The sequence below is a fragment of the Panicum virgatum genome, chromosome 9N (assembly GCF_016808335.1).
Source record: "Panicum virgatum strain AP13 chromosome 9N, P.virgatum_v5, whole genome shotgun sequence".
NCBI lineage: Eukaryota > Viridiplantae > Streptophyta > Magnoliopsida > Poales > Poaceae > Panicum > Panicum virgatum.
The window spans coordinates 75,387,142-75,496,826 of NC_053153.1; the positions used below are offsets into that span (position 1 = coordinate 75,387,142).

Here is a 109,685-nt window from a genome sequence, read left to right on the forward strand (position 1 = left end):
CTTCTCCTTGATCACCCGTTACTCTCAGCTCTCCTGATGGCTATCAGACTAACTAGTGGGGTTTATGCTAAGCCGTTGCCCATTCAACGGTCGAGTGGTTTGCACGATAATAGAGTTAGGTGAGATGACACACCAACTCGGTCCTTAGTTGTGATAAGATGGATATCTCCCTTCCTTACTTAACCACACAGGTACAAGCACACCAAACGGCAAATCACACAGAAATGCCATCCATCCCGTCTAGACTTATCTTTTGAAAATCCACTTTTATCCCTTCACACACACGCACACATTTTCTTTATAAAACAAGTTGTATTGAGTATGAGGTCCTAAGTGCAGCGTTCTAGCAGTGATTAATGTCCAAACAACACATTCAGACATTAATCTAGGTGGTCAAGGAATGATCATAACAAATCAAGGGGTGGCTATCCAACCGTGTTTTCAGCAAGCAAAACATATGCAATTTTGTAAAACAGGTCATTGGGTTGTGTTTATAAAAACTAGGACAAAAGCATGCATCAAAGGATGGGATTGAACTTGCCGTCTTCGAAGCCTTCCGGGAGGTCCTGGTCGAAGCACTGTCCTTCGGGCTCCGGGTCGCGGAATGGGTCCTCATTCGCTGGCTCACAGTCCTGCTCGTCAACGGGCTCTCCTTCGTTCACACCGTGGTCTACGACGCATACAAACAAACACACGATCAAGAAACAGAATTACAAGCTTTATCGTTGAGGTCGATTTGGAGTCAATTGAGATATAGAGGTCGAAGTGATATTTTTGGTCGGTTTCTTAATGGCACGGCCAAAACTTCATTTGAAATGGCGTGGTGAAGTTTCGGGTCAAACGGAAATGGTCTGGCGCATAAAATGATAGGTCGTATAAAGGTCTAGGGGTTAAATAAAGAGTCAGGGACCTATTTGTAATTAATCTCGAGAAGGCAGGGGCCTGTTTATAATTTTTGGAAACATTTGGATCATTCTGGAAAGGTCAGGGGTCTATTTAGAATTAAGTTTACATAAGAGGAGGGTTTACTTTGAAATATAATAGAAAGAAGGGTCCGTTTCGCAAAATGGTTAAAAGGTAGAGGGGCACTTTTACAAATAGCAGAAAGGGGAGGGGGCTATGGGCAAATATGCCTTTCTCTTCCTCCTCCCTCCACGGGAAACAGAGGAGGCGGCCATAGGGCGTCGGCGGCGCTCGACCGGCGGCCCTGGGCCTCGGGGACGATCGGAGTGAGGGGGAAAGGGTCAGGGCGATGCGGGGGTCCGATCCCCGGCCGCAGCTCGGCCCGAGGCGGCCTGGCCCCGACGGCCGGCGGCAGCGGGCGACGGTGGCCCCGGACCGGTGTCCCAGAGGGGCGGCGGCGGTCAAGGAGAGGGGGAGGAGCACCAGGGAGCCTTGGGGGTGCCATTTCCTACCTCGATTCGGGCCGAGGGGCAGTAGGGAGGGGGGCTCCGCGGTGGCCGGTGGCGGCAATGGCGAACGGCGGCGCTGGGACTCGGGAGGGGGCCGTGCGGTGATGGAGGTGGTTTGTGGAGCTCGGCAGCGAGGTAAAGGGCCTTTTTAAAGGCGTGGCAAGGCGGTGGGGGTTTGGCGGGATGCGGGCGGAGGCCGGCGAGCGGTGCGGGCGCGTTAATGGCGTTCCGGCCGCTCGCTCGTGTCGTGACGCGGCGGTGCGGGCGGCGAGGTGGGATGGGACGCGTCGGGCAGGCTGCAAGTGGCGCAGGCAGGGCTATGCGGGCACAGGACGGTGGCAGCGGTGGTGGCGGGGCGGCGCACGTGGGCTCGGCGGAGCTCGCGGCGTTGCAGCTCGGCGCGCGGCGTGGGCACGCGGAGGTGGCAGTGGCGGGGGTGCGGGCACGCGGCTTGGCACGGCTACATGTGCGGGCGGCCGGTGTCGCGGTTCGGCGAGGGCGTGCGCACACGCGCGCGTGCACGACCCTGGTCGGCTTGGCGCGTCGCGGCGCTCGGCCATGGAGGCAGGTGCGCGCGCGCCGGCCGGCCGAGAGCGGGGCGCAGGACAGGGCAGGCCGGGGAGCGGCGCTCGGGAGTGCGGCACGGGTAGTGCGGGATGGGCGGTGCTCAGGAGCAGAGGAAGGAGTGATGAGAAGGAAGGAAGGGAAAAAGAAAAAAAATGGAGAAAAGAAAAGAAAATGGGAAAAAGGGAAAAAGAAAAAAAAAAGGGAGAGGAAAAAGAGAAAGGGGGAGATGCGTCGGCGCCGACCGCGGCGATCGGTCGCGCGTGGCCGACCGGCGGTCGAGCGGCGCGGGATGGGACAGCGGCGAGGAAAAAGAGAGAAGTACGGTCAGCGGAAAAAGGGTGGAACGATGAATGAAGTCGGGTGTCGGGACGGCAGAAAGCTCTGGGGAGGAATTAGGGTTTGAGCTCAACGATGAAAAATAAATTTTGAAAATAACTTAGCGCGTGATTTAATTAGTAAATTTTTTCCGAGATGTCACAAACCTACCCCACTTAAAATGAATCTCGTCCTCGAGATTCGGCTGGCTCCTAAACAGATGGGGGAACTCCTTCTTCAGAGCGTCTTCGCGTTCTCACGTAGCTTCCTCAACTCCGTGTCTGCTCCACTGAACTCTGCAAATCCGTACTTCAGAATTTCTTGTCCTTCTTGTGACAGTGTCCAGAATCTTGACCGGTATCTCCTGATATCACAAGTCTGGATGCAGATCTATTGCTTCTATTGGCACGTGTTCTGTCTCGGGTACCTTTAAACGCCTTCTTAATTGCGAGACATGAAATACCGGGTGTATATCTGACATTGCTTCTGGTAGCTCCAGACGGTACGCTACTGCTCCGACTCTCTTCAGAACTCGGTACGGTCTAATGTACTGAGGGGCCAGCTTTCCTTGTACCTGAAACCTTCGGATTCCTCGAATGGGTGAAACCTTGAGATATGCGAAATCTCCTGGGTTGAAACTTATTTCCCGTCTTTTCTTGTCCGCGTAGCTCTTCTGTCGAGACTGGGCTGCTTTCAGCTTTTCTCTAATCTCGGTAACTCTTTCTTCTGCTTCCTTTATGAGTGCGGGTCCGACTAGGGCCCGTTCTGCAACTTCTGACCACATTAGGGGAGTTCTGCACTTTCTCCCGTAAAGAGCTTCGAACGGTGACATGCCCAAGCTTGCTTGGTAGCTGTTGTTGTATGAAAACTCGGCATTGGGTAAACTCTATTCCCAATCCTTGCCATAGGTAAGGACACATGCCCTCAATATATCCTCCATAATCTGATTCACTCTTTCTGTCTGTCTGTGGGTGATAAGCGGAGCTAAAATCCAATTTGGTGCCCATGGCTTTATGCAAGCTTTTCCAAAATCTAGTGGTGAACTGGGTCCCTCTATCTGAAACAATTCTGCTAGGTACACCATGTAACTTTACTATGTTTTGCACATAGAGCTTGGCTAGCTTTTCTCCGCTGTAGTTGGTTCGTACGGGTATGAAATGAGCCGATTTAGTAAGTCGATCCACTATTACCCATATGGAGTCGTGTCCTTTCTGGGTCCTGGGCAAACCCACTACAAAATTCATTCCTATCTCGTCCCACTTCCAAACCGGGATGGGTAGGGGTTGCAACAGCCCTGCTGGCTTCTGATATTCGGCCTTGATCCTTTGACAAGTATCACAACGGGCGACAAACCGTGCAATATCCGCCTTCATCCCATTCCACCAATATTTCTGTTTTAAGTCCATATACATTTTGGTGGATCCTGGGTGAATGGAATATGCCGAGTTATGAGCTTCATCCATGATTATTTGCCTGAAGTCTCCTTTCTGGGGCACGCAAATTCTATCTTTATACCATAAGGTTCCCCTATTATCCACCCTAAAATCTGGTGCCTTATTTTCTCCAGTCTGCCTCCGGAGTTCCATCAGCCCCTTGTCCGAACTCTGTGCCTTTCTGATTATGTCCTCTAGTGTGGATTGGACATTCAGCACTTGGCTGGAACCTCGAGGAACAATGTGCACATTCAATCGTGCCATATCCTCGCGCATATGATCATTCTTGGGTCCATAGGATTTCCGGCTTAGGGCATCGGCTACTACGTTTGCTTTTTCGGGGTGGTAATGGATTTTCAAATTATAATCCTTAACCAATTCCAGCCATCTTCTTTGCCTTAAATTCAAATCCGGCTGGGTGAAGATATACTTCAGTCTCTTATGGTCAGTATAAATCTCGTACTTATTTCCAATCAAATAATGCCTCCAAATTTTAAGTGCGTGCACTACGGCTGCAAGTTCCAGATCATGGGTTGGATAATTCTGCTCATGAGGCCTTAGCTGGCGGGAAGCATATGCAACGACATTCCCGTCTTGCATGAGTACACAACCCAATCCTTGTCGGGATGCATCACAATAGATGACAAAATCCCGATGAATGTCCGGTAAGGTCAGTACTGGGGCGGTTGTCAACCTATTCTTCAATTCTTGAAAACTCCTCTCACATGACTCCGTCCAGGTGAATTTCTTTTCCTTCTTGAGCAGCTCTGTCATGGGCCAGGCTATCATGGAAAATCCTTCAATGAATCTCCGATAATACCCAGCTAATCCGAGAAAACTTCTGATCTCACTGACGTTGGTCGGTTGCTTCTAGTTGGAGACTGCTTCGACCTTCTCGGGGTCCACTGCTACTCCTTCTGCGGTTAGAATATGACCAAGGAAAGCTACTTTCTCCAGCCAGAATTCACATTTGCTGAATTTGGCATATAGCCTGTGTACTCTTAATTTTTCCAGAACTACTCTCAGGTGTTGCTCGTGCTCCTGGACACTCTTCGAGTAAATAAGTATGTCATCGATGAAGACTACGACAAACTTATCTAACTCATCCATAAATATCTTGTTCATGAGGTTCATGAAATAGGCAAGGGCATTTGTGAGTCCAAAGGACATCACAGTGAACTCGAATTGCCCGTATCGGGTGACAAAGGCTGTCTTCGGGATGTCGCTTTCTCTAATCTTGAGCTGAAAATATCCTGACCTCAGATCGATCTTCGAGAAGTACTTGGCTCCTTTTAACTGATCAAAAAGGTGATCGATCCTGGGGAGGGGATACTTATTCTTGATGGTTACTTCATTCAGCGCCCGATAATCTACACACAACTTCATACTCCCATCTTTCTTCTTGACAAACAGGACTGGGGCTCCCCAAGGCGACGAGCTTGGTCTGATGAAGCCAATTCATTGTAATTCTTCTAACTGCTTCTTTAGTTCTGCCAATTCAGAGGCTGACATCCTATAGGGTCTCTTGGCTATAGGGGCAGTTCCAGGGATAAGGTCGATGACAAACTCTATATCCCTATCTGGTGGCATCCCAGGGAGTTCTTCCGGGAAAATATCTGGGTACTCATTTACCATTGGAACTTCTTCTAAGGACTTGGCTTCCATGCTAAACACCATCGGGTCTGACCCTCTTACCCGGGTATGGCAGGTTACTCGTACTCCTTCCGGGTTTGTCAGGTGTACCACCTTGTCCGTACAACCTATGAGGCCATTGTGGATTAACCAGTCCATTCCAAGGATCACGTCTATTTCCTTGGACTTTAGTACTACTAAGTCTGCTAAAAATTCTACCCCACTTAAATTGATCCTTACCCGTAGACAACCTAGTTGACACTTAATGTCACCTCCAGGCATCCGGGTTATTAGGGGTGTCTTAAGTAGTACTGTAGGTATATTGTGCTTTTCCACAAAACTCGAGGATATGAATGAGTTTGATGCTCCAGAATCAAATAATACTGTTGCAAGAGCTGAGCTGACTAGGTACTCACCGAGCACTACGCGCTGAGCTCCTTGAGCCTTCTGTGTGTTGATGTTGTTGACGCGGGCTCGTCCGAATGACTACTGGGGCTGCCTCATCTGCTGACTGTTGTTGTTGGCGTTGCTGTTGTTGTGGATGGGCACTCGGTTGGCACCTGACAGCACTGGCCTTGGTCCATTCACTGTATTAGAGAAGACTGATGTAGCAGGCTTGTTTTTGGCATATGGGCAGTTGGCAATGAAATGCCCGGTCTCTCGGCAGTTGAAACAGACCCTAGCATTGCTGTTGTTGGTGGTGACCTGGCTTGCATTGCTCTGCGGGGCCTTCATAGTGTTCTGGCTTCGGAACTGCGTGTTAGAGGCTTGTGGGCCTGTCACTTGAGATTGAGTCCTATACTGCATTGGAGCCTGATACCTTGGTGCAGTATAGTTGAAGCTTCTTGGTTTATGGAAGCGATCCTGCTGGCGGGACTTGCTTTCTAGAAATTTGTGCTTGTTATCTTTCCTTTCGTCAATTTTGGCCCTCTCTGTAAGAATAGCCTTGTTCATCAGGGTGTTGAAATTCGGGTAGATCTATGGAGTAAGCAAGGTCCGGAGTTCTGGGTTTAATCCTTTCTTGAACATATCCCGCTTCTTTTCATCGTCGTTCACCTCTTCTGGGGCATATCGGGCCAACTCCATGAACTAATAGGTGTACTCTTCCACCGACATGCTTCGCTGCTGCAGAGCGCGGAACTCATCTGCCTTGCGCTTCATGGTGGCCGAGGGGATATGATATCAGCGGAATTCCTTCACAAATTCCTTCCAGGTGATGGTGGAGGCATCTTCGGCGGCGGCACAGTAATTCTCCCACCAGGCTAAGGCAGTCCCGGTGAGTTGGTGTGCTGCCAGCATGACTTTGTCTCGGTCCTGACACTCGAATGGCTCGAGCTTCCTCTGAATCACTCGCAGCCAATCGTCTACATCCAAGGGGTTACAGGATCCGGCAAAGGTGGGCGGCTTGGTCCTCAGAAAAACCGTCAGCTTGTCATTCATGGTTTGCTCCCGGGGCCGCTTGTTTACGGGAGCATTGGCCAGTGTTTCCAAGATGAGGGTCTGGTTGTGAATTATCTGGGCCAGATCTCCGAGGGGTGGAGGTGGTGGCAGTGACACTTCTCCTTGATTCTCTCCTCGGTTCTGACTCACTTCCTGTTCATCCTGGGGAGGGTTCTGTCCATTAGGCTGCACTCCCGTGCCAGCGACGGCAGGGTTCCGAATGCGGGAGGCCCTCGTAACGCTTCGGGAAGCCATCTGTAAATTGATTAGAGTTTTTGTGAGATTTGGGATTAAGTGATGTTTAAGTTGTTTAAATCGTATTTTTGAAAAGGCAGAATCTACCTTCTGCCGATAAGCACACAAACAACAAGCACACACATAACAAACAACAAGCACAAGCAACTTTATTATAACGAGGGGGGTACAACACGGGGCAATACTAAAACGCGTACTACACGACCGGGTACAGGTTCACACTTCAGGGTACAACTTAAGCCAAGGGCTTGAGAGGGTACAACACTAGGTCGTCGTCGGACATCCTACTCGTGGGGCGAGCCTTCTTCTGGGGCGGAACGTGCTTCCAGGGGAACAGACAACTCGCCCTCTCCTATGTTTCCGTATTCCAGGGGTTGCGCAGCAGCTTCTCTTTCGACGGCGGCAGTAGGCCCTTCGGGGTTCTCGGGTGGGGCTTGTGGGGTTATCACGAGTGGTCCCCATCCTATGACGGGTGTCCCGAGTAGAACTTGGTCTTCCCCAATTGCCGGGACCGGGGTTCCACTTCTAGTCCATTCTTGCATACGCCGGTCTCGGGCTTGCCTGAGGCTCTCCTGAGCAACTGCTTCGCTGCTGACCGCGGCCGCGGCTCTTGCCTCGGCTTGGGCTACTCGTACCTATTGCAGTCTCACCGCGAGCTCTGCTTGCTCGGCTTGATGGGTCTGCTCCCTCAGAATGTTGGCTTGCTCGTCAAAGAGCTGATCCAAGGCGGCTAGGTAGGTAGCCACTTGGTACAAAGGGTCCTCTTCATGGCGGCGCCGTTCCAGACTTCTCATGCGTGCTTCTCAAACTGGGGTTCTGATGGCCGGCGAAAAGAACCTCATTGGCGTGGGGGCTAGGTGTTCTTCGAAAATCCGGCACAGGTAACGGAGTGCCTTTCTGATGGCCAAGGGATATGTGTCTTGGTGCCTAAATCCCGTAGCGGTCACTCGCCATGGCTGGATGTCGGGGTAGCGCTCACTTCTGGCGATGACTAGGATCACCCTGCAGCGGAGGGTACCATGGTGCTCGTACTCTCTGTTGTAGTACCTTGGGCGTTCCATGACGCCAAGGATTTTCAGGGCGTTGATCAACAGGCTAGGGAAGCCAGGTGCAGCTTGGCAATTGCCTGGGTCCATCCTTCCTCAGCCATCTGAAAACAAAGATAGGGTGAATAGACTTGCACAATTAATTGGGGGTACACAAAGGGAGTAGATGATATTTATTATTGCAACATGGTGGGATACAGACTTCATGGATACACGATTATTAGGGCAAAGGTTCTAGCTTGGGGTGCTACTCCTATCATGGGGATTCTTCCTCGATCCTAAGAGGGCGTTTCTTCAATGGAAGATATTGATCCATCGCGTCATCTTCGGTCTGAGTACCTTTATCCCAGTGGGTTTCTTCGGGTTTTTTCTTCTTCAGTCTGAGTGCCTACATCCCAATGGGTTTCTACGGGTTCTTCTTCTTCCTCTATCCATCCACCTATTCCTCTGCGAGCCTCGTACTCTTGCATTCGGGCTTGGAGAGCGGCTAGGGAATCCTCGGCGCGGGTGGCTCTCGTCTGTTGTTCTTCCAGTTCTGCCTCACACTCTTGCATTTGGGCTTGGAGAGCGGCCAGGGAATACTCGGCGCGTGCGGCTCTTGTTCGTTGTTCATCCAACTCCTGGGTTGCCTTTTCTGCTCTTTGGACCTGTTGCTTCAATTGTGCCGCTTGTTCGCGGTAGAGCTCATCCAGGCCGGTGAGATAGATGGATGGGTGGGAGACCGTATCTTCCAGGTCTTCTTCTTCTCTTCTGAGTCCTCTCATCCGGGCAATCCATGTGCGTCCTCTTCCTTCAGTCGGCGGGAAAAATCCCATAGGAGTCCGCTGAAGTGATGCCTGTAGATCACGCGTAGACGTCGCAGGGCTTTACGGGCGGCTTTTCGATAGGTGTCCAGAAAGCGAAAACCAGTGGTGGAGATGAACCAAGGGTCCACATATGGGAAGCGGATGCTCCTTCACACGAAGATCATCAGGTCGCACCGAAGAGTGCCCTTGGAGTCGTACTCCCGGTAGACAAACTCTGGTGGGTCCACAACTCCGATGCGTTCCAGGCTGAGTATCAACAACTTAGGAAGGCCGGACTCTGCGTGACAGATTCTACCAATCCATCCATTGTCAGCCATCTGGAACAGGGCAAGAACCAGTGGTGAGTGTTTGTGTGAAAGAAAGATTAAGGAAAGAAAAGTTCTAGTGTCAAAGGGCCAGAAAAGGGGTTTCACTCCTAGGGTCACGTCCTACGGCCAACCTACGGCTCTGATACCACCTGAAGCGTCCCCTCATAGAGAAGACTTAAATGTCTTACAAACATCAGTCCCAGGAGGCTGATGACACATTTATTACATCAGATGGTTCATTACCGTACAACTCTGCGTGGTAGTGAGCAGAGAAGCGCCACTATCGCGAGGATTACAATCCACACACACGCAACGATATTAAATATAAAAAGAAAGACATCAGAGTCTTGCGCCATGTGGTATCTCCTGCGGGTGACCCTAATCCACAGGCAAGGCTGGGTGCAGGACGATACCCTACTCGACGTTGTCCGGAACGAAGTCTGGGTCTTCCTCTGTAAAAATTAAGAATGGGGTGAGTACAAACGTACTCAGCAAGTCCAATCACACCCACGGAGGGGAAATAACAGAGTATAATGCACAGGATAATTCAAGGGTAAGGCTAGGGTTTGTTTTGCGGAAAGCATTATTTTATGCAGGGGTTCATTTGAAAGAAAGTGTTTTTCCAAAACCAGTTTCTTGTACCAAGTAACACGAGGGGTTGATCCACACAGGATCCAAGTTTTAAACTGCTACCAGACTCCTCATCCGCCGTAGCACACGACACAACTGCCGGACACATTTCCAAAACAACTCATGCCAACCCATCCCACAATAAACACTAGTTATGTGACCACACCATAACTCACTCAGTACCATGGGCACGGCTATTCGAATAGGTTTTAACTCTGCAGAGGTGTGCAACTTTATCCACAAGCGGGGTACCGTAGCTCGATCACCGTAGCGTCGGTGCAGATCCCAACAAAGCCATTACCCACCTTAGCTAGACCTGACTAGCCATCACGGGATGCACCAAGGCGTCATTGACCTATCATAGAGGTTGTAACCGGGGCATAAGTCACACAGAGCTAATCCCTTCTTCTTGATCACCCGTTGCTCTCAGCTCTCCTGATGCTATCAGACTAACTAGTGGGGTTTATGCTAAGCCGTTGCCCATTCAACGGTCGAGTGGTTTGAACGATAATAGAGTTAGGTGAGATGACACACCAACTCGGTCCTTAGTTGTGACAAGATGAATATCTCCCTTCCTTGCTTAACCACACAGGTACAAGCACACCAAACGGCAAATCACACAGAAATGCCATCCATCCCGTCTAGACTTATCTTTCGAAAATCCACTTTTATCCCTTCCCACACACGCACACATTTTCTTTATAAAACAAGTTGTATTGAGTATGAGGTCCTAAGCGCAGCGTTCTAATAGTGATTAACGTCCAAACAACACATTCAGACATTAATCTAGGTGGTCAAGGAATGATCATAACAAATCAAGGGGTGGCTATCCAACCGTGTTTTCAGCAAGCAAAACATATGCAATTTTGTAAAACAGGCAATTGGGTTGTGTTTATAAAAACTAGAACAAAAGCATGCATCAAAGGATGGGATTGAACTTGCCGTCTTCGAAGCCTTCGGGGAGGTCCTGGTCGAAGCACTGTCCTTCAGGCTCGGGGTCGCGGAACGGGTCCTCGTTCGCTGGCTCACAGTCCTGCTCATTAACGGGCTCTCCTTCGTTCACACCGTGGTCTACGACGCATACAAACAAACACACGATCAAGAAACAGAAATACAAGCTTTATCGTTGAGGTCGATTCGGAGTCAATTGAGATATAGAGGTCGAAGTGATATTTTTGGCCGATTTCTTAATGGCACGGCCAAAACTTCATTTGAAATGGCGTGGTGAAGTTTCGGGTCAAACGGAAATGGTCTGGCGCATAAAATGACAGGTCGTATAAAGGTCTAGGGGTTAAATAAAGAGTCAGGGACCTATTTATAATTAATCTCGAGAAGGCAGGGGCCTGTTTATAATTTTTGGAAACATTTGGATCATTCTGGAAAGGTCAGGGGTCTATTTAGAATTAAGTTTACATAAGAGGATGGTTTACTTTGAAATATAATAGAAAGAAGGGTCCGTTTCGCAAAATGGTTAAAAGGTAGAGGGGCTCTTTTACAAATAGCAGAAAGGGGAGGGGGCTATGGGCAAATATGCCTTTCTCTTCCTCCTCCCTCCATGGGAAATAGAGGAGGCGGCCATAGGGCGTCGGCGGCGCTCGACCGGCGGCCCTGGGCCTCGGGGACGATCGGAGTGAGGGGGGAAAGGGTCACGGCGATGCGGGGGTCCGATCCCCGTCCGCAGCTCGGCCCGAGGCGGCCCGAGATGGCCTGGCCCCGACGGCGGGCGGCAGCGGGCGACGGTGGCCCCGGACCAGTGTCCCAGAGGGGCGGCGGTGGTAAAGGAGAGGGGGAGGAGCACCAGGGAGCCTCGAGGGTGCCATTTCCTACCTCGATTCGGGCCGAGGGGCAGTGGGGAGGGGGGCTCCGCGGTGGCCGGCGACGGCAATGGCGAGCGGCGGCGCTGGGACTCGGGAGGGGGCTGTGCGGTGATGGAGGTGGTTTGTGGAGCTCGGCAGCAAGGGAAAGGGCCTTTTTAAAGGCGTGGCAAGGCTGTGGGGGTTTGGTGGGACGCGAGCGGAGGCCGGCGAGTGGTGCGGGCGCGTTAATGGCGTTGCGGCCGCTCGCTCGTGTCGTGACGCGGCGGTGCGGGCGACGAGGTGGGATGGGACGCGTCGGGCAGGCTGCAAGCGGCGCAGGCGGTGCTGTGTGGGCACAGGAAGGTGGTGGCGGGGCGGCGCACGTGGGCTCGACGGAGCTCGCGGCGTTGCGGCTCGGTGCGCGGCGTGGGTACGCGGAGGTGGCAGCGGCGGGGGGTGCGGGCACGCGGTGCACGCGCGAGCGGTCAAGACGGTGGGTGGCGCGCACGTTCGGGCGGCGGCTTGGCACGGCGGCGTGTGCGGGCGGCCGGTGTCGCGGCTCGGCGCACCGCGGCACGGCGAGCGCGTGCGCACGCGTGCGCGTGCACGGCCCGGGTCGGCTTGGCGCAGCGCGACGCTCGGCCAGGGAGGCAGGTGCGCGCGCCGGCCGGCCGAGAGCGGGGCGCGGGGCAGGGCAGGCCGGGGAGCGGCGCTCGTGCGTGCGACACGGGGTGTGCGGTCCGGGTGGTGCTCAGGAGCAGAGGAAGGAGAGAGGAGAAGGGAGGAAGGGAAAAAGAAAAATAAAAAAAATGGAGAAAAGAAAAGAAAATGGGAAAAAGAGAAAAAGAAAAAGAAAAGGGGAGAGGAAAAAGAGAAAGGGGGAGATGCGTCGGCGCCGACCGCGGCGATCGGTCGCGCGTGGCCGACCGGCGGTCGAGCGGCGCGGGATGGGACAGCGGCGAGGAAAAAGAGGGAAGTACGGTCAGCGGAAAAAGGGTGGAACGATGAATGAAGTCGGGTGTCGAGACGGCGGAAAGCTCTGGGGAGGAATTAAGGTTTGAGCTCAACGATGAAAAATAAATTTTGAAAATAATTTAGCGCGTGATTTAATTAGTAAATTTTTTTCGGGATGTCACACCTGCCGACTCCGCTGGAGGAAGAAGAAAGGATGAAATGGAGAGAGAGAGGAGAATGACACGTGGGACCCACTAACGGAATTAATCTGCCATCCATTTCATATCCCAATTCCTCCAACCAAACAAAGATTAAGGGTTGGAGCCAACTGTAAGGATCACCGGGGTGTCCGACCCTAGAGGGGGAGGTGGTGAATTGGGTCGCTAATCGCTTTCTATCCTAGGGCTCAATCTATTTGCATAAGATAAACCTAATACGTCCTACACATACTAGTTATGACTAAGGTTTATCTATGCTACTCTCTACTTATCCCTAAAAGACTTGCAACCTATAGCCAATCCTAATCAAGCTAACTAGGAAAGTAAAGGCACACAAGATAGAGTAAATGCGGAAACGTAATATGGTAAGTAAAGAGGTAAGGGAGAGGATATGCAAACTCCCGAGAGGACACGGTGATGTAACGTGGTTCGGCACAAAAGCCTACGTCCACGGGACACCGAGGCTCTTCTGATCACCGTCTTGCGCTACACCACCAAGGCGCTGCTGGAAAGTAAAGGCAAGTGCCCACAAGACACCGAGTCTCGTGCACCGCCACCGTCTCTCTCGGTCACCCAGCCGAAATCCACTACGGAGCTTCTCCGCCAAGGAGGGGGTCTCCTCTTCCCCCGCACAAAGTGTCGTTGTCTCTCCATACCAAGTCGGAGGGTCACACGACGAATCACAAGATGCTTGCCGCAGCAAGGCTTTCACTCAAGCTAGTTCTCTCAAAAACTAAGCCTAAACAAGCACTAAGCACTCTCACAAGTGTGCTTAAGCCTATATGATGTACAATGAAGCTCTATGGTGGTTGGAGATGATCTTGAACTCTTATATGCTTCCTTGGTCTCCAGCAACCTCAAATGACCCGGCTTTGGGGGTATATATAAGCAGCCCAAGCAAATATAGCCGTTGGAGAAAAGCTGCCAGAAAAAAACACTTAACGCCGGTTAATCCGACGCACCTCCAAAGTCATCGTCGGTTCAACCGGTGATACTAAACTGCCCGCCTCAAAAACTAGCCGTTACGTGTACGGGCAATCAACCGATGCTACGTCGGTTTAACCGGTGAGTGTAGTTGTTCTGAAAACAACTTTCTGGACAACTGCACCGACGTTCACCAATATCCTATCGTCGGTTCATCCGGTGTATAGACTTTGCCTCAGCTTCTGGGTCCAATGCACCGACGTATTCAACTTTCCTAATGTCGGTTCAACCGGTGATACTAAACTTTCTGGTGTGCTCCAAGTCAATGCACCGACGCATGTAATTTTCTCAGCGTCGGTTTAACCGGTGATACTAAAGTATCTCTGTCTTAACTTTTTTGACTTGGATTTCTTCACGGTCTCTTCAATTCTTGTCCCTTGGACCGAAGAGCGTAGGGGCGGCCCTTCGGGCCTAGCTACGCCTATCTTCTCTTTGTCATCACTTGAAACTAAAATCCTGAGAATGTTTATCTTAACAATCATATTAGTCCAAGTGCTGTGTTGTCTATATTAATCACCAAAATATTATATTGAAATATGGCATGAGAGGTCATTTTCGTTACACCAACCCATCCCAATAAAACCAACCAAACATGAAGAGGGTTGGAGTCATCCATAAAACCTAAGTTGGAGTGGCTCCAATCCACCCAACCCGCAACCAAACAAACGGTAAACGGTAAGATCCTGGGCACTGTCCGTGCCCTAACCCCAAGCGATCGGACAACAAAAAACTAGATAGCAATTCGTTTCAGGTGATGGTCGTTGGAACTTTTCTAGATCAAGTACGGCATCCACACTCCACCTTAGCTGATCGGCTACGGCTACGAAAATCCGCAGACGCGAGAGAGACAAAATTCAGTGTCGTGTGACGATTCAGACAGTCCTTTCCTTGTCTTCAATTCCAAGCACAGCCGAAAAGGGGTGCTCCCGTTCCGTCTCCCTGAAGTGAAGAAGAGTAGGCTTGCGCCCGGAGCAGCGAAGAACACATGGCCGGGAGAAAAGGATGGGGGCAAGAGGTTGCGATCGAGGCCAAGCAACAGGTGTGTTCTTGCAGCAACAACTGGACCGCCCTGGCTTTTGCACACGGATGGGATGGTCCCGGCCGGCCCGCGCAACCGCACGATATCCTGTGCGTTATGGCGGACGCATCCGCTTGTTTTCTTGCCCGGGTTTAGTGGATTAGTGCTCAAGTTAGATGGAAGAAGCCGACTTCTCTCGCCGGGAGCCGGGGCTTGGGGCCGCCTCCCGCGACGTGGCGGCGGCGCGCCCTGTTGCGTCGCTTTGCTTCTTGCTTCAGCTGGGGGCGTGCGTCCGGCGGGCTCGAGGGACCCTGAGGTGGCCGAGTGGAGAGAGGAGAGGATAGAGCCCAGCAGGGCGCCGATAACCAACTGGATGAAAAGCTTGGATCAACCAGAAAACCACTGGCCTCTGGCCAATGACTGAACCAAGAGTGCCATGCTGTACTTGTTCCAGAAAGACAGGAGTACCTACCTTGGTGACTAGGGCTAGGGGTGCCAATTGGTATCTATTAGGCCCCTCCAACTCTCTCTAATTCAAACTTTTGTACTAAATTTCTAAAACAATATCTCAATTTGAAAAATTAGTATAAAATTTTGAACTAAAAAAGGTTGGAGGTGCACGTAAGGGTCACCCATTTGCAAATGGTGACACGATCGGGATTCAGATGCTGGTCGAGATGTGCGACGTACAGAACAGCGATAGTCCATACGTACTCCATACATACATACAGCCATGCATATTTTTTTTTAAAAAAGTACGTATGAGACGTAATGCCTACCAGCCAGAGATCGAAATCAATTTCATTTGCTTTTATTTTTGAGGACTAGCAGAAAATTGATTATTCTCTCTTCTGAATGCTTTCAGGTTCTGAAGACTTCCTGACTCGTAACAAGTGGAGTTATTGCAGCCAGTGAATCAACTATGATGCAATTATTATTTTTTTAATATTTCTTGCTTCTAAAATAAAAAATATATAAATTTAATAAAGATTTGCAAGATTTGACCTCTTTAGCAACTATTATATGTGTTGTATTAATATAAAACATGTACTCAATAGGATTGTTTTTTAACACGTGCGTACTGTACGTGTGCTTTACTAGTATTTTTTAAAAATTAGTATAAATATTTGAACTAATTAGAGTTGGAGGTGCTTACCAATTTACTCCCTCCGTTCACTTTTGATAGCTATATTTCATCTTGACACAAAGACCAAGGAAAATAACTTTACTTATCATATAATAAATACAACACGGACTTTTTTGTTGGTCCTCCAATGCTTTAACTGGAAACTCCTCGTTACTAGTGCTATTTATTGCCACAGCCCATGCCATTAGCAAATATAGCTATCATTTGTGAACATTTGAGTTTTTAAAATATAGCTATCAAAAATGAATGGAGGGAGTACATCCCTAAGCAATGGTTTTAGGTTGTCTGAGCTTTTGTTGTTTGGAACAGGCTGAATCTGGTGGCTTCTCCGGCGTATATACATGGTGGGCCGCACAAACATCCAGCGTATTGGGCTGGCATCGGGCATTCGGGCCATCTCGGCCAAGCGCGTTCGGTCAATTTCGTTCCAAAATTGACCCTACTCTGCTCGAACCGGTAATTTGACCGAGTTGACCCTACAACATCTTGCGGCAAGTTACTACATTGAGAAGATAAAGACTTTCGTTACGCAAGAAATGCTACGGAGTATAATAACAGTGGCGGCACATGTTTCCGGGTCGGAGCAATGGCGGTCGGCACGCCTGCACTTTGTAAAGCTGTTGCAGGACACACCGCAACTTCGACCGGTCAGTGGAAGCATCACATCAACCCGCGAACCTGCTCCTACATGCCTGCATCTGGCTCTAGCTCTTCAGATTCCAGCAGCGAAATTCCGGCCGGAGCCTACCCATCTCTCTCTCTCTCTCTCTCTCTCTCTCTCTCTCTCTCTCCTCTCTCTCTCTCTCTCTCTCTCTCTCTCTCTCTCTCTCTCTCTCTCTCTCTCTCTCTCTCTCTCTCTCTCTCTCTCTCTCTCTCTCTCTCTCGTCATGACTATGAATTCTACGGTGCCTCAAAATTGACTCGTCGACCCGGACTCGGGGCTGGCGTGCGTTTCCGACGGCGCCAACCCAGTTGGAGCCGGTTCGAGATCGCCGGCCGGCCCAGCCCGCGCCACATACACGCACATGCGGATGGACCCTCCTCGTCGTCGCGCTCACAGCCACGGCATAGATTAGTCCGCCCGCCAAAAAGGGTACAAAGCCAACAGCTCCACAATCATCTTTGCACGCTCAAAATTTAGGCTCGTGTCGTGCCGCCCAAGATGGCACAAAGCCAAGCATTTCGCTGCCGGATCTCCCAATGTCCGAGCCGCTTCACTTATGACGTAGTGCGAGTACAACATTTTGTCGTGTCGGCATACGCTACAACAGTTTGTTTATTATTATTACAACAATTATCCAAATTAATTTATTTGGTTACATTTCTTTTGCCTTGGTACATGTATGTTCACTTTTTGCAAAACAAAAATACAACAAGAAAACCAAAGGAAGAGTCAAGCGACAAGTAATTTAAATCCGGTCAGATTTCTACAGCTTGCGCGCGTCGCCCTCTCAGTCGCCTCGCCTCAGCACCCATCCATGTCCCTCCAGCCGAGGTAGACCAGGCCGGCGAGGTAGTGCGCGTAGGCGCCGGCGATGACGAGCACGTGGAACAGCTGGTGGCTGTGCCCCGCGAGGTCGAACCGCCCGGGCATCCACCGCTCGGGCACCCTGGTGGCGTACACCGCCACGCCGGCCAGGTAGGCGGCGCCCATGGCCATCTCGTACCCCGTCGTGACCACGGCCTCCGGGCGGGCCCCGAACACGACCATCTTGTGCACGATGGGCACCAGCCCCGACATGCCCATGCACGCGAACAGCCCCGCGCGCGCCCACCGCAGCTCCGGCCGCTCGAAGACCGGGAGCAGGGAGACGGCCACGGCGGCGGCGCCGGAGGCGGTGATGAAGCCGAGGTAGAGCGCCTGCACCAAGGGGTCGCACAGGAAGGTGTAGTAGACGAGCGGGTAGAAGGAGGTGACGATGAGCGCCGTGATGCCGGCGTAGTCCAGGCGGAGGAGCACGTAGCTGGCGTGCTCCGAGTGGCACGCCAGCAGGTGGCACGCGCTGCTCATCAGCAGGCAGAACATGGCGCCGCATAGGTACGCGTAGAACGGCCACCGCGCGACGCGGTGCCCCGGTGCCGACGACAGCGCGGCGGCGGCGGCGGCCTCGGTTTCGACGGACGCGTTGCGCAGCAGCGCCTTCATTATTATTGTGTCCGCCACCGCTCCTTCGGCGCTGTAGTCGCTCGTCATCAGCGCCATTGCGTTGCCGGTGATGTTGGGCAGGCGTCCCGTGGACGTCGTCGCCAGGTGAGAGTGAGACGCCTCGTACTCCATTGGCACCATCGTGGCGGCGCACGTGGTGAACGCGAGGAAGACGAAGAAGCCAATCAGATGCCTGAAGGAAATTATCAAGGAAACGTCAGTTCGTTCAAGCGGGTCAATCGCCGCCGGTTGATTGGTGCTCCCGGCGAACAGCGATCTCTTACGTCCAGACGTTGATGGTCTCGTTGTGGATGGAGAAGGCGCTGAGGAGCGCCTCCTTGATCGGCCACTCGCTGCGGTAGTGGTCGACGATGAACTCGTTGTGCTTGAGGAACTCCGGGAGCCTGTCGTAGCTGACGAGCTCGCACCTGCGGCGGCCGCAGCACTTGTCCGTGGCGTCCTCGCCGCCGCCGCAGTCGCCGACCTTGCGCCCCTTCATCAGGAGAGGAGACCTCACGGTCCTGGGCGACCCGGCATCCGTGCCGCCACCGCTCTGAACGGTGGTCGTCTTCTCCAGCGTCACCGTGGAAGCCATTGGAGCTAGACGCTTGGACTTGGGAGTTCTCGCGCACCACGGCTTGCTGTGCCACTTGACGAGGTGTGTTTTGCATGTGGTTGCGCTAGCTTGCTTGTTGGGATATAAATAGGCCGGCGCGCGGCAGCCGTCTGTGTACTTGTGCGTGCGCGCGCGCGCGAGGTCGTTGGTGTACGGCCGGGATTCTGTGCCCGTGAACCGGTCCGATTAGTGGGACGGCGGCCCGGCCGGGATCGGAGTCCAAGAAACGGCCACGGTCCAATTTTTGGCGCGGTTTTAATCGGACCAGCAGAGGGGAGCCGGGTTGCACGTTCGTCTGTTTCGGTGTACTAGTACTACTACTAGTCAGAGCCGGGTTGCTGCTGCTCAAGCTTGCTCAATTCCCCGTTCGTGCGAAAGGAGAATTGTCTGGTCAGACAACCAGAGTTCACCTTTGGCGGGTTGCCACAAGAAGAAAATCTTCAGGGCACAAAACCAAAAACGGTCGGTCACCACTCTCCAGACCGGACGCAGATCAGGAAGCAGAGCCTCGTCAGAGAAGCGACGCTGCAAGTGCTAGCCAGTGTGGTTGTGTTCAAGTCAAGAGCTCCCGCGGCGCTTGACATTTGAAAGGAGCAACAATGGCCAGCGGGTCCGGCCGGCACACCATGAGTTGAAGCCTAGTCAATACAGCGACACACTAAAATGGCTCGCAAGTTGGGTACCCGATCAGTGGATGATTGGAACCGTATATTTTTGGGATGCCTCTCGTGACCTAGTCAAGGCAGCACCAACACCAATGGGGCTGGGAGGCGGAGCCCCGCCAGCATCAGCGTGCCTAGTAATCGGGCACGGCTCCTTGCTTCTTGGAGAAAGGCCCTCCCGGGCCTGTGTTTCTCCGTTGCCGGTTGACACAGCGATGCGTCTTATACTCTTATGCGAGCTCGACGCAGATCCGTATAGGACAAGGTGGGGACCCCCAAGTGGCAGCGCTTGTTGTTGCCGATGGTGCAAGGATTGGTTGGATCTTCGCTGACACGGCCTATTTCGCATCGACGTTCCGCATCGGTAGTGTATCGCAATGTAAGTGCTTGGTAGGCTGCGGTTTACTAGTGCTCTGTCCGTTTCACGCATGACAAGAAAAGAGACTGTCGTAGGGGAGTGAACTAGAGAAAGATTTATTACTCAGTGAAGCACTGGCGACGACTCAGACATGTCCCTTTGCGCTGACGATGATCTGTACTCGCCGGCAGCTATCTGTCAAGAAGGCATGTCCAACGGTAACGGCTCGCGCAATGAAGCAACTTCCTTGGCTATTGATTTGGGTGTGGGCAAATGTGTAATAGCTTCAGATTGTTTGGAGGTGATCATGAATATTCAGAAGCAAAATTTGTGTGCTTATGTTGCCATCCTGAATGAAATCAAAGCTAGAACCACTTTATTTCAGAAAGTAGTTTTCAAGTATGAGGGTAGAGACTCTAATAACGAGGCTCATGTTTTTGCTAAAAGTGTTTGTAACTTGGCACCAGGGCGATATGTGTGGTTCCTTGGTTGTCTAGAAATATTGCATGTACCTCAAAACATTGTAAACAATTAAGAGTCTACCTTCCTCTCAAAAAAAAGACTGTCGAGGGTGTGACTGACCCAGAATCGATGGAGGCCATAGCATGCAGTCAGAAAGATTCGTCTTGCCACTGACAACATCAGCGTGGTTAGGAATATCAAGAGTGGGAGCAAGGGCGTATATGCACACATTGTCGAGGAGATCAGGCCAGAGCAGGAGCTTTCGTGTGTGCAGAATTTGTTCATGAAGGTCGAGCGTCTAATGTAGATGCTCATAACTTAGCTACAAGTTCAGTTTATCGTGAGTTAGGTAGAATGGTATGGTTGATGTCACCGTCTGAAGGCGTTTGTATCGCAGTTCCTCGAGTCATCAATCAATAAAGAGTGATGATTTTTCTCAAAAAAAAAAGGTTGCAGGAATCAGGCGTGTTTGCACGTTACCCCTGCTGCTGTACCTGTATGCACTCAGCTCGGTAGGTGCTACTGCATGCTACACGAGTACACGACAAGCCATATATGGTACTCGCTGCTATCTCTCATTCTCGCTGCATTTCTGCTGCACCCCCACCGTCGACGGCACCTCCGTCCTAAGCTAGCCGCGCCCAGTAATCTCGATCATGCGTATATACAGGTCTGGCTCGTGGTACGATGTACGAACCCCTGCTAGGTAAAAGACGACGGCGTACGTACCGGGAGGTAGTTTTGTAGAGCTAGCCGATAGCGTACGTATATGTATACGAACGCCGGTACACCGTGCACACACACACACGCACGCACGCACGCACGCACGCGCACACACACACACACATACATACATATATATATATATATATATATATATATATATATATATATATATATATATATATATATATATATATCAGCTGGGCCTCCGAATCGAGACACGCGACAAGATCGGCGCGGCAGCTGCATCGCATCGCCGTTGATCACAGAAGAAATCGCGGGCGCACATGGAAGCCGTTAGCGTCGATCGATCGGTCTCAGTCTGGCACGCATATCTCAGTCCATGCAGATCGGCTCGCGAGTACTCTGCTAGCATGGACGCCAGCCGCCTGGTCCCGCGAATCCGTTACGTCCAGCCAGCCAGCCAGATCGACCTGCCTTTTCATGCATGCATATCCTCTGACGATGGAGCGACAATTATTGTCCGATCCTCCATCGCAAAACGGAAAAAAGGCTCTCGTTCGTCGGGCGGGGCGTACGTGTGCGCGTAGAGATATGCGTAGCACGCTAGCGAAGTGTATGCGATGGAGACGTAGGAAGCGTCCAGAACGTGGGCGGCAAGAGAATTTGGCGACAGCGAGAGAAGCGTGCGTGTATCTCCTGTCGACCGATGGCATTATTTAATCAAGACCCCGAGATATTTTGCCCCAACAATCGGGTAGCTAGCTGCTAGACACTAGAAACAACAAGTCGACATGTGAGCTTCACGTATCAGCGCTGCTAAAAGCTCATGATTGTGCTCTGGTGCTACCTGTGGCGAGAACGAAATATCTTCGAGCTCTTTTTTTGTTCTCTCTCTCTCTTGGGTTTTGCTATTACCGGTGACTATGATGCACTAATAACTGTACGCTTGCTTATCTGATGACAATTTTGGAATTCCCTGCGTTCCAAATTGGAGTTTCTTTTGGAGTTTTCGTTATTATTCTAGGATCTTAGGCGTTTCTTTTGGAGTTTTTGGTATTCCCTCCGTTGCAACAAGCGGCCATCAACCCCATTGGCATACTACATTTCGATCGCTTGCACGCTCCTGTGTCGTGGCGGGCGCGCGAGTGGTCTGATCTGATGAATGCATGCCCGGCCCGGCCTTCGTCCTCCCTGATCGCCATCATCAGTTAATCTCAATCATTACTACATTGCTACAAGTATTTCAGAATAAGGGATTAGCGCGACGAGTCGTTCCTGTGCCGATGATCGAGCGAGCCCACCATGAGAAAACAAGGCACGGAACCCTCATACGTGCACCCGAATCGGCCAAAGATAATCCTGATGACGGCTACAAGCAAGGCCAAGACCACTAGCTACCTGCTTGTAATATGAACTTGATTGAGAATAGACATAATTATTTGCATGATGACGGCTACAAAGCTAGGCGGCCGTACAATAACAAGCACCTGGCCATGATGAGATACTGATCGAGATTCATGACCAATGCAGTCTGTCGTCGACGTCGCGAGCTTGTCTTTGCGATATGGCAGCGTATATCTTTGCGATATTTATGCATGCTTCGCTGGCATATATGCGTACTTGTCTTATATCTGCTCCACGCATTCGGCGTATCGTCACTGTAAAGAACACGCGAGCAGAGACGAACGTAGAAAAGGGATCGGATCGGAGTGCATGTACAAGGTCCTACAGTTTCATTTTTGGTTTTCAGGCTACGTCAGTGGCGGAGTAGGAAATTTATGACTAGGTATGCCATATGTAAAAAAATTTAAAATCAAATACAAAATATAATGGACAAAAAGTTATAATAATAATAACAAATTCACAATAGTGATCCAAGTATAAGTTGTAAACATGAATAATTAAATAATATTATAAAATAGTGGTCCGAGTAGGGCCACCGGTCGAAGAAGGGTCGCAGAAGGTGTGCCGTTTGCTGGCGTCTTGGCCGCCACTGCAAGGCCGACAGTGCCCAGTGCCCCAACGGGCCGGTGGTCGGCACCTTCCGTCCTTCGCAACTCGCGTTAGGAGGAGAGGACATGATTCATGAGTGATAGCTGATGGGGTAAAGACCCGAGGTCACGAGGCTGTCAGGTTGCCGGAGTGGGGGGAGGAGCACCTGAGCGGGGAGCCACCGTCTCACTGAACGCTAAATGGACGGGATACGGAGGTCAGGCCATCAGGGGCGGACGCGACACGCAGAGCAAGACTCTCTATATCTTTCTTCGTAGCTAGGAATAGAGATTTTGATAGAAAAAATATCCTCCAACAGCTTCTCTAAGTGGTTATCCAAATGTAGCCATCCTCCATTCCGCGTTTCTCGCTAGTCAAAGATAGATAATAGAAATAATTTTCTAGAGTGTACACAAGATATAGAAAAACTTTTAGAGAGTGAAAATATATAGAATGCGATTTTTGTGCAGAAGACTATCCAAATAATAATTTAGAGAGTGTAATTTAGAAAGACTCTTAGAGATACTTTATATCTGTGTATACTTATTAGTATTTTCTCCCAAACCTTGGGTATGCCAAGGAATACAGGGGCATACCCTAGCTCCGCCCATGGCTACGTGCGATTAATCATTTTAAGCTTTTACTATCCTTTTAAAGTTCAGTCACATTAGCGAGATAATTTTTTTAGAAAAAAACATAGAGTTTATACACGCATGGACAAAAGGACAAAAAGTAACACACCCATTTTATCTTGCCATACATATAGCCAGTTGTTTCCACTGCACGGGCAGCTATTTACCTGTACAGCGGCAGGCACGGGCGCACAGCAACAGCATGTGTGAAGGTGGAGCTAGCCCTCGCACATGCACGCATGTTTCGATGTTTATTACACGCACGTCAGCATATGACTGTTCCAAGTGCCCCTCTACGTGTAAGTACGCGCGGAGCCCGCACGTACCTGGACGCGCGCGCGCACGCCGCTGCTATCCTGCTACTGTCCGCGCACTGTACAGCGTACGTGCGACCCATGCATGCAACCAAAAGACGGTGTCCATCGGAGGGGGCGAGAGCTGGACGCCGCGCAGCCAGCGCCCAGCGCGATCGGCGGTGGAGCCGCACCATGTGGGCCGTACGGCGTCGCACGTGCGGGTTTAATGCGGCGCGGCAAAAGCACGTAGCATCGCACAGCGTGCGTGTGGGGTCATGGGGCGCCGTACCGTGCCATCGCGGGGGCGGGCCGGGCCGGGCCGTGCCGTTGCCCGGCCTCTCGGCGACGGCGACCGGCCGGGCTAGCTAGCTAGCTCGGCGGCCCAACTGTCTCGTGTCAGTTGTTGGTCGCTGCATGCAGGCGCTAGCTGCCCGCCCCCGGCCCTTAACGCCGGAACAGTGATCGGGTCGCCGGCGCGGTGTCGCGACGCTCGCCCGTCGCGCTGGACGGCGGCCCGGCTGTGCTGGAGCCACTGTGTGCCGTCCCCGCCAGATCCCAGTCCCCCATGCTTGCCTGCATGCGTGGATCGACGACGCATGCGCTTGAAGAAGCGTGCCGTGTCAATTAAAGCTAGCCGATCGGACAGGCGGTACGGTCCACGTCGGCCCCATGCATCGAGCTAGTTCATTCGTCCACAGTTTACTACCTGGCGACTGAGCATGCTGCAGATAATGTGCTCGCGCAGTACCTGGGGTTGGTAGTGTCCTCGGTTTCTTCGTGCTAGGCGTAGAGCGAGAGAGGTTGAAGTGTTGTCAGCTGGGGCGCCTGTATGTGCAAAGCTCTGGAGCGGGCCAGGGCTGGCGACGGGCCGACGGCGCCGGGCGTGCTGAACCTCGGCGTGATCTGATCGACGCGCGCGCTTGTTGGTTGTACGCCTATTAATCGCGCACAACTGTTCTGGTCCAGTCCCAGGCGTCGAGCACGCATCCGGACGGGCCGGCGGCAGCTGCGGCGTGCGTGCTAGCTACAGTGTGGGTGGTTTGAGTTTGATACTGTGTGGGCAGGGCCGGCCTTGGGCCAGTGCCAGCGGTGCGACCGCACCGGGCCTCCGAAAGTAGGGGGCCTCCAAAATTTAGTATGCTAATAGGCCTCACAAGTATTAATAAAGCCCAGTTACAAATTAGTCACAAGTCACGGACAGCAGGCCTGTTAAGAGGAAGACCAAACGATCGACGACTCCGCCGTCCGTCCGGCTGCCCGCCTGGTTGCCTTGCCTCCTGCGGTCCTGCGCTCATCGACTCCTTCCTGACGCGACTCGCGAGACGCTAGCCGCCGACCGCAACGCAATCTGCAGATCGTGGACGCTGCTAGCTTGTGCCAATGCCAATTTGCCATTGCCGATAAGATCAAGGTTCAAAATCTTCCTCAATCACCTTCCCTTGTCTATTTTCTCCTAACAGTAGGGTTAGATATACTCAAACTAATTTCGATTTTTATATCAATGATAGTTTTCTTTTCAGTTTGTAGGCAGAATTGTTGTCACCCAATCGAATCACATGTCTTCCAATAGAAAGTTTGCATCCGGCAGTGAGAAAAGAAGAAAAAAGAAACGTCAAGATGAGTTGATTGAATCAAAAAAGGTGCTATGGACAGATTTATTCAGAAAAAGACACCAGGCCCTTCAAGGAACACTGAGGAGTTGGCAATAGTTATTGTGGAGCAGCAAGATGAGGGGATTTCACAAGAAAATATGAACATCAGTGACGATGATAACAATGTAAGTCGTGAGAATTCTCACGTCACAGATCATGAAGAACTAGTTTTCTCTATTGATATTTATGATCCTAGAAATTGGGGAAATCTGGATAACAAAGCAAGGGATATATTAGTGGAAAAAGGACCTATAAGAGAACAAAATATTGTATTCCCTAAAGATGGCAGATCTAGACATTTTTCATATGCTTATTATGACAAAGTGATGGAGAATGGAGAGGTACATGACAGAAAATGGTTGGTTTATTCTAAGCATGACAACAAAGTGCTCTGCTTCTGTTGTAAGATTTTCAAGTCTAATAATATGAAGAGTGCTTTAGCATATGATGGATTGAATGATTGGGGTACATCTGAGTGAGAGGTTGAAAGAACATGAAAAAAGTGTCGAGCATATCATTAGCATGAACTCTTGGTATGAGTTACGAACCAGACTGAGCAAAGATCAGACAATTGATAAAGAAATGCAGGAACTAATTAAAAAGGAGAAAGAGCACATGAAGAAAGTTTTATTCAGATTAGTCGCCATTGTGAAGTTTCTTGGTAAGCGTAATTTGGCTTTTAGAGGATCCAATGAGCAGCTCTACAAAGAGTGATGCCAAAAATTTGTTTGACTTACTTGGTAATTTTGAGTTTATACTTGGCATGGTTATTTGGCATGACATCTTATTTGCTATTGATACTGTGAGCAAGAAGCTGCAATCAGCATCAATGTGTCTTGACTCCGCCTTGCAGCAAATTGAAGGTATAATGCAATATTTTAATAACTACAGAAATGAAGGGTTCGAATCTAGCTTGAAAATTGCAAAAAATCTTGCAACTGAAATGGGTGTAGAGCCAACCTTTCCGTTGAAACACAAAGTTACCAGAAAGAAACATTTTGATGAATCCGAATGCAGTGATGAAGCAATATTGCAAGCTGAGAAGGCTTTTGAAGTTAATTACTTTTTGGTCATGGTTGATATGGCGACAACCTCATTGAAAACAAGATTTGAAGAACTCCAAGTATTTAAGAAAATATTTGGATTTTTACTAAGCTCAAGAAACTTGACATCATTGGATGATATGAAACTAACAGATTGTTGTACTACTTTTGCCAAAACTTTCTCTTCAGATGATTCGTGTGATGTGGATTTACATGATCTTATATCTGAATTAAAGGTTTTGCAGCTGACTTTGCCGGATAGACAAATGTCTGCTATGGAGATTTTTGAGTTTGTTAAAGAAATGGACAGCTATCCCAATGTGTCTATTGCTTATCGAATATTGTTTACTATGCCGGTAACTGTCGCATCAGCTGAAAGAAGCTTTTCAAAGTTGAAGTTATTGAGGAACTATTTGAGGTCAGTGATGTCTCAAGAAAGGTTAAATGGTTTGGCTACTTTGTGCATTGAGAAGAGGCTGCTGGATGAGATAGATATTGACACTATCATCACTGATTTTGCATCGAGAACTGTTAGAAGAAATTGTTTTAAATAATCTAGAGATATTTCTCCTTTGTATTTAAACTTATTAGTGTGAGATTCGTTAATGGCACTAAATTTTTCAATATTATTTTGTATCTTTATGGTGAATGGGGGCCTCCATTTTTTGTTCCGCACCGGGCCACAAAAATGTCAGGGCCGCCCCTGTGTGTGGGTGGCCTCCAGCAGGAATGCAGCGCAGTGGGTTGCATCTGATCTGGCCTCAGGCAAGCATTGATCGTCGCGACTGTTCCGCTCGAGGCCGATGCGCGTACGCCCAGCTGTGTCCCTCGAGCTCGTGTCGTGCCCGCTAAGCGCGAATAGCAGGTGCAGAAGTTTTGCCCTGCCTGTCGTCGTGCACCTGCATGGGCCGGGGTTCGAAAACCATGGATACGTTTGCAACGCATGCACACAGGACACCGCAAAAAAACAAATGCCACGCTGTTACCGGTGTAAGAACTGCTCAATTTTAAGCATGTTTATAAATTTTGGGTCGTGACAACCGGCAGGACGTCCGATTGAAAATTTCCAATCGGATGCCTGTTGTAATATTGAAAATTTACTAAGATAACATCGAACATCAACTCTAGAAACATATATAATCATAAGTAAAATTGATTGTGACATCTGATTCCTAGATATAACGCAACATGTATGTCTCATGCAACATTTCCTCAAAATGCTAACATGGAGAAATAATGTTGTAACGTTGACGCCTAACTTTTGTGACATTCAAAATTATATGTTGCAACATCAAGAATTAAAACATTGAATAAAAACCGATCACTCATTGCAACATCTTAAATCATTTCTTGCAACAATTGAATAGATCTTTGCAACATTGCCAAGCTCCACAGGGTGTCAAATCACATCTCCCGTCCACACCCATTGTCCACAACCGAGCCTTCAATTGTTCGGGTATCTAAACACTGACAACTCTCATGCCTCTAATCGCAGCCGGTGATGGTGCACGGACTCGGGTGGGTTGAGCTCCATGCACCCGCACCGCTCCATCGTGCCCCTCAATGCCACCGTGGCGGCTCACTACCCCCCCCCCCTCGACCTACCGCCCTTAGATCCGATGCCGGCTTGTGGTTACGAGTCCGCCACCCACCGTTGATGACCGCCTCCTCACCGTGTGCGCCATCGTGGGGCATCCCGCTCGTCCTTCATTGGGGTTGATCTGCATGAAAAGGAGGAAGCAACATGAGGATGCCTTACCTTCCTTGTGGGTTTCTCGTCGTCAGGCGGAGTGGAGGAGCCGTATGGCAACATGGCACCATAGCCTCCGGGCTCTGACTCTGCTATATGTTGTGCTTGATGGAATTGAAAAGGATAGGAGCGACCAGAGAAGGGCAAGGAAAGCGGTGAAACCCATGTTGTGGCAATTCCACCCAGAAGGTAATGGGTTACTCCTACAGCATGTCCTTATATAATGCTCAAGGCTCTAGGTTGAGTAGCAGGAGCAACTTTTAATTTGTTATGAGCTCAAACGATAGACTCAATGAGTTCTTGCCAATAACCACGGCCACTGAATAAAAATATTAAATTGAAAGCCCAGACAAAATGAGCGAAATGTATCTATAGGGTTGGAACATGTGAACAAAAAGTATCACGTAGCGTCCGATTTTGTAAATAGCATTGGATGCCTGAATCCAAGCATTAGCGAAAAAAGTGCTCGCTTCTCGCGAACTATTGAAGTGTACAATTATATAAGTATTATAAAACTGTGCTCTGAAATAACCTAAAAGTACCATCTTCCAATGTCCAAATTTGACACATAAAAAGGGAGGACTCTACAAATAAATTTTTGAATAAATCTATAATTCATTACTCAAGTTTTGAATAGTTGTCTGCCCATAACACTTATCCGTGCAAAAAAAGGAAATAAGAATGTAGCTATAGTGTGCTAATTAACGAGGACTTTACTAAAATGCAAGTTACAATGATTGTAAATATTCTGTATATGACTCTTATGTGGTTTGTTTTAACCGACAACCTGGGTACAACATACATCAGCGCATGCATTCAGAATATTATGTCCTCCGGCTGGCTCTTACCGAATGTGCCAAATAAATACACAATTCAGACCATGTTTCATTGTGGATTTAATGAAAGAAGCTCGATATTATTACTGTTAATTCTTTCTCTATAAATTTGATCAAAGCTGTCCAAGTCTCTGATTTAGGATGAAGTTACCGTGACCTTTAGTCTCAAACGGATAGAGTATTTCGTTTTCAAGTATTTCCCATAGCACTAATCCGTATGGCCCCTGAGCACTTCCGCGTGCATTAAATTAAATCTGCCAATTATGCTCGGGCTAATCCGGTTCGAAGCTGTAGTATCTACTAGAGAAAGGACGACGTGGATCCATCAGATCAGCCTGTGTAAAAGAGAGGATGATCAGATCAGCCCGTCCTGTGCCCGGCCTTTCCGACGCGTGATTTAAACGCCAAAACCCTGGCCAGGTCCTAAACGCTGCGCCTGCGCGCCTGCGCCAGGTTGGGAATCGCGGCGCGGTTGGGCCGGCCCGTCCGAGAGGGTCCAATCCTCGCTGCACGTGCGGGCGTTTTCTCCTTGTCGTGTTCCTCTCTCGCCATCCATCTCCTCACCCCTGTGGCTCCTGATCGAGCTAGCAGCCTAGCAGCAGCTGGCGCCCCCGTGCCCTTTATCGAATCGCGACGGAGTAGTACGTTCTCTAGGCTAGGCGGCTAGCATGCAGCGGTTCATAAAAAGTCGGTGTTGACGCGCACCAACCAGCCGAATTTACCCCCGGTCGACCGCCGCGGCGATGTCACCTGGAGTTGATGCGTGTCACCTCACTTTGGGCTTTCGGACGCGCACGGGCGCGTTGTTGCCGTAGGATCCGAGCCAACAGTTCCATTTTTCAGACAGCGTCCTACTTTCCTCCCTTCTCGAGACCAGAAGAAAGAAACTGCTGCTTGCATTGCGACATTGCATCACCAAATTAAACGATCGCGATCAAACCAACACGCGCCAGCGCACGGCCAACTAGCTCCGTCGTCCAGCTAGAACGCACATCGCCGGACGCACGGGAGCCGATCCGTCCCGTGCCCGTAGCCGTGCGTGCGCCGAACAGGCCGGCCACAAAAAATCACCTGATGACCGGTAGGAGATACGCCGGACGTACGTGGACAGCAACGCCCCAGCCACCACCAAAAGAAATCAACGGGCGCCGGCCGGCCGCCGCGCGCCGCACGGCACGGCTCGCTTCGCTCAGGTGAAATGGCCGACACGGGCGCGGGGGCGGCCGTGCGGCACGGCGCGGCGCGGCGCGCGCGGGTACGCGCGACAATCCCGGCACTGTGGAGCTGGCACCAACCACCCGCGCCGCGCGTTGCCCCCGGATCGCCCTCCAAAATCCCGCAGGCGCGGCGCGACCCGGCCGGCGGCCCATACCCGTATCCCTCCCACCAGCGTGGCGAGTGGCGACGGCCGCGGTGGTTGGCGTACGTACGGCAGGGGCGGAGGAGTCAGACGAGGCCGTCGGCGTGGCGAGGCGCCCCGCCCCGGCCACACCGCGTCACAGTTGCGTACGCCCCGCGACGGGGTCCGTCCCGTCCCCTAGCTAGCCTCGCTGTCCCGCACGTGGTGGCTCCCGGCTCCGCCTCCGCCTCCCGCTCGCCGCCGACGCCGCGGCCCCACGCCGCGTCTCCCCCACCTGTCGGCGAGGCCGCCACGCGCGGCGGGGGACCGGACCCACCGTCTCCCGCAGGCCCGCCGCTCTCCTCCGCGCCGCTACTTAGTAGGACTAGTACCGCCGCGCTAAGCACAACCACGCGCTCGTGTACAGCCCCGCTACTCTAATCAGTCTACTTGACCACTGCAGCTGAGCTCGCTCGTGAGGGGATTCGTTAGCGGTGGACGGGTGGGAGTAGAGCCGTAGACAGACAGGGACGCCAGCCGTGGCATTGTTCGAGGCCGGGCAGGGCAGCTGTGCGGGTGAGGTGAGGGGACGGGAGGGAGGAGGGATGGACGAGGAGCTGGCGATGGCGATGGCGGCGGCGAGCTCCGAGTGCAGCAGCGGCTGCCAGTCCGGCTGGACCACGTACCTCGACGACCACTCCTCCTCCTACTCCTGCGGCACCGCGCGGTTCCACGGCAAGGCGCGGCAGCCGTCCTACTGCGACTACTCGGAGGAGGACGATCTGTCCATGATCTCCGACGCCTCCTCCGGCCCGCGCCAGCAGAGCTCCGCCGGCAACGACGTCGAAGGCGGTGGCGGGGCCGCCGCCGCCGCGGCGCACGCCAATGCGGAGAGGAGAGGGAGGCGGGAGGCGGCCGCCGCGGACAGGCGGCAGAGCAAGAGGGCCGCCGCCGCGTCCCTGCTCGAGGACACGGCCAGCTCGCCGGCCTTCTTCGGCTACTCCAAGGTACCTGCCGGGCCCGCCCATACGCCGCCCGGCTGGAGTGCACGCACGCCCCTTGGCTTGCCTTTACCATGCGATCCATGATTGCTGATGCAAAGTTAAATGATTCAACAGGCGATGGGCTCGGGAGAGGCCGCTGGCTATGGCGTCGCGGACGCCCAGATGATGGAGATCGGCAATGCGGAAGACTTCTCCTACGCCTTCTCCACCACGACGGGCTTCAAGGTGCGTCGCCGTTCACCGGCTCATGGCATCAAGTGGTGACGGTGAACGTCTGACACTCTTCGTTTGCGCCCATGGCGATGACTAATTCGGTTCTGCGTTCCCCTCTTTCTGCAGTCTCCCTTAAATGGAGCTGCTTTCGGCGGCTACATGCAAATGCAGTACTCCCCCCCGGCTCCTGCCAAGCCGATGCCGACGAGAGGACAAGTGAGTGAGCATTCCTCCCAGCACGCTGCTCTGTTTCTCGTTCAGACAAACAGAGTTAAAATATAGTAGCAGTATCTACCCTTGTTGGCCTGTTGCGCTTCGCATTTTAGTCTTATCTTACCAAATGAAAAATGGCCGGTGTGACATTTTCGCAGGTGTGCAGTGACGCGCCGGAGAAGAAGAGGTGGTGACTGCCGAGGTGCTGCTTGATCGAGGAGCTTTCGCCGGTGCCGGCTGGAGCGAAGGATGACCATGGGCCATGGCTCTCCGCTCTGCCTCGTTCCTGGGAGCACGAGGAGATGGGCAGGCAGGCAGACAGGCTCGAGTGCGTTTGCAAATCTTCTTCAGATCTCCAAGAGATCCTCCCTCCTATCCAGTAATCCCCCCGTCTGTTTTGCCACCTCTATCTCTCTCACTGCCCCCGGTGTGTGTTTTCACTCTGAACTGTGAGCCCCTGCATGTCCTGTTCCTCCCCGTCTGCAGTTTAGTCTCTCCCACTTTTTTTTAGCTGTCATTGCAGTGGGAAACAACAACCTGAGGCAAAACAAAACAAAACAAAACAAAGCGCGCCAACGTGCAATGAAATCCCTTTTGCACCTCGCGATCACACGCTGCCGCTTTGTCACTGTGTGAGCATGATCCCTCCCCTCCTCTCCTCTCCTCTCCTCTCTTCTCCCAGCAGTCATCAGTGGTAGGGAGGAGTACACCCATCTGCTTCTGGGGGCGCCTGCCCCTGTTGGGCGATGGCGAACGTTGACGTCAACCGGCTCCGGTCCGGCGGATGGAACCGTCCACTGCTCACTTCTAGATATTTGCAACAGAAGATTCAGCTCGCAGCTCGCCGCCATGAATGCCGGCCAACCAACCAACGCGAGTGTCATTATCCGGGAAATAATCTTAGGACCAGCCTGGACCTCCAAGCACCCCCGTCCACTAAACAACAAAGGTTCCAGATTTCATACGTGCCGCCTGCAATTTTTTTTCTTTTGTGATCCGAGTGGAGCTAGAACAGATGGCTGGGCTGTGGCCATGCGTGTCTTTGTCGTGTGTGATCCTCCCAAAAGGAAGCGGCACGACTCATCCGTCGTATTCAAGACGCCGAGCACCGAGCAGGGTCCAGCGTGGTTGCCAAGTTGGAAGAGGACGATCCAGCTCCAGCCTCCAGTGGTGGTGGTAGCTGAGAGCCTGAGACTGAGAGCGAGGGCGTGTCAGCGGAGCGTGGAGCGAGCGCGTGTGGCTCATGGGGCACGTACAGCTCCAGCACAAGATCTCTCTGGCCAATTCTTTAAAGCGGCCGGGGGAGCGGCATGTGCGCGGCGAGTACTTGTGTCCGCGCGCCGCCCGGGAGGGGGTCCCTTGGTTTAGTGCACGGTTGCGGTAAGATACAAAGCGGCGGCAGGCGCGGGGCAGCGTAACTGCGAGCCCTGCCTACTCCCCGTTGCCTCCGCTCCGGCCAGCGGCAGCTCGAACCGTGCGGCGCCACCTGCCGCGACGCCCGGCGACGAGGCCGGCGCGTCCCGCTGCTCGTCGTAGCCGGCCGGCTCCGGACATTTTGTTTTTTGAAAATAACTCCGAACACTTTGTACTGGTTCGCAAAACCAATGTACCAATCTACCCTCAGTCAGACACCCAACGACGACCGAAGCGGTAAGCATCTCTCGTTATGCCCGCTACTACAGTTGGGGATTCAGAGACATACCCCTGCTGCTTCCTGCTGTGCACCCATCTGCTACCCTGTCGCTGGGGGAATATATTTGCAGTTTTGCTATTTATAAGTAGAGATAGAGATAGAGTATATATATTTATTTACATATGGGGACACAGGCTATGGTGAAATGAAGTGACGCGCTGGTTGGTATGGTGGCTGGTGATCCTGTTCTTGTTGCTCTCCCCTTTACCCATCCCTCTTTCCGGTTTTGCCCAGAAGGATGGCCGGCTAGGAAGTGCGTTCAAGTGACGATGGCAGCAGGTCGGCAACGGAGAGGAGAGGATTGCTGTAGGGTGCCCTTCTGCCACTCGCGTGATGCGCCCGCAGGCACGGTCGCTCTCGGAGCCAGGGTGGCCCGAGGCCAACGAGAGCCCGGCAAGGCAAGCACCGGGCGGCAGGGCGACGAGACAGGACGGGCGGATCGCGGTGGCGCGTGATGAGGTGGCGGTTTCCGCAACGGGGGGTGCCGGCCCCGTGGCGTCACCAAAGGATGGGCGCGGGATTGTTCGCATCCGCGCGCATTTCATGCGCGCTCCAGCTAGGCCGCCTGTACTGCCGCTGGCGGTGGTGGCGCGCCAGCGGGCATCGATCGATCCCTGCGCCGCCGTACCAAGGTCGTGCGCGCGCCGCTTGGAGCCCGGTGATTCCTACCTCATCCTCGCTAGACTGCCACGGTACTCTGAACTCCCATCCGGCTTCGGGGCTGCATGGCTGCTTGCACGGCTCTATCTGCTGCTGGGCATCATGATGCATGGCACGAGTACGGCTCCGGCTGAGCTGCCGGTGACACTGGTCTGTCAGCTAGTGAACGGCTTTGCTTTGCAGGCATCCTTGTTGCTTCCGGTAATTCTGTAGTTGTAATCGCTGCGTTGAAAAAGAAAATGCCAGCCAAACCCAAACGGCGACCGGTCAGTGCTGAGTGACTCCTGGAAGGGGGGCACGGCCGCGCGGTAAATAAACAAGGCCGGCCGCGCGGGCTGTCTTTCAGCCTGTTTGGTTCGCTGGCTCCAGCCAGCGCTGGCTGGGGCTTCAGCGGCTGGCCGGTGGGGCCGGTGGCGTCTCCCACTAATGTACTGTAGCGACTCGGTGTTTCTCCCCTCACAAAACACTTACAAAACATTGTAGCTACAGGAGAAATAAGCCAGCGCCAACTGGTAATTCAGCAAACCGAACAGTTTATCGCCGGTAGCCCGTCCGGTCTCGCCGCGGATGCCGCCGGGGGCAGCTAGCGTCGCTGTCCGTGAATCTGAGGACACGGTTGTCACTCCGGCTTCATTTACTCCGCCACCGCTGCTGGCCGTGCCCGCGCTCAAGCGGCAGGAGGTGGCAGCGGCGCGCGCACTGCACACTGCACACACACACACGCACACCACCCTGCGCAGCGCGCACAGTAATCCTAGCGAGGAGCGTCCTCCTGGCGCTGTACCTGTACACGCCTACGACCTGCAACGACACTGTGCGCGTCGTGCCAGTATAGGAGTATTTATACGACCAGCACGCGTACTGCTGGGCGGTGAATCGATCGCCTCGTCGATCCGATCGATACGGTCGAGCGTGCGGTATTCAAGAGGGGATCCTGCCTCGCCATACACGCCGCGGCTGGGGCTGCTGCTGCTGCTGCTGCTGGTGCCGCCGATCCCTTATGATGAGCGGTGGCCATCTGGCAGCGTCTCTCGTTAATGCCAGGATGGAGCCCCTTCGTTCTGCGTAAGCGTAAAGGCACGCTGCGCCTCTCTGTAGTCTGTACTACATGTGACCTCATACATGAACTGACAGAAGTTATTGGACTCACTGTGAAAGCATACTCGCTCGCGATGTAGGGTTTTATCCTAGCCAGTGCTCCATTTTCGCAGCTCGTTGCAGCTGAAAATGACGCGGTTCAGAGATCTAGACAAAAGGGAAGTGTTGATTGTTGAAGGAGAAGAGCAGCACAGTGAGAAGCTCTCTCCCAAGTCCCAAGGATGGATCAAGACATAGACATCCCTTGCACTAGCACAGTGAGGCAAGATTCCCGCCACATTCCCGCCAATGCATGCCTCCTCCAATTTACAATGCGCGGCCACATCCAAGGCTGTCCCCCTTGGATTTGGATCCATCCTGGTGTAATAATATATACTCCTATAAGCATTGCATTCATAGTAGGCAGGCCAGGCACATGCACTAAAATATGACAGGCAAAGTCAATCCCTGTCCCCTAGAAGCGGAAAACCAGCACGGCCGCCACGCAGATACGGACAGGCTCGGATCGGCTGCAGCTGTAAAAATCTGACATTCGAATAAATATCCGTTTCCACATAGCTCGGATGGTGGGTGGGAACGGATATTTATTCGAATGTCAGATTTTTGGTTATTTTTTTTCGATTATAGATAAATAAAATATAAATTTACTATGTAAATTCATAGTCTTGTATTTAACATTGACCTTGCAAAGATTCATAAAAACTAAACCTCAAATTTATCATATATATTATCAAATAATAGATATAAAAATTCGAATACGGATTCAGTTGTTTTTTCACCTTTTTAATTGTAGGGAGCAAATAATATATAAAAAAATCTATACAAATTTTTATTCTTATGTGTAATAATATGTTTGATAATATAAAAAAAGATTAGTATAAAATTTCAAATATATCTATTTTAAAATATCAAATTTGTTCTGAGAATTCGGATGTCTAGTTCCACCCTTAGGTCTGGTGATTCTGTCATTGCACGACGCATCTCCTAATGCAGAGTTGCGCTTGCGCCATCTCCCGGTATTCCAGTGTTGGAATGGAGTTGGTTGGATATCATTCGCGATCAGGCCTCCCGACCAGCTGCGTCCCAAACCCAAAGCCTTTCGACACCGTTCTCTGAAGTGTCCGGGGACAATACGGTTCCCCCATCCAGCATTGCCTTTTTCTGAATTCTGAATCGTCAACTCCGGGGCCTATCCGAACCGCGGACAGAATCATCTCGCGCGCACTCAACGATCGAGCACGCACACATGCGTGCTGTATGGAGATGAGGCGCAGGGCATGGGGAAGACGCCGCAATGGCAATGCAATGCAACAGCTGCCTAACCCCTGCCGCCGGCCGGGCCACCATGCCGAGTGGCGGCAGCTTTACGCCCATCATGGAGATTGGAGACGGAACCGAAACCTCACCCTGCTCGCGCGCCCGTTTCTGATCCCCCGCATGTGCGTCCACCGCGGAAGAGTTGAGAAACTACACCGGCACGGTGAACGCGACGCTCCCTTTCGATACCTGAAAAGGTCTGGCTGGATGGATCGCGATCGGCCGGCCAGGCGAGTGGCCTAGCTTGTCTGTAGGCGGCTGTGGAGTGGTTCAGACTTTTGTGTTTGCCACTGGCCGGCCACTGCTGCTCTCTTGCATCAAAATTAAAAGGGCCGCGTCGTCCCGGAGGCGGCGTTCCAGCCGATGCGTGCAGGTCTTTTTGCATCGGCAACGTTTTGAACCGTTGGTACTAGGTTCGTGGAATGTGCAATGCAGCAATAGATAGCGGCGCCGATTTCTTGACCGATCTGGCACTGGCAGTGCCACTGTTTGTCAGGTCTCGTTGATCAGGTGATCCCGATGGCGCCCTGAATGGCTTCGCGCTCCTTGGAGAGCGGAATAGTATTCGTAGAGAAATGCTGACATGGCATATATAGGGCTTCCACGGTGCCTCACTGATGGGGAAAACATGACAGCATGGCCGTAGCCGTGCTCGAGGACCCTGCAGATGCAATGCAGCGAATGGCCGGCGGAGCAGTTCGGTCCCCGTGTTCAGGGTGCTGTAATCCCCATCCGTGGATTTGTTGATTCTGTCAGCGGCAGTGCTCCGGATCGCACGACGTGCTCCCCCTCTCGCTGCAGCTGGGAGCTACTAGTACAGTGCTACGGAGTAACTGGGATCCATCGGCGTAAGGTTCGACCTCGGTTCCTCTCACTCCGGGCCTGTTGGGCCAGTAGAATAAATAGTGCTCGGTTCGTAGAATAAATAGTATTTTATGAAAGGGAATAAGCCGTAATATACCAAACTTATACTCTTCATCTGCCAGCCGAACAGGCTGTCCATCCCTCGGTTCACAGATCAAAGAGAACCGGGGCGTGGACGCGTCGGGCTAGATAAGCACGATCCGCGCGTAGCCGTAGCCCACATCATCGGCGGGCACGTGCGCGCCACCATCGCGGGTTCCTTCCTGTAGCCAGCCATGCGGGGACCGTGCGTGGCCTCGCATGTGTGCACGGGGCGTCGCGCGGTGCGCGCCGGCGGCCACGGCAAAGAGGGAGAGAGAGAGAGAGGGTAGGAGGACGTGCGGCACGGGCGTCGCCGAGCGGAGCCGCAGGAGTCAATCGGCAAAACAAAAGACCCGGGTTATTTTCAAAAAACAAAAGACCCGGCCGTGAGCTGGCACCTGACAAGCCACATGGGGACATGGGGTTCGAGCATCGAGCCGCGCCACGTTGCTAGAGTTCCAGCTCGAGTAGCTAGCAGGCTAGGAGCTACGGCCCTACTGCTGCCCAAGCCCAGGGGATGTTAATCCTGGCCTTATTTAGTTGTACAACAAAACTAGCGTGTATGTTTTTCGAGAAGAAAATTTCGCATACATGAAGTACTAAATGAAATCTATTTACAAAATTTTTTAGAGATGGATGTAACTTTTCGCGACGAATCTAATGACGGTAATTAATCGATGATTAGCTATAGTGTGCTACAATAACCATCCTCTAATCGCGCGGTCGTAGGCCTCATTAAATTCCTCGGGGTCACTAGCGCAGGGATTCTAAAGTTGGTTTTGTAAATTGATTTTATTTGATGCTGTAATTAGTGGTCAAAATTGTTATTATTCCTAACACGCTGTAATTGTAGCGCGAATCAAACCAGACCCCATTCCCTTATTGCTACAAAGAACAAATTGGGCCGGGCTGATTGGTGCCCCCAACGGCCAACGCAGCATTGCCAGCCCATCACGCTGACGAGCGCGCACAAACGGCGGGTTCGCGCGTTGCGGAGCGGGCCAACACGCGACTACCGGCCGGGCCCGGCCAACTTCCCCTCTTCAGGAGCTATGTGCTACTCCTCTGTATTTCCCAACCGATTTTATTTTTCCCTGATGTTGCTGATGCGAATATGTGATGCAGACCATATAAAAAAATAATATGTGATGCAAGCATACAACCATAAGCATGGCGCCAAGGAAACCAGTAACCAATAGTCCAATACCAATCATTAGTACAGCACAGTATCGCTTAGCCCTTTCTTCAGAAACGGTGCACAAGCCAGCAAGTAAAACCTCTATGGCTTCCAATGAACTAGCAAGGTGGCCCGCGCTAATAGCGCGGGTAGCTAGTTTTTTTTATTTATTTCTTTAAAAAAAATTCATTGACAAAAGAGATGTATTTGATAATTTACTAGAAACTCTGGCGCGGCCGTTGCCGCGCCTAGCTGAGATGACCAGTGTATTTTAGTCGTTTTGCGCCCTTGCTTCATCATAGTTGATGTGGTTTTGGTCGTTTTGCGCCCTTGCTTCATCATAGTTGATGTGGTAACGATATGTTTAAGCAATGGAGATGTTATTTAGCAAGTAAAAGACAAAGATAAGCATGAAGAATACTTTTTTAGAAGAAGCAGTAGATTTCCCAAGTAATATTAAATATATTGGTTGAATGAACCAGCATATTACACAGCTTGCCGCTATTCAGAACAACAAAACCGCAAGACCTCGTTTGCTCAGCCATTTCCTAGCACGGGTGTCTTCAGAATAACATCTGCCTGTTGAAGGGGTCAACCATAAATTTGAGCAAATTAATCAACAGAAAATAAATAGCGTATACAGAAGTTTGAAAGCTTGCATAGTAGTTTCTAAAATTATGCTTTAACCAAGGTAGTAATTATTTACCAAAGCAAATGAAAAAAACAGTTATATATCAGGGGTTAGATCACAAATGGCAGTAAAATGAACTATGCATTATATGCTCAATGTAAAATGAAAAATTAGTCACACGTATATGCTCAACATAGTTGGTTCATGATCATCAAACAATATGCTATATGCAACATAATTACATAAGGCAAAGGAAATAACAGGAATCTGAAATATTGATGATGCTCTGTAATTGGAGAGTAATAATTTGAATAGAGGGTCATTTTTTTCGTACAAGTTTTACCTTGCTTTCTCATGTTCATACATCATTGTAGCAGCAGTAGATTTTTTCCTTATAATGGCTATCTGCAGTAATAATTGGTGAGGCTCAAATTATTTTGACACACAATTAACAATTCATCTTGTCAAATGAACTCCAACATTAGAAAGTTTTAAAGTGCAATTATTTCGTTGTTTTGGAGTCAGAAATATTTGAACGTTGTGTAAATTACAGAGCATCTGTTGTAGCAGTATATATAATTTGCAAGAAAGCAAAGTCAAAGATTGATGGAAAAATGGAATCCAATCAAAGTGAGGTAAAAAATGCGAGTCGGATACCTTTAGCTATTTCATCGAACAGCTGATATGCATGAACATTAACACATAAAAGAAAAAAAGAAAAATCGATTGGGTATGTAGAATACACGGAGCAGCTAGCATCAGACATGGAGCTCATGAGATGGCCTAGAGCCACTCCAAGTTGCCGCCGCCGCATCCGCTACTGACGCCTGGAGGAACCTCTCGCTACGCATGCCGCGTCGTCGCTGCCGCTACTGCCGTGCAAGAATCAGAGAGATCATAAGTCTGGGAGCTCGGGGATAGAGAAAACATGACACCTCTGGTTTCTGTTGCAAGAGCAATCTCAAGCACTTGCTCACCGATGAGCTTCGGCTATGCCCACCTCTGCTTTTGCTGGTGCTCCTCCTCTTCAAGCCGTGCCATCGACTTTTGCTCTTGCACAGACGGGATGGGACGGGACAGGACAGGTGAGGCAGCGGAGGTGAGGAGTACGTCCGTGACAGCGGTGAGTGGAGGGGTGGGGAGGAGCAGAGGAGCAGCATCGAAGGTCAGGCAGCACATCGTCAGCAAGCCCTCTCCACAAGCTCCCCTCTCTGCCCTTCACACCAAGCCTTGAACACCCAGTGTAGCCGCTCGAACCGATTCCAGGTCGCCGGAGGAGAGCCACGCGAGGAGCACGGGAGGAGAATGGGTATCGGCGTTGGCTACAGCCTGCGGAGGGGAGCAGCGGGGAGGTCCGATGTCTCGTGAAGCCGGAGCCGTGGCCCTTGGTCTTCTGCGATCCAAGCCATCCATGGATGATCCGACGACTGAAATTTGCAGGCGACGTGGCCCAATGAGAGGCCTAATCCAGGGTCAAGTTTCGTCTTTTAGAGATTTGCCTCTCGTTTGCTCTTAGTGAATAGTATCTGCACCTTTCTATGCACAGGAGTTCATATCAATCATCAATTTTTATGTTGTTTTGTTCTATATTATAGTTGCATATTTTAGTACTTTAACCTACAAAATCTAAATTTGAGGATTTAATTTAATTTTGGGTCACCTTGAATACGGATGCACATAGTACATATTTGTATTTATATAAAGTTTTTTATAAGTAGTTATGAAACATATTTATATGTATGTGTTAGTTATGTGTGCTAACAATATGTAACTTAGATGTTGGAGTTCGATTTGTATCTTGCAATATTTTGATTATTATTTAGCGAAAATATATATAGTGTAGTTGTTACAGCACTTAAGTAGCATCTAGCAGATCTAGATCTGACTCATCATGGGAGGGAAATAAAAATGATCAGAGATTAGACAAAAAAAAGTTATGTTAAAAAATAAGTTCGGGCCTCTTACTGACTTTGGTAAATAAATGTTATGCAAAACTTATATATATGTGTGCTATATTAATGCATATATGTTTTAAATATTTTATTTAACCGAACCTATTATTATTTTTCTCACTTTGTTTACTGCACAATTTATTAGTTTTTAGCCCATATGACTGCATAAATTGGCCTATTTTAGAGTTTTGTCATCTCGGTGATAGATGGTTCCATATATATCTTTGCTGTTGTTTCTAACTCTTTTCTTTATCTTTCATTTTCTCTAGCTATTTCTATTGATTTTTTTTGCCTTCCATTTTGTTCCTATGTATATTTGAAATTGATTAATGTGTATTGCGTCCAATGCATCTAATGGAAAAGTTCCCTATTTAGTATTGTGCCGTAGAGCATTTGTTTTTTCTGAGCGAAGAGGAGCAACGACAACACATTTGTTTGAATCATTTATTTTGTATTGTAGGCAACCGACTTTGGGATAGATTATGTAGCTGTGGCTAAAATAATTCCGGTTGTGGCCTCTTTGATGGAGTGGCTTCTCTTATGGATATAAAACCATTTTGAAAACCATTCGGTAGCACCGCTTCTCCTATTTTTTTCATGTCTATATGAAAGATGTCAAATATCCAACGTGCCATGGCTATAATTTAATATATTTTTCTCATAATCTATAATATAATTTTGTAGTAACATAACTTCATATAAAATAACATAGTAGTGACTAATGATATTGTTTATAGACTAAACCAATAAATTCATTTTTGCCCTTTTCTTTTGCCCCCTTTTTCTCATTTTTCCTCCCTTCTTTTTTTATTATCCTTTTTCTACTTATCTTACCCGTTCAACCTTGCTACTTCTTTATCCTTTTCTCTTCTCTTTCTCTATACTTCTTTAGAGGTATATATCATATTTGTGTTATGTGTCTAGTATTTTTTTCATATACTTATAAAAGATTAGATGGGGATAATAATGTTAAGAATTGTTTATGTTATTTGATTCCTCACACGACTAAGTCTCTGATTTTTCTCATTCATATATTTATATTGAGATAATAAATAGTCACATTTATTTGTAGGTTTCAGTGCTTTATTCTTTATCCCAGCGATTATTACTTGTATGGAACTATTTGTATACCCACAGAATCATGAATCTTTGTTGACCGTCATCAGATTAGTTTGTATAACTGAAGTTGTTCAGGAATATGCAACATTTATGATGATAACCCTTCTTTGGAGAAAGTATTGGTTCTTCAGCGGATATTTCTCTCACATCGATTGGCCTGCGAATTCATTGGCCCACACTGACAATCATAAGGTCCCAATGGTCTTGCAATAGATTGCAATATCTGAAACTCTGTGCATCGTCATTATTGTTTTCATCCCTATCTTAACGTTTGGTTGCTCCAGAAGAAATGGATTAATTGAGTTCGACAATGATTTTGAGTAGAATCCAGTGTACTTCGTGCAGCTGCATGTACTACAGGAAAAGTTTTAAATAGCCGGCTGTAACGTCCCACCTCCCCGAGGTTGGGCCCGCTTACATCTGGCTGCTTTCTAGGACATAGGCTGTCCTCACAGACCAACACCAGCCTTTTCTGCACACTTTATCCTTGTGCGCACCCGGGAAGAACTTCCCGGTCGGTCACCCATCCCCAAATTTCTCCGGGCCAAGCACGCTTAACCTCGGAGTTCTTTGGAGACCGGCTTCCGGAAAAGAAGTTGCAACTTGTTGGTATGAGTATCCTATTAATCCTATTAAGCCTTGGGCCGGGGTGTCACATGCTCACCTCCTTAAGAGACCGACGTCCTCGTCGGTCAATCCCAAGCCAGAAACGTCCTCTCTTGGCCACGTCCCATACGTCCAGTGCCAGCAGCCCATGTGCCACGTCCGTGCGTCCAGTGCCAACGGTCCATGTGCCACGTCCGTGCGTCCAGTGCCAACGGCGCATCCCAGATGCCCGCGCACTGACCCGTCACGCGCCCGTGCACATGCCGGTGGCATCTGCGCCCCCACGTGTCCGTGCTCATGCCTCCGCACTTACGCCCGTACGTGCCCGTGAAACCGCGAGAGTCGGCTCTGATACCATTCTGTAACGTCCCGCCTCCCCGAGGCCGGGCCCGCTTACATCTGGCTGCTTTCTAGGACATAGACTGTCCTCACAGACCAACACCAGCCTTTTCTGCACACTTTATCCTTGTGCGCACCCGGGAAGAACTTCCCGGTCGGTCACCCATCCCCAAATTTCTCCGGGCCAAGCACGCTTAACCTCGGAGTTCTTTGGAGACCGGCTTCCGGAAAAGAAGTTGCAACTTGTTGGTATGAGTATCCTATTAATCCTATTAAGCCTTGGGCCGGGGTGTCACACCGGCTATAGCTTCCGCTACAGATGGCTATAGCTGTTAGGAACGGCAGCCGCTATGGCATTTTGCCCTCTAAAGCCGGCTATAGCCCCCTAAATGCCGGCTATAGCCCGCTAAACGTCGTAACGGCAGCCCTGCTGCTAAACAGCTTAGCCAGCGATTTAAAACATTGACTGCAGGATGTTCTTGAGACTCGAAAAGTTGTGATTCGGAATCTCGAGAAAATACTATGGTCGTGCCATAGTGCAACGCGTTCCGAATATTATTGAAAGCAATTATCTCCTTCTATAGTACAGATACAATACAACTATGATCGTGCTGTCACGCTTATGCTGCTGCCTTTTTTCATCTTTAAGGAGGGTTAATGCGAGACATAGATGGTAACATGAGTTTTATGTCATGCAGACTATGTATTTAACTTTAATTGGAAACATATACTTTTGGGTAGTTTAGAATATTGTATCTTCATTAAATTGGATATGGACTCTTTTTGCCAATTTAGACGGTTAGATTTTCATTAAATCGAACGGTGTAAATCATATGCACAAATACTATTTAGATCTTCATTAAGTTGGAGTATTTGTTAACTTTATTTGGCATGAAACTCAATTTGGGCTTTTATTATTGCATTTGACCTATACTATTTATTTAGCTATTTTCCTTCTTAATATGCTTCTTAATCACTACACACATCAATAATAAATTTTTTATTCTAGATCTTGCATTTATCTATTTATTAGTCATATTCGATGCCATTTTTTATAATTTTAATTTTTTAGTTTAGATATTTGGCTAATATTATTTTTTTACCGAGTGCTAATGCTAGTTTTACTAATTTTATAATCCTGAATTTGCATATTTAGTAATTGTATTCAACATGAACTCTTTGGTTCAAACCTAATTCCCTTATTTTTTAATTACGAGTTAAGCTATTTACTAATCATATTCGGCATGGACTCTTTTTCATGTCCTAATTTTTCTTAATTTTTAAATTAGAAATTAGCTATTTATTTATCGTATTTGATATGGGCTCTTGAGTTAATTTGAACTGTTAGATTTTCATAAAATTGAACAATGCAAATCCTTCTATTTTTTAGATTAACATAGAAATTTCCAGACTCTCTTGACGAACGTGATGACTTCTTTTAACACTCCATTAATAATATAATAGATTTATATTTTAAATTTTAATTTGGCAATTTGGCTAATATTAATTTTTTGTCGAGTGCTAATGCTAATTTTCTTAATTTTATAATTCTAAATTTGCTTATTTAGTAATTGTATTCAACAGACTCTTTGATGAAGTCCTAATTTCTTTTTTTTAATTTCAAATTACGCTATTTACTAATCTTATCGGGCATGGACTCTTTGTCATGCCCTAATTTTTCTTAATTTTTTAAAATTCGAAATTAGCTATTTATTAATCGTATATGTATGGACTCTTGAATTAGTTTGAATTGTTACATCTTGATAAAATTCAACGGTGCAAATCCTTCTTTTTTTAGATTAACGTAACAATTTTTAGATCCTCTCGACGAACATGATGGCTTTTTAACACTCACTTAATAATATAATAAAATTTTATACTTTTAATTTTTAATTTAGCTATTCGACTAATATTAAATTTTTGTCGAGTGCTAATGCTAATTTTCTTAATTTTATAATTCTAAATTTGCCTATTTATTAATTGTATCCAACGTGGACTCTTTGGTTAAGTCCTAATTTCCTAATTTTTTGAATTCCGAATTAAGCTATTTACTAATTGTATTCGGCATAAACTCTTTGTTATGTCATAATTTTTCTTAATTTTTTAAATCCAAAATTAGCTATTTGTTAATCTTATTTTATATGAACTCATAAATTCGTTTGAACCGTTAGATTTTCATAAAATCCAACGGTACAAATTCTTCTCTTTTTTAGATTAATGTGGGAATTTCTAGACCCTCTCGGTAAATGTGGTGGCTTATTTTAACACTCTCTTAATAATATAATAGATGTCAGAGGTGAAAGAAACAGGCACCAGAACTTCTAGTGCCACATCCAAACAGCACTCCCACGGCGGTTATTAAGCGACAGATTTAGGGATACGGCCCAGAGAACAGTACAGACTGTCCTAAGAATGAGGTAAAAAGGATACAAAGAATCATGCCAGTGTTCTTAACCATAAATATCAGATATTTGGACAGGGAACATAAAAATTAGTCAAGCTCATTCTTCTTCACACAAGTCCACGATCATTATTTGTTACTTTAGGACAATCATCACTTTGTTTGCTTCCTCGTCTAAGCCACAGACCTTTTCATGCGCATCACTGTCACCAATCCCTGCAAAACCATGGGAAACATGAGTTCAAAGACTTTCCTCATTGACCACTAATTTCATAGGAAATTGTACATGCCACAACAAAAAAAAAAGACCAAATATATATCTTGAAAATAAATTTGAATGATGCAAGATTTCAAAACATTTCAAACAAAACTTAGCAGCTCTGAATTCTGATCCACACATGAATTCGAAGATAAATGGTAAATGAACAACCAATTCCATGGGGGTCCTATGATGAGGTAACAGGTAAGCTAACATAAAAGGTGACCTCATGGTGTCGTCGAAGGACGAAAAAAGAGTTGCTATTCTGACCACAACAATCAGTCAATAACTGTATAACATGGTTGGAAATTTTGAAAGAACGGTAGGGCAGCATTTCGGGACCACGTTACGTTTCTGAAAATGGGAGCTATCTTATCAAATGAATTGCGTAGATCATGAAATAATTGCTAGTCATTCAATTATACAAGACATCATGGAGGACGTGCAGATATTTAGAATTTAGAAAAGAATAAGTGCAGATACGTCTAGTGCTATAAAATGGCATCACCAGGAGCAATAGCGTGCTCTAAAGAAACAAGTACGAAATAATTTAAAAGCAAGAAATTAAAATGTACTTCATTGAAAATAATGTGGACAGAATTAGCAAGGAGTGTACATAGTTGAGCATGTGTAATCGGTTACATGGGATCTCTCAAGATTTCTAGTCTGCCTGCTGCCCTATCTAGTTCTGTGACTGTCAGACATGATCCTGTGTTTCTGTTGTTTCAATAATGGAAAAGGGGTGATACTCTCTTCCTAAAGAGGGAAAAAAGAAAAGTAATGGAAAGGAAAGAATGTCGTAATTGGGCAATGACTTGTACAAATTTACATAACCTGACAGAAGATAGAATGTTTCTTTTTTATTAGCGGGTGATTTTTTTTATAAAAAAATTCTAACATTTCGATATGTTTTAGGATCATAGCATTTTAACAACTGTTTTGCATTAAAGAGAGACAAGGGGGCTACTACTGAGAAGTTCCCTTAGACCGCAGAACTTCTGAATTAAAAATTTCTCTTCACTTAGAAGCATAGATGACTTGACGACAACACCTACACGTCTGGAACATGGCAACAACCAGGTGGCCTAGACAATAGCCTTTCTCATTTTTTCTTTCTCAAGAGACTTGAAAATCTGGACTTATGGGCAATTCAAGAAAAGTGGCAGTTAAATTTGGACTGTTATGTGCTAACTCAGATGACCCGTTTGGATCATAATCATGATCCAAATTGCGTCTAATACTAGCAATGCAAAGAGTTGAGTTCTATAATATATTTACTTACAGCTAGAATTGAATAACTGATCAAAACAAAACACGTAGGGACCTTATAGCAATACGAAACAAAAAATTTGCACAGCACAAAGGGGAGAAAAGAGATGCCAAGTATGAAAGCAAAGATAACATGGATCAGGACGATGAAATAATTTGATTCATCTACATATTTCTACAAGGTGCATCTCTTATGTACATTCCACCACAATATTATCCAGAGTACATGACTATATCTTAAGACATTCATACCTTACATTATTCCACTTCTGTTTTTTTTTTCAGTTTGGATTCCGGATGATCCTTTGCAGCACGACGGTCCTTGCCCGACGAATATCTCGGCTGCACCGGTCCGCCTGCTCCCCAAGATCCTCAACACTCTTCATGAAATTTTCCAGCTTCTTCTTGATCTCCTCCACCCCAAATTTCACTGCTTCCTCATCACGCTCAGCAAACTCTACACAGTCGATCATTGAGCTGATCTCCACCTCCACCCGGTTGATTAGGACTTTGATACTGTCCAAATCCTTGATGGAAATGAAGGTGCCGACCTGCATTGCGCTCACCACCTCCTTCTGTCCACGGAGTGCCTCTTGATACCCTTTCAGCAACGAATCGATCCACTTCCCCATAGACCCCAGCGGGATCGCAGCAGCGGCGGCCAATGCTGCAGCAACAGGTGGGGCAGCAATGGCCGCGGCAACCACCGAACAGATGAGCACGGCTGCGAACGTGGTTGCGAAGATGATGCTTGACACCCGGCGCCACGCCTTGATGGTCTTGATCTTCTTGTCGAGCCGGTGCTTGCGCTGCTGCAGCTTCTCCAGCATGGTCAGCTGCTGCCGGTACACGGCCTGGAAGGCGGCGAAGAACTCGTCCGTGAAAGGCTCCCCGGCTGCCTTGAACTGGCGCAGCTCGTGCAACGTGCGCGCGTACCGGGCGGAGGGGGCGCCAGTGGCGGCGGCGTCCTCCTCGTCGTCGAAGCGCTGGAGCGCGACGTGGAGGAGGAGCTGGGAGTCGCGGACGCGCTTGAGGCACTTGTCGAGTGCGGTGCAGAAGTCGAGGGTGTGGAGGCTGCACTCGAAGTAGTCCTCGACGAGGTCGAACAGCTCGGGGCTCTTCCAGATGTCCTTCTTGCAGTCGAGGATGACGCGCACCACCTCCTGGTTCATGTCGAGGAGGCAGCCGGTGACCTCGCGGAGGGAGTCCAGCGACAACGACCGCACCTCGACGCCCACCGCCAGCGTCGAGATGGCGCGGCTCGTGCGCCGCTGCAGCGTAGTGTCGAACGTGCGCAGCTCCGGGTCCGACCGGCACGCCGCCTCGTACGAGCTCAGCTCCTCCGCCGGCGCCGCCTCAGGCGGCAGCGCCGGCTCCGAGGCCTCCGGACGCCTGTGGCTCCCGCTGCTGCTGCTGCTGCTGTTCCCCATTGCCGGAAGCAAAGTCGGCGGTGACACACTCAAATCAGAAACTCCCCAGAACAAGAGTTTTCCCCCCTTTGGATAAAATGAAATCTAGGACCAATCAAGAATTCAAGAGACGCTTCAGCAACTAGAACGAATCAAACCAACGAGCACTGGCAGAACCAAGGATTCTAGCAACCTAAGGGGTTCCGGAGAACCGAAACGAGAGAGAAATTCCGAGAGCTCAGGGAAAAAAAAAAATCAAGAACTGGATTTGGCGGAACGGGCGGAAAGCGGCGAGCTTTATCTCGGGGATCCAAGGTGCGTTGCGTCAGACCAAGCGCGACGTTTCGGGGAAGCAAGCAGAATGAATGCAGGGACCGGGAAGAGGGGGGATGGATTTGTGGAGCGGCCGCGGTGCGGTGCCGGCGCGGGTGTCGTCAGGCGAGGAGGTGGTGGTGGAGGGGTGATGTGGGGATGGCTTGTACGCATGACGAAGGAGATGGGGCGGGGCTGGCAATGGCCATCGCCGGAAGCAACCCGATGCTTGTCACTCCATCCCCGGGCGCGGTCGTGTGTGGATGTGGTGTGCACTGCTGCGATGTGTGTAGCGAGTAGCGACTCAGCAATTGCGCGTGTTCGTGCTGCCCCTTCCCGTTTCTCTCTCCTCGAGGAGGACGGAGGCGGCTCAGCTGCCGGCTTGGGGAGCTTTGCTGCCTAATGGAAGCAATCGACCAGTTGCGAGGGGAGAGAGGAAGAGCCTGCCGCGTGCGCGTGTTTGTTTGGCATGGTGCTTTGTCGGGCTCACAACAAAAAAAGGCGGAAAGGCGAATGCTTTGCTAATCGGTGATCGAGAAGAGCTTGCCAATTTGCAAACCAAAGATCTGCTGCCAAATCTTGTGCGTTTCCGATGAGCTTCCCGTCAGGTTTCGTGGCGTTAGCCGACATGCTGAGCTTGTACTATTTCCTTTTTCTGCGAAATCCCTGAAAGTTTCCGAGCTGAAACTGGCGAGTGGAGTGTCTGAATTCCTCAAGCCAAACAGTTTGAGCTCAACACTTCCCGCTGATTAGCCACATTACGCATGTGTCTAATCACGAAGCGTGTGGGCGAGTTCAGGAGTAAGCATAACTTACACTAATCTAACTCATAATACATAATAGGATATATCCACATCAGGAGGAAATCCTACGACCAAAGGCATCTGCACTGCTATCTGATGGATACAGGATCCCGGACTTTGGGCTAGCGTCAGCCCAAGTGTGGTCGTTATTTCTTCTCAGTTTTCTTTGTGTGATAGCCAAGTCTCAACAAACTTTCTATCCATTTTCCCTTGTGTGAAGCTTTGGATGGATGCAACAGCATCATGGCAGAGCAAGTCGCACCAGTCATCCACGGCCATTCTTAGGGTTGGAGCTGTGATTAGGGAGAAAGCGTAAGGTTTCTAGAGGAAATGGCCATGGGGTTAAATTAAGCTTAAGTAGGACACGGTTTGACGAGTGTGAACGCGCAGCAGAAACAAACAAAGACTAGAGGAAGAAAGCCAAGGGAACGGGCGTGCGTGACCACCTCGTGGTGACCCAGGAGGAATCTTCAGAGAAGGACGGTGCGTGGACATGGCTCCGTTTTCCTTTCCCGGCATACGTCGCTGACATGCGGGGCCGTGCTCGGCTCGGTCACGTGATGGCTGGCTGACCCGTTCTACGATTAGGGGTGGTAACGGGCTATGGCCATAGTGGCCTCTTCACGGCCCAACAAGATTTTTAAATTTTTTAGCTCAAAATTATATAAGATTAGAGCCCGATACTTTTAGAGCCCGGTCCTTAGATTTTCTAGTTCAAAATTTTGGGCCCTTTAACACCTCTATCTACGATCTGTTTGATCATTCCCGAATACACCCTGGTTTTGGCTCAACACTGCATGTGGTTTCAAAAGTTCTCTGAATGTAGTATTTCTTTGAGCACTCGCACTGCTTTTGAATGACATTGATTCGTTTTGAATCTACGTTGTCGGCCGCATAGAAACTTACAGCATCTGCAACTACTGCAATAATGGGTTGCCGATTGGTACAATGGGCCGTCAAAAACTCGAAATCAATTCTCAGAAGATTGTACACGGGGAACATTATTGCAGCAAAAGGCTCATCGTGTTCGTTCACAGGATCAAGATTGTGTTCAGTTTTCGTAGAGCAATCATCACCTAAGATTCTCGTGACAGCAGACAGGCTGATTGAGATCGAGCTACCGGCATTTGAACCTAGCTCGCCTCGGGCACACACGTCCATGGTGCGTGGTTCATGCGTTCACGAGATGTGCGTGTCACGGAGGCCATGGCGTCCCGATATACTCGCGCAGCTAGTCGTCTTCCAGCTGCTTCCATTTTTGCGTCCTCTTGTCGGACCAGGATTCAGCAGAGTAGCAGACGAGGACCAGCGAGATCGTGCTTGCTGTGCGTGTCCTGTTGCAGACGGCGCTGCCCATCAACCACGCGTAAGTGGTCTCACGTCGGTAGTGCCCATGTTGAGAGATGTTATATTTGAATGTAAATTGGTGATCCTTAGATACATTTTTTTTCGACACGAGGAAAACCCATTTCCATTACATGAACGGAAATTCTAAAGTTTACAGAAACAAGTCACCAGATGGCAGAAAGGAGCTAAAGGAAGAAAAGGGGGCAACTAGGACTGAAACAGCCTAGGAGAAACTATCTGGTTCTGATCCGGGCTCCCAGATCACAGCAGAGTCACAACACAGACTTCAAGTTTCAGTGAAAACCCCAAACATAAGGGCAAAAGACAGATGTAAAGCAGAACACAAGCAGAGCTCGCATCCAGATCCTTCTTAACCAGCTTCTTCATCGTCCGAAGGCTCATCTGAGTCCGGGGGAAGAAGTCTTGCTCTTGCCGGTGCCGTCGGTTGGTTCGCCATCATTTTGCTAGTGCAAACCAGCAAAGCTTGTACACCTTCCAAGATCTTGCCCTGTGTCTCCGAATTGTATAAACCTGCCCAGTATGTTAGGAAAGAACAGACATGTATTATGACAGCAAGAGGGTTTGTGATTATTTTTTTGTCAAAACAAGCTTTGTTTCTACATTTCCAAATGGCCCAGCAAACTGCTGCACAACCACAAGTGTATATTGCAGTTCCTCCAAGAAGATTTTGCATAACCCAGGAGTAATACTGCTGAAGGTTCCTAGGGATAGTGCTAGCTCCTAAGCATGTGCCAATGATTCCCAGGTAATTTTAGCTACCGGGCATTGGAAGAAAAGGTGTTCTATAGTTTCATTCTCAAAACAGAAGTGGCAAGTGGGGCTACCAACCCAATGTCTTTTAAGCAGATTATCTTTGGTGAGAATAGCATTGTTCTCGACCAACCACATAAAGATCTTTATCTTATATGATATTTTGGCTTTCCAAACATGTTTAAACCGGTTCCTTAGATACATTTTCAATTTTAATGTTATGTTAGTTCTTCAAAATAGATTCAACGTTTAAAAAGTTAGTACAAATATTAAACCAAAGAGTGTTGGAGGGATCGCGCCACCTACACCTACAGTCCGACACGTGTTGATGGGTGGCGGCGCACGGTAGGCCCCCACCGGCGGATCGGAGCCGCATGCATGTCTGCGAGATTTGCATTGGGCGTGTGTACCCCGTCTGGGCGGACACGCTCGCTTAACGGTTCCCCCTTGCTTGCCTTGCTACACCATTGCTCGCCACGGGCGTGGTCGATCCATCCACAGACCAGGTTGCTTCGCTTGCATTGCATCCCCAAACATATTCATTTCTCCCCTCCTCCTCCTGCAGTCTCCACAGAGACGATGCGCGATCTCCTGACGAGAATGTGCCTGCCTGCGAGCCTGTGTGCTGGATGCCTGCCTACGCACCGGGTCATGCTAGTTTACGGTCAACCGTACGGGAGGCTCCCGTACGGTCGATTTTCCGACAGCTTTTTTTTCGTTTTTAAAATTTTTTTGTCGTTTTCTGAGAAAAATAAATTCAGACATTTTTTTATGAGTCAAAAAAATTTTCGAGTGAAATTTTGATGGGTAGAAAAAATTTCAAGAAACAAATTGGTGAGATAAAAAAATTACGAGAAAAATTTCGACAGACAGAAATTTATCAAATGGAAGAAAAAAAAGTATCATCTAAAAAAAATTGTATGCAAAAAAAAACTGGATCTAGGCACGGGGCGGCGCTGGTGGCGAGCACCGCCGCCCCTGCCGGCGCCCCGCCATCGACTCGCCCCCGCGCGCGCAGGCGCAGGCCCAGCCCACTCCGGCGCCCGAGCCCGCGGCATTCCCGAGGTCGGTGTCGCCGTACCTGTCCCGTAGGAAGTCGGACGCCGCGGGCGCGGGCGGCGCGCTTAGGCACCACCCGAGCCTACTCTTCTTCCAGACACCGCAGGTGGGGCCGGCCTACGGCGGCAGCGGCGCGCTCGAGGAGGGCGACATCGGCTATGAGTACGAGAAGCGGCGCGCGGGGAAGTTCTTGGTCCTCGCCACGCTCTTCGGCCACCACCACAGATCGGAGGTGGAGGACAAGCGTCGGGGGCGGGAGCGGCTCGTCCTGCGGGCGGAGCTAGGTGGATCCAGAGAAGAAAAGAGGAGGGGAAGAGGATAAGGCGGAAAGGAAATGGATGGACAGAGCAAGTCGGGGAGAAGAGGAGGTAAAATCACGTGGTGTGGGGTCCACCACGTTGGTTGGTCGACCGGGACTTGAGCTGGGTGCGGTCAACCGTAGACTCATTATTGCGCTACGCACCGCCCGACCCGTGAGCCCCGGCTGGTTTCGACGTCCAGTTTGTATGGTCAGCTGGGCAGGCCGTGTGCACGCGTGGATGACGCGCGACCGAGCACCCGGCGGGCTGGCTGTTGGGTGCTGCTGCCTGCTGTGCCCCACGAGACCGAGTCTACCAGTTGCGTTCGCAAATCACAGCTGAGCTGAAAGAGACTCTCTGGTGTGTCGTCAGCGTGCCGTCCGCTAACAAGCTCCAACCGCGAGAATCCACATCGGCATGAGTTCGTTCCGTTCGAGGAATAAGGATCTGACCAAACCAAACCAAAGCCTATTGGTTTCGTTCGCAACACGATGCGGGGGCGAACGAACGAACAGGGATCCAGGACAAGATGCAGTACCCAACCGGCAACCACCCACCCATCCATCCAGCGGGGCGATGCAGATCCAAAAGTTCTCGTGTCAAAATTGTCGCCATTAAACAAAAGGCCGCCACGGATCGGCGACAGTTTTCTGACGAGCCAAGTTCGTGAAGGGTTTCTTGCTGGAACACTCAGGCCATGCGTGCTGCCCAAGTGATGTGAAGCTACTGCCACGCATATCTCTCTTCCGCGACCGTCATCGGCGGCTGGAAAAATCTTTAGAGATGTCGATGCGGACGTGTGGGATCAGGACAGGGGGCGCGGCGCGTACGTATGACCACGGATGCCACATGGATACGGATGCGGACGTGTGGGAGCAGATCAACGTGCGAAAAGCTTTGTTCGGCTCCCTGCGCCGGCGTCAGCGACGGTGACGCCCTTGAGCGCCGTTACTTCATTGGAGGTGTACTTCCTGCATGCCATTGCCATGGAAATTCTCCGGGTGAAGACCTTCCGGTTCGCTGGATGGGCGGTGGTGAAGACATCGCTGTGGAGTTCCATCTACGCATTTCGGTGGCTGCGGGATTCAATCTGGGCTCTTTCCGACCACATTAGGCCTAGTTTAGCTATGTAGTTGGTCTTCTATCGTGGTTTTTACTGGCCTTTTCTGATTAACTGAAATTAACTGAGATGCTAAAAAATCTGGAATTAACTGAATGATGTACGGTTTAGCCTCGTTTATCGTAATATGAGGCAACTTATTAAATGATGCGGCAGCGCTCCTGCCTTTTTGTTTTAAAAAAATGGACTTGGGTACCGGGCCAAGCAACGAACTCCGACTTGTCGACATTCTCTGTTACTTGTCCTTTTTTTAGACTTTCTCTATTAAAAACTCGACATGTCAGGGGCAAGCCGCCCCTCGGGGCATTACATATAAGCATAAACCTTCTCACGTAGGCCGAGAAAATCCCTAAACCCCTATCCCACCCTTACACAGGCCGCTTGACACCCGGGCAAGAACGGGCACTTTCTCATGTAGGCCGAGAAAATCCCCGAACCTCTACCCCAAGCGAGGGGATTTTTTTAACCACAACTTGAAATTGCTCTCATGGGGAGTCGAACCCAAGACCCGATGAATGCTACTGAGGCCACCTGACCAATTCAGCCAAGCAACTCTTCGCGAGATTTTCTCTGTTACTCGTCGGTGTTTGGAGCTTTGTCCGACAAGTTTCTGTTCTAGGGTCATGATGCCAGAAAATGCAAGCCTGCAAGGCAAAACTTGCCTGTTTCGGAATTGTTGACGGTTCGCAGGGATAGTGAACCAAGCATGTACTTCTGCAGTTTATTAAACCTTGGCAATAGCCGTGCGGGTAGAAACTCACTGTCCCCGATGTGGAGATAGCGTTGTCCTTGTCCAAATCACAATGTTATGCCTAGCATCAAGCTAAAAGTGCTAAACAGATATCTACTAAAAAAAGGAATCTGTGTTATGCTTATCATCAAGCTAAGCAATTAGTAAGGAGCAAAACGATAAATACTAAACTAAGTTCACGTTGATATAAACCAAGGAGCTACAGGTATGAGATAAATTAAAAGGAACTCATGACATTCTTGTACTAACACCCCAAAAAATGGTGAGAAAGAACTATACAACCATGGAATTTGTGAAGTAGTCCATACTTACATTCGCTCAAAAAGGAATTGACAACAGTTGGAATACTTTTAGTCAGGTGGTGTCTCAAATGTTTGTAGCAGAAGTTCTGCATCAAATTGTGCCGCTCACTTCATGCAATTCTTTTTTTTTTCTTGTATGAAGGAGCACCAATAGCTATAGCTTTCTATCATCCTCATTTACAATATCGGTTTAGATTAATCCTTCTTCATTTGATCAGCTGATCTTTGAGGAAGATTGTATAGAAGCAGCCCGAGCACTAAGGTGACAGCACCAATTATAAAAGATGCGCTCAAATTTGTCCCTTCAGGTAGATATGGTAGAGGCAGTGACAGGACATAGATGGTAAGAGGTACTGCAGGGAAGTATAACGTTAGAAAAGATATAAAACAAACGAATGGGAGAAACGTATCACAAATACTTCAGATTGAAAAGGTCCTGTTTCCTCAAACTTGGTTGCAAATCATATGAAAGCAATCTCGAGTCATAGAGTCTGCCACGTGCTTATAGGAAATCTGCCCTAACACGACTGCAGAAAATTATAGCATGGCACCTCAAATGTTTGTTTTAGAAACTTAAAGCTTTATATACCCTAGCCAGATTGGCTGGCACTAGTACTTTGGTTCAGCATCAAAATATGAAGAGGGAGAACAAACTGTTGCATTACCTGCTAAAGTTGATGTTAGTGAAGCAACCACAGCAGTAGACATCTTCACCAGATTAAGCATAGAAATGTTGAAGGCTATGTTCAGAGCCATGTAGAGTAGTGGTAGCAGAGGAGCTCCATGGCAATCTGAAAATTGAAACATTTAATAAATAATCTGGCATCATAGATTACAGGTAATCAGTGATACACTAGTGGACTAAAGTGTTTTGAGTTTGAAATGGACAGCATGGTGTTGTAAATATATTCCTGTGACATGCATAACCGAACAATTACACTGAGCAAACAAAAAATGGATATTATTCACCCCTCAAAGATTCCAGAAAAAAAACATTTTTTTCCTCCAATCACCACAGATTTGAAGTTACAAAATATGAGACAATGCTTATTTACCATCTGAAGGTACACTACAAGAAAATAAGAAATGTACTTACCCTTTAGATTCCCTCCAATATTCAGAAAGCATGCAGCACCACGGTTTAGGTACGCAGGGAGTTCAGCAAAAGGTATCCCTTTCAAGTTAGAGAGAAATGGAAGGAGTAGGAAAACAAAAAGAGCCTGTAGGATTCAAGATAGCAGATTTTCAACGAACAAACCTTCTATGCTTAATAAGCAAACCAGAAACCACAATAAATTTTTAACACATCGTAGAGTACAAAAGAAGATCTTAAACTTAGTATCATTCCTGTTTTGAGTATTGACCATAATATACAGTTAACAAAAAGAAAAGAACTCAGTTATTTACCTGGAACCCTGAACCAAAAGAGTTGACTATAAATATATCAGGCCGCTTTCCCTACGTAAACACCAAAAACCAAAACTAATCATGATTACAGTATCAGAAAAAATAATGACATAAATAAACAAACTGTTAATGGAATCTATTATCTTAATACAATAGTGTTAAAAGAAGCCACCACGTTCGCCGAGAGGGTCTAGAAATTCCCACGTTAATCCAAAAAAAAGAAGGATATATACCGTTAGATTTTATGAAGATCTAACGGTCTATATTATTCTAAAGAATCCATATCACATAAATATTGGATAAAAGGTTTGTATTTCCTATTAGACTCAGCACATCAATTAGACTCGGACTCCAATTAGAGACTCAGCACATCAATTAGACTCAGACTCCATTAAGGAAACATCACATAATAGATACATGCATGTCTGTTTATGATACAACAAAGTTTGAGCACCGTTTGTGTCCCGAATTAAAAAAAATAAAACATCACATCATAGCTTCACCGCCAAACCTTTAGATAGATAAATTTGGAACTAGAAAAATAAGAAAATTAGGATTTAATCTAATTATTAGTAAATAGCTAATAAAAAATTTAAAAATTAGAAAAACATAACACAGGATCAAAGAATTCATGTCAAATAAGATTAGTAGATAACTAAATTTGGAACTAGAAAAATAAAAAAAATTAGAACTTAACACATTTGAAATTAAAAGATTAAGAAGCCACTACGTTCACCGAGTGGGTCTAGAAATTAGCTCGGTCTATAAATACATGTCAATAAAAAAAAGAAAAGAGTTACACTATTGGATTTTTATGAAAATCTATATCGGGTCTACTCAACTAACCTGTATATGATACATCTAATAAATAAATATATAAATTTAAAATTTTAACAAATATTCTTTCTCTTCCTAACTTAATTGGTGTCTTGATCAACCTGGATTTCAAAGTTCCCACATTAATTAAAAATATGGCCATCTATTTTTATAATCTTTTTAATCGTGTGATCAAGATTCAAGCAGATGCATTATATAGTTTAATTCGATCGCCTCATCTTGCTGGTGCACCAAAACAACAACAAAAAAGTACATGCATTATAAGCATCCACTATATGGATTGAAACTTGCAAGGAAAGAGCAGAGTCAGGCCAGAGAAAAAAGCAGATGCATTTGATTACAAAAACAAAGCACGGCAAATAATTGAACTCAAATTTTGCAGCCGACTTGCACAAAAGACCAAGCACCCGAGCTAAACTGTCGCTTTGATGGATCAACCTTGAGCAAAAAGTTACCACACGATAACCTCATATTTATATATTTGACATAATTCAGCAAACCTGAATTACAACTAATGGTTTAACATTATAATTTGCCGAATAATGCTTTGATGTTAATTTATGGTTATGGTGTAAGTGTAACAAGTGATCCATGTTCAATTAGACATAGCATTACCATGGTGCCAGAAAGCAATTGCGGGATGTGACTAGCAAACACTCACCCGTAAATCTGCCCTCAACCAAGGATCCAACTAATCGAGAGAAAATCAGACTTTTATACTAGATGGATTGAATCGGCACCGTTATTCCTAAGAGAAACATAGACTACGTCTAGCAATTTTTGCCATAGCATACGAGACAAATCAAACGCTACCAGCGCTGATGGAATAGCCATAGCGCAATAGCCATCGCCGTAGGGTCAATCACCAGACCAGGCCATAACTAATAATGTCAAGGAGGGGCGTCGGCAGGTCGTGGCTCCACGGAGGGGCTGCGGGCGGCGACCGGAAGAGCCGGCGCGCGACGATAGTTTTCACGGAGTGCGATATTTACCACGGAATTATCATGTGAGACCACAATTTCTCATTTTTAGGAAATAGAAATAGGGAACTATTGGAGATTGATTTTTTTTTTGTCTGTCCATATCTATTTGGGGAGTTGGTAAACAACAAGATTTGGGAAGAAAATATGAAAAACTCTTGGAGGTGCTCTAATGGTGCATCTTCCATGACCATTGTATAGCTATACCTAAGATAATATGGGAGTATGCATATATGGGGCTATATTAATGGGTGATTGAAGGACAAAGAAAATAAAGTATATTTTTACTTTTAGCACAAAATACCTAAATATTTTTATAAAAATCTAGAGATAATTTATCATGCACATTAACTAAAACATTTTACTCATGTCAAAAGTGTTTGCTAGCTTGGTCTTCAAAGATGCTCATAAGAGCAGGGTTTACATTCGTGCATACATAAGGGTGAGTGTACACGAGTTTGTGAGTGTCTGAATTGTATTATTTAATCTCGAAAAAGTAAATATTTAGTTACTTTTAGTAAATACCCAAAAGACATATTTCTGTATATAAGATTCATTTCTCTCTTAAGTCATGTAAAAACACCACACCTATGTCTGTAATTTTAGTACAAAGGAATTATAATTATATATCTAAACAAACTATTTGCATATATATATATATATAACTTAAAAATTCTAAGGCCATGTTTAGTTCACGAAATTTTTTTGGGTTCGGCTACTGTAGCACTTTTATTTTTATTTGATAATTAGTGTCCAATCATGGACTAATTAGGTTCAAAAGATTCATCTCATCATTTACGGCTGAATTGTGCAATTAGTTATTTTTTAAATTACATTTAATGCTTCATGCATGTGTCTAAAAATTCGATGTGAAGGTGAATCTTGAAAATTTTTGGGAACTAAATATGGCCTAAATATTGAAAGCAAGAACTAGGTACCCACGCTATTTGCGCGGACCACCTTGCTAGTTATACAAACCTCAAGGCGTTTTGCTCCATCGATGAAAACAAACTCCTGCAGTAGTGCAAAAGAGAATAATGGAGCTGAGTAACCTGAAAATTCCACCACAACACTACTGATGAGGAAACTCAACCTTGATAATGGAAGCAGCAGCTTGAAATGCAGCTGAAGCTATCATTACTGCTGGCCAGAAAAAATTGAGTTCAGATACAAATGGACCACCATTGGCTCCACTGCATTCATAAAGAAAAAATCATGACAAAGAGACACACAAAAGTTAATCAAATCATGAGCACAATACCACTAAAAAATTCATGAGAATACAACTGATCCAACATAAATATTTCTCAGTTTGTATTTTTCCAAGCTCTTGGTTTAGCATATATATTATGTCTTGTGGGAATATCAGGTTTATTCTCAGTACTATGCTACTGAAAACTAAGAATACACAAGCAACCTGTTAAATATCTATGTACTGGCCAATATTTATGTCACTAATTTTATGAGAAAATTAGTGTCATTGTGATTACTTATTGCAAAGTGGAACGGCACATGCAAATTCTCTTATTGCCTGCACATCCTACAATCAACCAGTAGTATCAAGGATGAACCAAGGTGCTTTAATAATATCCAGAAGTATTTAGTGCACAATATGGAAGTACAACAGAAGAGTAAGCAAGAATAGAAGGCTAACTATTTCAATACACACCTAGCCACTGCTAAAATTACTCCAGCGGTGACAAGCATGCAGCCAAGAATTTGGTTTGCTCTATATTTCCTTCCCAAGATGAGGACAGATAAGATAAGCTGCCAAACCAGAAAAGACTACAAAAAGATGACAGTGCATGTTAGAGTATTCACAGGAAGATATAATGGAAAGTGGTCGTGAAAAAGGTCGATATACTTGATATGATCACTAAAAATGAATATACAGGCGAGCATGCTGATATGAACCCAACATTTTGTCAGAACAATTATAGAAGTGTTGATCTAGCACTTATAATGAATACAGCAATCTAAAGAGAAATGCTGGGGGGGGGGGGGGGGGGGGGGGGGGGGGGGGGGGATAGCAAAAACAGCATACATGTGTCCTGCATTTTTTACAGGGTTATACATAAACAATGCATCCATACATTCCGCAATCAAAGCTTTATCTATGTAGACACTTTACCTGTGACAATACTGGAATAGATGGCCCAGGCAACATAGCTGCGAGAATAGACAACATCGATACAATTCCATTTAGTTATGGTTTGAAGAAACCATACCTGAACTACTGAAAATGTTAAAAATGCACACACTTGTAACAGCAAAGTAGGATCATTATACCAGCAGAAGCCATGCCTGAAGCAACACCAAGTGCTTCTAGCAAGCCAATTAGCATGAACTGTGCCTTTGGAAGTGCTAACATTTCTTTAGTGACAATTCCAGCGCGAAATCTTATGAAGAGAATAGAGAAATACACTAGGACATACCTGCAAAGAACAAACGAGTAGTTCATTGCTCGTAGAAATCAGTATGCGAAAAGCAAACATTGAGGCATATAAAGAACACGTGCATTCTACCAATACTAAATTCAATGGAAGCATTGCACATCGTAAGTCGTTGGAAAATTAATTTTGACAAGACAGAACCATCAATGTACGGCTATGTTTGATCAGTCCAGGAAACCACAAAGGCAGAACTAGAGCAGTACGTATTCCGTAGCACAAACTATTTACAATTCCGCGGCAGTAATTGCGAAGTTATTAAAGTATTTCAATTACCCAAATGTGGCGAATTGGGCGAGGAAGAAGGGGTAATCCTTCATTGGCACGAGCGCCAGCTTGTACAGCACCCGGTTCATCACCGCGAATACCACAGTTGCCGCCGCTGCCGCCGCGATCCCCGAACCACCAGCAACGGGACCGCCGTCTCCGGGGACCGCAGAAACCCTAACCGCCCGCGCTCTACTGGCGCCCAGCGTCCCGCCATCGCCACGGGCCGCGGCGAGCCCCAGGTGGCGCGGGGGCGGGAGCGCTAGGGCGGCACGGAGTGGCGTCGAGCACCTTAGTGGCGCTCCGTTGCGGAGGAGACGCGGCGGCGGGGATGGGAGGGAAGGCGGCGAGAGGAGTTGCGAGATGGGCATGGCGCAATGGCGTGTTGGTTCGCTTCGCTTCCGTGGACGGGGTTATTTACGTTTTTACCATTATAGGGAAGGTCACTCGCTGGTTTAGCACCCTTAAACGAGCTTCTACAGATTTAGCACTACTGTAGTTGGAAATCTTACGTTTTTACCATTTTTGCCTACGTGGCAGGACACGGCGGCAGGCCATGTTGGCGTCCGGTCAGCAAAGCGAGGCGAAATGTCCTTTGTGCCCTGCTCGTGACCTGCACCTCTCTTCTCCATCTCCGACAGCTGGGCCCTACAGATCCTCTCACCACCAAGTGGGCCTCACTTGTCAGATTCATCTCCTACCTCTGGCAGGTGCGCACGGACGCCGCCCGCCTCATCCGGACCCCTGCGCGCTGCCGCCGGCGCCGTCCCTCACCGTGGCTCTCGGTCCGCGGCGACCGTGACCCAGACGACGTGGCGTGGCGTGCTGCGCTCCCGCACACCTTCTCCGCCAACGCGCTCTTCACCACGCTCGCCAGGCTCCCCTCGCTCGCACGCCTCTAGCTCGTCGGGCTCGGTGCCTGGGGTCCGCTCCCGGGCGCAAGCTCCGCCGCCTCCCGGCCAGCGTTCCTGGAGGTGGGGAAGACAGTGGCGCGACTGGTCCTCACCGACAACAACTTCACTGGAAAGATTCCGGCGGGGTAAGAAGCACCAATAATTTGAATGGATCTTGGCATTGCTTTGCTTGCATTTCGATGAATTGAATGCATTTCTCCTATTATCTATCTTCCGCGAGTAACTAACGAAAGCACTAGCTTGCTAGCTCTCGCTCCTCTGTTCCTTGCTTGTCCTGCTCTGTTCTGTTCCCCAAGCCCTGCGCCCCTGCCCCTGCTGATGGAGCTAGCAAACCGGGCAAGTTACAGCACGCACACGTGCAGCGACGCAGGCACGAGCGGGCGTAGGCCGGGGCGAGCAGACGGCACCAGACGGCAGCCCAAATCAAGCAGGAGCAAGTCAGCTGTAGCAGCACCAGGAGCAGCGCTGGTCCGAGGGCCAGTGGCCAAGGGGCGCGCCGCGTGCGGCCAGCGAGTAGGGCGGGCAGATGCCCGCCTGGCCGTGGCGCGGGGCCAGGGCCCAGGGGCGACGTGCTCACGCGTCTTCCCGCCATGGCCTGCTCCCGAGCGTGCGCCTGGAGAGGATGGCGCTCCCGAGCCATGGCCACCAGCTGCGCGCCGCTCCCAATGTCCCCGGGGCTAGGGCCCAGCGGCACGGGGAGCGGAGGCCGGAGAGGAGGGGGGAGCTCGGTGACCGGGCTGGTGACAGAGGTAGAAGACGAATATGACAAGTGGGTCATGGGCACATGAACAAATGGCAGGGGCACAAAGAACATTTCGCCTCGCCTTACTGACCGGGTGCCAACGTGGCCTGCCGCCGTGTCTTGTCACGTAGGCAAAAGTGGTAAAAACGTAAGATTTCCAGCTACAGTAGTGCTAAATCTGTAGAAGCTCGTTTAAGAGTGCTAAACCAGCGAGTGACCTTCCCTATAATGATAAAAATGTAAATAACCCGGATTTCCCCCGTGGACGGCGCGGCGACCACCGGTGCGGCTGATGTGCCGAGAGGCGCGTTCCGGTTCACGTTTCGCTGGTCTGTGACTGGTGGGACCCGCTTCATAGTTGAACCCAACCTACCTCCACACACGCGCTCGCTCCCGGCCTGGGGGCGATAATTTGGCGGAGAGATATATCTGGTGCAATCACGGAACTGGTGAAATTACCATGCAATCCGACTAAAAAGGTCTTCAAAAAATTCTGAAAAAAAATCATGAATGTACATCTCGGTCTACCCCATCTACATATAAATTTCCACGATCAAATTCATCTTACACTTGCAGTTACAAAAAAGACAAATTTTCTGACAATCAGTAACGTTCAAATGCAGCCCAAATTTGTCTTTTTTGTAACTGCTAGAGTAAGATGAATTTGACCATGAAATTTTATATGTAGATGGGGTAGACCGAGATGTACATTCATGATTTTTTTCAGAATTTTTTGAAGACCTTTTTAGTCGAATTGCACGGTAATTTCACCAGTTCCGTGATTGCACCAGAGATGTCTCCACCGCTTACCTGAGGTGGAGGGAGGCTGCCCGCGCACTCCCGCAGCGGCGGCGGCGGCGCGACGCTCGGCCGTTCTGCGCAGGCCCGAAGGAAGACCCAGCGCTTCAGAGATCGGATTGAGGGTAACGAACGCCCTCCCAAAACCCATATGTGTGTATGAAACGTGGATCCGATGGCAAAACTGCAAAGACCAATGTTTGCAGACTCATTTTTGCAAATTTCTCAAACCCTTGCCCCTGCCGCCGCAGATGGAAATCTCCGACGAGCTGCGGTCGTTCGAGGCCACCGGCGTCTACCGCCTCAACGTCACCGGCACCAGCACCGGAGCCGCCTTCCTCGATCCGGTCCGCATCCTCAACGGGTCCTACCAGCGCTTCCGCATCGTTCCTCCTGCCTACTACTCCAGAAGCTTCGAGCCGCCGCGTCAGGTAGGCGACCCAGAGACCGAGCCGCTCGAGAAACGGAGGAAGCGCAAGCGCAACCAGAAGCCGAAACCCAGGGAGCTCAATGCCATGGAGCGGATCGCTGAAGCGCGGCACCAGGTGAAGTGTAATACTAATGCTTTGCTGCGGCTGCGGCATCGTTGAAACATTAGTTTAAACTGTTAGGATTGATCCAGTGCAGTTACTAGGATTATTAGCCGGCTTTGACTGCGTGCCATATGATTTTGAACTTTAGGTAGTCGAAAATGGAGACAGAGTGTTTGTTTGGAGGCTGTAGAGAATTCTGAAGTGTGTTTTACAGGTTTAGTAATAGTGTTTTAATTACTGAATAGTTTGTTGTTACGTCTTACTAGGAAGCAAGGCCTTTACTCTTGAGTGCACATGAATCACTCATTAAGGATAAATATCTACTAGAGCACCTTTCCAAGAAGATGGAGGGCAAGGAGCACAAACTTGATGTAGGAAGTGGTTCTGAGAATAATTTCGTCGAGCTTGGAAGCTCATGGCGATCACCTTTCTATGAGATCATTATTTGCTTTCGGAAACCCCATGTTCTGGGCAATGGGGAAGGTAAAATAATGTTACATGTGATTTATTTCCTGATGACCATGTTTGGAGGTACATGATGGAATACTGAAGCAGTATTATGTTCATTCTGATTTCTGATGTCTTAGGTTCCTTTGATGCCCAAAAGACATCCTTTCCACTATTTAATAGCATAATCAGTGTTGAAGCGATTGACGAGGTGGAGGGAGACTTCCAGAACAGGCACTACATTTTACCACGAGGAAGTTGCTTCTTGATGGTAAGTAAATATTCTTCTTTGTTACATATAGCTTCAGCTAACTGAATGATCCGCCCTTAATTTTGAAATGCCTTTTCATGCTCTGGGTGACCATCGACATAAAGAGCGACTTCAAACGTGTTCGAGATCTCATTCCTGGTATGCTAGAATGTACCATCAAAATGGCTAAATATGCACACATCTTTCAATGCTTATGAAGGATTCCTTATTTTGTTGTTTGCTGCCCTTTTTTCTCCAGGTAGTTCAAATCAACGGTATAATCTTATAGTTGTTGACCCACCTTGGGAGAATGGATGTGTTCGTCAGAAAGAAGCGTAAGTTCACTGTTTTTTGGATTTGATTTGTCTATGAATTGAGCAAGTATTTAATAACAATTTCCATACATTTTTTTCCTTGTCAAGTAAATGAAGCTTGAGTGCGTAGAGCCCTACATGGACCTTATGACTTAATCCTGGTCCACATTATGCAGGATGGGTCCATAGCTGTTGACCCAACTTGCATTTTCTCAGTCCTTAGCAAGCAGTCTCATCAGATATTGCTTTATCCTTTACATCTGTCAGTTTCATGTCTGAACACAAAATTCTATTTTTGCTTCCAATACGTGCCCTTAAAAAAACAAACAAATATATGCCCTTGGTTTTAACTTCTTCGTTTTAGGTACACTCTTTAGCTGATATTCAAAATGTGGTCTCCAATAGTCCAATGTAGTCGGGATATTATTACCCTTAGCTGACCATATAGTGTTTAGGTTGTCTTCTTTTTATTTTCTGTAAAATAGTAAAGTATGAGTTGGCTGTGTCCTTTGTCTGCAAAACTAAACCATCTGTGGTTAAAATGAGGTCATGCTTGTCACTATCCGCCATCTCCTTAATTGTAATTTCAATATCAGCAGATTGTGTGTTAGGAACCTTGTAGAGTGAAAGATCATTCATTCAATAATTTATGCCGCAGGTATCCTACACTTCCCAACAGACATTTATTGTATCTTCCGGTGCAAGAACTTGCCCATCCAGCCGGAGCCCTTCTCATTTTATGGATTACAAATCGGGAGAAATTGCGGATGTTTGTTGAGAAAGAGTTGCTTCCTTCTTGGGGGGTGAAAGATCCCACTGTATTTTATTGGCTGAAGGTTTATCTTATACTCATTTGGCACTTGCTGGCGCAGCATTTTCACTGTTAGATTCGCTAATCTTATAGTGATATCGTTTTCCCCCCTGCAATTTGATTCTAAAGTTCTCAGCAAATCATAGGTGAAACATGATGGTTCTCTAATTGGCGATCTAGACTTGTTCCATCACAGGCCTTATGAATGCCTCCTCCTTGGCTACATAAATGTCGTAAGTTTATCCTACCAGCTTACTTGTCCCTTGTCTTGACTGTGACTTTTTTAAGTTTTTTTCTGTAGGTGTATTCTAAATTTATATATATTTAATTATCCTGGTTCGTTGATGTAGGACACAGATGCTAAGCAAGGATCAAACTTCAAGTTGTTAGAAGGAAGCCAAGTAATTATGAGTGTTCCGGGTGCTCACTCAAGGAAACCTCCCCTTGAGAGTATCCTTCCCTGCAATACTTCGTTGTCTGTTCTCTTTATAGCTTGGAAAAGACATTGATGCAACGTGGTTCTTCTTAGCTGAATATAACAGGTGGTCAATCACTCAATCCTTAACCTGTAAAAGAATTACTTTCAGAATATATTCCAGGTCCTAAACCTCCAAGATGCATTGAGCTTTTTGCCAGAGAGTTGTTTCCTGGATGGACCTCTTGGGGAAATGAGCCGCTGCATTTTCAGGATTCCATGTACTTCTCAGAGAAGTAATTTGATTAGCAAGAGCATGATATGAGCGTCTGAATTGTTGATGCAACTGCTACATGTGACTACCACTATATCTTGTGTTTTTCAGTAAGTATTTATTTTCCCCTTCACGCCTGATGTATAAATTATTGTATAAAGCTTCTCTTGCTGACTGTTATTGACTTATAACACCATGCCATGATTTTCTTCAGCTGCTGGTGAACACTCCAGGTAAACTAGTCATCTGCAAGTCTGCCCTACTGTTTGACCTCTCGATTTCCAGCGATTGATTGGTAGCAGGTCCAATTATTTTGGTAAAAATCTGGTGGATTTGTTGAATGCAATTACATCCTTTGTTTGACACCATGCAGTTCCCTGCATTGGTGTAATCCGTGCTTCTGGGAAACTCTGAGCAAGCAGTAACAGGCAGTCCAAGAGATGCAGCAGAACCAGCATTGCCTGATAAAAGGTTAAGCTCACCATCTTCAGAGGATTCAGATATCACGGTGATGTAGTTAACCACTGAAATCAGTCTGATCTTTTTTTTTTATCTATGATAGTCATACCCCAACTTGCTTGGGAAAAAAAGGCTATGTTGTTGTTGTTGTTGTTGTATCTGTGATAGTCATAACTCGTAGCAGTTTGACAGCACATCATAGTAAGTCTGCAAGTGGCGTATACAGTGTATAAGATTGGGAGCTTTCTGGTGCGGTGTGTGTGCTCTCACATGTATCATATTGGTATTGCAGAATGTACACTGATTTGCCTTGATGTAAAGCGACTCATGTTGTGTTGTTTTCTGGTTGTACTGTGCCTAGGCTCCGGTGTGCATGTTCAATTGTACAGACATTGCAGTATGAGTTCACGACTTCATGGGTGTTGATGTTCTTTTGTTCCCCAAGAAAAGAACCTTGCATCTCATTACCCACCATTTTTTCTTTATCCGGAGAACAATTAGCGAGTGCTCTTAGTACAAGTCAATTACAATCTTGTTCAGCTCAAGATCCTTGATTATCGTTCTTGGTTGACAATAATTTTGTACTCAGATTTGAAATTGATCACAGAAAAGATTGGCTGGTCAAGATCCCACCTGGTAGGCTGGTAGTCAAGATAATGGCTGCAGCAAAACATTACAAATTTGTTGCACGTGTTCAGTATTGCAAATGCTGAATTGCTGAGTATCAAAACTTCTTTTGATTTCCAAAGGAAAAGAACATACAAAGCACAGCACCACTGTGATGCGAACAAGCATCGGTTGCTCCTATCGCATTCTTCAGTTGCGCTCCTATCGCATTCTTCAGTTGCTGAGTTCTGTGTTCTTTCGTCTTGTCGTATCCCTTGCATTTGCAAGGTGAATCTACATGGACTGCTCAGTACAGTACATCTGCAGTGTGCCTGTCGAATGTCATTGGGAGGACGATCTTTGCCGACGAGAAACCTGCCGGCTCCCGCAAGCAAACTCGCGGAAGCCCCGGACGTGTTGGGATTCGGCCATTCGGGCGGCGTATGGCGATGCTTGTGCGTAACGGCACGTGGCGTCGTGGCGACGCCAACCCTGGTGCCGAGGCCGTTGCACCCGCAGCCGACGGCGACGCCCAGCCTGACGCGGCCGCCCTGGCGGCCGCCTGTCTGACACCACCACGGCAGGGGCAAATGACGTTTGTGCCCCTGCACTCGGCGGCTAGGGCCGGCAACTCGCGTCAGGGTACCTCCGTCCTTCCGCACCCGTTTCAAACAGCGTTAATAAACCGCTCGTCCCTGCCGAACTGAATATTGAGCGACAACTGCAAAGCTCGACAAAAGCTTCGACTCTGCAACTGCAAATGCCGGGCGTCAGGTCGGCGTCCCCCTCGCCGGAGCTCCGCCGCGTCCGGACGGCCCTACCCGCCGCTTCCTCCAGGGTAGCCAGTGCAAGGGCCAAGCTAGCTGAGAGAGCCAAGTCGCCGGCCAATTCGAAGGCGAGGGGGCCGGATGATCATGAGAAGCGGGGCAGGAGTGGTAGAGGAGAGAATGGCAGGATTATCCCGTCAGCGAGGCGTAGGAGCTTGCCGCCGCCACCAGCCAGCCCGGACGGCGGGAGGATGAGGTGTTCCTGGATCACCGCAAACTCGGGTGAGTTCTTCACTGTTATCTGATTCCTCCTATATTTTATTTGATTTGCTTAACCAAGCAGTCTGGCTCTTAGGATAAGTGAAAGAAATCGCCTTCTGTTTATGCTACCGTTGAAACTTCTTCTTTTTGTGCTCTGCCTTTGCTGGATTGTCATTACATGCAAAAAAAAAACGACAAGGTCTTTGTGTTGACTACTGCACGTTAGTGAATGAGTACTACTAGATGTCTTGTGTTCTAACTTCTAACTCCGTAATTACTATCCATGAACATTATGGAATTACCGATCAGGCGATCATTGATCTTTAGTAAGGACTACAGATATCCATTCTGCTGCAAACAAGAAACACCTGAAGTTTCAGCTTTATGAAATCTTAAGCCCACAGTTGTCAGCTAATATTATTCTTTTGTGGTACCTCCTTCAGACCCCCTCTATGTTGCATTCCACGACGAAGAATGGGGGGTTCCAGTTCATGACGATCGTACGCTCTTCGAGCTGCTCACGCTATCACAAGCACTAGCTGAACTCACCTGGCCTGCTATTTTGAGTAAGAGGGAGGAATTCAGGTGTGTTTCCACAACTGAAACTCTGTTCATAAAAGATATATTTTTATGGCCACTGCCCACTGATACTACAGCTATGTAACAGGGAGCTGTTTGATGGCTTCAACTTTGCTTCCGTATCTGAATTTACGGAGAAGAAGATAAACATGTTGAGAGCAAATGTAAGTAGAGTGCTATCAGAGCAAAAGATACGAGCTGTTGTAACGAATGCCAAGCAAATGCAGAAGGTACAGAGTTTGTATACATGCAGTTATTCGCACTTGCATTGAATTTTTTTTGTTGACTCTGATGGACAAGGACACAGGATTGCGCTTCTGATCAGGCTGAATGCCAATATTTTGCTGTTTCCTATTTTTGCATTTAACAGTTGGGAAAAAAAGGCATCAATTATTTGTCAACATGAGAAATTCTGGCCATTGGTCAAATTCATAAAAGACCGGCTGACCAGCACTGCACTGCAGCCATTTCCTTCTATCCATACAGAGAAAGCCCAAGAGGCCGAGACCTTGTTTGCATGGGCCAAATCTTGTACCCTTTAAGAATCTGAACAATGTGATACATGGGCTTCCTTCTTCAGCACATGATTTCAAGTTCAGCACATATTTGATCAAACAGGTCATATGCTCCATAAAGTCTTTATTTGTTTTGTTAAACTTTGGAAATGCTCACCTGTCGGTAGTTCAGGAATTCGGATCATTCAGCAACTACTGCTGGAGCTTTGTGAACCACAAGCCCATCATGAACTGCTTCCGCTATGCTCGCCAAGTACCTACAAAGACGCCGAAAGCTGAAGCGATAAGCAAGGACTTGATGCGCCGGGGGTTCCAGTGTGTTGGCCCTACAACGATCTACTCCTTCATGCAGGTCGCCGGAATCGTTAACGACCATTTATCGTGTTGCTTCAGATTCAAGGCTTGCCGACACAAGGTCAGTGAAAATAATGTCAGAGCAGAACCAGCATTGCCTGAAAGTTTGAGTTCACCATCATCAGAAGATTCAGATATCAGGGTGGTGTAGTTAATCACTGAAGTTAGCCTGAATTATTTTATCTGTGATTGTCACGACGTACAGTTTGACAGTGCATTGGGATGCTACCGAGCAGCAAGTAGTAGTGTATATAGTGTGTGTATAAGATTGGGTGGCTTTATGGTGTGGTGTGCTTTCTCACATGTATCATATTGGTATTGCAGAATGCACTTTGATTGGCCTTGATGTAAAGCGGCTCCTGTTGTGTTCTTTTCTGTATGTACGGTGTCTGGTCTCTGGTGTGTGCATGTACAGACATGCATTGCGTTGCCGTATACAGCCCTGTTTAGTTCCGGCGCAAAATTTTTTTTGTTGGAATCTTACTAATTTGAAGTAATAAATGAAATCTATTTACAAAACTTTTTACACAGATGGGTTGTAAATCGCGAGACGAATCTAATGATGCTAATTAATCCATGATTGATCAATAATTAGCGGGTGGTACTGTAGCATCACTGTTGCAAATCATGGATTAAGTATGCTCGTTAGATTCGTCTCGCGATTTACAGCCCATCTATGCAAAAAAATTTATAAATAGACTTCATTTAGTACTACATGCATGTGTCGAAACATTCGATGTGACGGTTTTTTTGTGTTTACGGGGTTTATGGGGTGGGAACTAAACAGGGCCACAATGTTCTAGCAGTTCGCCATTTAATGTATGTTCTTTTATTCCCCAACAAAAGAGCCTTGCATCTGATTACCTACCATACGTATCTTTATTCCAAGAACAATTAGCAAGTGTCAATTAAAACGGTGAGTGGATATGATTGAGTATAGATGGGAATATCAAGTTACTACTAATCTTCCTCTCCTTTTCCTGCTAATCCAGGATTAGCTGACACTTTGCTAATCTTTATGATCGATGTTACACTTTCAGGCACAAGATGATCTTTGCATAAACCTAGCAATGCAAGTACCTAATGTTGTTTTCACCTTGCATTTGCAAGACCTATGAACACGCAACTCCAAAAGATTAACGCAGCATCGATCCTAGGATGATTACATCTACAAAAACATAGAGTGTTGTGTTGACATGGTTATGATGCGTCAGCCCTTATGTCACGTAGTTGCCTTGTATAGCAAATCGCACGATAAAGTTTTCCCTTGAGAAATGAGCCCCTAAAACAAAGTGATCGCAAGAAAGTTCTCGCACCTTTCAAGCGCGCGATACGGTTAATCCGACACCTAATTAAAACGGGCCCATAAACTAATGACGACACGATGGCCAAGTTTCGCCTCGCCATGGCCGCCTTCTCCTCATTTCCTCAAATCACACACTCGCAAAACCCTTTTGTTTAGTTTTACCACTTGGTCATATTTAAGCTTGGAATCCCATCATCATTTCCCCCCTTCACACACAATTCATACTATCACCCTCCTCGATGGCGCGCCTCGGAATCCGCACCGGGCCCTTTGCTCCGGCCACGCCGGCGCCCAAACCCGGCCCGCACGTGTCGCATCCGAGGAGGCGCCAAGTCAGCGAGGGCTCGTCCATGTCATGCCGGATCAGCACCCGTGTGAGCTTCGCCGTGTGGACGGAGCCTATGTCCGCAAAGGTTAGCGAGTTGTTTATTAGTGGCGATTAACGTTAGCCTTTCGCCTTTTAATTTGTCTGAATGTTCCAAGGTCCCCCAGGTCCGGAGGTCCCCCACCCACACCCTAACCCTAGGCTAGCAAAGCCAAGGCCACCCCTTTGCTTGTGTGGCTGGGTGGTTAAGCTTTACCGTGCAACTGGGGATTAGTTTAGGGATCGAGCAAGTGTGGCGAAGGTGGTGTTAGCATGGGAAAGAAGGATCCTAACAAACCCTGCAAAACCATGGACCGGGGCGCGCCAAGTGTGTGCAGCAGCCTTGGGGTTGAAGCTTGCTTGCCAGCCAATTAATCCGCCTCCTTAAAATGTGGCACGAAACTTGGCACCTTTCCGGGGAAAGCCGGGCCATGCATGATTCCGGTTTTACGTGGCATTAGTAAAAAAACAAAGCCTCGAGTTTACACTTGTTGCTACGATGGCGCAAGCCCTGCTGTTACTGTCATTGCTGAGCACGTGTTGCTCGGTGAGTGGAGGAGCTCGAAGGCAAAACGTAACGCCCTGGATGTTTCTTATCATGGCAGTAATCACCAATGAAATGATAAACAGTAAACAGGATGGATAAAAAAACATGATTACTTAACCCATGTATAGCTAACTTCTTCAACAGCATGGTCGACCAAAATGTGGCTAACATTTATGGACGAAGCAAATTACTTAACTTGAACTCTAAAATGCTTGCTTTTACAGACTGATGATGGTAGCCCTGCATGCAACAGCAAGAATGTTTTGCGGCATCCATTGTACACTCGATCGGTGAAGAAACACTTACTTAACTACAGGCGGCTCGGGATTAAATCAAAGAATGAAGGGCAGCTTGAGTTGTCCTCTGAATGCCTTGACCCATTGCATTGACCCACACGACAGTTTGAGGGCTACCCAACACGTCCGAAAGCTGACGATGGAGTCAGCTAAGGCAGGCGCGAAATTAGCTGCACCTGCACGCGCGCGTCACGACGAGGGCTGCTACCATCGGTATTAGCAGCAACCGGCGCTCCACCCTCCTCTAATCTTAACCTAGCTAGCCGTACGTGGTCGTGGTCGTGGTCGAGGTTGAGCTGATCACGCAAAGGCGCCGGCCGGGAGGCGAGCGAGCAGAGGGAGATCGCCGAATCTCCCAGTACGCACTTCGAGGCGTAGTCTCTTGCCGCTTTCCCCCTCCGTTTCGCGTGCGCGCGCGGCCGCTGTCGCCCTCCCCGGCGCCCACGACGACACCGCGCCGGGCTGCCGCCCAATCCGGGCGCGGCCGCGGCGAGATCCTCTCCCTCACTAAACATTTGATATACTAGCTTGACGGAGGCGTAGCTAGCTTGATTAGGTCGCTAACCAAAGGTAAAGGAGGCGTAGCCCCGCGGCCCGAGGAGATTGGGTTTGGTGGGTTGGCGGATTATGCTGCTGATTGGGGAGGGATTGTTAATTATTATTAACTAAATGGCGTCGGGATTCCACGAGTTGGAGATGGGGAAACAGGGCGGGGAGGTGTCTGAGATAAGGATGGCACTCCCTTAGTTTATGCGCCGGCTCTCTCCCGTAGTAGTACTAATCAACGCCCACTTGGGGGGTTGGTTTTTCAGACTGAATGACTAATCAATTGCCAAATTGTGCTGCGGGTGTGTGGTGCGTGAGGCGCCATGCCCCCGCGCCGTGCCAAAGGGGGGCCTCAGACTCACTTGCTAGTACTAGGCATGTGACAGGGAATCACACACACACTCTCTCTCTCAGCCCGGGGTGATGTGCTCTACAATTGGCATCTTATTCCAGCCCCCTCTTTTTTTACTACTGCCAAACTTTTGTTTACTAGCACCAAGCCCCTGCAGGAAAAGAAAACCTAGATTTTCGCGTGATGCCGGGCAGATTCCAGGCCAGGGAAGAATAGTCAGCAGATGAAAAGAGCAACAGGCAAGAAAAGGACAGCACGCAGGGCCGGCCAAGGAGGCGAAACTGCATTCGAGTCAAAAGCTGGACACATGCTTAAGAGCTCATTAAGCTCGCTGGGGTTTGTAAAAGATGTTGTTGGTAGCTTACCATGCGGTTTACCGTGCCCTAAACAAAAGCGACGATCCTTATCCGGTCTCCACGGCCGCGGGGCGCCCGATTGGCCGGTCCCGGCGAGGTTGGTGACTACAGGGGTTGCAGGTTTGGATCATGGACGCACGTGGAGGGCCGGCGAGTCGTACGCGCTGGTCAGGCCAGCCCGGACAAGGTCCAGAGCTACTCGTACCACGGCGCCATTTGTTTAGACTGATTATTATTAGCGCCTTAACCTTGGTGTGTTAAAGCGAGGATGCCTAGATCTGCGCTACTAGTGTGTGTGTGTGGCGCGTCCCAGCCCTCTCTTTTAATCCGAGTGCGCGTCGTCGTCCTGTACCTGAGTTGAAGGCAAAGAGCCAAAGAGTGTTTTGCTGGTGATCAATCTACACGCTGATGATCAATCTACATTCAGCATTTTCTCTTCCATGCACGGGGTGATCGAGTGGCTGGATCAGTTGCCCGTGCAGCACGTATCTACGCCTTATCCTCTTGCCAAAACAGGGGCGCGAGGAGTTACAGTTGTGGACGTGATCGAGTTCCAAAAATAAGCAAGTGCGGTAGAACACGCTCGGATGGAGATTCATTCCACATTCCAACGATAAGCTTGTCTTTTATGCAGGCGATGACTCATCAATAGTACTAGCTACTTGCTAATTCAACTAGAGCAAATAAAGAATGCTCATGGACTTCATTCCGTACATGTGCAGTAATAGTAGTAGTAATATATCTGTTGGGTATGCAGGGAGTACTTGAAGGTTTTGTCTAGTTTAAGAGGCCTATATATAGGTACAAGTCATTGCAGGGGTGAATCTTGGATATTTTGTTCTCCACTGGACAATCTAATAGGTACATTTCCATCTACTCAATAGTATATACCTTCATCCTTTTTATCCCGCCCCATGAGATGGGAAATTATTAAGGAGTGCATATATATATATATATATATGGGATGGATGTTTCGAACTTTTGGAGCACCTGTTCAACATGGCTATAAATCTATAGGTACTGGCCCCAAAGTCAAGCCTGCCACTGGTCGACTGTTTACCGGCCGGATGACGGAAAGGCGCCGGCCGCCCACTCGGCGGATCGGAGCAGCTACGACGAGGCCACGGCATCGCCACATGCAACCTCAGCACAGGAGCCCAACCCCAACCAGGCAACCACCCCCAGCCGTTCAGTTCTCCCTGCCCTGACGCAACAGCTTCGTCTACCACCAGCCAGCCAGAGGCAGGCAGGCAGCAGGGCTACCTCTCCCTAGGGTAGCCACGCTTGTTCTTTCCGGGAAATAGAAAGAGCGGGCGGCTGCGGGCTGCGGCAACGGCATGGATGCTGTTCACCCGCCCAAATCAAAACGTGCCACGCTCCGCGTATAGCCCCTGTAGGCCTGTAGCTAGGTGTCCGGCCGGCTGGCTCTGCTGGTAGTCTCTCGGTCACGTACGCCATGCATGGGTGATGTCGTGATGACTGATGGGAGAGAGAAAGGGAGAGGGTCAGAGGGAGGGGCTAGAGAGAGGAGCAGCACGGCGGCTGGCCGGCCAATGGATCGAGCAGCGCGGCCGGGCCGGGGCCCGGGTCACGGCCATTTGGCTGGCGCACTCGTCGCCGTCGCACGTACGACGGGTCAGTTATCCCTCCATCACCCACGACACGACGCGCCCGCCCCGCGCTTACTTTTCTTCCCCGCGATGCATCCGAGTTGCTCCACTCCCGGTCCAGATGCAGCGTACGCGCGCGCGCTGTCGGGGCAGGCAGGCGCCAGAGCACCTCCACCGGCGCCAGCGCCCGGCCCTCCGGCCCCGCGCAGCCCTCGGCGCCGGCCGCGTGACAGCATGTCCTGTGGCTCTGGCTGGTGGTGCCACCGAGCTCAGCGGCGCGCCGGGGCGTCACCCATGGCCATGGGCAGCGAGCGAGCATCATCCACTCCGCTCGCCGCGTGTAGGGTGGGGCGCGCCCGCGCCTGCCGCCCCGCGCGGTCGCTTTCCCCCGAAAGCCTGGCGGGGATAGGATAGGTCTGGCCTGGCCCTGGTCCTGGTGCGCGGCGCAGGCTTTCCATCTCATCGGCTTTGGACGCGCACAGGAGGGGGAAGGGGAGGGGGACGCGTGGCGGCGCGGCGGGCGCACGGCCCCCGGGCGCCGGGCTCGAGCGGGGGCCGCGACACGTTCGAGGCGTCCCATGTGCGCGCGACGAGACAGCGAGACCGATCGGAGGCGAGAGGCTGGGTCCGCAGTTCCGCACCACCTGGTTGCTCTTGAGTCCGGATGCTGCTGCTTTGCTCCTCCTCCTCGTCGTCTCTCATCTTTCCGCGGCCTGCCCCACCGCCGTGCACGACCGGGCAGCACCACCAGGCCGGCCTGCAGGGCATCCTCGTGCAGGTGTAGCCCCCTTCGGCCTCCCATCCATGCACGACGCATCACCGGTTCTTCTCTCCTCTCTCTGACTCTCTCGTCACCCACGCCACGCACGGCACTTATGGAGTTATTATGGGTAGTTTCCTTTCTTCCCTGGCCGGCCGGGCCGGCGGTCACTAGCACGCTGAGTACAAGGGTTTCCGGGCCACCAGGGACCCCTGTCAAGGCGTCAAATCTTGCGGATGCTAGAAATGGGGATGGGGCGATTACGGTTCCCGGAAGGTGCAGGTTTACATGATTGGATCCAACGGATCCCTTCAGATTTCACGTTACCAAAATTTTTTCTAAGCTACAGCAATTTCGAACGTTTGATCACTAATAAAAAGTGTTAAATGTCCATTCCATAACTTCGGGTGAAATCACGAGACAAATTTAATAAACCTAATTATGTAATGATTAGACAATGTCGTGCTATAATAAATAATATCTAATGATAAATTAATTAGGCTTAATAGATTCGCCTTGCGATTTTCTGTCCATCCGTGTAATTAGTTTTATAATTAATCTATATTTAATACTCCTAACTAGTGTTGTAAAAGTTGCCAAAAATTTTTGCCCAAAATTTTTGGCAACTAAACACGTCCTAAATAGAGGCATCAATTGGCTCAGTACGATTGGGTTGTCAGCCAACCAATCAGCAATACTTTTCTATCACACAAAATCAGCACTAGCCACCAGCCAACAACTAACCAGCAGTACTTTTCTCTCACAACAAATCAACATCAACCACCAGTCATAGCTAGCCGAACAGAGTCAAGTAATGTTTAATTACTTGGCTGGAATCATGGTTTAATAATGCAAGATTTCAGACTACACTGCGTGTCGTTGTCGTCCACCACCCTGGCCACTTGATGCGCGCTCGAATGTCCGCACGTCCAAATCTGTCACTCAACCAAAAGAGGATAACAGTGAAGTAAAGGCTGACTAGAGAACTGATCGTCGAGCAATAAGCATCTGTAAAGAGAGAACCTCACATCATCGATACGACATTTAGCAAGGAGACTTTGATGATGTTGGTCGTTATGTATAGCAAGGGTCTCAAATGCCTAGGTCTTGTTCGATTTGTGAGGGGATTGGAGGGAATTGAGGGGAATAATTATTTCCCTACGGATGTGAAGGGAATCGGAATTGGTTCCTCTCCCAACCTACTGCAAACAGATTAACGGAACAGGATCTTAGAGGGGGAAACAATACTCTCTTCGTCCTAAAAAACAAGTCACTTTATGATTCAAAATTTATCCCAAAAATTAGTCATTTTATTCTTTTTAGAAAGTGTATGTGCATGCAAAAATCAATTAATACTAAATATGAGTAATAAATAAAGACAAACATGATCATCTTAACTTCTTGCTAATTTGTCCCAGAATCCCTAATATGACTTGCTTTTTTGGATGGAGAGAGTAGGAATGATGTGTTTGTCTCTTTCTCGAACACACGGCTAGAGCAGCATATGCTACTAAGCACATACACATGCTACAAATGCAGGCTACCACGAGACACGTATATGTTGGCTATCCAGTTTATTTCCTATTGATATTGTTTTTGCGACTAATTTGCTTGTTGCTTGCAACCTAGGTAAATGTACAAATTTCTTGAGAAAGATAATCTCGTTTGCCCGCGAGACGTACATAAATTCTATTTTTACTCATTGGTGGCTCGGTGCAAGCATGGAACATATATCACGAATAATGTTTTCTTTATTAACCCACACTACGCATGTGTTAATCGTCGTGTATCTTTCTTTCTAACAACAGGTTGGATTATTAACACTAGCTCCGGTCCTCACGTGCGTCCTGCATGCTTCTAACGTCGTCAGTACAATGTTGACCGGTCACCCGTGTGGACGACGGAGCCTTGACGAGCAACTCATCCCCATTTTTTTTCTTGAAAAAAAAACGATCAAACTGCTGCACACGGAAGAGCAGTCGCACGTACGAGCAGTGTGGACGCAGGCACGCAGCCGCACTGGCACGGTACTCGCGCGCTGGCGGCCATGCCTGCCTGCAAGGTAAGGATGGCAAGAACTTTCTCCGATCCCTCGGCATCTGTGTGGTAGCTGCAAGGTAAACAGTGCACGTCTCTCTCCCTTGCAGACGCGCTGCGAGATGGGGAACTAGCTAACCGGCCCTCTCAAATCATGAGCCGTATATGCCGTAGCCTAGCTATGCTACTGCTACACCCACGCCACGCACACAGTTGATGCTCGTACCTAACCTAGCCAGCGGCTTTTGGGGAGGACGGACGACGAGCTGCTAGTCTGCTACAGTAGCTCTTTTCGAGTCGTTCAGCCGGTTGCTGAGGCCGACGACGACTAACGAGATCATCAGGACCGAGCTAGCTAGCTACTAGTCGAGGCTGCGGCCGGCTCTCCGATCCCCTTTGGTTCGTCGTCGTCCTTGCAGTGAGCCGGTTGCTCTCTCCTCCCGCCTCTCGCTACCGGCCGGCGCCCGCCCGCTCCTGTTCAACCCCGACCAGGGAGTGGTTGTGCTAGCTGCTCGTAGGTGCAGCTCCGATCCGATCCCCGCGCATAAATAGTATTTGACCACATGCGCGCCGACGCCGCGGATAAGCTAGGATCCAGCAGTGTGTGTGTCCGATCCCCAACCGCTTTCGTAGGGGTACGGACGCATCAAGCAGTGCACGGCGACCAGAGTGTTCGTGCTGTTGGCGATCCCACACAAACACCTCTTGCAGGTGGAGGAAGAAGATTTGAGAAAAAAGAACTCAGGAAGAGCACACGAAGTGGAGCTGCTTAATCTGTGAGCTGCAGTTGCTCTCTCCTTTTATAGACACAAATAGTCAAGATGAGCATTTATAAGGTAAGACGCTATAGTGTTATGCAGCCTCTACCACTACTATCTACTGCTGCTACTACTAGTCACTACTGCTACCATGCTGCCGACTGCAGCTGTTACTATACACAATAGTGTTTGCCGCCCAACATTGAAGATGCAGCCTTGACTGAGCAGGAGCAAGAGCCCCTACCAGCGTAGAATCTAGACAAGTTAGTGCATGAGTAATTATCTAACAATTCTTCCCCTAATTGCACTGCTCTTGCTTGATCTCCTCAACTCCAATCTTTATCCTCAACTCTGTGAGTCGAATGCGCCCAAGTAGTTTGGTGAGGATGTCTCCGAGCTGTCGAGCTGTCTCGACATACTCGAGCCTGATCTGTCCACCATCGACGCAATCACGGATGAAGTGATACTTGGTGTCGATGTGCTTGCTCTTGTCGTGGTGGACGGGGTTCTTTGCTAAGGCGATGGCGGACTGGTTGTCCACCATCAGGACGGGTGCCCGAGCTTCTTCTCCGATGAGCTCTGCCAGCAGCCGCCCCAGCCAAACTCCCTGGCAACATGCCGTCGCCGCCACAATGTACTCTGCCTCGCAAGTGCTCAGCGCAATGACCTTCTATTTCATCGATTGCCAGGAGATCGGGCACGCTCCAAGGAAGAAGAGCACAACAGTCGTGCTCCTTCGTCCGTCAACGTTGCCCGCCATGTCACTGTCGCTGAACCCAATCAGCTCCAGTTCTCCTTTGCTCCTCTTTGGGTAGACGAGCCCGTAGTCGCGCGTCCCTGCCACATAGCGGAGCAACTGCTTGAAAGCGGCGAGGTGATCCTCCCGCGGCTCCGCCATGAACCGGCTCATGTACCCCACGGCGAACCCAATGTCCGGCCGTGTGTGAGTAAGATAACGCAGTGCGCCGACGATGCTCCGGTAGCTCGTGGTGTCCACCAAGGGGGCAGTGCTGTCATTTGACAGCTTCACCTTCTCCTCCATGGGCGTCTGGCACGCCCTGCACACGCCCAATCCACTCCGCTCCAGCAGCTTCCTCGCGTAGGCGCTCTGGCGGAGCGTGAAGGCATTCCCGGTCTGCTCCACCTCAATGCCGAGGTAGTAGGTGAGCAGACCAAGGCCTGACATGCGGAACATCGACTTCATCTTCTCCTTGAACGCATCGATGTCCCGCTACTCAGCTTCGGTGACGATGAGGTCGTCGACGTACACGCCGACGATCACCAGGCCTCCCTTCGACCGCCGTGTGTAGAGGGCGTGCTCGGTGGCGCACTTGGTGAAGCCGAGCAACACGAGGCTGGCGTCGAGCTTGATGTTCCACGCTCGCGGTGCCTGATGCAGCCCATACAGTGCCTTGCGCAGGCGGAGCACCCTGTGCTCCTCGCCAGCGATGACAAATCCCGGCGGCTGCTGCACGTACACCTCCTCGGCGAGCTCTCCGTTGAGGAATGCCGATTTCACGTCCGGGTGATGGACCTTCCAGCACCTCACCGCCGCCAGCAAGCGCACGGGCTCCATGCGCGCCACCGGCGCAAAGACTTCCTCGAAATCGATGCCCTCGCGTTGCACGAATCCCTTGGCGACGAGCCGCGTCTTGTGCCGCACCACATCGCCGCTGTCGTTTCGCTTCACCTTGAACACCCACTTGAGCCCAATTGGCCGGCAACTGGCCGGCGGATCCACCAGCTCCCACGTGCAGTTCTCTTCCACCGCCGCCATCTCCTCCAGCATCGCCGCCCGCCAACGTGCCTCTTGTTCTGCTACGGCAAAGTTTGGTGGCTCCTCTGCGCTACCCAGATGCATTTCGAGGTCGTCCAGCACATGGGCCGCCTGCCCGGGCAGACTCCCCATGCCAACGATGTCATCCACCAGACGGAATCGGAGTGACTCGCCGGAGTAATCGGCGTCGATGTTCGGGGAGGCGCTCAGCGGAGGCGTGACACAGCGAATCGACGAAACAGTGCTCGTTGCGGCGGAGATCGGAGTTCCGTGTCCCGCTCTCCAGGGTGTCACCTGCGCCTCGCTCGAGGGTGTCACCTGTGCTGCTCTCGAGGGTGCCCCCTGCGCCTCACTCGAGGGTGCCCCCTGCGCCTCGCTCGAGGGTGCCCCTTGTGCCGCTCTCGAGGGTGTCCCCTGCGACTCGCTCGAGGGTGCCCCCTGTGTCGCACTCAAGGGTGTCCCCTGCGACTCGCTCGAGGGTGTTGTTTCCCCTTCGTTGTGAGCCAGCTCTCCCGCATCGGAGTACATCATGTACTCGACGGTAAAAGAGCTGCTCAAGCCGCCTTGCGCCGCTTCCCCATCGCCGGACTCCCAGCCCCAGCACGTCGCCTCGTCGAAGACTACGTCGCGGGACATGACCACCTTGCTGCTGGCCGGATCGTAGAGCCGATAAGACTTGCTCCCTCGCTCGTACCCTAGGAACACCATGGGAGTGCTCCTGTCTTCCTGCTTTACGAGGTTGGGCTTCGTCTTCTTCACGTGCCCGACGCCGCCGAATGTCCTGAGAAAGGACACGTCCGGCTTTCTCCAGTGCCAAGCCTCGAATGGCGTCGTGCCCTTCAGGATCTTGGTGGGCGCACGGTTCAGGATGATCACCGCCATGCTTACCGCCTCGCCCCAGAACGCCACCGGCATCTTCTTGGCCTTTAGCATGCTCCTAGCCATGCCGACCACCGTCTGATTCCTCCTCTCCACGACGTCGTTCTGCTGCGGCGAGTACGGCGCAGTGAGGTGGCGTTCAATGCCCTGTCCTGCGCAGTAGAAGCCGAACTCGGCCGAGGTGAACTCGCCGCCGCGATCCGTCCGCAGCACACGTAGCTTCTTCCCCGTCTCCGTCTCCACCTTTGCCTGGAACTCCTTGATCACCGCTGGCGTCTCGTCCTTACTCGACAGCAGGTGCAGCCACATATAGCGGCTGCAGTCGTCCACTAGGAGCAGGAAATAGCGATGTCCGCCGTGTGTTGCCGGCGTGATTGGCCCACAGAGGTCGCCGTGGATGAGATCGAGGGTGTCACCAGCGCGGTAGCTGGCCTTCTTGGGGAACGGCAACCTCCTCTGCTTCCCAGCAAGGCAGCTGTCGCACAGCTCGTCGGCATGCTCGATCAGTGGCAGCCCTCGCACCATGATTTGCCGCGCCATCCTGGCCAGATCATCGAAGCTCAAATGGCCGAAGCGCGCGTGCCAGCGCCACGCCGCATCGTCGCACGTTGCCGCCAAGCACACCGGGCGCGCAATGCGCAGCGCCAAGGTGTAGAGGTGATTCCTGCCGCGCTCGACCTTGGCGAGCAGCTTCCGCTCGCGGTCCCTGATCCGGAGCACGCCGCCGTCGATCAGCACCTGGCAGCCTCACTCGTCGAGCTGGCCAATGCTGACGATATTGCTCCGCAACTTGGGGATGTAGTACACATCCGTCAGCGTCTTGTGCTCGCCATTTTTGCACTGGAACACGACCGTGCCGCGTCCCTGGATGTTGACACCGGAGTTGTCCCCGAACTTCACGGTGCCGACGACTCCGGTGTCGAGCTCGGAGAAGGCCGCGCGGTTCCCGGTCATGTGGAGGAAGAAGATGAGAGGAAGAAGAAGGACTCAGGAAGAGCACACGAAGTGGAGCTGCTTAATCTGTGAGCTGCAGCTGCTCTCTCCTTTTATAGACACAAATAGTCAAGGTGAGCATTTACAAGGTAAGGCGCTATAGTGTTATGCAGCCTCTACCACTACTAGCTACTGCTGCTACTATTAGTCACTACTACTACCATGCTGTCAACTGCAGCTGATACTATACACAAAAGTGTTTGCCGCCCAACATTGAAAAGACAGTCTTGACTGAGCAGGAGCAAGAGCCCATACCAGTGTAAAATCTAAACAAGCTAGAGTATGAGTAATTATAACAGGTGCACGAGTTGGTCTCCTCGTTATCTCAACAGGAGAATCCGTCCTGCGCGCCCAACCACGCGTACGTAGCTACTACTCCCGCTTGGCGCTTGGCACTTGGCACTGTTCAGACGATCTCTGTGATGCAGGCACTGGCGTGGTGTGCGTGCACCCAAGCAATGCAACTCTCGATGAGAGAGCTAGCTAGGGGGAAAGCGACGCGTCAGCTAGCTGCAGCGATCGAGTAAGCTGCTGGTTACGTTGAGAGGGAGGGAGAGAGCAGTGGCCGCAAGGAACTCACCCTCCTCGCTAGCTCGTCCCTGCTGCGTGCGTGTCCATCCGATCCGTCTGAGAACACGGCGACGTCGCGGTCAAACGTTTACACGTACGGGCGGGTTGCCGATCGATCCATCCATCGGAATCGCAATGCTTCAATTCACGTGCTCGCTCAGCTAGCTCAGTAGCTCCCTCTGCTTTTCTATGCCCATCTGCACTTGTTTATTGTCGTGCTAGTACTTTGTTTGTGCAACGTAAGCTTGCATAAACAACCATCAATTTCGGAAGAAGAATAATAACGGATGACGTGGCTATCTAGGCGTGTGTTTGTAAGAAAGGTCCGGCGAGGGCGTGCGTGCATGCGGCGGTTGGCGTCAGCTGGGCTTTTGGAGCTGCTAGGCGGGTCGCTTGTATTTGTATGCATGTGTCGCCCTCCCTCCCGGGTATAGATGGCCATTTGGCTCGATACCTATGGGGGCTGAAGCCCGGCCCATATTAGCCCGACCCGAGCACGGCACGGGCCCAAATATTATTGGGCTCAGGCCGGTACGGGCATGATAGCCGGGCCGTGCCTGGGCCTCAATTCCGGCCCATGGACATGTCCAAGCACGACCCGAAAAAGCCGGTCCGATCGGCCCGATGGGTGGCACGGTGGCCCAGGCACAGCCCACGGCCCGCTCCCCAGGCTAGGCCAGCAAAAGAGTCGTTGGAGGCCTGCTGCCGGCCCAGCCCAGCGGAGCAGGTATGTAAGGGGGCGCCGGCCGCTGCCCCCGGCCACCCCCCGGCCTCCATTCGCTCGCCCCGCCCCCGACCCCTCTCCGCTCCCCTCGCGGCCTCGCCTAACCCTAACCCTAGATCGAGCCTCGACCCCTCTACACTGTCTACAGCTCCGCTCTCCTCTCATCTCCGTCTCGATCTGACCGTCTTCTCCAACTCCGGTCGCCGGCTCGCCGCCGTTGGCTGTCCACTCTACCCTCTTCTCTTTGTTTTCCTCCCTACGTTTGCATCTTCACCGGTCGACTCGCTTCCTCAACTCAAATCCGTCCCCAAACCCGGTCATCCCTCTATAAATCTCGTAGATCCGGCCGTCCTCGATCTCGCCGGCGTCCTTGGTGCTCCGGATCTGGTAAGTCCCTAAACCCTAACGTCTTTTTTTCAATTTTTTTTATTTCTTTCTCCTATTCTGATCTTTTTGACCTCTCTGTGCAGTTGCTCGGCCGATGCAAAGCCATTGGGGTACCTGAGGGGGCTGGATCTGGGGTCTTTGGACCCTAACCGGCAGCTCGGTTCCCTCGGTTTTGCCGGCCGACGCGAAGCCGTGACGCGCCGAAGGCCTGGCCTGCCCTCCAAGGCTCCAAGCCATGGACGACGACGAGGGCCAAACCATCAACGATGAGTTGCGGATGATGGGCCTGGAGGGGGACGACGAGGACGGTATGGAGGAGGAACGGGAGGAGCTTTTTGGTCGGCGTGGTAATGTGGAAGTAATCATGCCCCCTCCCCCTCCCGTTGGTGTTGGTGGTGCCGGTGCGGGTGCTGATGTTGGTGTAGGTGCCGGTGCTGGTGCGGGTGCTGATACTGGCGCTGGTGGTGCAGCTGACGGTGCCGTGCCGGACTCTGTCAGCCACGCCGGCGAGAAGCGGGGACGGCCCTGCACCTCCAAGGTGTGGGACGTGTACGAGAAGCTCTTCAAGCAGATCAATGGTAAGACCGTCAGGTATGGAGCCAAGTGCCTTCACTGCAAATCCGTCCTTTCTGGCTTTTCCAATAGCGGCACTGGCCATCTTAGTCAGCATCTTCTAACTTGCCGTAGTAAGAAAAAGAAGTCTGGTGCGGAGTCAATCCTTAGTTTTGATGCTGACGGTAGTGTGGTTTCCTGGGAGTACAGTCCTGATGTGGCTCGTACTCAATTGTGCCGTTTGATTGCAAAGCTTGATCTGCCTCTAGGGTTTGGTGAAACAAATGAGTTTAATGAGTACATTCAGATTGCTCATAACCCTAGATTTACTCCTGTTAGTAGGCAGACCACTACTAGAGATATTGCCAAGTACTTTAGTGAACACCGTGATGACCTTGTGAAGTACTTAAGCTCTAATTCTGTTAACTCTGTTGGTCTTACCTCTGATATATGGTCTGGTAATGCTAAGGAAGATTACCTTAGTGTGGTTTGTCATTATGTTAATTCTGATTGGCAACTTAAGAAGAGAGTGTCACATCCCGAAAAATGCACCAAAATAAAACACACGCTAATTATAATTTTTCGAAATCTTTCATCGTTGAGCTCAATCCTTTCCTGTCCAAGAGTCGTTTCCCGCCTGATCTCCCGAACCCCCGATTACCAATCACTGTCGCGGCCTCTCTTTTTCCTGTGCCGCGCATCACGAACCACTACGCCACCTCCCGCCAAAGCCGCGGCACGCGGACACGACAGTCGCGCGTGCCCGACCGGCGTCGTGGTCGCTGCCGAAATTTCCGTCGCGAATCTCTCTCCCTCTCTCCCCTTTCTTGTTTTCTCTTCTTTTTTTCCCTTTATCATTTTCCATTTTTTTCCTTTTTCTTTTTTTTTATTTTTCTCTCTCCCTCTCTCCTTCCTTCTCCTTCACCCTCCTCTGCTCCGCGCCCGCGCGCGCCCCGTCCCTGCTCACTTGCCCCGCACGCGCCTCTCCGCACGCCCGCGCGCTGCACGCCGCTCGCCGCACCGCTGCTCGGCCGCACGCGACGCGCGCCGCCCTGCACCTCGCCGCGAACGTGAGCCGCCGCTACCTCCATGTGCTCCACGCGCACGCCCCCCCCCCCCCCCGCGCGCTCGCTGCGCCGCTCCGCTCAGCGCCGCTCACGCGCAAGCGCTGCGCACAGCACCCGCCATCACCACGCGAGCCGCCGCTGCCATGCGCGCTCCCCGCTCCGCCCACGCGCACACGCAAGCGGAGCGTTGAGCCGTGACAAATACGCCGAGCCGCGACGCCGCGAGCTCCGCCGAGCCCACGTGCGCGCCTGGCCACGCCGCGCGTCGCCCGTCGCTGCCCCATCCGGCCGCACAGCGCGGCACTGCTCGCCCCACCTCGACGCCCACGCTACCGCCGCACGCCACCCCGCGACGAGCGAACACGGCCGGAGCGCCATTACTCCGCCCCGCACTGCTCGCCGGCCGCCTCACCCGCCTTCACCTACCCCGCTCCGCCCACCGACCTAGTGCGCCTATAAAAGGCCCCCAGCACCGCCCTCTCGCTCCACGACCGCCATCCCGAACTCCCAGCACCACCACTCACCATCACCGCCGCCCCGAGCACCGGCCACCGCGGAGCTCCCCTCCCCGCAGCGCCGCAGCCCAAACCAAGGTGGGCATCGGGACCCCCAAGACCCTCTCCTCCTTTTTCCCTCGGATCCGGGCCGCCTACAAGCTCTGCAGCGCCGCCCCATGACCGCCGCCGCACCCCGTCGCGGCCAGGCCGACCCAGGCCACCTCCGCCCGAGCTGCGGCCGGGAATCGACCTCGCGGGCCTCTCTCTCCCTTCTCCCCCACTCCGGAGCCACCCCCGAGCCCCTAGCCGCCGAGATTGGCGCCGCCGACGCCCCGCCGTTCCCTTCCTCTGTTCTGGTCGAGAGGGAGGAGGAAGAAGGGAGGGCTTTTTGCCCAAAAGATCCTCCACTTCCCTTTATTTCTTAAAGAAACCTCCCACCTTTGGTCCTTTTTGCAAAAGAGACCTTGCCTAAGTTTCTTTTCGCAAGTAAACCCTTTTTCCATATAAACATAATTCTAATTTAGTCCTTAACCTTTTAGAATAATCCAGATATTTCCAAAAATTACAAACAGGCCCCTGCCTTCTCAAGATTAATTACAACTAGGCCCCTTATCTAGCCCCTGACCCTTTATAAAACTTATCATTTCATGCGCCAAAACAACTCCGATCGACTCGAAATTTTACCACGCCCCTCGTGACATAATGTTGTCCATGCCATTAGGAAACCGCCCCAAAATATTGCTCCGAACTCTATATCTTCATTATTTCCGATTCGAGCTCAACGATAAAACTCCTATTTCTTTTTCTTGATTGTGTGTTTGTTTGTACGTGTCGTAGGCCCTCAAGGTATGTTTCGGTGATTAATGACAACCATTATTGTGACTAATGAGTTTGTGCAGCTTAATGGATCATTATCGCTCATTTGGTCATATGTCAAAAGAGGCCCCTCAATTTCGGTTATTCTAAAAGGCGATCTCGGTTTTTCAACTTATATATGTCAAGGCTAAGGATCTTTCTAGTCCTAAGTGTCACAAGGTTGAGAAGGACACTTAGGTTAGTATAGGTTTTATAGTTTTATAGTGATCGCACTATTAAGAGGGGTTAAGGCTTAGTAACTTGAGCATGGACATGGTCATTTGAAAATGGATGCACACTATGGTCACTCAGGTTTCTAGAAGTTCAAATAAGTGGTTCTCAAACTATATCTCAAGAATATTTGGATTTCATTCAAGACTCAAATCAGAAAAGACAAAATCAGAAAAAGTCTATACACCGGTTTAACCGACGCTCTCAATTTTCTATACGTCGGTTAAACGAAGTCAGCAGAGTCTGGACAAATTCAATACACCGGTTAAACCGACGTGTTTGAATCTAACGTCGGTGCATTGGTCCAGAGTTGGTTTTTCCAGGGAAATTCAAGTTCTATTCACCGGATTAACCGACGCTGTTTGAATCAAGACGTCGGTGCAATTGACCAGTGAGATGGTTTTTTCAGAGGAATTCAAAAGTTGTACTCACCGGTTAAACCGACGATAGGTTTGAGTTAACGTCGGTGCAGTTGTCCAGAGACTTGATTTTTCAGTGGTTCAGTGGACAACTACACTCACCGGTTAAACCGATGCTACGTCGGTTAATCTGCCCCAGTTGTAACGGCTAGTTTTCAGAAGAGGCAGTTTACATTCACCGGTTAAACCGACGATGACAATGGGGGGTACGTCGGATTAACCGGCGCTACGCAGTTTTCTGGCAGCTTTTCTCCAACGGCTCTATTTGTGTGAGCTGCCTATATATACCCCTCCAATGGGTCATTTCGCCCACTCTTGACACCAGGCAACATCCAAACACTCATACCATAGTCAAGAGCCACCTTGAGCTTCATCATTCACATACTTGTGCATTCAATCAATCAAGAAGCAAGATTAAGGACTTGAGTAGAGAGAAGCTAGTGTGCATCCGTTCTTGGTGATCGGTTCTTGCTCAAGTGAAGGCCTTAGCTTGTTACTCTTGGTGATTGGCATCACCTAGGCGATCTTGGTGATCGAGGTGTTTCTCGCGGAGCTTGCCAAGGATTGTGGGAGCCCGGAGAAGAAGATTGTACGTGGCTTGATCTCCACCACGCCGGGATGGTGAACGGAGACTCTTAGTGAGCGCCCTCGTCTCGGTGACTTGGGAGGTGACAATACTCTTTGTGAGTGTCACAACGTGGATTAGGGGTGTGTGCCAACACATCGATACCACGGGAAAAAATCCGGTTGTCTCTTGTCCATTCCTTTTATTCAAGCATTTTCTTTCATGCAATTTACTCATGTGCTTGACTTAGAGATCATAACTTAGCTCTACCTTGCTAGGCTTTACTTTGTTTTAGCTCTCTTAGCTTGTGTTAGAAGCTTAGTTATCCGGTTGGTGAATTGGTGCCCTACTAGCATTGCATAGGTTAAGGTTGCTTTACTTTGTTTTAGAATTTGAAAAAGGCCCAATTCACCCCCCCTCTTGGTCCATCGATCCTTACAATTGGTATCAGAGCCTCGTTGCTCATTTGGATCATTAGGCTTCACCGCCTAGAGCTATGGCCAAGATGGGTGGTTCGCCGCCTCACTTCGAGGGCAAGAACTTTGCCTATTGGAAAGTTCGCATGGCCGCATACCTTGATGCGATTGCCCCCGAAGTATGGTTGGCGACTAAGACCGGGTTCACCGGAACTCCCACCACCGAACAATTAAAATGGAATGCTAAGGCTAGAAATGCAATTTTCGAAGCCATTAGTGAGGAAGTCTTTGCTAGAGTTAATGGCATGGACTTAGCAAGTGATATATGGAAAGAACTAATTGAAATTCATGAAGGCTCCACAAAAGTCCGTGAACAAAAATATCACTTGTTTAGAGCTAAGTATGATTCTTTTAAAATGCTAGCTCATGAAAATTGCAATGATATGTACTCTCGCTTGAATGTCATTGTCAAGGACATTAATGCACTTGAAATATCCAAAATTGACAGTGCCTCCATCAATCGCAAGATTCTCATGCTCCTCCCGAAGCCCAAGTATAACATCATCAATGCTATGCTTCAAAAGGAGAATCTTGACACAATGGAAGTAGGAGAACTTGTGGGCGAAATTCGCGCTCATGAGATGAGTATCCTTGGTATGTCCGAAGAGCCAACTTCAAGCAAATCAATTGCTCTAAAGACCAAGGCAAACAAAGCTCGCAAGCTCAAGATGATCAAGCAAGATTCTAGCTCAAGCAATGAAGAAGATGATCATCATGAAAGCTCATCCGATGTTGAAGATGATGGAGAGCTTGCTCTTATGATGAGAAAGTTCACCCGCTTGAATGACAAGATCAACAAGAAGGGGTTCAACTTTGACTCTAAGAAGGGAATGTTCCGGCCAATGGATGTCAAGAACAAAATTTGCTACAATTGTGGAGAAAAAGGTCACATCCGTCCAAATTGCCCCAAGCCGGACAAAAGAAACAAGGATCACAAGAGCAAGCATCGCCATGATTCAAGCGATGATGAAGAAGAAGAAAGGAAGAATAAAAACAAGAGACTTGGGAAGAAAAAGAGCCATGACAAGAAGACCAAGCTCTTCCCAAAGAAGAAAGGGCACACCAAGAGAAGCTTCTTGGTGGAAAAACAAGAGTGGGTGACCGATGTCTCATCAAGCGAAGATTCAAGTGATGAAGAAGACATAGTCACCATCGCCCTCACAAATGAAGAACCATCACTACCTCCACCTCCAATGTGCCTCATGGCCAAAGGTAACTCTAAGGTATGTGAGAGTGAAGATGATAGTGATGATGAGCTTGACCCTAATGAGTTTGCTAACCTCATTAATGAGTATACATCCGTCATCAAGAGGGAAAAGGGCAAAGTCAAGATTCTTGAGAGCACTCGTGCAAAGTTAGAGCTTGCCCACTCCGATTTGCTTGGCAAGTACAATGACTTGCTCAAAAAGCACAATGAGTCACTTGTACTTGCTAAGCAAGTTGAAGAGAGCCACAAAAAGCTTAAACAAGAGCATAGGGAGTTGGCTCACAAGTATCAAGAACTTGAATTTGCCTATGAAGTAATTGACCCAAGTCTTGAGAACTTTGCTCATGAAACTATTGAGAAGGTCAATGCTTCTACTTCATGTGATGACCTACTCATTAATGCAAATGCTACTAATGCTTTGCCCGAGCTTGCACCTTCTAGGGAAAAGGAATTGATGGATCAAGTTGCAAGCCTCAAGAGTAGTGTGGAGAAGCTCTCAAGAGGAGAATACATCCACAAGGAAATTCTCTTCAACAATGCACGTGACTATGGCAAGAGAGGTCTTGGTTCATTTCCGGAGCCAAATCAAGGCACTACTCCTTCTCCGGAGATCAAGATTAGCTTCATCAAGGAAGTTGGATCATATTGCCAACATTGCCAAGTCACCGGGCACCACACTAGGGAGTGCACCCTACCATCACGTCCTCTTCCCACTTTACCTAAGAATTACTCATCAATGTTTGAAAATAACCATTTTCTCTTGAGTAAAGTGAAGGGCAAGGTGAAGGCCAAATTCATTGGCAAACTCACTAAGGAGTCGAAGAAGAAGCTCCCCAAGCAACTTTGGGTCCCAAAAGCTCTTGTCACACATGTGCAAGGCCCAAAGCTTGTTTGGGTTCCTAAAACTCAAAAGTGAATTCTCATGTGTGTAGGTGAACTACAAAGCCGGTGGAAAACATTGGGTACTTGATAGCGGTTGCTCTCAACATATGACCGGCAATGATAGCATGTTCACCTCCCTTGAAGACCCCGGCGATCATGAACATGTCACCTATGGTGATAACTCAAGGGGAAAAGTTTTAGGTTTGGGTAGAATAGCAATCTCTAAAGATTTATCTATTTCTAATGTTTTGTTTGTAGAAGCACTTAGTTTTAATCTTATTTCAATTGCTCAATTGTGTGATCTTGGACTAACGTGTGCCTTTGACAAGAATGGTGTTGTAGTAACTCATGAAAAAGACAAGTCATTGGTATTCACGGGGTTTAGGCATGGCAACATTTACTTGGTGGATTTCTCTTCAAAGCAAACAAGCACCATGACATGCCTCTTCACCAAGTCTTCTCTTGGGTGGCTTTGGCATAGAAGAATTGCTCATATTGGCATGAGCAACCTCAAGAAAGCCCACAAGAGAGGGATGATCACCGGCTTGAAGGACGTCACCTTTGACAAGAACAAGCTATGTAAAGCATGTCAAGCCGGGAAGCAAGTTGCAACACATCATCCCATCAAGACGATGTTGTCTACCTCCAAGCCGCTCGAGCTACTTCACATGGATCTCTTTGGTCCAACTACATACAAGAGCATTGGTGGTAACCTCTATTGCCTAGTAATTGTTGATGATTTTTCACGTTACACTTGGGTTATGTTTCTAGGCGATAAGGGTGAAACTCCGGAACTCTTCAAGACATTTGCAAGAAGAGCTCAAAGGGAGTACAACTCCCCAATTGTGAAGATCCGGAGTGACAACGGCACCGAGTTCAAGAACATGAAGATTGAAGAATGGTGCGATGAAGAGGGCATCAAGCATGAGTTTTCCGCCACCTACACGCCTCAACAAAATGGAGTGGTGGAAAGAAAGAACAAGACTCTCATCACCCTAGCTAGAGCAATGTTGGATGATTATGGCACGTCCGAGAAGTTTTGGGCGGAAGCAATCAACACGGCGTGTCATGCATCCAACCGAGTATATCCTCACCGACTCCTCAAGAAAACTCCATATGAGCTCATCACCGGGAAGAAACCAAATATATCATACTTTCGAGTCTTTGGTTGTAAATGCTTCATCTATAAGAAGAAAAGGCTCGGTAAGTTTGAAAGTAGATGTGATGAAGGTTTCTTTCTTGGTTATGCATCAAACTCCAAAGCATATAGAGTATTCAATCAAACCTCCGGGTTAGTTGAAGAAACATGTGATGTGGAGTTTGATGAATCTAATGGCTCCCAAGAGGAGGTTGTTGGCTATGAGAATGTAGGTGATGAGGAGATTGATGAAGCTTTGAAGAATATGTCCATTGGGGATATCAAGCCGGAAGAGGTGCATGAAGACAATGATCAAGGGGGAGGACCTTCCTCATCTACACCAAGCACCTCCACGGCGCCCCAAGTGGATGAAGATCAAGAAAAAGATGATACACAACCTCAAGAAGATGTGCCAACACCAACACCCCAAGTTCAAGAACAAGAAGAGCAAAGTGTTCCACCACAAGCACAAGTCACTCATGATCCACCCCAACAAGCATCAACGCAAGTACCGCTAGTGAAGCATGGTCGCATCTCCAAGGATCATCCAATTGGTCAAATCATTGGTAGTCCTTCCAAGGGAGTAAGAACTCGCTCTAAACATGCTTCATTTTGCGAACATCACTCGTTTGTTTCTTGTATTGAACCCACTAGCATAGAGGAAGCGCTTGAGGACTCGGATTGGGTGATGGCCATGCAAGATGAGTTGAACAACTTCACCCGCAATGAAGTTTGGGTCCTCGAAGCTCCTCCAAAAGACAAGAACATCATCGGCACCAAGTGGGTCTTCCGGAACAAGCAAGATGAACATGGGGTGGTGGTACGCAACAAAGCAAGACTTGTGGCAAAAGGGTTTTCTCAAGTCGAAGGTTTGGATTTTGGTGAAACTTTTGCTCCGGTCGCAAGACTTGAAGCTATCCGTATCCTTCTTGCTTACTCTTCACATCATAACATTAAGTTGTATCAAATGGATGTGAAAAGTGCATTCTTAAATGGCGTTATTAACGAACTTGTTTATGTTGAGCAACCTCCCGGGTTTGAAGATCCGAGGAATCCTAACCATGTTTATAGGTTGCACAAGGCACTCTATGGGCTCAAACAAGCTCCAAGGGCTTGGTATGAGAGGCTTCGTGACTTCCTAATCATGCAAGGCTTCAAGATCGGGAGGGTGGACACCACGTTGTTCACAAAAGACGTCAACGGGGATCTTTTCATTTGTCAAATTTATGTTGACGATATTATCTTTGGCTCAACTAATGATTTGCTAAGCCATGAGTTTGCTACCATGATGTCTAGGGAATTCGAGATGTCCATGATTGGCGAATTGACCTTCTTCCTTGGTTTTCAAGTCAAACAAATGAAGGAAGGGACATTCATCCATCAAGAAAAGTATACCAAAGATATCTTGAAGAAGTTCAAGATGGATGAGTGCAAGCCAATCAAGACACCCATGGCAACCAATGGGCATCTCGACTTGGATGTGGACGGTAAACCGATTGATCAATCCCTCTATCGTTCTATGATAGGGTCTTTGCTTTACCTTACCGCATCTAGGCCCGATATAATGTTTAGTGTGTGCTTGTGTGCCCGCTTTCAAGCTAACCCAAAGGAGTCACACCTTTCGGCTGTGAATAGGATCCTTCGGTATCTCAAGCACACTCCTAGCATAGGCTTGTGGTACCCCAAAGGCGCTAGTTTAGATCTCTTGGGATACTCGGATTCGGATTTTGCCGGAAGCCGTGTGGATCGCAAGAGTACCTCCGGGGGTTGCCACTTGCTTGGGCGTTCTCTAGTTTCTTGGTCGAGTAAGAAGCAAAATTCCGTGGCTTTGTCCACCGCGGAAGCGGAATATATAGCGGCCGGTGCATGTTGTGCCCAAATCCTATATATGAAGCAAACCCTTTTGGACTTTGGTGTGAAACTAGATAGGATCCCACTCCTTTGTGACAATGAAAGTGCCGTAAAAATTGCCAAGAATCCAGTTCAACACTCTCGCACAAAGCACATTGATATTCGCCATCACTTCTTGCGTGATCACGAAGCCAAGGGGGACATTTCCCTTCAAGGTGTGAGATCCGAGGAGCAATTGGCGGATATATTCACAAAACCTCTAGACGAGAGTACCTTTGTTAGGCTAAGAAATGAGCTCAATGTGTTAGATGCGGCAAACGTCATGTAAGTTGCCATGTCATATAGAAAAATGCATACATATAGGACACTTGTCTAACCATGGTAAGATAGTGATGAGCAAGGGTTTAGCTAGAGGTGGTGGTCCACTTGTTTTCCTCTAGGCTTGTAGAAAGGCTCATCATGAAGAAGCTTCCCGTGGGTTCAAACTTGACAAGTAGATCTTAATTTCTTGTTATGCATTTCTTGTCATATAGGTGTGCACTTCATGTTTACTATACTTTCGCATGTGGTTATAGTTTGCATCATCATTGCATGCGTTAGGGTCACAAAGGAGATCACTTGATGAAAATGAGACTTGTTTTCATATACAAGATCTTAATTCATGAAAAGTGAAAAGAGCAAAGTGTTAGGTGCGTTATTGCCTAGTGAGCAATGTCATGATGAGTTTGAAGCTTTCTATCTTCAATATTCCTATGACATGGCTCATACATTTTATTTGGCGCTTTGTTTCTCTTGCGGCTTTTCCTTGTGTTTAAAAAGAAATTTATTTAAGCAAGTGTGCTATCCTATTTATTTTGAGGGGTAAAGTCGCCTATGCAAGTCCATTAACTTGAGTTTATTTGAATTTTATAAGTTTATTGGACTTAGCATAGAAGAGTGAGCTGAGTGTGGTTTTTGGCTTCACCGGTTAAACCGACGTTCAATGGAGCATCATCATCGGTTCAACCGGCGTTACTAAAGTTTGTCTCAGCTCAGTCAAGTTTCAGGCGTTCAACCGGCGTATACAAAAGTCACATCATCGGATCAACCGGTGATCATAAATGCAAAACAGACCTAGCAATCAACCGGTGCTTTGATCAATCAACCGACGAGTTCATTTTTGACAGCATCGGTTCAACCGGCGTTCAAAAACAGATCTGGTAGAGCCTCGGGTGAACTACACCGACGCAATCAACCGGCGTTCAAACCCTACGCGTCGGATCAACCGGTGTAAAGGAAAATCGCGGGTCCCACCTGTCATATATGAGTCGTGCTCGAGCCGCCGCCTCTCTTTCCTCTGTTTCGCCCGCATTCATCTCGAGCCGCCGCCGCCTTCCCTTCTCGCCGCCGCCGTCTCTCCACACCGCCGCCGTGCGCCCGCGCCGCCACCACTCGCCGCCGCTCGCCTGCACGTCAAGCCGCCGCCGCCGCGCCCTCGCGCTCGCCCAGCGCCGCCCGTGCGCGCCTGCGCCGCCGCCTGCGCTCGCCGCCGCCGCCGCTTGCTTTTCACCCTCACCGCCGCACGAGTCTCCCTCGCCAAGCGCCGCCGTACTCCACGCCATCCTCGTGCTCAGAGCCGCAGCCCCGCGCCGCAGCCACATCCGCAGCACCTTTTCACCCAGTGCTCGCCAGGTGCTCGACGTTTTGCCTGAGCTGTTTCTTTCGCGCCGCGTTCGTGTTCCGCACACCGTCAGTCAAGATGGGTCGCGAGAAGAGGAAGGGTAAGGAAGTTGTGGTCGAGAAGCCCGCTCGCAAGCGGACTCGTGCAGAGAAGGAGGCCGAGAAGGCCGAGATGGTGGCCAAGGCCGCCGAGGAGCAGGCATCAGGCCGCGCTCGTCCGTTCCAGATCAGGGAGGACCCCAGAGGCAGAGGCAGAGGCAGGGGCATGGGCAGAGTGAGAGGTGCCAGGGCCACCAGAGCCGCGACAGCAGCAGCAGCAGAGTCAGATCAGTCAGATACAGCTGCAGATTCAGATTCAGAGGCAGAGCAGTCCGAGCAGTCTCAGGGGCAGAGCACACAGGAGTCACCGACTCCACGACGGTCTGGCCGCACTCGGCAGACATCCCCAGCAGCAGAGACTTCACCAGCGACTGAGCGTCGCACTGGACCGAGGACGCGAGGAGGTCACCAGCCACAGGAGCCTCGCAGGTCCACAGCTGCAGCAGCAGCAGCTCGTAGAGCCGAGGCCCTAGAGGCCGAGCGCGCAGTGTTCCGTATGGACACTGTTGTGCGTCTGGAGCCAGGTGTGCTGCTCCAGAACTTGACCCGAGCCAATGCGGCCAAGGTCAAGAGGCTCAGGTGGAGTGTTGACGAGGAGGTCTGGTTCCCGGTGACCCGAGACAGCAGAGTCGACAGGAGGTTCTGGACTTTGCTACAGGCCAGCTTCTACGAGACCTACCAGAGGCGGGGCCACCGGATCTTTCAGCACAGGGTTCTTGACTGGGTCTCACTGAGGACAGCCGCAGGGGGAGCAGATGTGAGAGCACACTTTGCTCACTTCAGAGGTCTGCCTAGACTGCTAGAGATGGAGCAGAACCGTTATATCGAGGACTGGGTCAGAGTGTTCTACGCTACAGCTTGGATAGCCCCCGAGCGCAGAGCTGTACACTTCATGTTTGGAGGGCAGGACTTTGGTTTGTCGAGGGCGACCATTGCTGGTATTCTTGGAGTTGACCTGGTCGACGTCTCGCTGCACGAGAGGGTTTACGGGGACTCAGATCCACCCCGCAGGGCGATGGTTGGCGGGATTGCTCCTTCTCACGAGGCGATCACTCAGTGCTTCCGCCAGCCGTTCCCAGCCTCTTACGCCAGAGTGCCGAGCTTGCTGACCCCAGAGGCTTACGCAGTACACATGGCCCTCCGGAGGACTCTGTTACCGAGGAGTGGCTACCCAGAGGGGTTTACGGGACTGCAGCAGCTCCTGCTTCTACACATCCTCACTCACGAGCCGTTTGACATAGTTGACTTTATTCTGGCTGAGATAGAGGATGTGATCACAGACGGGATGGGTGTGGTGCGACAGTTTCCCTATGCGCACTGGATCAGTTACATATGCTCTATGATAGTGCCAGCAGAGTCACCCATCAGTGCTCCTTACCGTCACGACGAGGCTCCCAGGTTCCCTGTCTACCGACCCACAGCTCCACAGGACAGGAGGAGGGGCAGACACGCAGACAGAGCAGCGATGGCTCGACTGTCACCGGAGGTTCAGGCACGAGTGGCAGAGGAGGATGAGGCACTCCTAGCAGCAGAGGCACAGCTTCCCGGGGGAGATGATGAGATACACTGGTCTGAGCTTGAGTCAGACTCCTCCGAGGACGTAGAGTACTTCCCTGCAGCAGCCCCAGCTAGTCACGACCACGAGGCAGGGGGGTCTAGAGAGCCAGCTCCAGAGTCACCAGCAGCTGCTACAGTCTCTGAGTCTCAGGTGACTCAGCCGTCCGAGCTCACTTCACTTCTACAGCAGCTCGTGACCCAGCAGAGGGAGGACAGACTTGCTCAGGAGGAGGCCAGGAGAGCCCATGAGGCTCAGATTGCTGCTATTCAGAGAGAGGCAGCCCGAGAGCGTGCAGCGACAGAGGAGCGTTTTGTCGGCCTCATTGACAGAGTTTCACAGAGGACAGACGCTCAGTTCCAGCAGATGCAGCAGGGCATGATGGCGATGTTCGGGATGATCTCACAGCTTTACTCCCACACCGGACTCGCCCCGCAGCAGCCAGGACAGCCAGGCCTTCAGGGTGTTGGAGCACCTCAGCTTGCCGTCACACCAGCTCCTCCTCCTCCAGCTCCTACTGCAGCTCCAGCTACCTCAGCGACACCGGAGACCACATTCTCGATGTCAGCACTCTTTGGGTCTGCCGGTCGTCCGCTCTTTTCACCACTGCCGGCGACCACACTCTTTCAGGACTCACCGTCAGCGGTTCAGTCGGTCGCCCTCCCCTCCTCACTTCAGGCAGCACCTTCAGGGGGAGGAGCAGTAGAGGAGTCCCTGCTTCCACAGTCGACGCAGCCGGCAGCCTCAGCAGTCACCTCTTCAGATATTGATACTTCTTCTGCTGACCCGGTTACGACTTCTACGGATCCTCTACTAGGCAGTGCCAGCACGAGAGCCTCCACGACAGTTACTCCCCCAGTGAGCTCAGACCCAGACCAGCAGCTTCCGTCTGTCACCGAGGGTGAGAGTTCTCCGTCCAACGACGACGACCCGGACCGCTTCGTCGCCGTACCACGACAGCACGACCCGTAGCTCGCCTTTTGGTGCTTTGATGCCAAAGGGGGAGAGGTGTTAGGGGGAGCACCAGAGTTAGGGGGAGGGTAGAGCTAGAGAGAGCTCGTAGTTATCAGGACTTTGATTCTTTCAGAGTTAGGGGGAGGGTAGAGCTAGAGAGAGCTCGTAGTTATCAGGACTTTGATTCTTTGTATCACATTTGGTGTTAATTCATGGATATGTACATTTGTCGCTTGAGTATGCCGTTCTTTGAGACATATCTATGGATTTCGTTTGAGCCTTTGAGCTCTTTGGTCCTTCTTTTCGAGTTTGCTTGTGTTTATTCTGCTTTATCTTTCTCGCTCTCTCGTTACTTATGTTTGTGTTGTCATCAATCACCAAAAAGGGGGAGATTGTAAGCATCTAGGCCCTCAAGGTATGTTTCGGTGATTAATGACAACCATTATTGTGACTAATGAGTTTGTGCAGCTTAATGGATCATTATCGCTCATTTGGTCATATGTCAAAAGAGGCCCCTCAATTTCGGTTATTCTAAAAGGCGATCTCGGTTTTTCAACTTATATATGTCAAGGCTAAGGATCTTTCTAGTCCTAAGTGTCACAAGGTTGAGAAGGACACTTAGGTTAGTATAGGTTTTATAGTTTTATAGTGATCGCACTATTAAGAGGGGTTAAGGCTTAGTAACTTGAGCATGGACATGGTCATTTGAAAATGGATGCACACTATGGTCACTCAGGTTTCTAGAAGTTCAAATAAGTGGTTCTCAAACTATATCTCAAGAATATTTGGATTTCATTCAAGACTCAAATCAGAAAAGACAAAATCAGAAAAAGTCTATACACCGGTTTAACCGACGCTCTCAATTTTCTATACGTCGGTTAAACGAAGTCAGCAGAGTCTGGACAAATTCAATACACCGGTTAAACCGACGTGTTTGAATCTAACGTCGGTGCATTGGTCCAGAGTTGGTTTTTCCAGGGAAATTCAAGTTCTATTCACCGGATTAACCGACGCTGTTTGAATCAAGACGTCGGTGCAATTGACCAGTGAGATGGTTTTTTCAGAGGAATTCAAAAGTTGTACTCACCGGTTAAACCGACGATAGGTTTGAGTTAACGTCGGTGCAGTTGTCCAGAGACTTGATTTTTCAGTGGTTCAGTGGACAACTACACTCACCGGTTAAACCGATGCTACGTCGGTTAATCTGCCCCAGTTGTAACGGCTAGTTTTCAGAAGAGGCAGTTTACATTCACCGGTTAAACCGACGATGACAATGGGGGGTACGTCGGATTAACCGGCGCTACGCAGTTTTCTGGCAGCTTTTCTCCAACGGCTCTATTTGTGTGAGCTGCCTATATATACCCCTCCAATGGGTCATTTCGCCCACTCTTGACACCAGGCAACATCCAAACACTCATACCATAGTCAAGAGCCACCTTGAGCTTCATCATTCACATACTTGTGCATTCAATCAATCAAGAAGCAAGATTAAGGACTTGAGTAGAGAGAAGCTAGTGTGCATCCGTTCTTGGTGATCGGTTCTTGCTCAAGTGAAGGCCTTAGCTTGTTACTCTTGGTGATTGGCATCACCTAGGCGATCTTGGTGATCGAGGTGTTTCTCGCGGAGCTTGCCAAGGATTGTGGGAGCCCGGAGAAGAAGATTGTACGTGGCTTGATCTCCACCACGCCGGGATGGTGAACGGAGACTCTTAGTGAGCGCCCTCGTCTCGGTGACTTGGGAGGTGACAATACTCTTTGTGAGTGTCACAACGTGGATTAGGGGTGTGTGCCAACACATCGATACCACGGGAAAAAATCCGGTTGTCTCTTGTCCATTCCTTTTATTCAAGCATTTTCTTTCATGCAATTTACTCATGTGCTTGACTTAGAGATCATAACTTAGCTCTACCTTGCTAGGCTTTACTTTGTTTTAGCTCTCTTAGCTTGTGTTAGAAGCTTAGTTATCCGGTTGGTGAATTGGTGCCCTACTAGCATTGCATAGGTTAAGGTTGCTTTACTTTGTTTTAGAATTTGAAAAAGGCCCAATTCACCCCCCCTCTTGGTCCATCGATCCTTACAAATGGCTTTGTTGGGATCTGCACCGACACTAAGGTGATCGTGTTGTGGTACCCCGCTTGTGGGTAAAGTTGCACACCTCTACAGAGTTAAGAATCTATTTGAATAGTCGTGCCCACGGTATTGGGCGAGTTACGGTGTGGTCTCACAACTAGTGTTTACTATGGGATGGGTTGGCGTGAGTTGTTTTGGAAATGTGTCCAGCAGTTGTGCCGTGTGCTACGGTGGACGAGAAGTCCGGTAGCAGCCTTAAAATTTGAATCCTGTGAGGATCAACCCTTGGTGTTACTCAGTATGAGAAAACTGGTTTTAAAAATGTTTTCTTTCAAACGAACTCCTGCATAAAATATTGCTTTCCGCAAATCGAACCCTAGCCTTATCCTTGATTTACCCTGTGCATTATACTCTGTTTATATCCCCTCCGTGGGTGTGGTTGGACTTGTTGAGTACGTTTGTACTCACCCCATTATTTATTTTTACAGAGGAAGATCCAGACTTTGTACCTGACGACGTTGAGTAGGGGTACCGTCCTGCACCCAGCCTTGCCTGTGGATTTGGGTCACCCGCAGGAGTTACCACATGACGCAAGACTCTGATGACTTTCTTTTTGTATTTAATAGCATTGTGTGTGTGGATTGTAATCCTCGCGATAGTGGCGCTTCTCTGCTCACTACCGCGTAGAGTTGTACGATAATGAACCATCTGATGTAATAAATGTGTCATCAGCCTCCTGAGACTGATGTTTGTAACACATTTTAGTCTTCTCTTATGAGGGGACGCTTCAGAGAGTGTTGGGTCTCAGCTTTATTGATGTCAGTCACAGTGGTGACAACATTGCTGAGCGTGTGCACACTGTGATCTCAGACTTTGGCTTGACTAATAAGGTGTTCTCTATCACTCTAGATAATGCTTCTGCTAATGCCTCTGCTATGGAAGCACTGACACCTTTAATTAGAGGTTATATTGGTGATGAATACTTGCATCAGAGATGTGCATGCCATATAATTAATTTGATTGTTAAGTCTGGCTTGAAAAGGCTTAAACCTTACTTGGAAGCATTTAGGACTGCTATTTCATTTGTGCACTCTTCTAACCAGCGCATTGCTGCTTATAAGTCCTACTGTATTGCTGTGGGTCTGAGGCCTAGGAAATTTCAATTAGACATGGATGTGAGGTGGAACTCCACCTATCTCATGCTTAAGCATCTTGTTCCTCACAAGCAAACATTTGGTGTGTTCATCCAAACCCAGTACCCCAGAGCAGAAGGTACTCATTATCTCTTAACTGATGGACATTGGTATGTTGCTGAAAAAATTCTAGAGTTCCTTGAACTATTTTATGATTCTACTGTTGTCTTGTCTGGTGTTTACTATCCCACTGCTCCACTTATATTGCATAATCTCATTGAAATTGTTGGACAACTTAAAAATTATGAAAATGACAGAATACTTAGAGAGGTGGTAATTCCTATGAAATCTAAGTACCTTAAGTACTGGAATGACATACCTCTGCTTTATTCCATTGCATTCATCATGGATCCTAGAGCTAAAATAAAAGGTTTTAGCAATGCTCTCAGGCTGCTCTCTAGTTTAACTGGTACTGACTATTCTGCTTATTTTACCTCTGTGAGAGCTGCTCTGTTTGACATGTTTGGCAAGTATGAAAGCAAGTTTGGTTCTATTAGATTGGCAAGGCCTACACATAAACCTTCTACCGGTAAGAAAAAAGCTCAATGGGGGTAAGATCTTTGGTGATTGTTCTACTTCTACTACTTCTCATGGGTCTGGTCTTGGCAGTGTTGGTACTGGTGACTCTTTTACTGTTCCTCTTAGTAGAAGGACATCTGCAAGTGCTTTGCTGCAAGCAGCAAGCACTGGTGGTGCATATGGTATTTCTTCTGAACTTACTGCCTACCTAGATAGTGACACTGTCAACCAGTTTGATGATGATTTCAACATCTTGACCTGGTGGCATAAGCACAAACAGTCTTATCCAGTACTTTCTATCTTAGCTAAGGATGTTTTAACTGTGCCTGTTTCTACCATCTCTTCAGAATCTACCTTTAGTCTAACTGGCAGGATCATAGAGGAGAGGAGGCGTCAGTTGAAGCCAGAGATGGTAGAAATGCTCACATGCATCAAAGACTGGGAGGCTACAGATGTTAGAGCTCAGCACATGGTGGAGGATGGAGACCTGGAGGCAGCTTATGAACATCAGTACCTTGATGAAACTCCAGCACAAGCTGCTGTGTAATAGGATAGTTTATTTGCACTGTATGACTATGAGGTTAACTTAACATTGGAACTCGAACTTAATGAGCTGTGTTGTACTCTTTTTTCCTATCTAGGGTTTTCTCACGAGGTGTGAGTTTTTACCTAGATAGGTTTTTTATGAGGCAGTCATTGCACAAAACAGCTCATCCTTGATATTTTGTTGATTTCTGTCATTTTTTGTTACTCAAGATGAATCGATCTAATGAGCCATGTTGGGATTTTAGTGCTTAGCCTCGTGCCTGGGCACTTTGGCGACACGAGCACGGCGGGCGGCACGGCACGGCCCGAAAGGTTTTAGTGCCGTGCCTGGGCCTCAAGTCCGGCACGCTGGGCGGCATGGCACGGCACGAAAGTCTTTTCGTGCCCAGACGTGCCGTGCCTAGTCGTGCCGTGGCTAGGCGTGTCTGGGTTGGGTCGTGCTGTGCCGCCCATTTGACCATTTATACTCCCGGGCCCCGGAGGCCGACAAACTAAGCTCGTCGCGGTCACACGCGCGCTGCGAAAGTGCGATGCTAACTTGTGCATCTGAAACACTGAGAGAGAACTACCGCACAGTTCCAGTTTGACATCACACAAACCCATCGTACGAAAACCGCCTGTTTTAGTTTTTTTAAACATTAAAGAGCAGACCGATCTCCCCCGGCTTCACTTCACTTTTGCAGCGCGTTTCAACGGGCAGAGAGCTGTCCCTGTCGGCGAAAGGCGGCCACTCCTCTCCGGCTGCTGTTATCCTAATCGCGAGACGGCGACGGGGGTTAACTGCTGATTGGCGATTAAGCCGCAGCTCGCTTCGCCGAGCCATCCATCACCAAACTCCCTCCCGTCTCCCTCCCTTTCCACTATCCTAACTCCTAAACCACTCCGCCGCCGAGTGATGACACGCCCGGCCGGGCCTTGCTGCTCTCCGCACCAAATTTTTTATCGGCTCCCAGAAAGCACACAGGACAGCAGGGCTCCCCTCCCCTTCAGCTCGGTTGCTCCGGCCCGTCCGGCCGCCTATAACATCCCGGGGCCGGACTCCGAGCTCACGGACTCGGACGACACAGCTAGCTAGGTGCTCACACTGGGCAAGGGCAACCCAACCCACCAGCGCAGCCAGCTCCTAGAGAAATATCCACGCTACTGCTACGGAGAGAGCGGGCACAAAAGCCCTCTAGCTAGCTAGCAAAGCAGCCATTTCTGAAAGGCGATCGATCGGAGTAGTGAGCATTAGTCGACCTACGCACGGCCGGGGAACAGCTAGCTGGTGCAGCAGCTCCATCTCCCTGCTGTTTCTGCGGCGGCTGTAGAGTGTGATCTGCTTGTTGGGGCTTGGGGTAGCTGGAGGATGGGCTGCGAGGAGGACGAGAGGCTGCTGTTCCCGTCCTTCGCATTCCCGGCGGAGAGCTTCGCGGAGGCCGACACCCCCGGCTCCGGTGAGTCGCAGTTCGTTTTCATCCCCTTCTCCTGTGTACCAACTAGTAGTAGCGAGCTTCGATCTGCCTGAACCGTGCCAGAGAGCGGTTCACGGTCAGCAGCAATAATTAATATAATGTGCATGTGATGTGTGGCAGGCCGCGAGCAGAAGAAGGCGCGGCAGCGGCGGAGGCGGAAGCCGCGGCCGGCGGGGGAGGGCGACGGCGGCGACGAGCAGTCCAAGAAGCGCCGGCTCAGCGACGAGCAGGCGCGGTTCCTGGAGCTCAGCTTCCGGAAGGAGCGGAAGCTCGAGACGCCCCGCAAGGTGCAGCTCGCCGCCGAGCTCGGCCTCGACGCCAAGCAGGTGGCCGTCTGGTTCCAGAACCGCCGCGCCCGCCACAAGAGCAAGCTCATGGAGGAGGAGTTCTCCAAGCTCCGCGCCGCGAACGACGCCGTCGTCCTCCAGAACTGCCACCTCGAGACCGAGGTAACTACTAACTAACCGTGCCTACAGGCCTGGCTGCCTGCTGCTGACGACTCGATCGATGCTACGGTGATGAATGATTTTTCTTGAAATCTTGTTTCTGATGCTAACTCCATGCATGCGCGTCGTCGTGCAGCTGCTGAGGATGAAGGATAGGCTGGCGGAGGCGGAGGAGGAGAAGCGGAAGCTCATCGCGGCAGCAGCAGCAGCAGCAGGCGCCGGCAGCAGCAGCCCGAGCTCGTCGTCATTCTCGACGGTGACGCACCACCCGGCGGCGCTGGTGGGGCAGTTTGGGATGGAGGCGGAGGAGGCCGCCGACCTCGCCTACATGAGCGAGTACGCGTACAACAGCTACATGAACATGATGGACCTCGCCCCCGGCTACTTCGGCGGCGTCTACGATCACATCAACTGAGCGTGCAGGAGATCAGAAAGGATTAACTGGCTATCAGCTAGCTATTTTCGTGTTGATGAACCGATCGATTTGCAGGGCCCGTAGCAGCAGCAGCAGTAGCAACCAAGTCAGTAGTAGTGGTATAACTAGTATTAGTATGTTCTATCAGTCATCAATGTCCTGACGAGAATTAAGTCTATTTAGTAACTGGTTAAGCCATGTAGACTAGTAACTGGTCATCTATGTGAATATGTGTGGATTATCATGCAAGTGCTTATCATGAACTGGTGATCCCTGTGATGTAATATTGGGGACAATATCGGCATCAGAAAGAATGGCCGTGTTTGGATAGCCCTTGAGAAAGTTTTCATAAAAACTTTTGGATGCTTCGATCACTTATTAGGGGTATTAAATAAAATCTAATTATAAAACTACCTCCACGACTATGGTAATACAACTATAGTACTGTAGCAGTTATTGTAGCTAATGAGACCTTTGACCGTATGATTAGGGAATGATTAAGCGTGATTATTGTAGTATCACTGTAGCCAATCATGATGGAACTTGACTCATTAGATTGGTCTAGAAAAGTTACACTCATCTGTGAAAAAAATTTACAAATAAAATTCGTTTAGTACTTCATCCGTGAAATTTTTTTACAAATAAAATTTATTTAGTACTTCATGCATGCATTCGTCTTTTTGTGAAAAAAAAATTCATGGTGTAAATCAAACACGGCCAATGTTGCTTTGCACATGCTTGTTTGGACTCTTCTGCAGTTCTGCTACCTGTCTCTCTGATGAACTCTGAGATGTTGAGTTGGCCGTGGCCCAATTCTCTGGCCTTCATTTGAGTTTTGGGCTGTTTCAAAACGTCCCTGTCTGCATGCAGAAAACCGTTTGATCTTACCTGGACATCCCCGATCAATTCTCTACTACTTGTATTCCTCTCGAGCAAAATGGCAAATGCTATAAAAAATGGAAAAAATAAAATACGCCACTGTTGTTGACGTTGAGATACGGTAACAAAAAGTTTCACGCTTAATCTACCCGCAAAAAAAAAGTTTCACGCTTAATCCAACTCTCTGATAGAGGCGTCGTAACTGACTGCACTTAAACAAGTGAGGTGTCGTCTGGAAGAACTCAAAATCAGGCGAGCATTATCCGGTGCTAATGATTGCATCAAGGCCATGCATCTCTTGAAAAGTCTTCTCTCCGGAGATAAGCCTGATGCAAAGATGAGATGACCTGACCGAAAGCGTTCCCGGCTCCCGTCACACGGCACGACGACGACGACGACGACGACGCACGGAGCGAACAAAACCCAACCCAATCCGATCATCATCCGCAATCATCTGTTCCGCGACGGCGACGTCCCGTTTCGTCGGGAACCGGAGCAACCATATGTAACACCCTCGCGGACGGTCCGCGAGGGATCGGCGGACGGTCCGCCAAAGTAACGCCTAGATATTTATCCTGGTTGTTGGACCTGCCTGTCATATCCTCTTCGTCTTCTTCATTCTTCGACCAGTGACGAGCTCCCTTCCGTCGATCTCCCTCCCCCGGCCACTATACTTCGATTCCTCGCGCGAGAACCTTCCCCAGCACCTCCTCCACCTTCCCCAACCCCCAGCCCGGCTTCTTCCGGCCGGAATCGCCCCAACCGCCACCGGTCACCATTGGAGCCGCTTGAAGCTTGCTCCACCGTCGATCCGCTTCTCCGGTCATCCTCCGCCCGAATCGACCGCGGGAATGGATTCGTGGTGAGTTCCTTGTGCTTCCCGGCCTTTTTCCCCTTCCGTGGTGCGCCGCCGGTGCCGGTGAATGGCCAACGCCGCCGCCGCGCTTGCTGCCACCTGTCGGGCGATGTTAAAAAGACGAACCGCGGACGGTCCGCTCAGGGGGGCGGACAGCCGCAAGTTCGGATAGAGTTTGTCTAGAGGCGTTGTGTGTTCTGGTGATCTCGCGTAAATGAATCGCGGACGGTCCGCCTAGGAGGGCCGGACAGTCCTCAGATCAAGTTATAAGTTGTCCAGAGAAGATGTTGTCTCCGGTGTTTTCGTAGGATTGAACTGCGGACGGTCCGCTATTGGAGAGCGGACAGTCCGCCGTAGAGATCAAAATTTATCCAGAGACGATGTTGTCTCTGGTGGGGTTCGTAGGGTTGAACTGCGGACGGTCCACTATTGGAGAGCGGACAGTCCGCCGTATAGTCTAGAATTTTGTCCAGAGACGTTATCGCCTCTGGTGGAATTGGCAGAGTGAACTGCGGACGGTCCGCCAAGGAGGGCCGGACGGTTCGCAGTAGAGATTAAAATTTCGTCCAGAGGCGTCGTTGCCTCTAGTGGTATTGAATAGTTAAACTGCGGACAGTCCGCTATGTTGGAGCGGACGGTCCGCCGTATAGATTGAAATTTGTCCAGAGAGGTAGTTGGTTCTGGTGGGTCGGCAGAGTTGTACTGCGGACGGTCCGCCACTTGGGGGCGGACAGTCCGCAGGGCATTCCAGTTGAAGTATAATAGTTGCATCATTGAGCTGCACTCAATTATTTCATATGCATTCGTGTAGCATCCACCGTTGAGGACGTCGTGTTCGAGGTGATTGCGGCGCCACAGGAGCAGCCGGAGCAAGCCCAGGAGGCGAGGCATGAGAACCCGGCCCAAGGCCCGTCTGACTCTAGCTCTGAGCAGCAACACGAAGGTAAGCCCCGGTACACATCCGATTATTTCAAATTATGATACCTTTATATGTCTCTATTATTTGTGCATTAGGTTTAGGAATTGTTTGAAACTCTAGTTGCATGATCCCTAGGTCTACTTGAGTTATACTAAAAATGTATAGGACGATAGAGGTGCTATGCTTAATGGGTTTCGGTAGAAGACGAGTGCTCTACTGCCACTCGCGAGATATAAGATGATTAGAAGTCGAGTACTGTCTCACCTCGAAAGTACAAGACTACATCTCACCTCCTAGGGTAGTCGAGTAGTCGCGGAGAAATAGGGATGCATATAGTTTACTTTTGGTGGTCTCACGTTGAGCTCGGCTGACCATATGATGGTGGGGCAGTTCTGTAGTTCGAGGCGGGGAGGGGAAAGGTCGGTGCGTGGGGTCCGACGGGGCTTTTACGTGTCGTGTTGGTTAGATCCACCTTGCAAGGTTAAATCAGATCGATTCGCCGTGTCTCGCGGTTATGAGGGCCTTGATCTCTTTGTCGCCTCGTAGAAATGAATTAGAAATGTTAGTGATAAATGATGGAACTACTTTGAATTATTATTGTAATGCTCCAACATGATTGTTGTAGATAGGCCAACATTAGATGAGAGTCTTTCTATATAGAATATGTGGCTAAAATATTGAAAGTAAGGATGCAACTATAAATGCTTTTCTGCAAAACAACTCACTTGCCAGAAAGCCGTGCATGTCTAGATAGGGGTTATGTATACCCGTGGTTGGTAAGTCTTGCTGAGTATTAGTATACTCATGGTTTTTTTTGCCACAATTACTTCAGGACACCCGGATGTCGACTTATATCTCTACTGCGTTAAGTTCATCCGTCGTGATGCAGAGGGATGGGAGGTTGTGGAGCCCGACGCTTAGTTAGGGATCTCCTCGGGTACTCTTTGGTAGTTGTAGATCATTTCCTCTATTCGAATCTTATTTTCAGTATTGTAAAGTTTATAGGTTATGTATGTATTCAAACTTGGTTTGTAAAACTCAAGGTCGAATCTTATATATATTGTTGTATTTTCGAATGTATATCGTGTTTGTACCATCTGCGCCCACTTTCGCGTGGGACTATCGGTGTTGTTTCGATCGAGATGTGGGTTGAGAAAGGATCGTTAAATTAAGACATTAAGTTAATGCACTCGATATATTCAAATAACAACTATTACGTTTAATTAGAGTTTTAATTTGTCGATTCCGTCACCATTCGAAAGGAGCACGCACGTCCCCCGCGTCCGCCGCCGCGCGAGCACGACGAGCCGTCGCGGTCGGCCGCTAGATGGGCCGGCGCCTCCGCCCCGGTGCAGTGGCTCTGTGGCTGACAGGGGACAGGTGCGGGCGGACGCCAGCCAAAGCCCAAAGGGACCGTCACCACCACACCAGGCGACCAGTACCACTGCCACTGCTACCTTTGCTTACTCCTGGAGGCATTCTTATCCGGTGTGCTTCCCTCCTGGAATTGAACTATGGGATTGGAACAGGCATCAGAATTTTCGGCACCCATTTCGGTGCTACCGTCCACTCCAACCTGGTCCCGCCGTCGCAGAATTATGCACTTGTATGATTGGGGTGGAGAACCGGAACTGAATT

General features: G+C 49.3%; 7 protein-coding genes and 3 long non-coding RNA genes across 11 annotated transcripts; 3 read left to right on the forward strand and 7 right to left on the reverse strand.

Annotated features, from left to right (window-relative positions):
- Positions 1–17,316: 17,316 nt before the first annotated feature.
- Positions 17,317–18,743, reverse strand: LOC120693083 (heptahelical transmembrane protein 4-like). The gene is made up of 2 exons (XM_039976487.1): positions 18,392–18,743; positions 17,317–18,300 (listed from the first exon to the last, which is right to left on the reverse strand). The coding sequence occupies exons 1-2, from the start codon at positions 18,700–18,702 to the stop codon at positions 17,427–17,429; spliced, it is 1,185 nt and encodes a 394-aa protein (XP_039832421.1). The 5' UTR covers positions 18,703–18,743; the 3' UTR covers positions 17,317–17,426.
- A 12,100-nt stretch (positions 18,744–30,843) lies between these two features.
- LOC120693396 lies at positions 30,844–32,472 on the forward strand. Its single transcript, XM_039976821.1, has 4 exons — positions 30,844–31,439; positions 31,551–31,661; positions 31,776–31,865; positions 32,021–32,472. Exons 1-4 carry the CDS (start codon positions 31,038–31,040, stop codon positions 32,054–32,056), a joined length of 639 nt encoding a protein of 212 aa, XP_039832755.1. The 5' UTR covers positions 30,844–31,037; the 3' UTR covers positions 32,057–32,472.
- A 6,597-nt stretch (positions 32,473–39,069) lies between these two features.
- Positions 39,070–40,817, reverse strand: LOC120691242. The gene is made up of 3 exons (XR_005682157.1): positions 40,384–40,817; positions 39,727–40,255; positions 39,070–39,331 (listed from the first exon to the last, which is right to left on the reverse strand). It is a non-coding gene; the product is annotated as an uncharacterized LOC120691242 (long non-coding RNA).
- A 4,905-nt stretch (positions 40,818–45,722) lies between these two features.
- On the reverse strand, positions 45,723–49,532 carry LOC120691241 (UPF0496 protein 1). 2 transcript variants are annotated; one of them, XM_039974266.1, is made up of 2 exons: positions 47,586–49,532; positions 45,723–46,016 (listed from the first exon to the last, which is right to left on the reverse strand). In XM_039974266.1, the coding sequence occupies exon 1, from the start codon at positions 48,756–48,758 to the stop codon at positions 47,610–47,612; it is 1,149 nt and encodes a 382-aa protein (XP_039830200.1). In that variant the 5' UTR covers positions 48,759–49,532; the 3' UTR covers positions 45,723–46,016; positions 47,586–47,609. The 2 variants fall into 2 exon arrangements, with proteins under 2 accessions (XP_039830200.1, XP_039830199.1); XM_039974265.1 differs by having other exon boundaries at positions 47,581–49,525.
- Positions 49,533–51,237: 1,705 nt separating this feature from the next.
- LOC120691648 lies at positions 51,238–53,346 on the reverse strand. Its single transcript, XR_005682340.1, has 2 exons — positions 53,052–53,346; positions 51,238–51,730 (listed from the first exon to the last, which is right to left on the reverse strand). It is a non-coding gene; the product is annotated as an uncharacterized LOC120691648 (long non-coding RNA).
- A 2,066-nt stretch (positions 53,347–55,412) lies between these two features.
- On the reverse strand, positions 55,413–61,847 carry LOC120689794 (protein CLT2, chloroplastic-like). Its single transcript, XM_039972193.1, has 10 exons — positions 61,452–61,847; positions 61,015–61,160; positions 60,857–60,894; positions 60,395–60,510; positions 59,819–59,918; positions 59,704–59,739; positions 56,909–56,959; positions 56,598–56,721; positions 56,167–56,292; positions 55,413–55,854 (listed from the first exon to the last, which is right to left on the reverse strand). Exons 1-10 carry the CDS (start codon positions 61,811–61,813, stop codon positions 55,697–55,699), a joined length of 1,257 nt encoding a protein of 418 aa, XP_039828127.1. The 5' UTR covers positions 61,814–61,847; the 3' UTR covers positions 55,413–55,696.
- A 2,052-nt stretch (positions 61,848–63,899) lies between these two features.
- Positions 63,900–70,860, forward strand: LOC120689357 (methyltransferase-like protein 2). The gene is made up of 14 exons (XM_039971644.1): positions 63,900–64,021; positions 64,148–64,441; positions 64,696–64,912; positions 65,017–65,147; positions 65,252–65,285; positions 65,386–65,461; positions 66,099–66,276; positions 66,398–66,484; positions 66,602–66,701; positions 66,827–66,962; positions 68,681–69,054; positions 69,477–69,618; positions 69,701–69,841; positions 70,290–70,860. The coding sequence occupies exons 2-14, from the start codon at positions 64,148–64,150 to the stop codon at positions 70,630–70,632; spliced, it is 2,253 nt and encodes a 750-aa protein (XP_039827578.1). The 5' UTR covers positions 63,900–64,021; the 3' UTR covers positions 70,633–70,860.
- A 6,426-nt stretch (positions 70,861–77,286) lies between these two features.
- On the reverse strand, positions 77,287–77,750 carry LOC120693469. Its single transcript, XR_005682993.1, has 2 exons — positions 77,647–77,750; positions 77,287–77,553 (listed from the first exon to the last, which is right to left on the reverse strand). It is a non-coding gene; the product is annotated as an uncharacterized LOC120693469 (long non-coding RNA).
- Positions 77,751–80,083: 2,333 nt separating this feature from the next.
- LOC120689358 (uncharacterized mitochondrial protein AtMg00810-like) lies at positions 80,084–80,617 on the reverse strand. Its single transcript, XM_039971645.1, has one exon. The coding sequence runs from the start codon at positions 80,615–80,617 to the stop codon at positions 80,084–80,086; it is 534 nt and encodes a 177-aa protein (XP_039827579.1).
- Positions 80,618–104,019: 23,402 nt separating this feature from the next.
- On the forward strand, positions 104,020–105,723 carry LOC120692834 (homeobox-leucine zipper protein HOX12-like). The gene is made up of 3 exons (XM_039976230.1): positions 104,020–104,514; positions 104,653–104,981; positions 105,115–105,723. The coding sequence occupies exons 1-3, from the start codon at positions 104,427–104,429 to the stop codon at positions 105,391–105,393; spliced, it is 696 nt and encodes a 231-aa protein (XP_039832164.1). The 5' UTR covers positions 104,020–104,426; the 3' UTR covers positions 105,394–105,723.
- The last annotated feature ends 3,962 nt before the right edge of the window (positions 105,724–109,685 follow it).

What these genes read in the sequence shown, in the direction of transcription:
- LOC120689794 (XM_039972193.1), bottom strand. Translation starts at nt 61,813, where the DNA reads ATGCCCATCTCGCAACTCCTCTCGCCGCCTTCCCTCCCATCCCCGCCG. An exon ending in TTCAGGCATGGCTTCTGCTG is followed by an intron (nt 60,895 to 61,014) that starts GTATAATGATCC and finishes CTATTCTCGCAG; the next exon opens with CTATGTTGCCTGGGCCATCT. An exon ending in GTAATTTTAGCAGTGGCTAG is followed by an intron (nt 59,919 to 60,394) that starts GTGTGTATTGAA and finishes TTATGAATGCAG; the next exon opens with TGGAGCCAATGGTGGTCCAT.
- LOC120693083 (XM_039976487.1), bottom strand. Translation starts at nt 18,702, where the DNA reads ATGGCTTCCACGGTGACGCTGGAGAAGACGACCACCGTTCAGAGCGGT. An exon ending in GAGACCATCAACGTCTGGAC is followed by an intron (nt 18,301 to 18,391) that starts GTAAGAGATCGC and finishes AATTTCCTTCAG; the next exon opens with GCATCTGATTGGCTTCTTCG.
- LOC120689357 (XM_039971644.1), top strand. Translation starts at nt 64,148, where the DNA reads ATGGAAATCTCCGACGAGCTGCGGTCGTTCGAGGCCACCGGCGTCTAC. An exon ending in TGTTCTGGGCAATGGGGAAG is followed by an intron (nt 64,913 to 65,016) that starts GTAAAATAATGT and finishes CTGATGTCTTAG; the next exon opens with GTTCCTTTGATGCCCAAAAG. An exon ending in TCCTTGGCTACATAAATGTC is followed by an intron (nt 66,485 to 66,601) that starts GTAAGTTTATCC and finishes TCGTTGATGTAG; the next exon opens with GACACAGATGCTAAGCAAGG.
- LOC120691241 (XM_039974266.1), bottom strand. Translation starts at nt 48,758, where the DNA reads ATGGGGAACAGCAGCAGCAGCAGCAGCGGGAGCCACAGGCGTCCGGAG.
- LOC120692834 (XM_039976230.1), top strand. Translation starts at nt 104,427, where the DNA reads ATGGGCTGCGAGGAGGACGAGAGGCTGCTGTTCCCGTCCTTCGCATTC. An exon ending in GGCCGACACCCCCGGCTCCG is followed by an intron (nt 104,515 to 104,652) that starts GTGAGTCGCAGT and finishes GATGTGTGGCAG; the next exon opens with GCCGCGAGCAGAAGAAGGCG. An exon ending in ACTGCCACCTCGAGACCGAG is followed by an intron (nt 104,982 to 105,114) that starts GTAACTACTAAC and finishes GTCGTCGTGCAG; the next exon opens with CTGCTGAGGATGAAGGATAG.
- LOC120689358 (XM_039971645.1), bottom strand. Translation starts at nt 80,617, where the DNA reads ATGAAGTCGATGTTCCGCATGTCAGGCCTTGGTCTGCTCACCTACTAC.
- LOC120693396 (XM_039976821.1), top strand. Translation starts at nt 31,038, where the DNA reads ATGGACGAGGAGCTGGCGATGGCGATGGCGGCGGCGAGCTCCGAGTGC. An exon ending in CCTTCTTCGGCTACTCCAAG is followed by an intron (nt 31,440 to 31,550) that starts GTACCTGCCGGG and finishes ATGATTCAACAG; the next exon opens with GCGATGGGCTCGGGAGAGGC. An exon ending in CCACCACGACGGGCTTCAAG is followed by an intron (nt 31,662 to 31,775) that starts GTGCGTCGCCGT and finishes CTCTTTCTGCAG; the next exon opens with TCTCCCTTAAATGGAGCTGC.